At 34.8% G+C, this 144,179-nt stretch overlaps 2 protein-coding genes and 1 long non-coding RNA gene across 3 annotated transcripts; 2 read left to right on the top strand and 1 right to left on the bottom strand.

Moving 5' to 3' along the window:
• The first annotated feature begins 29,566 nt into the window (after positions 1 to 29,566).
• On the top strand, positions 29,567 to 30,301 carry LOC136037772 (piggyBac transposable element-derived protein 3-like). Its single transcript, XM_065720580.1, has one exon. The coding sequence runs from the start codon at positions 29,567 to 29,569 to the stop codon at positions 30,299 to 30,301; it is 735 nt and encodes a 244-aa protein (XP_065576652.1).
• Positions 30,302 to 51,517: 21,216 nt separating this feature from the next.
• On the top strand, positions 51,518 to 94,720 carry LOC136037712 (uncharacterized). Its single transcript, XR_010620028.1, has 2 exons — positions 51,518 to 51,608; positions 94,184 to 94,720. It is a non-coding gene; the product is annotated as an uncharacterized LOC136037712 (long non-coding RNA).
• LOC136037706 (uncharacterized) lies at positions 61,160 to 68,140 on the bottom strand. Its single transcript, XM_065720468.1, has 3 exons — positions 67,966 to 68,140; positions 65,101 to 65,296; positions 61,160 to 61,429 (listed from the first exon to the last, which is right to left on the bottom strand). The coding sequence occupies exons 1-3, from the start codon at positions 68,095 to 68,097 to the stop codon at positions 61,179 to 61,181; spliced, it is 579 nt and encodes a 192-aa protein (XP_065576540.1). The 5' UTR covers positions 68,098 to 68,140; the 3' UTR covers positions 61,160 to 61,178.
• Positions 94,721 to 144,179: the final 49,459 nt, after the last annotated feature.

Here is a 144,179-nt window from a genome sequence, read left to right as displayed (position 1 = left end):
GGCCGTTAAGCCTCTACAAAAATGTTTCTAAATCATAAACTTCTCGGGGCAGTATATTATTTTCGTCAGTGTTGCAAAATTGACCTTGAATTTGAATAAGCATGACTAATTCTTTAAATTTGACAACTCTTTTTGTCTACAACAATTCGAACGTTAACAGTCGGTTTATTTCGAGAGACAACTAAAGATTCAAGGGAAGTTTTTTTTCTTAGACATTTTGGTCCTATATGTTTTAGCTTTTATTTTGTGTGATTTTTCAGTCACTTTCCTGTTTTAGAAATCTGTGTTTTTGGAAATGTACCACTTTCTGTGCCCACTATTTTTCATACCTGAAAACCGCAATTTTGTAAGGTTTTTCTTTACCTTGTTTCGGTATTATGAAATTTCTAGTGCAGTGTCGCATTTCCGTCAATGTCGTTATTTTGAACCTTGAAAATAAATAAACAAAACTAATTCTTCAAATTTTACAACGCTTTTCGTCTATAAAATTTCGAACTTTGACAATCTTTCTATTCCGAAAGACAACTACACCTTCAAGGAAATCTTTTCCTTCTTATGCTTTTTTGTCGTATATGTTTTAGCTTTTATTTTGGCTGATTTTTAGCCACGTTTCTGTTTTAGAAATTTGTTACCCATTTTTTCTATTACCTACCTTTTGCCACTTTTGTTGCCACTTTTTGCGCCCACTATTTTTCAAACTTTGGTCTGTTCATATCTGAAAACCGCAATTTTCTAAGGTTTTTCTTTTTCTTGTTTCAATATTATGAGCATTTTAAGGCAGTGCCGTGTTTAAGTCAGGGTTCCCATATTGCACCTTGAAAATGAATAGGCAAAACTAATTCTATAATTTGACAACGCTTTCTGTCTCTAAAAATTCAAACTTCGGCAATGTGTTTTTCTCGGAACATATGCTCCTAAAGGAAAGCTATGCCCCCTTAAGTTTTTGTGCCATCTGGTTTCTGTTTTTTTTTTATCTGATGTTTGTCAACGTTTCTGTTTTTTTAATTTGGTGCCGCCTGCTACAAAAAAACTGCACAAAGGCATTTTGACACCTTTTCCACTAAAAATTGAATTCTCGATCTTTCCTCATTTTTAAACATACATGAGGCTTTGTAAGCGTATATTATTGATGCTGACACAGATCTCTCACATCAGTCTTTTTTCAAACCTCAAAAGCCATCCAATCAGATGATTTGACTTCCTTAAGGTTGACAACATCACAACATCAAGGTTGATGACATTGAGGGAAGGGAGCGTTATCCAAGCGCGGGTCCAGCGTTATCCAATCAAATCCAATGCCAGTGCGCGGGCAGGCTAGTCTTGTTTGATAGCCCATGTAATTGAGGATCACGTCGGTCCATGTTTTGCCAGGAGTGAGATATCTGGTGAAATCTAATAGATAATCTGTGGTGAAAGTCCCCTCGTAACCAAGTCAAGCAATCAAGTTCCAATTTCACTGTCCTTGGCTCTTTAAAAGTGGTATTGCATTGAGCTATTTATTTGCTATATTGTTCTGTCATTTTTAATGTTCAATAATTATTTATTGGATATTATATTTGATTTTTTTTTTTGTACTTGTCTGTTAAACGACACACGCCTAAAAGGTGAAGTTATGTCAGTATTAATGAAATATACCACAAAACATAATGGTAATATAATATTTTAGAAACAATAATATGGAAACTACGACAAATAATTATGCAAAGCAAGCCACTCAGAGTGCGTTATATTAAATGTCTACCCTAACCACCTCTATATATTGAATATATAATTAAAACATGCATGCACCATAGTTTATCTCATTCAAAATAAGCACTCAGTGAGTTTTTTCTCAATGAGTTTTGTTTACTGAGACTCACTCAATGAGTTTCTTATCTCTCTGGGATCATAACCAATCCCAGAGAGGAAACCGGTTTATGTCAGATCTTACACGGCCTAATTCTTGAGTGTGTTCCGTTTAACAGACATGGGCAAATTTTTAAGTCCTTGCTTTTATTTAATATTAGGGGATTTTTTTATACCAGTGCTTTTATTTTATTTAATACTTGATTTTATTTAGTTGGAGGGGAAACAGGAAATCTTGGAAAACGCCTGGAGTGGAGAGATTGGGATTAAACTTGGTGGGAAAAATAAGCACAAGTCTTAAATACGTGATTGACACAATTGGACTGAATCTGCTCTCTTTGTGGGGAGTTGGGGGGGGGTGTTGATTCGAAAAAATTAGAAAAATTGAGGTACTTTAACCTAAGGTCGGGTGACTGGATCTTAATGAAATTTGATATTTAGAAGGAATTCATGTCTCAGAGGTCTTATTTTAAATTCCAAACAGATCTGGTTACACTGGGGGGAGTTGGAGGGGACAAAAGGAAATCTTGGAAAACTCATAGAGACGAGAGATGAAACCAGGGGGCATGAAACTTGGTACAAATGGGTGATCAAATCTTAATGAATTTAGAAGTAGCGCGTGTCTTAGAGCTCTTATTTTAAATCCTGACCTTTATTAAGCCTCTGATTTCCTTTAAATCAATCTATTGATTCTTAGAATTTTGCTAGAGCTCATGCCATATGTTCTCTTGGCTCTTCCGACTTCGTCACAAGCGCCATATGAACTCTTAGCGCTCTTTTTATACTGACACTAAAGAGCGAATTCGGCCCTTTTGTGCTTGTGATAGCCGTTTTGTTGGAATAAAATCTTGTCTTACAAAAACAAACTTATTTTATTTTCTGAAGTCTTGACTTTTCAAATTACACCTTATTTACCCATGAAAGTTTTTCCCCAGAAAATTCTTCTCCAAAAAATCATCTATGCTTATACCGACTCACGGCCTCATCTTTTAATAGATGGTGCTTAATGATCCATAATTACACAGAAATTCTTAAAATATGGTGTGGATCAACTTTATCAAATGGGGCTTTTATATACATTTTCATTTTTAAACATATTTCTTGTATTTGCTAATTGAATTTGAAGGAACGCATTTGTCTCTGTGCTTTTCTACATAACAAAATGAGCCAGGAAAGTCTAAAGGGATTTGTTAATAGTAAGGGAAAAAAGGTCTTGACCTAGCATCCCAACCACCTTGAGGTTTTCGCTCTTGTAATATATTTAGCCAGTCTTCAAAATTTATCCCTTTATAAATTTTTTAGGTCGGAAAAACATAGTATTTATTGTCTGTAAATGATTGACGTTCCTCTTCTTTTCTAGGTAACGAAGTAGCTGCTGGGCAGTAAATTTCGAACTCTGTATAAGCCTGTTTTCTGTTGCATTCGTCTTTTTGTGTATAGACGCTTATTTTTACATAAAAAGACAGTGCAGCAGAACTGGTTTCTTATAATTTTAAAGTTTAAATAAATAAAAAATCAAGGGTTCTAAACCTTAAGTTAAATAGAATCTCAGTAAAATTCGCGTGTATTTTTCTTTCTCTCACCTTTTCATATTTTACAAAAAAAAATAGAACCCTAAAAAATTTTCTAATCAATATTCTTTTTTGCTCATCCTTCACCTAACGAATTTACTGCTCATTGAAGCTGTGCAATTATGTGGCCTCTGCTCCTGCCAAGGAACCCCTTCCTGACTCAACATTCAAGACCATTTTTTTCCTTATTTTAATAGAAATTAAATCAATAAAATATTGCTTCTTTGCATTCTTGCAAACTACTTGTTGATCCTAGAGTTAGGGATAGTTCATAGGAACGGAGTACAAGACAGATAAAATACAAAACGGCGTTCATCAAAACAATTAATGAAAATCACTTATTATACACAAACATGTGTTGGATACTTATAAGTTTGAACATCCCCTTTTAGGATGGGGATGTCATAAAGGAAAACTGGTTTTGTGGTTATGTCTCAAAAACAGTTTCGACAGATCTGTTTCTAGACCCTCCATTTTACATTTACGGATTAATGCTAAACTTAAAAAGATGTAGCTAGGCTTTTTTATATATAGAGTGAACCTTGATAAAAGTTTGGAAGGTGATCTTGCTTGTCGAAATGCCAGAATTTACCGTATCTATATGCTTACTAATGGCGAAATAATAATTATGAAATGACTAAAATAATTCATTCTCTCAAATATGTTGAAAAGCCATCGGAGAAAGAATAATTTCTGTTGAAAATATGTTCCGTATTCATTAAAGAGCCAACACCGCTAGTTGTTTGGGGGAGTTAAATGAGAGTTGCGCAATTCAGCGTAGTCTGTTTGGTTTAAGATTGTTAACTTAGAGAATTCGATTTATGCATTTAATGGCAAAAAGTTGGCAATGCGGAACCAATGAATTTAATATGTTTTTATTATGGACGTTTATGCTGTATTGATAATCTCAGATGTGTTATTGTCAAACTGAAAAACCATTATATGAATATAATTCTGCCTTTTCTTGGGAGAAAACACAGAGTTTTCATGTATTGGATTTTCAGTGAAATGATAGTGTATATATTACTTTTGTATAGCTTTTGGTGTATAGAAGATCATCCTAACCCCCAAAAACCTTGGGGTATTTTCTTGGGTATCTAGGCTTGTATGAGAAGGCTAGAGGAATTTTTTAAGAACCTAATAAAATTATTGATGAAGAATTTTGATCATCCTTCAAAAGATCAATACAGTACGGCCGTGCGAAATACAAAAGGGATTGTAAGACATTTTCGAAAATGTTAAAGATTAAAGCGTTCCCAGTTGAGTCATAGCACATGTGAAAGCTTTTGAAATTGTTGTGAAAACTTTGCTCGGGTATATAGATAGAACATGACAAATAGATTCATTAGAATGTCAATAACCAGGAGAGTATTTTCAGTATCGTTATTTGATCTCTAACGCCAAAAAGAAGAACAGTAAAGAATTTCTTAAGACAGCGGGAAACAAATTAGAATGAATATTTCGGCCCTATGTCCAAGAGCCGTTCTTAGCAATACAAATAAGAAAAAACAACTTACAAAAGGATAAAATTAATAAAACTAAAATGTAACAGTTTTTCAAAACAGTCCCAGCATCCTTACCTCAGCGAAGTTCAACCAGGACTCTGGTTGAGGCGTTTCCTTTTTGCAATCAATGGAATTTTTTTAGCGGCTCCTCACGGTAGGGTTTATGCCTTCCAATCGTAGTAAAATTAATTTTTCATTGTCAGCAATTGTCATATTGTTGATAAATTTACTTAGATTGCCCTCAAAGTGCTGTTTTGGCGAAAGGACCAATTCTATTGGTGTCAGCTTGTAAGGATTAGCCATTTTTTAGGAAATAGTTTTTAAAGGTCCAGCAATTAACGGCTGTAAAAGTGCAAAGAAGCTCTTTTACAGCCGTTAGAATTTATTGGAAGGAAAATTTTCCCCAGCCTCTTTTTCTTAAATGCGCCTCTTTTCTTAATTTAGACTCAAATATTGATTATATTAGATGTCAGCTGTGCTTACAGGCCATTGTCTAAATCTTAAATCGTGAGTAATGTAAAACATTCTTGACTTATATTGCTGAAAGTGAAGGTGGAAAACTATTGCTGAAAGTGAAGTCTGTAGGGGTAAAATATTTGGACAGTGTGTTGGTGGAAAACTATTCTTACTATATAATATGCAGAATAATTGTAACTAACACCTTAGGCATGCAAACCCGCTATACTTACCCCCCCCCCCTAATGTTCAAGTATATGGCCCGATTTTTTGAAGAACACTTTCAAGTGTTCAGGACAGCCTACATGAAGAACCCTTTTCCTTTTAAATTTTTTCCCCTTGTTTTTGCCAGCTATGGCACGCACTAGTGAACAATTTAGCTTTGTCTGTTCCTAAAATACTTGTAGCAGCAGAACATCATAAAAAAAAGAACCCCGTCCCGCCTACTATTGAATTTATTCCAGACCGAGATGTTGCCTGTATTGCACACATTCATTTGGTTCGAAGTAGTGTCCATGTAGAACTTTTCCACCATCCGCACACACACTCACTTTGTCCGATATGGACTTGGGATTTTTCTCTAGTCTAACCATGTAGTTTTTAAATTTTAAAGAGCAAATTGCTCTGTCTTTCACTCTTGGAACTAGATTACTTTCTACACAGTTTCTATAAACAGTCATACCAAATTTATCCTTCACACAGGGCAGGGCTTCTTAAACTTTTGTAATTCCCGACCCCATTTACGATTGCGAGTTTCTTAGCGACCCCAACAAATATAAAAGAAAAATAAATTAGTATTTTTTGATGATATATTTATTAGGCAACAATATACATATGCATATGAAAATATATAAATTTAGAATTCGTTTTGAAACATATAAAAATTTAAAATTGAAATTTGCACAAAATGTTATAGAAATGTTTTTATTATAGTTTCAAAAACAAAAGTGGATTCTGACCGTCTTAATCAAACAGTTCGTGGTAACGAACTGTAGTAAGGAGCGACCAGGCTCAATAGTAACCGAAACTTTAAAAAAACGGAATTTTGATACCAATAGTTCCATCAAAAGAATGGTATTTTAATGCTGATTTTAAATATATAAGTTTCATCAAGATTAGTCTTACCCATCAAAAGTTACGAGCCTGAGAAAATTTGCCTCATTTTAGAAAATAGGGAGAAACACCCCCTAAAAATCATACGATTTTAACGAAAATCACACCATCAGATTCAACGTATCAGAGAACCTTATTGTAGAAGTTTCAAGCCCCTATCTACAAAAATGTGGAATTTCGCATTTTTTGCCAGAAGACAAATCATGGATGCGTGTTTATTTGTTTTTTTCCCAGGGGTGATCGCATCGACTCAGTGGTCCTAGAATGTCTTGAAAGGGCTCATTCTAACGGAAATTAAAAATTCTAGTGCCCTTTTTAAGTGACCAAAAAAATTGGAGGGCACCTAGGCCCCCTCCCACGCTCATTCTGAGAGAGCCATTTTATTCACCATAGTCGAAAAACCCAATAACTATGTCTTTGGGGACGACTTGCTCCCTCGCAGTCCCCGTAGGAGGGGCTGCAAGTTACAAACTTTGACCTGTGTTTACATATAGTAATGGTTACTGGGAAGTGTACAAACGTTTTCAGGGGGATTTTTTTGGTTTGGGGGGATGGTTACCGGGGAGGATCTTTCCATGCAGGAACTTATCATGGGGGAAGAGACTTTCAATGGAGAGGCGCAGAATTTTTTAGCATTATTTAAAAAAAATAATGAAAAAATAAATATGAAAAGTTTTTTTCTACTGAAAGTGAGAAGCAGCATTAAAACTTAAAACGAGCAGAAATTATTACGCATATCAGGCGTTTACCTCCTCGTAATACCTCGCTCTTTACGCTAAAGTATTTTTAGTAATTTCAACTATTTATTCTATTGCCTTTGTGACTCAGGGGTCATTCTTAAGGAATTGGGACAAAATTAAGCTTTAATGTAAAGAGCGAGGTATCGATGAGGGGTGAGCCCCCTCATATACGCAATAAAAACATACGAATATAGAAGTTTGCTACGTAATTTAATTCGTAAGTTACGTATATTTTTTACTTATGAAAACGTTTGTAAAAAATTCTAAGTTATAGCTGCCTTTTTAAGTAATTAATAAATTGGAGGGCAACCAGGCCTTCTCCCTCGCTCCCTTTTTTCTCAAAATCTTCCGATTAAAACTATGAAAAAGCCATTTAGCCCCAAAAAATTAATATGCAGATTTCGTTTTAATTATTTATGTGCGGAGAGCCAAGATCAAACCATGCATTAATTCAAAAACGTCCAGAAATTAAACAAAAAACAAAACAAATTTTTTTTAAAGGAAAGTAAGGAGCGACATTAAAACTTGAAACGAACAGAAATTACTCCGTATTTGAAAGGGGCTTTTCCTTCTCAACGCCCCGCTAAAGTTTTTTACTGTTTTAAAATGTAGAGTTAAGAAAAAGAATCAAACTTTAGCGTAAAGAGCGAGCGTTGAGGAGGGAAAGCCCCTTTTAAATACGGAGTAAATTCTGTTCGTTTTAAGTTTTAATGTCGCTCCTTACTTTCATTTTAAAAAACTTGTTTTTTTTTTGTTTAATTCTCTTGAATATATCCAAGTCGTTGCGTGGTAAATATTAAATTTATTTTATGTTAAAATTTAATGAGATGGATGTGCCTATTTTTTATTGGATAAGAAATCAAATCTTGGTGTAATGTTTGAAACTGCTGGACGTAAGACCTCTTCAACATTTTTTATCGCTGAACAATATTGGGATTTAATGTGTGTTAAAGCTGAGAAAGTAACTCCACATAAATATGTGGTGTTGAATGGCAGAAGTACATTTAACGCCATATCAGCGATAGTGGGAAATTCAGTTCTAGTTCAGATCCAGAATTCAGTCAAGAGCTTTTTTTGGAATTGTAGTTTTAAGTTTGAGTCACACGAAAGCTCAGCAAATTCCTCTTGAGCTTTAAGTGGCAGATGATCAATCTCACTTAAGCCAATCCAAAACGGCTTTTGACTCCAAACTATTTTTTGTAAATCAATATTTAATATAAAATATGTCCGGAGCTGTATTTCTAGCGCTTTTAAGTGATCTACAATAGTTTTTGCAATAAAAGTTTTATGATGAATTTTCTCGAATACAAAATTGTCGACACCGGAAAACGTTTCGAACGAATTTTTTTCGACCCTACTTTTCCAAATGCTGATCTTTTTAATAAAACTTTCAATTTTGTCGTTTGAAGTAAATATATCGCAATTTTTTCTTGAAGAGACAAGTTAAGATCGTTTAACTTCGCAGAAATATCTGACAAATAAGACTGACAATTAAGAATATAAGACTAAATATCTGACAATTTGAGGGAAAAAACAGGAATCTAAAGAACAGATTATATTCGAGAACGTATTATAATAATGTTTTGTTTACCATTTTAAATCTAAATCTAGCAGCTTCTAAAAAGATTTGGGTAAGATATTATGAGAAATAAAACCATCCAGCAAGTGCCATATTCAACCTCAGCTTTCTGCAAACGTGGCAATGCTGACAGTATGAATTTCAAATCATAGTTGGAATTGTGTATGTTAACCGGTAGATTAGCTATTGTTTAATACTTAAATTGCAAGATTTATGGGCGAGTCCGTGAAAGTTATTACAACGATAAATTGATATTGTGTAAATGATCATGATCGTGAACTGGCATCTCCCCAGTACTCTCAATAAATTTCAATTTAGACACTCAATACATTTTCTAATTTTTAATGGCCAACTTGTCCTCTGATTAAAGGGTCATTGGATAGACTGCATTGCCCACCTGTGAAATTGACTAATTATGAGTTTTAATAAGTGCAATCATGGCTGCAACCACAAAATCTTTCCCGCCCAATGCTTCAAAAATTTCTACCAATTGTATCGTATTTCTTGAGTCTCTTTTTCCATATGCAAAAGAGGCAGCAATGGCTTCATGTTCTTTGACACTATTTAAATCTGATGTATCATGTCCATCTGTGAGTTTGTCCTCGTAAACTAACACCATCTTGTCACTCTGTAAGAGTGAATTCTAAAAGTTCTTGAATCACAAGATGGCATTGTCGCCCGAAACTGTCTCCACAGATTGATACTCATGACGCTTATAGTGCTTGAAATGGTGCTTTGATATTAATTTGGTGTGGAATCTAGACTGACACATTAGATATTAGTAGCTTTTCCCACTCCTCTCTCTCCGAAAAATATGTACTATAGAAAAAATGTGGAACTGGATTAGCCTCTTTAGCAAGCTCGTAAAGAAGTCATACCCAGGGTTTCACTGATTCAATGGACGGAGCCCTCACTGAATATGCTACCTTCTTTTTATCCTTACATCCTCCTCAAACTCTGTATCATACTGTAAAAGAGTAACACCAATCCTTAAATGCTCATTGGCCCGCTTAAAAATATTTACTCCTTTGAGTGTTACTGATATTGACTATTTAAACAGTTAAAGCGTACCTTAGGAAACTCTGCCCTTCTCTGGGCCCATTTACTGCCAAATCACCCAAATCTTCCCTACTGGTACCCTTTTGCAATTTTTTGTGGGCTGCTATGACAAATGCGCATTGAAGCGAAAAAATTGAAAATTGGTTTGAAGTTGCTAAGAAGCAATGCAACCTTGTTTCAAAACAAATTTCTTGAATACTACTACACCTCCTCAAATCTGAATTGTATTTTGTACCTGCCTTCCCCTCCCACCTCTTAAACAAAATCTTTTTTGAAATTACACCCATTAATATATAAATTCTCAATAAATAACACCTCTGACCCACTCCCCTTTCCATTACAGTCATCCAGTTTATTCATAATACTATCTACTCAACCCGGAAGTACCCCTTCAGAATTATGCAAGTCTGGGTCAAGTGATTTTCAATTTGCATACAATACTAATAAAATCACCCGATTTTTCGTTTAATTCAAAAAAAATTGTGAGATGGATGGGTTGATCCTATCCCTACCTCCCCAATCCTGTATTTGTTTTTCAAGAAGGCCTCGAATCCTGCCCCCATAGGAGAAGACTATGTCTGTAGAATACGTGATTCAACAGCCCACTATAATTAAGTTAAAAGGATCCCAAAGTCTGCGCTATAGACATATTTTTTGCAGAAGGTAGAGTTCAACAAGTAAAAGTATGGTAATTCAGAGGATGAGCCACTTTCACTTTGTCCCACACCCCCAGCTTCTCCTTTCCACGGTCACTGTGAGTGTTTAGGAGGGGTAGCCATTCTATCGTCTGCCAAGAGTCTCTGGACTGTGTTGGGTGTTAACTCCTCTTGCAACCAATCCAAAATTTCTGCATTAAGACCAAGATTGGCTGGAAAACTATCTAAATCAAAGTTGGGGGATTTATGCTATCTAGGATCATCTCACATTATATGTTTAATCCCTCTCCTACACTCTCCTTTGGGGCCTTCTCTGTCTCAATTTGGGCACATATACTGTCATAAAATGCTGATGGTGCAACAAGACAGATGTCTTCATACCGTCAAAGAGATTATTGACCCTTTAAGTTGATGGCACTGATAATGTCGCTCGCTGGAACGAAAAATAATACTACCAGCTTATTTTCTTTTTCAAACGGTTAGGATTTTAACCTGAAAAATAATCTATAATTTTCATCGTTTTAATAATCTATTCTATTTTTGGAGGCCCCGGGCCCTCAAAGTTCCACCTGTCTCTCCAAAACCATCGAACAGGGGTGGGCCCAGCAGTCCAGATTATTTGGATATGATTTTCGTTTTATTAGTCTGAACGAGAATATATTATTCTTCAGTATTGAAAAGCCTATAAAATTATTTTTTTAGGGGACTTGGTGGAAGGGACAGTAGCTATCCAACAGGGGGTTACTCAACATCTTTTTGAAATGGGATGGTTTTATTAAATTGAAAAAAGAATGAATTCACCAAGTTGAAAGGCCTGTAACTATTTTTAGGAGTGGCAGAATCCTCGATAAAAAGCCCCAACATCATTGTTTAAAGGTTTATAGCTTTATTTTTTATAAGGGGCAGAACTCTTGAACAGGAGGTTCCGACATCATGTTTAATAGTCTGTCATTATATTTTTAGTGGAGCAGAACTCTCCAACAAGGGCCCCAACATAATATTTAACAACCTGTAACTTTATTTTTTAGGAGGGTCAGAACTCTCGAACAAGAGGCCCCTCGATACCCAATACCCAGGACCGGACATACGCAGGACCGGGTTGTAATTTCTAGGGAGTTCAGGATTTTATTTTCCTCTGGACTTTCCTTTGAAAAAGCCTATATTCTTCAGATCTAAATTATATTCATTCTCAATCATATCCAGGACTAGCAAAGCGAATTTAAAAACCATTTTATTTGACATTAGTCTTATGATTCGGCATTACCACTAAGCTGACCCAAATAATAATTAATGCTTCCATTTGCCCCTCAAGGAGCCCTTTGAGGAGGGTATTCCCGCCATATTCGCTGTAAGCTTGGTTGATTTACATAGATACTGTTTCATTTGTTCTTGAAACAGAATTGACCCATGTATGTCACCTTTCATGCTTATTGCCCCTATCTGAAATATAGCTATTGATCAAACAGTTTGTGGTAATGAACTGTAAGTGAGAAACGACCCGGCTCAATAGTAACCGAAACTCTAAAAAAACATAATTTTGATACCAATAGATATATCAATGGAATCGGCTTATTATGCGATTTTAAATATATAAGTTTCACTAAGTAGTCTTAACAAATTTTTGAAAAACGAGGAAAAGACCCTTTAAAAGTATTAGAATCTTAATGAAATTCACACCATCAGATTTAGCTTATCAGAAAACCCTACTTTGATGGTTTCAGGCCCCTGTCTGCAAAAATGTGGAATTTTGTATTTTTTGCCAGAAGAAAGATCACGGATACATTTTTTTTTCAGGGGTGATCGTATCGACCCAATGGTCCTTAAATATTTTGAAAAGGCTCTTTGAATCGAAAGTGAAAGCTCTAGCGACCACAAAGTTTGGAGGATATCCTGTCCCCCTCCCCCGCCTTTTTTCTAAAGTTGTCTGATCAAAATTAAGTTACAAAAAGATCGGAGGGTATCCTTTCCCCCACCCCCACCTTTTTTTCTCAAGTTCTCTTATCACAATTTTTAGATAGCCATTTTGCCCAAAATAGTTGAAAGGCCAATAACCATGCCTTTGGATATAACATGACCCCCTCACAGCCCCAGGGGAAAGGCTTTTAAGTCATAAAATGTGCCCATTGTTTACACATAGTATTTGTTATTGTGAAGTGTGTATGCATTTCCGAGTGGGGGGAGCAAATTTTTGCTGTTTTTTTCCACAGGGGAATTTTTTTATTGGAGGGGAAGTTTCAAGGGAAGTGAATCTGCTAGGGGAAATTATGCACTGGCGGAATTTGGCAGAAATGCAATACAAAACGCTTTTTATATATCTTGCATACTCGTTTCCGTCTCAATATTACGCGTGGAGTTGTTAAAGGTAATTGTCCGGGGTAAATTCTCACCAATATTCAATTTTCTAGAAGATATTTTCGTTGGGAGGTGGGGGGTGAATTAAGGTGAAAAAACTTGTTTTTTTCTAAATTTCTCCGGTTACCAAGCTCCAGTCGAAAGAACAATTTCTCAACAAGGAGAAATCTTCTCAGAAATGGGAACTGCTAAGAAATCCAGGTCTTGGCATGGCAACCTCAAAGATACCGATCCTGAAGTGGAAAATGAAAATGGTAAGTTTTCAATAATCCCAAGAAAAAGAAGGGCATTGATAAAGAGTATTAATATTAGTAAATCTATGCTCTTTTTCTCGACATAAATTGTTGGGTCCACAGATATGACAACTTAGACCTTAGTACTATGCAAATAATAAATTAGAGACCTTTTGCTCTCCACTATGTCAGTGCTGCTATATTGGGTATGGCGCTAAGTATACATCTAAGAACACTAAATCTCACAATTTAGCTTTCAGACCACGGTGTAGAAGCACTTTATATAAGCTATGGACCAAGTTAAATTGAGATCCAGTGTAATATTCATCCTTCAAACATGAATTTATTCTTGTTTTTATTGCATGTCTTTAAAGTTTTATCCATTTGACGTAGTGTAGCCCTATTTGAAAATAATTTCATAGATGACAATATTTCTATTTATAGTTATATTTTTAATTCTATTTATATTATTATTTATTATGCACAGTATACCGCTTATTTTACACGGTGGAAGAATACAGTCATACTCCATAAGGTCTTATAAAAATACATTGGTCCAAAAGTAGTTCGTCCGGGCCGGGGTAAATATAGCTGCTAACGCTCTTCCTCCACCCAGTTCCAGTTAGAGCTTCAATGTTTTCTCCCATCCAAGAATATCCTACTTTCTTTAAGTTTGTCTTCAGAATTTCTTTTCACTCTATTTGAGAAGGACCTAGCCTTTATAAAGATGACATCCATAAAAGAGGAATTAATCCTCACGTTTCATTAAGCTTAATCTTTGATATACTGTCGTTCAAAGGATCATCTTCCATGGCCATATTTAACAGCTCCCACTATTGTCATAATCAAATACATCATAACCATGGTTATAAGACCATTAACTCCCACTATTGTCATAATAAAATAAAATCATAACCGTGGTCATAAGACTATTGACTCCCGTTATTGTCACAATCGAATGACATCATAACTGTGATCATAAGACTATTAATTCCCGCTTTTGTCATAATCAAATAACATTTTAACCCTGGTTATAAGACGATTGAAACCTACTTTTGTCAGAATCAATTAACATCATAACCATCGTAATACGACTTTTCTTTCAATTCTTCTATACTTTTTTAACGTCGAAAAAAGTCCCCACGTCTTTCCATTTATTACTAAAAATAAAATATATTAAAGGATTCTATTTAATAGGTCTTATTTTTTGGCCCCAAAGAATGGCCAAAAACACAATCTTTAACAATCTGTCATCTAGAGTCTGTAAAACATGGTCTGCCCATGTTAGTGTTTCTTCCATTATTGTCCCAGCTAGTGGAGTTATACCTCGTTTTTCATACAGCTTAATGTTAGGTATTCCTTGCCAAATAGACTACCAACCTAACATCCAACCTTAAAAGCAGCAAAACAATTTTTATATATAGCTCTGATCATTTAAATTTAACAATCGATAACGTTTAAAAAGATAGGGCATTCGCTAAAGCCTCTCTATCAGTTGAATCAAATAAAATATAAAGCTGAAGACTACACTCACCTGATGAATGAGAATTTTCTGAATTATTAACCTAAGAGTTAAAATATTGTTGAGATATCCTCCGAAAACGACACTGTCTCTCTCAAAAGAACTTAATTCACAATATTTCTTAGTCTAATAAGTGCCATTATGCCAAGTAATTTACTTTGTACAGAAACGGAAGAATAAACCATTTTAAAACTTTACAAAAAAAAAACTATAAGCAATTATCTTATTATTCAAAAACCTTCATTAAGATATTGATCCCTTGATTATTTTTTATGAAGAAAAAATTGTTTTGGCGAAGGTACAGGACAATTTTCTTTACAATGAAATGACTAAGTCAATTAAAATATAATAAAAATAAAACAAATTCAGCTAAAAATAATCTTTTTTATTCTATTTTTTTCCTTTTTGTAGCTTCAGTTCCTATCAGTGATACGATATCCGACAGCAACTGTACATCTCCTAAGATAGTATTGTCATATCAGAATCCGCAACTCCTCTTTCTGGGGCAGACGACGAAATGTCTGATGAGGAATCAGTTAAAGCCCAGAATTGGCGGAAAAGCAGCGTCTTATTAGTTCCTGAGAAAAGGAGTCGCCACTTATGTCGTCATGAAAGAGGCAATTGCAGCAACAGTTTTTTGTTTTGTAAGTTATTTTTGTAAAATATACCTGTTATAATTATATGTTTCGTTTGGAATTAATATCGATTAAATCATCTGTCATAATGATTTGGTATCCTAACTTCAAATAAAACGACTGATGTGCCTTGCATATTGGTATATGAGGTCTGAAGTAACGGAACTTTAAGAAATTTCACATATTTTATTGATTTTTCTGAAGCTTTCTGCTCTTCACATAACTCATGTTTTTTGTGTTTTATACAAATATTTCCTTCCTCTACCTTGAAACAGTTTCCATTCTACGTGAACTAATTGAATAGCCTGAACGATACTAGAGATTAGATTTTATTATATCAAAAGCATTCTCGTTCTAAAACATACAACCACTGTTACTCGATAAACCAAGTTAAAAAAAAAAAAAAATTCGAATGGAAGTAAGGCATAACTAAAAAATTGAAAGAAAAAGAAGCCATACTATATATGATAGCGTGTACCACCCTTTTCCCTTCCCAAAACACTTCATTCTTTACTCTACGGCGTGATCTGGAAGCAGCTAAAAAATTAGTCAGACAACAATGAGGAACGAAGCCGTCGCTTCCACCTAAAGCTAAATTTTAAAGAAACCTCTTACTGTTGTACTTCAGCGGTCTTTTATCATTGTTTACAAAATTGAATTTCACTTAAGTACAAGTATTTGGAGATATTCAGCTAAATGACGATCTTAAGTGGAGAGGCGACAACCCAAACAATCTGAATGGTTGGCTGGAAGATGCTTATAAGATGAGGTTTTTATTTCTAAAAAACGTCTATCACAAACCCAAGTGACCGGAATTTTGCTCTTCCCAGTACAATCAAGCTAAACATAAGTATGAAATTAATATTTTGGATTGTTTTTGAACAAGCGGCACTGGAAAATTTGTGTCCTAGTCAGGGCCGGTGTCACTTCGGTAGTTATCAGTATGATTCTGCAAATAAGACAAAACAGTATGGATGCACTTTGAAAAAAATTCCTTAATTTTTAATTCACCTTTAAAAAGAAAACTGATACGATTTTTTTTTTTTAAGCTTTTTGTTTTTTTGTTAAGGCTTGCAACAGTCTCCATAAGTAAGCTTTAAAGATTCTTTCCTGGATTTAATCTGATTTGCAAATTGATCTTTGAAAATTTGATTGACTTTTGATGAGGAATGTGACTTACCATGGAACAGCTATTTAATCTGAATTTTACTAACCGAGAGTTATTTTCTTTCTTCCTTTTAATAAGTGAAAAGGTACCATATTTATGAATAATCCTTGGCATGTAACTGTAATTATCTTTGAAGTTACCAATTTGAAACAATTTTGATCTGGAAATATAAAAAGGATTCTTTGATAAATCTTCCCTATATAATTTCCTTTATTGTGGTAAGCCCATGCTTAATTGAACATTACCTTGCTTACCTTGATTGAACCTTAATAAAGCGTACTTATTTTTGATCAGTGTCAAAGGAGAAAGAACTAGTTCATTATTTAGAAAAACTTGTCTTTTGACGAAATATTCAGTATTTATAGAAAATCGGAATCTTTAAGGGATAAATCCACTCCCTCTATCATTAACTTTGATAAGAGGGGAAATGGTGACTTATCAAAGGAGATTTCACGAAAATTATTTTCAACGCAAGAGCTCATTATGAGGAATTTGTTTATTCAACTGGTTAAATCGTCAATACACGAATGAAAATTGTCTACAACAATCAGTTAATTTAGTATTATTGCTCCTTGGATCATCCTAATACCAACTGGTCATCTAATTGTGATAAAGTCATCACCTGTACCTTCACAGCCTAATCGGATCCCACCCATAAATTCGTTGCTTGCAACTCTTTCATGATCCCAAACAGTGATTTCCAAGGTACGTGTTTCCAGTTCATTCGCTGAATTAAGTGCTTAAAAAGAAAGGCATATTAGATTGGGATAGACCGTTGCTTAAACGCCATAGAAGTTGAAGAATGAATGGCATTTTAGCTGGAAAATAAATAGCATATGGCATCTGTTTTTCCCGCTGTTACGTATATTTGGCTTTATGCATGTTTCTTCGTTTCGTTTCTTATAAGTTTGCTTTCCTTCGGCCAAACAAAACAATGAATCAGGTCATCCTTTGTATTGGTTAGCATATAATGAGACTAAAAAAATCATGCAGTTGCACGATCACGGAGAAAGGAGCAGAAATGCGGGACCAGCCCTTCAGTGGTTCTAATTCACGAAAAGGTAGGGGGTAGGACAACGATTCTTCTTTTTTTATGAAGATGCAAAAGGGGGGCATTTTTCTTATCTTTAAAAATAACTCCACTAGCTGGGACAATAATGGAAGAAACACTAACATGGGCAGACCATGTTTTACAGACTCTAGATGATAGATTGTTAAAGATTGTGTTTTTGGCCATTCTTTGGGGCCAAAAAATAAGACCTATTAAATAGAATCCTTTATTATATTTTATTTTTAGTAATAAATGGAAAGACGTGGGGACTTTTTTCGACGTTAAAAAAGTATAGAAGAATTGAAAGAAAAGTCGTATTACGATGGTTATGATGTTAATTGATTCTGGCAAAAGTAGGAGTCAATTGTCTTATAACCAGGGTTATAATGTTATTTGATTATGACAAAAGCGGGAATTAATAGTCTTATGATCACAGTTATGATGTCATTCGATTGTGACAATAACGGGAGTCAATAGTCTTATGACCACTGTTATGATTTTATTTTATTACTAGCAGTTGGGGTGGCGCTTCGCGCCACCCCAACACCTAGTTGGTGGGGCGCTTCGCGCCCCCCCCAAGCCCCCCCGCGCGCGTAAGTCGTTACGCGCCATATTAGTTACGCGCCATTGTAGTTGTGTCCCTGTGTCCCACCTGTGAATAGAGATAGATATAAATATATGTTTTTAACTACGTAAAACATGCGAATATACAACATTCTTCGCTGTCCCATTGTCTGTGCATATAAATAGATTGTCAGGTTTACTGACTCTTGAACATGCAACATATAATTGTCCATGGGAAAAACAATCCGTATTCAGATCTATACCTCATTATTCTAATGATGTGTCCCTGTGTCCCGGTCGTCATTTATATTCCCTGTGTCCCGGTCGTCATTTGTGTCCCGGTGTCCCAGTTTGTAATTTCTCTTTGAGTGTCCCGGTCGTCATTTATATTCCCTGTGTCCCGGTGTCCCGGTCGTCATTTGTGTCCCGGTGTCCCGGTCTGTAATTTATATTCGAAAAATCCCTGTGTCCCGGTCGTCATTTATATATCCCGCCTGTGCCCTCGGCGTCCCCATTGTAGGTTCTTCAGTCATTTTACAATTAAACATTTTTCCATGAACAAATGTCTTAAATACCGTTAATGACGTCACCGTCAAAGCAAAAATGACGACAACTAATTTCATGACGTCAGTCAACACAGAAACATGACGTCACCTGATCCACAGACAGACAGACAGACAACTTATTTTTATATATATAGATAGATGACAATAGTGGGAGTCAATGGTCTTATAACCATGGTTATGATGTATTTGATTATAACAATAGTGGGAGCTGTTAAATATGGCCATGGAAGATGATCCTTTGAACGACAGTATATCAAAGATTAAGCTTTATGAAAGGTGAGGATTAATTCTTCTTATATGGATGTCATATTTATCAAGGCTAGGTCCTTCTCAAATAGAGTGGGAAGAAATTCTGAAGACAAACTTAAAGAAAGTAGGATACTCTTGGATGGGAGAAAACATTGAAGATCTAATTGGAACTGGGTGGAGGAAGAGCGTTAGTAGCTATATTTACCCCGGCCCGGACGAACTACTTTTTGACCAATGTATTTTTATAAGACTTTATGGAGTATGACTGAATTCTTCCACCGTGTAAGATAAGCGGTATACTGTGCATAATAAATAATAATATAAATAGAATTAAAAATATAACTATAAATAGAAATATTGTCATCTATGAAATTATTTTCAAATAGGGCTACACTACGTCAAATGGATAAAACTTTTAAGACATGCAATAAAAACAAGAATAAATTCATGTTTGGAGGATGAATATTACACTGGATCCCAATTTAACTTGGTCCATAGCTTATATAAAGTGCTTCTACACCGTGGTCTGAAAGCTAAATTGTGAGACTTAGTGTTCTTAGATGTATACTTAGCGCCATACCCAATATAGCAGCACTGACATAGTGGAGAGCAAAAGGTCTCTAATTTATTATTTGCATAGTACTAAGGTCTAAGTTGTCATATCTGTGGACCCAACAATTTATGTCAAGAAAAAGAGCATAGATTTACTAATATTAATACTCTTTATCAATGCCCTTCTTTTTCTTGGGATTATTGAAAACTTACCATTTTCATTTTCCACTTCAGGATCGGTATCTTTGAGGTTGCCATGCCAAGACCTGGATTTCTTAGCAGTTCCCATTTCTGAGAAGATTTCATCTTGTTGAGAAATTGTTCCTTCGACTGGAGCTTGGTAACCGGAGAAATTTAGAAAAAAACAAGTTTTTTCACCTTAATTCACCCCCCCCCTCCCAACGAAAATATCTTCTAGAAAATTGAATATCGGTGAGAATTTACCCCGGACAATTACCTTTAACAACTCCACGCGTAACATTGAGACGGAAATGAGTATGCAAGATATATAAAAAGCGTTTTGTATTGGATTTCTGCCAAATTCCCCCAGTGCATAATTTCCCCTAACAGATTCACTTCCCTTGAAACTTCCCCTCCAATAAAAAAAATTCCCCTGTGGAAAAAAACAGCAAAAATTTGCTCCCCCCCACCCGGAAATGCATACACACTTCACAATAACAAATACTATGTGTAAACAATGGGCAAATTTTATGACTTAAAAGCCTTTCCCCTGGGGCTGTGAGGGGGTCATGTTATATCCAAAGGCATGGTTATTGGCCTTTCAACTATTTTGGGCAAAATGGCTGTCTAAAAATTGTGATAAGAGAACTTGAGAAAAAAGGTGGGGGTAGGGGAAAGGATACCCTCCGATCTTTTTGTAACTTGATTTTGTTCAGACAACTTTAGAAAAAAGGCGGGGGAGGGGGAAAGGATATCCTCCAAACTTTGTGGTCGCTAGAACGTTCACTTTCGTTTGAAAGAGCCTTCTCAAAATATTTGAGGACCATTGGGTCGATACGATCACCCCTGAAAAAAAAAAACGTATCCGTGATCTTTCTTCTGGCAAAAACTACAAAATTCCACATTTTTGCAGACAGGGGCCTGAAACCATCAAAGTAGGGTTTTCTGATAAGCTAATTCTGATGGTGTGAATTTCATTAAGATTCTAATACTTTTAAAGGGTCTTTTCCTCGTTTTTCAAAAATTTGTTAAGACTAATCTTAGTGAAACTTATATATTTAAAATCGCATAATATGCCGATTCCATAGATATATCTATTGGTATCAAAATTCTGTTTTTTTAGAGTTTCGGTTACTATTGAGCCGGGTCGTTTCTCACTTACAGTTCATTACCACAAACTGTTTGATCAATAGCTATATTTCAGATAGGGGCAATAAGCATGAAAGGTGACATACATGGGTCAATTCTATTTCAAGAACAAATGAAACAGTTTCTATGTAAATCACCCAAGCTTACAGCGAATATGGTGGGAATACCCTCCTCAAAGGGCTCCTCGAGGGGCAAATGGAAGCATTAATTATTATTTGGGTCAGCTTAGTGGTAATGCCGAATCATAAGACTAATGTCAAATAAAATGGTTTTTAAATTCGCTTTGCTAGTCCTGGATATGATTGAGAATGAATATAATTTAGATCTGAAGAATATAGGCTTTTTCAAAGGAAAGTCCAGAGGAAAATAAAATCCTGAATTGCCTAGAAATTACAACCCGGTCCTGCGTATGTCCGGTCCTGGGTATTGGTATCGAGGGGCCTCTTGTTCTAGAGTTCTGACCCTCCTAAAAAATAAAGTTACGGTTTGTTAAATATTATGTTGGGGCCCTTGTTGGAGAGTTCTGCTCCACTAAAAATATAATGACAGACTATTAAACATGATGTCGGAACCTCCTGTTCAAGAGTTCTGCCCCTTATAAAAAATAAAGCTATAAACCTTTAAACAATGATGTTGGGGCTTTTTATCGAGGATTCTGCCACTCCTAAAAATAGTTACAGGCCTTTCAACTTGGTGAATTCATTCTTTTTTCAATTTAATAAAACGATCCCATTTCAAACAGATGTTGAGAAACTGCCCCTTCCACCAAATCCCCTAAAAAAATAATTTTATAGGCTTTTCAATACTGCAGAATAATATATTCTCGTTCAGACTAATAAAACGAAAATCATATCCAAATAATTTGGACTGCTGGGCCCACCCTTTTCGATGGTTTTGGAGAGACAGGGGGAACTTTGAGGGCCCTGGGCCTCCAAAAAATAGAATAGATTATCAAAACGATGAAAATTATAGATTCTTTTTCAGGTTAAAATCCTAACCGTTTGAAAAAGAAAATAAGCTGGTAGTATTATTTTTCGTTCCAGCGAGCGACATTATCAGTGCCATCAACTTAAAGGGTCAATAATCTCTTTGACGGTATGAAGACATCTGTCTTGTTGCACCATCAGCATTTTATGACAGTATCTGTGCCCAAATTGAGACAGAGAAGGCCCCAAAGGAGAGTGTAGGAGAGGGATTAAACATATTTTGTGAGATGATCCTAGATAGTATAAATCCCCCAACTTTGATTTAGATAGTTTTCCAGCCAATCTTGGTCTTAATGCAGAATTTTTGGATTGGTTGCAAGAGGAGTTAACACCCAACACAGTCCAGAGACTCTTGGCAGACGATAGAGTGGCTACCCCTCCTAAACACTCACAGTGACCGTGGAAAGGAGAAGCTGGGGGTGTGGGACAAAGTGAAAGTGGCTCATCCCCTGAATTACCATACTTTTACTTGTTGAACTCTACCTTCTGCAAAAAATATGTCTATAGCGCAGACTTTGGGATCCTTTAAACTTAATTATAGTGGGCTGTTGAATCACGTATTCTTCAGACATAGTCTTCTCCTATGGGGGCAGGATTCGAGCCCTTCTTGAAAAACAGATACAGGATTGGGGAGGTAGGGATAGGATCAACCCATCCATCTCACAATTTTTTTTGAATTAAACGAAAAATCGGGTGATTTTATTAGTATTGTATGCAAATTGAAAATCACTTGACCCAGACTTGCATAATAATTCTGAAGGGGTACTTCCGGGTTGAGTAGATAGTATTATGAATAAACTGGATGACTGTAATGGAAAGGGGAGTCGGTCAGAGGTGTTATTTATTGAGAATTTATATATTAATGGGTGTAATTTCAAAAAAAGATTTTGTTTAAGAGGTGGGAGGGGAAGGCAGGTACAAAATACAATTCAGATTTGAGGAGGTGTAGTAGTATTCAAGAAATTTGTTTTGAAACAAGATTGCATTGCTTCAATACGCATTTGTCATAGCAGCCCACAAAAAATTGCAAAAGGGTACCAGTAGGGCAGATTTGGGTGATTTGGCAGTAATTGGGCCCAGAGAAGGGCAGAGTTTCCTAAGGTAAACTTTAACTGTTTAAATAGTCAATATCAGTAACACTCAAAGGAGTAAATATTTTTAAGCGGGCCAATGAGCATTTAAGGATGGGTTTTACTCTTTTACAGTGTGATACAGAGTTTGAGGAGGATGTAAGGATAAAAAGAAGGTAGCATATTCAGTGAGGGCTCCGTCCATTGAATCAGTAAAACCCTGGGTATGACTTCTTTACGAGCTTGCTAAAGAGGCTAATCCAGTTCCACATTTTTTCTATAGTACATATTTTTCGGGGAGAGAGGAGTGGGACAAGCTACTAATATCTAATGTGTCAGTCTAGATTCCACACCAAATTAATATCAAAGCACCCTTTCAAGCACTATAAGCGTCATGAGTATCAATCTGTGGAGACAGTTTCGGGCGACAATGCCATCTTGTGATTCAAGAGCTTTTAGAATTCACTCTTACAGAGTGACAAGATGGTGTTAGTTTACGAGGACAAACTCACAGATGGACATGATACATCATATTTAAATAGTGTCAAAGAACATGAAGCCATTCCTGCCTCTTTTGCATATGGAAAAAGAGACTCAAGAAATACGATACAATTGGTAGAAATTTTTGAAGCATTGGGCGGGAAAGATTTTGTGGTTGCAGCAATGATTGCACTTATTAAAACTCATAATTAGTCAATTTCACAGGTGGGCAATGCAGTCTATCCAATGACCCTTTAATCAGAGGACAAGTTGGCCATTAAAAATTAGAAAATGTATTGAGTGTCTAAATTGAAATTTATTGAGAGTACTGGGGAGATGCCAGTTCACGATCATGACCATTTACACAATATCAATTTATCGTTGTAATAACTTTCACGGACTCGCCCATAAATCTTGCAATTTAAGTATTAAACAATAGCTAATCTACCGGTTAACATACACAATTCCAACTATGATTTGAAATTCATACTGCCAGCGTTGCCACGTTTGCAGAGAGCTGAGGTTGAATATGGCACTTGCTGGATGGTTCTATTTCTCATAATATCTTACCCAAATCTTTTTAGAAGCTGCTAGATTTAGATTTAAAATGGCAAACAAAACATTATTATACTACGTTCTCGAATATAATCTGTTCTTTAGATTCCTGTTTTTTCCCTCAAATTGTCAGATATTTAGTCTTATATTCTTAATTGTCAGTCTTATTTGTCAGATATTTTTGCGAAGTTAAACGATCTTAACTTGTCTCTTCAAGAAAATATTGCGATATATTTACTTCAAACGACAAAATTGAAAGTTTTATTATAAAGATCAGCATTTGGAAAAGTAGGGTCGAAAAAAATTCGTTCGAAATGTTTTCCGGTGTCGACAATTTTGTATTTGAGAAAATTCATCGTAAAACTTTTATTGCAAAAACTATTGTAGATCACTTAAAAGCGCAAGAAATACAGCTCCGGACATATTTTATATTAAATATTGATTTACAAAAAATAGTTTGGAGTCAAAAGCCGTTTTGGATTGGCTTAAGTGAGATTGATCATTTGCCACTTAAAGCTCAAGAGGAATTTGCTGAGCTTTCGTGTGACTCAAACTTAAAACTACAATTCCAAAAAAAGCTCTTGACTGAATTCTGGATCTGAACTAGAACTGAATTTCCCACAATCGCTGATATGGCGTTAAATGTACTTCTGCCATTCAACACCACATATTTATGTGAAGTTACTTTCTCAGCTTTAACACACATTAAATCCCAATATTGTTCAGCGATAAAAAATGTTGAAGAGGTCTTACGTCCAGCAGTTTCAAACATTACACCAAGATTTGATTTCTTATCCAATAAAAAATAGGCACATCCATCTCATTAAATTTTTAACATAAACTTTAATTTAATATTTACCACGCAACGACTTGGATATATTCGAGAGAATTAAACAAAAAAAAAGTTTTTTAAAATGAAAGTAAGGAGCGACATTAAAACTTAAAACGAACAGAATTTACTCCGTATTTGAAAGGGGCTTTCCGTCCTCAACGCCCGCTCTTTACGCTAAAGTTTGACTCTTTTTCTTAATTTTAAAACACTAAAAAACTTTAGCGGGGCGTTGAGAAGGAAAAGCCCCTTTCAAATACGGAGTAATTTCTGTTCGTTTCAAGTTTTAATGTCGCTCCTTACTTTCATTTAAAAAAACTTGTTTTTTTTTTGTTTAATTTCTGGACGTTTTTGAATTAATGCATGGTTTGATCTTTGCTCTCCGCACATAAATAATTAAAACGAAATTTGCATATTAATTTTTTGGGGCTAAATGGCTTTTTCATAGTTTTAATCGGAAGATTTTGAGAAAAAAGGGAGCGAGGGAGGAGGCCTAGTTGCCCTCAAATTTATTAATTACTTAAAAAGGCAGCTATAACTTATAATTTTTTACGAAAGTTTTCATAAGTAAAAAATATACGTAACTTACGAATTAAATTACGTAGCAAACTTCTATATTTGTATGTTTTTATTGCGTATATGAGGGGGCTCACCCCTCATCGATACCTCGTTCTTTACATTAAAGCTTAATTTTGTCCCAATTCCTTAAGAATGACCCCTGAGTCACAAAGGCCATAGAATAAATAGTTGAAATTACTAAAAATACTTTAGCGTAAAGAGCGAGGTATTACGAGGAGGTAAACGCCTGATATGCGTAATAATTTCTGTTCGTTTTAAATTTCAATGCTGCTTCTCACTTTCAGTAGAAAAAACTTTTCATATTTATTTTTTCATTATTTTTTTTAAATAATGCTAAAAAATCCTGCGCCCCTCCATTGAAAGTCTCTTCCCCCATGATAAGTTCCTGCATGGAAAGATCCTCCCCGGTAACCATCCCCCCAAACCAAAAAAATCCCCCCTGAAAACGTTTGTACACTTCCCAGTAACCATTACTATATGTAAACACAGGTCAAAGTTTGTAACTTGCAGCCCCTCCCACGGGGACTGCGGGGAAGTAAGTCGTCCCCAAAGACATAGTTATTGGGTTTTTCGACTATGGTGAATAAAATGGCTCTCTCAGAATTTTGATCCAGTGACTTTGGAAAAAAATGAGCGTAGGAGGGGGCCTAGGTGCCCTTCAATTTTTTTGGTCACTTAAAAAGGGCACTAGAACTTTTAATTTCCGTTAGAATGAGCCCTTTCACGACATCCCTAGGACGACTGAGTCGATACGATCACCCCTGGGAAAAAAACAACAAAAAAAAAATACAAATAAACACGCATCCATGATTTGTCTTCTGGCAAAAAATGCGAAATTCCACATTTTTGTAGATAGGGGCTTGAAACTTCTACAATTAGGTTCTCAGATACGTTGAATCTGATGGTGTGATTTTCGTTAAAGTCGTATGATTTTTAGGGGGTGTTTTCCCCTATTTTCTAAAATGAGGCAAATTTTCTCAGGCTCGTAACTTTTGATGGGTAAGACTAATCTTGATGAAACTTATATATTTAAAATCAGCATTAAAATACCATTCTTTTGATGGAACTATTGGTATCAAAATTCCGTTTTTTAGAGTTTCGGTTACTATTGAGCCTGGTCGCTCCTTACTACAGTTCGTTACCACGAACTGTTTGATTAAGACGGTCAGAATCCACTTTTGTTTTTGAAACTATAATAAAAACATTTCTATAACATTTTGTGCAAATTTCAAATTTAGATTTTTATATGTTTCAAAATGGATTCTAAATTTATTTATTTTCATATGCATATGTATATTGTTACCTAATAAATATGTCATCAAAAATACTAATTTATTTTTCCTTTATATTTGTTGAGGTCGCTAAGAAACTCGCAATCGTAAATGGGGTCGGGAATTACAAAAGTTTAAGAAGCCCTGCCCTATGTGTAGGATAATTTTGATGTGACTGTTTATAGAAACTGTGTAGAAAGTAATCTAGTTCCAAGAGTGAAAGACAGAGCAATTTGCTCTTTAAAATTTAAAAACTACATGGTTAGACTAGAGAAAAATCCCAAGTCCATATCGAACAAAGTGAGTGTGTGTGCGGATGGTGGAAAAGTTCTACATGGACACTACTTCGAACCGAGATGAATGTGTGCAATACAGGCAACATCTCGGTCTGGAATAAATTCAATAGTAGGCGGGACGGGGTTCTTTTTTTTATTTCACTAGTGCTTTTTTTTACATGTGTGTTGTTCCGTGTAAGGCAGAGTTTTTATTGTTGTTTTTTGTGTGTGGGTATATTTTTCTATATCTTGACATAAATTGTTTAATATTATACTATTGTTTACCTGGCGTCTGCCTGGCTCCGTCCTTTGACCACCGCAACGACCGCCGTGCTTTCCAAGGTCCCCTTTCAAGAACTTTCATATCGTGTCGCTGTTTAATACTTTTCTCCCAAGTGTCTATTTTATCTAAATAAAAATGTTTGTTGTTTTTCCCAAGTGCCTACTGTGTTATTTAAAATAAATGTGACATTCAAATGTCACTATAATTTTGTAGTGAATTTTTTGTCAGTAAAGAAACCATTTATTATTCTTAATTTTTTTATTCTCGAACATAGGAAATTAATATTTATTCAACAGATTGAGGCATTTTAGAGTTAGTTGTATTTTAAAATTGAGAAGAGCAAGCTCTACATTCAGATCGTTTCTTTGCGGGCCATCAATGTCTGGCAAAACAAGACTTCTAACGAAAATTATTCAATATCGTAAAAAAATATTTTATAAAATTCGAAAAATATCTGCTATTTTTATAGCGTGTAGCAAGAGTTGTATGGTAAAATAAAGACTATTACACCAGACACAAAATTCATACAAAGGCTTAATGTATTTAACGTTATTGAACCAAACTATTTAACTGAACCAAATGATTCATCTGGATCTATTGAAGAATGGTCTCAAGAGATGCTACAATTATTCAAGGTCAAATCTCATCATGAAAAAATATCTGTAACAGCTGTCCTCCACAAATTCTTTCATCAGAACAAATTTATGAGGTCACTTGCTTTGAATTGCACTAAATATATTACCTACAGGACTGTTCGTGATTAACATTTCCTCGTAAGTTTAACCCTTTCATGCCTGTGGTCACCATACGGATACCGCTCGCCTCCTATTTTTTTTCTCTCGACTCGACAAAGTCACAACCGTGATTTCTTTTCCACTAGATAGCGCTTGCTTGACTCTGTCGCGTTTGAATTTATTGTCCCTCAAGGCTTTACCCGAGCAGTCGAGCGAGCGTCCAAGTTTAGACAAAACATAAAATGTCGAAAAAGAGGAAAGGTGCAGATTTCGACCTCGATGACCTGGACGTTTCTGGTAAGTTCAGAGCCTGATTATGATCTTATTTTGTAGCTAAGAATGCGTTCTTTCGAATGAGATATTACTAGTCTAATTCTGAGCTGTAGTTTAGCCGCAAACAAGGTTGCTAACGATCGGTTACCAAATGGTCACGTCAGGCATTCAGTGCCAAACCATACCTAGGCAGATTTGTACAGCAAACGAGGCAGCAAGTCCTTTTTATGATCGGGAATAGGCACATTTTCTTTCTGTTCCTCCTTTTTACTGAAACAAGGGTAAAAAAGCTATTTTGTGGGATGCCTCAGGCAAGTTTTGAGGCCAATGGCCTATTTTATTGCAATATACTATTATTATTGTTGTTATTAAGTGATGCACTTACCTTGAATTTCTTTTCAGCTGATCCAAACACAAGCTCTGACTCCATGAGAGGTCATGGTCCCAAGCCCTTGGAAGAGAGACTGATCAAGGAAAGAAGTAGAAGAGTTACCAAGAAAATGACTGCAGAAGGAGCAGCAAGGCTTTTATTCATACCTGATTGTGATTCAGATCTCGATATCTCTTCCGACGACGACGACCCAAACTGGGCACCAGACAATCCAGATCAAGAATTTCAGCCTTTACGTTCTCTCAACTGTTATGGCAATGAAGACGGAAGAGATGAAGAGGATATCGACCACACAGACGACATCCCTTTAGCAATGCTTGGCAGGTTCGAGTTAGACAATGGCGATGACACGGATCAATTCGATTTGCCTCTCCCGGGCTTGAATGATACAACAGCGTCAAACAGTTCTTCAAGCACATCATCAGCACCAGTGTCAGCTTCTTCTGCAATACAGTCAGCAACAGTTACTGCACCTGCTGAACCCTTTGTCCTTACAAGAGCTCAAAAAATGCTCCTTCCCAAGCAGTGGCCGGTCTAGTAACTCCAAATGATGCTCCTCAGGTCACGGCAAAACCAGTAGCAAAAAAGAAGGTAGCGAAGGAGGCAAAGCAATACAAGTGGATAAAAACGGAGCCCGAACCTCGAAATATTACATGGAAGGGTTCTATGCCACACTATGACGAGGTACAAACGCCCCTTGATCTCTTCCGAATGTTTATCACAGAAGACATTCTTTCAAACATTGTGGACCAAACGAATCTGAATGCCATGACAAAGAAGAATCTTGCTCTGAAACTTTCCCTTGAAGAGCTGCGCAGATTTCTTGGAGTTCAAATGCTTATGAGCATTCTCAAACTTCCGGCTATTAGAATGTACTGGGAGAATGGAATACGATATTCCCCGGTGGCTGATACCATGAGCAGAGATAGGTTCATCAGCTTGAGGTCTTTTTTCCACATTTGCGATGACACCTTAATGATACCGAAAGGGGAGGTTGGTCTTGATAAACGGTTCACGATCAGAAGACTATACGACGCATTCAGGGAGAATCTGTAAAAAATAGACCCTGAAGAGATCCAAAGTATTGACGAACAGATGATCCCATTCAAAGGAACAATTGGATTTCGACAGTACTTGAACGACAAACCCCACTCGTGGGGTGTAAAGGTTTTCACGAGAGCCGGCATCAGCGGAATAGTGTATGACATAGAGATATATACAGGAAAAGGAGCTGTTGAAATTTCTGAACTTGGCCAAGGTACTGACGTTGTCCTTCGGCTTGTAGAAAATCTGCCAAGGTTCATGAACTTCAAGTTGTTCTTTGATAACTTCTATACTGGCATCGATCTCATTCACAAGCTCCGGGTTGAATATGGCATCGAGTCATGTGGTACGATACGCAGCAACAGAATGAGGAGCGCTGTTCTAGATACCGACGCCAACATGAAGAAGAAAGGACGAGGGTCAGTGGACTCCCGTTTTGAAAGACATTCAGAAGTATCGGTAGTAAAATGGTATGACAACAAACCAGTCCATTTGGCTTCTTCATACCGTGCAGTCACCCCAATTGATAAGTGTCAGAGATGGGACGGCACAACACGGAAATTCGTCGAAGTTGATCGCCCCCGAATCGTCCGTGACTACAACAAATCAATGGGGGGCGTAGATCTTGCCGACATGTTCCTGGAGCTTTACAGGACTGTCATTCGCTCTAAGAAATGGTATATGAGGATTGTGTACTACTTCTTTGACATGGCTGTGAACAACGCCTGGCTGATACACCGCCGACAGTGTAAGCAGATCAATGTTCATCACATGTCTCTGCTGTAGTTCAAAATGGACATTGCTCGTGGGTTGGTTCTTGCTGGCATATCTCAAAGTCCTCGAGTTGGAAGACCATCCTTATCAGTGACCAAGCGCAATACGACTACCTCGCGAGACGGGATGCCTTCGGAATCAGTAAGGTTTGACCAGACCTCGCATTTTCCGGATACGACTGAAAAGGGAAAGTGTCGCTATGAGAAGTGCGTTAGGGGTGGAACCAGTCGAATCATGTGTTCGAAGTGCAAAGTTCGACTGTGTTTGAACTCAGATCGCAACTGTTTCACAAATTTTCACCTAAAATAGTATCTGTATATACCTGACGTGACCATATGGTAACCATTCACATTTTGGATATGGAATGAAATAAAAATTAAAAAAAAATAAACCTGTTCTAGTTGAACCTCCAGGATCACTCTCTGCTATTTTCAGAATTTTTATGCAACTCCTTCTTGGTTCAGGTCTGAAAGGGTTAAATAACAAATATATCCCTGTGAATCGAAATTTCTACTCTTAGCACACAATCAGGCTTAAAATAGACCTATAGTTACATTGTGCTGTATCTCAATCAGAAAACACCCAAGCATTTGACTGTAGTCATCAACATTTTTGACAATAAAATTACCATATTTTTACCAGTGAACAGTAAAAGGTCATTAGTTGACATCAAGTTGCTGAAGAAACTACAAGAAAACTGATATTTATTTTACGTCCAAGGTAATTCAAAACCAAGGCTTAGGAAAGCTACACTCAAACATGAGGTTGAAAAAGAATTCAATAATCTCTTATCAGAGCTTTGTTTAAATTTAACTGAGAGTGATGTTCTGCTGCTAGAAGTATTTTAGGAACAGACAAAGCTAAATTGTTCACTAGTGCGTGCCATAGCAGGCAAAAACAAGGGGAAAAAATTTAAAAGGAAAAGTGTTCTTCATGTAGGCTGTCCTGAACACTTGAAAGTGTTCTTCAAAAAATCGGGCCATATATTTGAGTATTAGGGGGGGGGGGTAAGTATAGCGGGTTTGCATGCCTAAGGTGTTAGTTACAATTATCCTGCATATTATATAGTAAGAATAGTTTTCCACCAACACACTGTCTAAATATTTTACCCCTACAGACTTCACTTTCAGTAATAGTTTTCCACCTTCACTTTCAGCAATATAAGTCAAGAGTGTTTTACATTACTCACGATTTAAGATTCAGACAATGGCCTGTAAGCACAGCTGACATCAAATATAATCAATATTTGAGTCTAAATTAAGAAAAGAGGCGCATTTAAGAAAAAGAGGCTGGGGAAAATTTGTCTTCCAATAAATTCTAACGGCTGTAAAAGAGCTTCTATACACTTTTACAGCCGTTAATTGCTGGACCTTTAAAAACTATTTCCTAAAAAATGGCTAATCCCTACAAGCTGACACCAATAGAATTGGTCCTTTCGCCAAAACAACACTTTGAGGGCAATCTAAGTAAATTTATCAACAATATGACAATTGCTGACAATGAAAAATTAATTTTACTACGAGTGGAAGGCACAAAAAGCTTGGCTGAAGTAAGGATGCTGGGACTGTTTTAAAAAACTGTTCATTTGAGTTTTATTGATTTTATCCTCTTGTCAGTTGTTTTTTCTGATTTGTATTGCTGAAGACCCTTGGACATAGGGCCGAAATTTTCATTCTAATTTGTTTCCCGCTGTCTTAAAAAATTCCCTATTGTTCTTCTTCTTTTTGGCGTTAGAGATCAAATAACGATACTGAAAATACTCTCCTGGTTATTGACATTCTAATGAATCTATTTGTCATGTTCTATTTATATAACCGAGCAAAGTTTTCTCAACAATTTCAAAAGCTTTCACATGTGCTATGACTCAACTGGAAACGCTTTAATCTTTAACATTTTCGAAAATGTCATACAATCCCTTTTGTATTTCGCACGGCCGTACTGTATTGATCTTTTGAAGGATGATCGAAATTCTTCATCAATAACTTTATTAGGTTCTTAAAAATTCCTCTAGCCTTCTCATACAAGCCTAGATACCCAAGAAAATACCCCAAGGTTTTTGGGGGTTAGGATGCTCTTCTATACACCAGAAGCTATATCATTCACTGAAGTGAAATGATATGCACTATCATTTCACTGAAAATCCAATACATGAAAACGATGTATTTTCTCCCAAGAAAAGGCAGAATTATATTCATATAACAACACATCTGATATTATCAATACAGCATAGACGTCCATAATCAAAACATATTAAATTCATTGGTTCCGCATTGCCAACTTTTTGCCATTAAATGCATAAATCGAATTCTCTAAGTTAACAATCTTAAACCAAACAGACTACGCTGAATGAAGATATCGAGCACAAAAAAACCGAAAAAGCCATAAATATGAGTTGCGCAACTCTCATTTAACTCCCCCAAACAACTAGCGGTGTTGGGTCTTTAATGAATACGGAACATATTTTCAACAGAAATTATTCTTTCTCCGATGGTTTTTCAACATATTTGAGAGAATGAATTATTTTAGTCATTTCATAATTATTATTATTTCGCCATTAGTAAGCATATAGATACGGTAAATTCTGGCATTGGGGCATTTCGACAAGCAAGATCGCCTTTCCAACTTTTATCAAGGTTCACTCTATATATAAAAAAGCCTAGCTACATTATTTTAAGTTTAGCATTAATCCGTAAATATAAAATGGTGGGTCCAGAAACAGATCTGTCGAAACTGTTTTTGAGACATAACCACAAAACCAGTTTTCCTTTATGACATCCCCATCTTAAAAGGGGATGTTTAAACTTATAAGTATCCAACACATGTTCGTGTATAATAAGTGATTTTCATTAATTGTTTTGATGAACGCCGTTTCGTATTTTATCTGTCTCGTACTCCGTTCTTATGAACTATCTCTAACTCTAGGATCAAAAAGTAGTTTGCAAGAATGCAAAGAAACAATATTTTATTGATTTAATTTCTATTAAAATAAGGGGAAAAAATGGTCTTGAATGTTGAGTCAGGAAGGGGTTCCTTGGCAGGAGCAGAGGCCACATAATTGCAAAGCTTCAATGGGCAGTAAATTCGTTAGGTGAAGGATGAGCAAAAAAGAAAATTTATTACAAATTTTTTTAGGGTTCTATTTTTTTGTAAAATATGAAAAGGTGAGAGAAAGAAAAATACACGCGAATTTTACTGAGATTCTATTTAACTTAAGGTTTAGAACCCTTGATTTTTTATTTATTTAAACTTTAAAATTATAAGAAACCAGTTCTGCTGCACTGTCTTTTTATGTAAAAATAAGCGTCTATACACAAAAAGACGAATGCAACAGAAAACAGGCTTATACAGAGACTTCGAAATTTACTGCCCAGCAGCTACTTCATTACCTAGAAAAGAAGAGGAACGTCAATCATTTACAGACAATAAATACTATGTTTTTCACACCTAAAAAATTTATAAAGGGATAAATATTGACGACTGGCTAAATATATTACAAGAGCGAAAACTCAAGGTGGTTGGGATGCTAGGTCAAGACCTTTTTTCCCTTGATATTAACAAATCCCTTTAGACTTTCCTGGCTCATTTTGTTATGTAGAAAAGCACAGAGACAAATGCGTTCCTTCAAATTCAATTAGCAAATACAAGAAAAATCTTTAAAAATGAAAATGTGTATAAAAGCTCCATTTGATGAAGTTGATCCACACCATATTTCAAGAATTTCTGTGTAATTATGGATCATTAAGCACCATCTATTAAAAGATGAAGCCGTGAGTCGGTATAAGCATAGATGATTTTTTGGAGAAGAATTTTCTGGGGAAAAACTTTCATGGGTAAATAAGGTGTAATTTGAAAAGTCAAGACTTCAGAAAATAAAATAAGTTTGTTTTTGTAAGACAAGATTTTATTCCAACAAAACGGCTATCACAAGCCCAAAAGGGCCGAATTCGCTCTTTAGTGTCAGTATAAAAAGAGCACTAAGAGTTCATATGGCGCTTGTGACGAAGTCGGAAGAGCCAAGAGAACATATGGCATGAGCTCTAGCAAAATTCTAAGAATCAATAGATTGATTTAAAGGAAATCAGAGGCTTAATAAAGGTCAGGATTTAAAATAAGAGCTCTAAGACACGCGCTACTTCTAAATTCATTAAGATTTGATCACCCATTTGTACCAAGTTTCATGCCACCTGGTTTCATCTCTCCTCTCTATGAGTTTTCCAAGATTTCCTTTTGTCCCCTCCAACTCCCCCCAGTGTAACCAGATCTGTTTGGAATTTAAAATAAGACCTCTGAGACATGAATTCCTGCTAAATATCAAATGTCATAAGATCCATTCACCCGACCCTAGGTTAAAGTACCTCAATTTTTCTAATTTTTTCGAATCAACACCCCCCCCCCCCCAAATCCCCACAAAGAGAGCAGATTCAGTCAAAAATGTCAAAAATGAAAAATTGTTTCTTGTCAAAAATGTCAAAAATGAAAAATTGTTCCTTTGCTTAGATTGACTAATTTTTATTAGTCAAAAATGATATTTGATCTTTAGCAGCTAGAAAAGCAAAACAAAATCTTAACTTTTGGGGAAACAATTTTTTTTCAAATTTGTAGTTTACACACACACAAAAAAAAAAAAAAAATGAAGAAGACAAACCGATTCTTCCTCGGATATGGAATTTTGACACAGTCAACTTTCTGATAAAAATAATAAAACCGTCAGCTTTCTGTAAGTGCTTCAAGTTTTAGAGAGTAAATTTTTTCGTAAAATTGCGGTATTTGTTTAAAAATCTTACTACCACACAAGCCTCAGGCAATGCCAAATTTATTTACAGTCTACCACCAGTATCAGAACATCTACCACAAGCCTCAGGCAATGCCAAATTTATTTACAGTCTACCACCAGTATCACTTGAAACATTTTATAAGTGGAATTTTAATATTTTACGGCGCCGATTTTTCAATGGATGAACTAAAGTGCACTTAACAAGATCTATAAAAACAAGATACTGGAAACCCTCTAGTTTCATTATTGTACAAACATCTTGTACAATTCACGGGCGCCCATAAACTGAATTTTAGAGGGGGGAGGGCATTACCTAGTCTGTGATGACTAGCAAACATGAAACAAAAGAAAGGTTCCTTTGCTTAGATAATATTCGTTTCTTATAAACATAAATAAATTTCTTTGTTGAAACAAAGCACTTTTTTTTTCAGGGCAACAACTGCTAAAGATCAACAATTACTTCCCAGTTCACACAGAAGCGCTTTAAAGCAAAATCGATGTTTTCCAGTTTTTGTCACCTGTTTTTTGGTATAAGCTCGTAAGTCACAACACTTTACATCTGTGTTGAAGCATTTGAACTTGAAGAACACGTCGGCTTAGTGTTTATAAATTTGCCGTAGACTGATCAGGAAATCCAACTTTCAAAAACTGATTTTATCTTTTTAGAAGCGATTTTACGAGTTTTCTATGAAAAGAAAATTCTCACTGTTTGCTAATTTCTTTTACTTATCATATTTCTGCTTTTTGAGACTTGCATTCTAACAGTTTAATTTTTACAAGATCATATGTAAAAAAAAAAAAAAAGAAAAAAAAAAAAAAAAAAAAAAAAAAAAATAAAAAAACGAGCCCCAGAACATAAATCAACGCCAAAAATCCGTCATATTTTACGGAAAATCTTATACGTCGCATTGAGTGTGAGCGTAGGATTAGACATCCATCATAAAAACAATCTTCAGAATCATAGAACCAGTCACGAAAAAGCGGAGAAATTACAAAGACAAATTACATCATAGATTAATGAACCTCGTTAATAAAACAAAAACAAAAAATACAGTAAACATCATGCGACAGTCAGTGGGAAGCAACAATTTCGGCTGTGGAAATTTTATAAGTGACAATATAAGGTGGAAAACCACGTTCAATGCATAATCTCATTTCTGCCGATAGTCAATTCTTTATTATTTGGTTGATACTGATCGTAAGATTTGGCATATATCTATTTTATAGGATACTAGCTGAAACAATGTCACGAAAAAAAGAAGAAAATATAGATAAATCGGCACAAGTATCTAACCATAATTTAGATTAATTTCTTTGCTAATGATTACTTCCACAAAACTCGCAGACGAATTCGAGGAAAGGATTTAAAAATATTGTAATGACTTTGTAGCCAGTTGAACTTATCTTTTTGTATAATTAGTTTACCTAGGAGGATCAAACCATTTGCACAATATGAATCTAGAAGTGTTTTACTTTCCCATTTGATACCATACTTTCCCATAGTCTTTGCTGTGTTCAATAGAACAGTCTCTCCACATAATCCAAATAAATAGAGATAAAACACAGTTCTGCTAATTCACGATATCACAAAAAATCGACTACCAGCCCTGCTTCCTACTTCGACTGTAGTAATGTTGTTCTTACACATAGCACTAACCAATAGAAGGACGCTCCCCATAGTCTTTGCTGTGTTCAATAGAGCAGTCTCTCCACATAATCCAAATAAATAGTGATAAAACACAGTCCTGCTTAACTCACGATATCACGAAAAATCGACTACCAGCCCTGCTTCCTACTTCGACTGTAGTAATGTTGTTCTTACACATAGCACTAACCAATAGACCGACGCTACGGACGCTCCTCTTTCATCCGAATCTACTCACAGCTTCACTCTTTCTCTTTCCCGTCAAGTTCCAGTTTCCATTAAACATTTTCATGAGACCTTTTCTCCAGACCTTTCCCCCAGAAATGGGGGAGGGGGTAATTAGTTTTGCCCCGGGAACCACCAAACCTACGAGCAGTTCCGTCTTTAACAACAATGATTTTCTTGTAAAACTTTACCTACAGCCTCTGTAGTCCTCCTTAAATAAAGTAAATAAAGTCGTCCTTAAATCAATAGGTTCTTTTTTCTTTTCAGGGATCGTAAGCATACTCTCTTGTAGTTTATTTGTAACTTTAAAACCATTATGTTTAAAAAGCTTATTTATCATGATATCAGCACCTGGGACCCTATTATTTTTCAATCGTTTTAGTACTCTCTGAAACTCCTCGCAAAATAAATCTTCTTTCCTTTTAAAATGGTCAATTTTTTATTATTATTTCTTCCCTATCATTTCTTACAGCTTTAAAATGGTTTAACACATTCTTAAATATTATGCTCTCGCTCTTTAACATTTTCCTTATCACTAACCATTAATTTACACTGACTTCTTTCTCTCTGTTTCTTAGCCTGAAAATACAATATCTTACTACTATGCCGTCTGGCTGCATCTTCTAGATCCTCACCAATTTCATCGAGGGTCTCAATTTCGTATCTCCTAAATTCGCAGTTTAATGCCCTCTTTACTTTCCTTAGTTTCTTCTTATTCTCTAAAGATCTATCACTTAGAAACATCTTGTACAAACCACGGGCGCCCATAAACTGAATTTTAGAGGGGGGGGGAGGGTCTTACCTAGTTTGTGATGACTAGCAAACATGAAACAAAAGAAAAGTATGCTTTTTAGATCAATTTTTTGGCACCCCTACGAAGACGGCACTCGGGGTGGTCTCCTCCTCCGCTCTACCTTCTTGCGCCGTTGACTGATATGTTTGTTAAATAGACGGTATGTTAAATCTTGAAAAGACAAGGAACTAGGTCAGGGGTAGGAAACCACTCACCAGAAATTTTTCCCGTGAGTCGATGTCAACTCCAGGTATACATGCACTTCTTGTTGATTCACCTGTAACTATATTGGGGGGGGGGCAACAAACATTACTTTCATGCATAGATGCTAACACGCCTGAGCCCTGAGAAGGGATGTAGGCATATTTTTTGCAACAATAGTCATATAAGGGGTTCACCTCAATGGAAGTTCAGACACAAACTGCCTAAGTGACTCGTGTCGCTCGATCCACCTCGTCTCGCCGATTCCCGTGAGCTGAGCTTCTAGAACCTTATTCAAGACGTAATTTCTCTTCGCAAATGCATTAAAAAAACGCAACAACTTCTTTTATAATGCCTATGACATTTCTGATGCTCGAAACAACTGAGCTTCTTGACAAAGAAAGGTTCATGGCGCGGTTAAAGCAGGGACAACGAGACGCATTTTTAGCTTTTTTTCTGAATTTCAACTACAGCACCACAGTTATTTGATACCATCATTGCACACCCATCCGTACCGATTCCAACACAGTCGAGTAAATTCAAACCCATTTCATCTAAAAGGCTTAGAACTAGCTGGCCAATCACTTTTCCGTTGACAGTCGGCTCTTTGTCTGCAGTGGAAGGTTCAAAGGTGGCACGATGAACGTCAACAAAACCTATGAAGTCCTCGCGTCTATGGTTATCGAAGGCATAGCAGAGCTAGACTAAGTTGCGATGAATGTGACACATCTGTTGTCTAATCAAAAATGATGCAGTAATACCTTGCTGACTTTACTCTTTCTAGAATGACACCTATAACTTCTTTCGCACAACAGTCAATCAACTGGTTTTGAGTTGTTTTGCTGATGTAGATAGCATTTTTTCCTGATGTTTTCAGTTGTTCCTTTAATTTACTGTCGCCACTTTCAGCACGATAACGTAGTAGTTCTCGGAAGTTTCCTTCATTGGAAAGCGGCATGTCATCCAAGTTTAATCTGCCATCATCCCGATGGCCCATCAGTGGAATATTCTGCCTTCCTAGAAATATGATTGATTCCAGAATTGGCTTAAGCCTCTTTCGGTTTTCTGTTACTTGCTTCATTCGCTGTTCGTTGACGCGATTATTTACAGATTCGTGTGGAGAAAGGTCGGCTCTTAGAAGCGACTTTCCAGCCTTTACTGCGTCATGATGGTACTGGGAAGTATCATATACTGTCAGGTCACCATCTTTTCCCAGTAACTTAGCAAATTTTGTGACAGGCTTTGTGACCAGCTTTAGTAGGGGAACCTGTCTGTTTGAACCCCCGCTAGCCCCAGTTACAAAAAGAGGGCAGTATTGGCAAAAAAGGCCTTTCTGGGCAGCAGAATATTTATATATATATATATATATATATATATATATATATATATATATATATATATATATATATATATATATATATATATATATATATATATATATATAATTTCAAACAATTCGTAGTAACGAACTGTAGTAAGGAGCGAACCAGCTCATTAGTAATCGAAACTCTAAAAAACAGAATTTTGATACCAATTCATACGTCACAAAGGTTGTATTTTTATGTTAATTTTGAATATATAGGTTTCATGAAGTTTAGTCTTAATCATCAAAAGTTCAGAGCCTGGGAAAATTTGCCTTATTCTCAAAAAGAGGCGGAAACATATTCTAAAATTTCTGCTCTTTATGCAAAAGTTTTGACTCTTTCTCAGAGCTCTACTTTTTTAAAACAATAGCAAGTTTTGGCATAAAGAGTGGGCTGAGGGGATACTGCCTTTCATATACACAATAATTTATTTTTGTTTTAAGATATAATGTCATGATTTTTTTAATTGGCAATCTTTACACTCACTGAATTGATAAGAATTGATAAGAACATTTCAGGCAGTAAATTTTAATTGAAAAATTATTCGAAACGACAATAAGAGCCTTTGCAAAATTGAAAACTCATATTTAGATATATTGTAACTAAAGTACATCACTTTAGGGGTACAGAACCACAAACACTTGCCCCTAAGACAAACACACTCCTGGGAAACTCACGTTAATTAAAAAAAAAACTGTTTCCAGAAGAGACATTTATCGCTTTAATTGGCTATTTAAGTAGTGTGAAAACGCTCTTAGTCTTAGCAGCAAACACAAAGTATTAAATAACAATGTTCATTTGCCTTCTTTTTGGGTTTTTGCATAAGCGGATAATACAAAAAAGGAAATACATCCCCCGCTTCAATTAAACGATAAAATAGAAATTAAACTAGTAGTAGCGGTAAAGGGATGATCGTTAATAAGCATTAGCAGTATAATGGATACTCAGAAACTGGTATAAGTAGTAAGAAGATAATAAGAATAGTTATAAAAAAAAAATACCTGGGGGTTGACATCAACTGAGCCAATAAATTGATGAGGGTCCCAATGATAACTTCTTCCCAAATCTTTTTCGCCATGTTTGTAAATATGTGTTGATCATACTGTAAATTTTGATTATAATTAGAATGCAGTAGAAAACGTATCTACAGAATATTAAGCGTTATTCAAATAGTTAATAATCATTTCATTAGCTAAGTAAACTGAATGCACAATCAAATCTTTTGATTTGATATGTTATTGTTAACACAATAACACGTTATTTCGATAAAAAAAAGTCTCAGCAATTAGAATCTGATATTTTGTCGTCATTCCTTAAAAACTAGAAGTATCTCATCTTTGGGTATTCCCAGCTGAAGTTGTATTTTCACACCTGACATTTTCAGAACTAGCATTAGACTAACTTCAACTGATATAATTCCTACAATACATTTTATCACACAGTTTTTGTTCATCATAGCATTTGCATTTGCAGATGACATACAGCATTTGCAGATAACAATCTTGCGTCACGACGGCTTTCGGCCTCAATGGTTTCTTTTTCTGCAGAGAAAATATTTTCATAGCTCTTACTACTTGCGTCATTATCTTTATTTTTTGTCAGTCAGAATACCAATGTCAACTTCCATTTTTTTTTTAGTTTCAATAGATCTGGTGGGGATTTAAGTAAAGCTCTAAAGCACAAGATCTTTCTGAATACCAAATTTCACTAGGATCTGATTAATGTTCGTAGGTTACAAATCCATCATTTTTTCTAATTTTTTCGTTCTGTTTTCCTCTTTTGGAGTTATGATTGCAGGGTAAGATTTCATATTTGAATATGTGAAATCAGTGGCAATTGTATATGAGTTGTACTATCATGAAAGTGCACAAAGATAGCATGCCAGGACTAATAAAATAAGAGTAATTACTCCCCATTGGCTAGCAGTGTTGCCAGATGGTAGCTATAGAAAAAGACCTCGAAGTTTATAAAAGAAGCCCCACCCTACTCAGGATAGAAAAATATAGTAAGGAAAAGGAATTTTGTGTTTGGGGCAGAACCCCACTCACAGAACAATTTAGAAAATTTGAACATTTGACACAAAAGTTGCCTTTCCCATCCAAAGTTCCTTGTGACTTTCTAGCTTTCCTAGAAAGTTTCATTCAAACTTTCCTTGTGACTTCTTGCTACCCCATTCGAGAACGTCCTGTTTTTCCACTAGTCCTAATTAGACTGCCAAAAAGCACAAGTATCAGCAACCTTTCCGTCTTTGCAGGTTTTGTAATTTTAAAAATGAAACAATTGACCATTGCCTATTTGAATGTAATAGGCTGACATCCGCACAGAATATTCTGCAATGTCAACTCTTAAAGTGCTTCAAACACCACAAATTTTCACTATCAGCCAAGAGTATATCTCACTATACATGCCCCCAGAGCTCAAAAATCAGTATTTATCATCTTATATTTCATCTACTTTAATCAAAAAATCTACTGAAAAAATCTGCGCAAATTTTAGATAAATAAGAAGCAGCCATATCAGTAACCCTGTCCATCACAGAGTGAATCAAAAGAAAAATGGCTGAGTAGTCTTGACTGAAAAGCCTGCATCTGCCAAAAAAGATTTCAAATATTCAAAATTTTTGACTTTCAATTTAGGCATCAAAGTTAGCTTCAAATTCAGAGCCATGATGGTTATTTGTTTGGTCATCCACTGAGATTTGACTAAATGGCAGCTGTTATTCTCTGACTAAGATATCACAGTGACAATCAATTATCATCTCTAACAAAAGAAATCTCTTGGTCAATTTTGTCTGATCATCTATAAAGTGATCCATACTCAGCTGCTGTTTATATTATCTTATATCTTTGAAGTGTACTTTTATCTTTTTTATCTGGATTTGTAATTTTTAAAAACATTTTAAAATAAAGATTATCTTGCATGGAGTATATATTTCAATACATTAGAAAATAAAAGTAGTTTTTACAAAAAGTAAAATAAAATTTTTTTAAAATAAAGCTTCCAATAGTGTCTCCTCATTCATGCCCAAAGGGTCAAATAAGATAATACATAAATCTTTGGTGGAACTTGTTGCAATAGTTTGTTGCTTTTCTTTTGAAAAAGTTAATACCAATAATAATAACAATAATTCAAAAGTGATTTTCAAAGAATCCAGATCTGCTAATATACCATTTTAACCATACTGCCAGTCAAGAAGCACCTACAGGTAAAGGAACACACTTAGGATCCCAAATCTTTGCAGCTTGAGAAAAAACAAGTTCTACTTTTAGCTGAGAATCAAAATGTTCAACATTTCATATTGGATACCTTTTAAAATACACAATGAAAATAAATACTTGTTTCAAAAATTGCATATCTTTCAAAGGTATTATACAAGCTTAGATTAAGATAACAGATAGACAAGATAGATATCTATATTCAAAGATGACAAGACATGCCTATGGTTTAAAAAATTTATTTGTGTAAAATAAATAAAAATATACAACACAAGTTATAGGCAATCCTTCAAAATATACTTTTAAAGAAAATTATAGATGCTGCTTTGTTTCAGAAAATTGGTTAGAAGCAATCAAATGTCAATGCATTGTTTCTTGCATTGTTTTTCAAATCCAAAGCCACCCTATGTTAACAAAAGAGAAAGTGTATTTATTAAAAGAAGCCTGATTGGAAGTGGTACCATATTGAATATTGATTTCTTAACATGTTTCTTTCTCAATAGCCCCACATGTGCACTAATACTAGGGGTCATGATAAAATATAGCTTATAGAGGCAATAAAATCTAGTCAAAATAGTCAAATGAAAAAAAAGCTTACTAGTCCAAAAACTGTCCTTACTTTCATTGTTCAATGAAATTGTTTCATCATAAATTTTTATACATAAGATACTAATAATAACTGAGTTTGGTCAATATCCTTCAAATTTAAATGAACCCTCTCATTATCTTGTAGGCTAGGCCTAGCAATTGATAAAAGGAAAGTTAAGATTGAAGTTTTATGACAGTCTAAGATAATGCCTCCAGTACTTAATAACTACCAATTTGGAAATTTTTCATTGTTCATATTTTTGACTTATGAAGAGTGAACATTTAGATGCTTGATGCTTTTTTTTAAACTTTATACAAATACAAAATCACTTATTTGCAGATTCAAATTTAAGCCCTTTAAACCTAACCTAACCTGAATTTGCTAACATTTTGAATATCTGTAGATTTAAATACTGCTTTGTATTGGAACCTCATGGGATATTTATCTATACCTTCTTTTGCTGGCTTTCATATTTCTAATATTTTATAGAAAACCCATATTTTAATTGAACATCAAGGATCAAGGAAGAAGAAAACAGCAAGATATTGTAAAATGAAAAAATTGATGTATAATGAAATATTAAGTTTTGGACTAATGTTCTAAACCTTTTTTATACCCAGAATCTAGAAATATTTTGGTCATTTTCAAAACTTCAAAAATTACTGAAATTTGAATTTGCAACAGAAGCAATAATTATATTTGTAAAGAAAATGTAAAAAAAAAACATTTAGAGGTAGTTTCACTTTATTCTCAAGTCAATAGTATGAACAACAAAAAATTTACTTCCCATTCTTGGAAATGTTTATATCAACAGACTATTCAGGTAGATAAGAAACAAACTTACCTCTTGAATCTCTGAATTGTATCCTGAATCTAAATCTAATATTCATTTGCATCAAAAGTGAACTTAATGGTAAGACAACCAGTGCTGGGACACTTCAATCACTCTACCTATTCTGGGACAGAATCTTTGGTTGGATTGCAACATGTCCAATACTGGGACAAAATACAGCAGGTTTTTTGGATGCAACCCAGAAGAATGTATGGATTGGATGTCCAAGAATAAAGTCCTTTGTCCCAGTACTGGACATGTTGTGATCTAATCAAAAATTGTGTCCCTAAATAGGCAGTGTGATCAAAGTGACCCAGTAATGGTTGTCTTACCCTACTGCATACCAATTCAGGGTATATATTTGCAGATTAGGGGGATGGGGTGGGAATAAAGTTTATTTATGATGAAAGTACATGGTAGATTTGGATTCAGGCTGCAATTTCAGCTATAAATGTAAGTTTCAATTAAAATTTTCAATAAAAGTATAAGTTATTGCTTGTTTTCCACAAAAAATATTATATTTTCTCAGCACCATCTTTTCTTGGTCATATTTGTTAAAATAATGCTACATTTTCTCAGATACAAAATTATTTGTAGCAAGCTAAGGTTATGTTAATAAGTGCTTAAATTTGAATTTACAGTAAAAAAATTAATATATTTGTAAAGAACATAAAAAAGGCAACAAGTGGTATGTTCACTTCATTGGTAAGTCAGTTTTATCACTGTCACAAATTTACCTTGTTACATATTTATGTGGGAATAAAGTTCATTTCTGATATATGTTAAATTTGGATCAGTATGCAATCCTGAATATAGAGGTAGCCTATGTTTGTTCCTTAGCTACCTGTGTAGTCTGTTAATATAAACATTAACCAGACATTTTCTATTGTTGCAAATACTCTCCTACCAGCTGGCAAAATTGTAAATGGTTTAACCAAAGCAAGAACAATAAATTAGAACTACAGCCTATGATTTTTATTTTAAATCGCCTTCAAATTTAGGCTAGATATCAAATGAAGTCAATACAGAATAATCTCATTAATAGACATCATATGCTACAGGCTTCACATTGAAAAGGGAATTTTATTAGCCCACTTAACATACTATCCATTATGCATAGCCTAGTAATTACCTTTTCTTTTAATTTCTATCGTTACTTAGATTTGCAGACTAATTTAAAGAGACCCACTTCGTTAAAATTTGGGCCTACATAAAGTATTCAAGCAAGTTTACCTATTACCTTAATGCAATAGCGGTTTCATCAACCCCTTCTGACTCCTTTGTTGTTGTTGTTGATTCCAACGTTTTTGGAGCATGAACCAGCTCCGTACGTATCAATCTTGTCCACTGGGTTGCCAAAGGGACACTTTTAGTGCTTTTTTGACACTTTTTCACTCTGGGTGACACCGTGCCACTATTGGGTGAAAAAAGGCCAGTTTTTGAAAAAAATGACACTTTTTGGCATTTTTTCAAAATCAGTACCATATGTATTTATTTTCAGTTTTCTCTTAACTGCAACTGCATTTAAGGCCTTTTTTCGCGTCAACCAGCTGGTTTAACCAATGACAGCTTTGGTTTAACCAGCTTGAATGTTTAACGCGAAAACGAAAAAAATTACATATGGTTGAGCTCAAACAAAACTGGTTCACGAAAACACATCTTTTTACTTGTCGGTTTGGGCAAAAAATTTCAAACATAAAACATCCGTATAGTGTTAAGAGTGTCATTCTATTATAATTAAATGATTTAGCACTGGCTTAATTTCCTCCGGATTTGACATATTTCACATTAGTTTGAGGTCAGAGAGAATTGAAAAATGATCTAGCATACTCTCTGGTATATTTGAAGAGATAGGAAGGGTCTGAATTAGTGGAATCTTTGGTTAAATTGTTCAGGTAATATATTGGAAAATGTTGTATTCATACTGTAAAAGCAAAATTATCTATAAAAAAGTCCTAAATGATAAGACTTTAGCTTTGTTGAGCTACCCTAAACAGAGGATAAAATTCTAGTTTAACTTCTTTTTGTTTTGATTTGGAATTCTACTAGCCTACCAGGCTATAGATTAAATTTCCACTCAAATTCCAGTTTAGCTACTTTTTGCTATCTTTGATTGGGGTTATGTTAGGTGAATGAAACTTTCAGTGATTAATCCATAGCTAAAAACATACTCTGAGAAGCTATTGCTAAGCTTATGTGATAACCCTCTTCTGTTTTTAAATCTGGGAATTTTGCATACTGGACTGGTCTGTAACTATTAAAATTTTGGTAAAACAACATCTTACCTTAATTTTCAGCAAGCAGTTTCTGTTTCTCTGGTTTTAGCTCTGAAAATGCAATTCTTTTTATTTGAGTAGAATTTTAAGCCATATCAGTGTTTTGTATTTAAATATAGGGAAATGTATATCCTGAAAGTTTCCAAATCTTGGAAACTTCATAAATTGAAATTGAGCAAAGTTATGACACTAAAAACGCTTTTTTCTTGTCATTTAAGTAGAAGATTTATTTTGCAAGGGTTTCACTTTTATAACACAAGCGTTTTTAAGGGTGTGGACCAAATATTGAGATTTCCGACTGTCATCATCACTAACCAGCAATTCTACAGGATTTAATCCTTATTTCATTAGACAATGTGATTTAAGGTAATTTAAGGCAAACATTTTTAAGAGAGAGAAAGAGTAGAGTTGGATGCTCCAAAATACTTTCCCATGATATAGTTTCATCTCTAGACCCATCCCTAAAAGTTTCATTTTCCTAACCTAAACCTTTTTCAAGATAATACAAATTTATCTAAACTAGAATTTTACCAAACAGAAGTTTAACCTAATAATTTGTAATAACATATTGTTCAGGCTAGCCTTTGCAATCCCTACAAATTTTGACTCTTCACAATAAAGCACTATTACAGGCTTAGCCTAACAAAAGAAAATAGCAAACTGCTTAATCTTAATAAAAAAAATCCAAAGGACTTTATATTTCTTCAATACAAAATATATATTAATTTTTGTTTTCAGTAGAATACTAGTTAAGTATAAACCAGCAAATGTTTAAGAATTTTTTGAGGGGGGACAGCTGCCTAAAACTAACAAAATATTTCTGATAAGCACAAAAATATAACAAATTAAGCTAAACTAGGAAAATAGTTTTTTTCTCACTGACAGTTACCATAACAAATAATGTGTTGTAAGATTTTTGCAGTACTTGTGCATTATAGCCACCACATTCAAGTTCTATTGAGAAGTTTAGTTTGGCTAATGTTAATGACATAAAATAAAAAATGATGAATATATAAAACTTTATCAACAAAATTATGAAAACCACAACAAAGAATCCTGGAATTTGTAAATCAGCATCATATCTAAATATACTGTATCTTACATTGTGATAGATTGTTTTAACGCCCTACTGTACAGGGGTAAATATTTAAATTATGTATCATAGGCAATTATCTGAAGAGTAATCTATTAAAAGTCTCCTGAGCTAACTAGGGAAGTTTTTTCTTTCTTTTTTACTTGCTTTAGCCTGTATCCAGTTCCTGATTGCCATTTAAATTCCATATTCATAGTTAAATAACATAAGCCTTTGTATATAGACTATACCTTGTTGCTAATTTTTCTGGGCATAGAATGTTTGATTTGGTAAAGCCCTAGAGAAGGACCTGAAGAGAAAGAAACATAATAAAAAAAAAAAATTCATGCTTCATAATTTTTAGAATAATAGCTGGTAACACATTTTATATTCAACTTTGCTCTACTTTACCCCTCAATCCTCCCAATATAAAAATGTATTGCTGAAATTTCCTATTTTCCATTTGTTTTGTCAATCTGTCTCTCTAACTTCATCCCATGTAGCTGTAAATTAAACAAATGTGACAAACAATAACTAGAAAAACAGGTGACAGGAGGTTAAATGCATTGAAAATATGAAATTTGAGCCATATTTCTGCACATTGGGAGGGGGATTGAGATAAAGCATAGCCTAACTTAATGATTTTCTCTTGCTATGTAGGGTAATTGGAAGGTCACTTGTATATCATGCTGTCCTTTTCAGTTTTAGTTGGATAGAAAAAATCCAAAGAAAGTCCCCTTTGAAAAGATAGGAGCCACAAAGTGAGATTGTATTTGTCAAAGCTTGGAGGTTTGTCCCTTCTGTCTGTTTAAACAAAACAGAATCTTAATTGAAGCTTTGTTCATTTCTATCTTAAGGGTGCACAACAATTATGATATAAGGTACTTTTCTTTATTCAATTGTCTTCTTTGTTGTCTAAAAGACTTTTTTTTAATCTAGATGTTTCATAAATTGCTCATTTTTACCACAAGTTCATTTGACCTACTTTGAACTCCCTGGTCTTAAAATTACATTTGACTTTGTTAAAGCTAGGAGACATAGACCTTGTGTTTGTTTAAAGAAAGTGAATAAACATTAGTAATTTGTATTGCACTAAAGCCCTAGGGCCATCACAATTCCAAACAAAAAAGAAACTTCACTTTAGAATATTCAACATTGTCTAACATAACAGAAATAAAGAAGAAAAATTATAAAATTTTACTTCTGCACTCTACTGTCAACATGAGAAATTGTCCAAAATTTTAAAATCTTGCAAAACATTCATCCCTCATCACATTCACCAGCCATCTCTCATCAAACCTACACTTCATTTCTCATCTCACTCAATCCTACAAATGCATCAAATGACCCACTCTCTCATTAGTGCTTCCATAGATATGGTCAAAGTAAGAGCCATCTTGCTTACATTTTATTATATCTAGAAGTTTTCTGTAGCTAAGTCAGTACTTAAATATTTCATACACCTTTGTAAACAACCTTAAGATGGTAAAATAGGTTGGATTATCCAAATTTTTAGTTACCACAATATATTTCAATCATTATTGTAATATAAAGGGCAGCCAATAGTAAAGGACCTGAATAAATATTTTAAGGTAATTAAAAAGGTTTATTACTCAAAAACTTGATAAAACTAAAAGGGACTTCTTAATGATTGATTACTTTAAAATATCTACATTATACACAACAATAAACCTTTGCTATAAAGGAAAAGTCAGTAAGGCCCAAAAACTATTCAATACTAATTGTGGTTTAAGACAGTTTGCTGAATGTCTAAATGATTTTAGATAGTAATGAAGATAAAATGTGGGCAAACTCAACACCAATATGCAAGTAAGTAAATATGGCAGCACTGACACATCAAGGTCTAAACTGGCAGTGCTAATTTCCACTTTGTGACCCTTTGGCCAAGAATTGCAATTAAGGGCTGGGGGCCAGAAATCTTGTGCTTTTGTACACCCTCCCTGCTTACCTTTTGCATATTTCTCCATTTGCCTATTTAGAGCTGGTTTAGATCTGTGTAACATCACTGACCCCCATTTAAATAAAATAAACAGACAATACTCGGAATCAAACCTGTACCCCATGGACAAATGATTTCTTACTAAGAGTGCTTTCCACTTAGCCAAGAACATTATTACAACCAGAGTAAAACAACTATTAAAAAAAAAAATATTGAAAAAAAAACAAGATGGATTTGCAGCCATTTTCACTAATCTTCAATACACATTGTATTTTACTTAGACAAGTTATTGTAAGGCAGGTGTCAACAAAGCTCCAGCAGGGATTGCTTTACTTAAGATGCAAACTAGCATGGTGAATACTTAGCTGGTAAAACCAAATAAACTAGCAATGCCAGGAATTAAACCTGTACCCCTTGGACAAAGGATTCCCAAACCAGAGTGCCAACAACTTAGCAAGGAACACAAATGTGACCAGAGAACTATTATTTGAAAAAAAAAATATTGAAAAAAACTCAATTCATGGTTGTTGCCATTTTCTCTACTGTCCCATAAACAATATATTTTATTTAGACAAATTAATTTTAAGACAGGTATCAACAAAACTCCATCAGGGATTGTATTTACTTAAGATACAACAAGCAATGTGATTGCATAGCTTTGTGATATTCTAGTCTTAAATAATGATAAAAAAGCAAATTTACATTTGCTATTTGTTTTCCAAACCATTTTAAGCAAAACCATTTGCAACAGCAATACATCCATGGTTAGATTAGTGTCTATCCAAAATGCTTTACAACAGAAGGGACACATTTCTTGCAAAGCAAATACTCAGCTTTAATGCTATTCTGTGTCATCTCTAAAAAATTAAACTGTATCAGGTGTATTTTGATATAAGATACTTCTAAGACTCTTAGCAAGGGGGCAGGCATTTCTTCACAATTTATACAATGTGTAAAAGAGCACCAGGGGGTGAGAATGAAAAAAAAACTTTCAGGGATGGGTCTAAAGGCTAAAGTATGTTCTGGGAAGGTCTGCTTAGATGGAGTACAAAGAAACTGTTTCACAGCTTTCCTCAATCCACTTTATAAGGTTTTAAAGATATGCAAAGACATTTCCTAAATTTTGAAAAAAAAATATTGATATGGCTTAAAATGCTACTTAAATAAAAGGAATTGCATTTTAAGAGCTAAAGCCAGAGTAAAAGAAACTGATAATTAAAAATTAAGGTAAATCTTGTTTTGTCAAAATTTCAATAGTATAAGTATAGACCTTTTGAGTAAGCAATTATCTAAGACTTAGAAATTAGAAAAGGGTTGACATAGAAGCCTGGCAGCACCTTCCCAGAGTGTTTTTGACCCTGGATTAATTACTGAGTTTCATTCTTGTAACCTATTCCCTTTCCAAGATAATGAAAATTAGCTAAACTAGAATTTTACGTATTTTTTGCTTTGGATTCATTATTGGAAGTTCTATTTTCCTGACTTAACCCATTTCTAAGATAGCAAACAGTAGCCAAACTAGAGTTTGACCTGAAAATTTATCCATGGCCCTATAGGGTAAGGCTGAAATGTAAAAAGTTCTGACAAAGATGCAACACATCTTGAAGCATCTAGTAAGAATAGTAATTGGATTAACAATGCTTTATAACCACTAGGGTCTTGCTTCATCAAGGTTTTATCTCTGAAGCCAAATTACCAAGCTAAGGTCAAGCCTAGGGCATCAAAAGGATGAAACAAAGATTTCCAAGTATCTACATAAGTTTTCAAAAGCATATTCAAACTCTTGACTTCCTGTCTTAAGGCCTATGTTAATCAAATTGCAGGATATAACCCAACATTTATCCAAATAGCCCTAATACGAAAAAAAAACAAAATTAAACCTTACTTTTGCGAGGCTAGAATTCTATTTGTCAGCTTATAATTCTTATTTTATATAGACTTATTTATAGCCTACGAATTCTTCTTTTCGAAATCTACGCCTGAAAAGGTCAACCAACAATTATGAATGGTAGAACCCTACGGTTAAAAACAATGACAGTTCTGGTTAAATTAGAGTTCAACCAGACAATTGTTTCACGCAAAATCACTTTTCATGACAACCTGGTTTGTCACTGTTTCACGCAAAAACAGCGGTTGAGCTCAACCACACCGAGTGGTTGAGCTCAAACAGTCTCTTTGGTTGACGCGAAAAAAGGCCTTTAATTTGTGCTTTTCAGGTTCGTTTCCGTCTTAGGGATTTTTTGTATCGTATCCACACTACTTTTCTTTTCAAAAGCGCGAAAATTCAAACGTGGTGAAACATGTGACTTGGTCAAGAGAGTTTAGAAAAAGTTTTTTTTGATAAAAAAAACTGAAGCAAGCATATTACTGCTGGTAAGTAAAAGCTTAGGGTGTTTTATGACTTGTAGTCTACAGGAGTATGCAGAAGTGCGGTCTGGATAGTAGTTATTGGCAAACTATCTGATCCTGATCTGATTTGCTGCTGCTTAATCATTTTTTGGACGAGGGTGAACCTCAGTTGATTTCCTGAATTAAGACATTAAGCTTTTTGTAAATATGCAGTTTAGGTTCACATGCATTTGAGAGGGTGGATCCTGTCTCATATGGGTACAGTCTAACCCACTAGAAAAATTCTCTGGTAACTTTCAAGAACATGTAATACTGTCATAGACTGAACATCACATCCAGTGTCCCAAGTGCTAACTTGAATGGAACTGTTGAAACGATTAGTCTTTTGACCATCAGATTTAGCAAACTCCTGGGGAAAAGTCAGAGCAAGATAGAGTCTGCTAGAGACACTCTAGAAAACCAGTGGCTGAGCCTGCCAGATTCCAAAGAAGAAATGATCCTGAAGTCTGGTGGTGAAGAGCTAGTGTCCTCACCATCTTATTTATGGAAGCTCTTGTTAGATGTGAAGAATCCTGACGGCACTCTCAAATTCTTTGAACTATCAAACTTTATGTCGAACTTATGCGCAGTACCTCACTCAAGTGCTGTGGCCGAAAAATATTTTTCTCAACTAAAAAACATTAAAACTAACTTGCGAAATCGGTTGGAAATAAAAACTGTGGATTCCCTCATGCATGTAAAGCAGATGGTTACTCGTAGCGCTGTGTTGGTGGATTGGTGGCAGATTCCGCCAATATTACTTAACAGCTTTTTGAGGTGGTACTACAAGGCTGACGACAAGGATGAGAAAATAAAGAATGAATCTGAACCTGACCTATTTGACTGACCAATCAGAAAACCAAATAACGGAAATCAGATTGATGTAGCCGAGGTTTTTTTTCAAAAATGAAAGCTGAAGCTTTGAACTAATTTCTTGTACAGGAATTCTGCATTAAAGTTTAATTCTGCATTAAAGCATAAGCACGTCAGAACAAATATAATGATAAAATCAATGTTAAGGGATAAACATAGTTACAAAGTTAAATCCATTATTAAAATGTGAAACAAAATAGGGAACGAAAGAGTTTTTGTACCTCATGGTCAACAATTGGGGACACAAGTCAAGTTGGGTATTTGGAGCTCTACAAGCTTTAAGTCTTGTATTAGGAAGGATTGGGGGGTTTTCTTTTAAGGGGGAAGAAAATGTCAATGATAGTTCGAACTAAGGCACTTGTGCCCAAAGTTCATGGTAAGGAAGCGACGTTGTGATTCCAATGTAGTGAGTTCAAGTCTAGCCAAATCTTCTTCATAAGTAGTATAGGACGTCCCCAGTGTAATTTTTATAGCTCTTTTTTGAATGCTTTCAATTTCGGAACATTGGGATGTGGTTAATCCAGGGTGCCAGACAGGGCGAGCATATTCAAGATAAGGTCTTATATAAGAACAATAAATTATTTTAAGGTTCTGGATTGATTTGGAGAATCGTTTGAGAAGGGAGAAATATTTAAGGAGAAAACCACCTGTTTTAAATAAGTGAAAAGAGTGAGATTTCCATTTAAGGTCATTGTCCAAGTGCGCACTAAGCAGCTTAACCATGTTTAAATTTGGAATGCAAAGGTAATTATTGATTGAAGGTACATTTTTAAAAAAGGAGAATAAAATTAAACTGCTTTTTGGTATGCTTAGATTGAGTTTAACATTGTCAAGGTCATTCTTTAAGTTGTTAGTGAGTGAGTCAAGTTGAACGCCCAAAGTGTTTGGGGTTTGACAAAGGTTAAGTAATGTCAATTCATCCGCAAATTTAAAAGTGTTGTCAAAATTTGGTAAAACATTGTTTAAAACAATTAAAAATACTAAAGAACCCAATTTAGTCCCATGGGGTGCTCCACAGGACGAATCTCCGTTAAATACTAAAACCTGATGAATCTCCGTTAGGGAGGACTACACATTGCTCACGATCAGACAAAAAACTAGCTACCATACGTAAAACAAAATCTCTGACTCCTAAAGCCCTTGCATTATCAGTAACTGTCTGATGATCCAAGTTGTCAAAGGCTTTGCTAATATCAGCAAAACAGCCTCAACGTAGGAACTACTTAACTCAAGATTTTTGAAAACAGTGTCAAGTATATAACATAAACAATGAGTGGTGCTATGATTTGGCCTTAAGCCAAACTGATTTGGGTTAATTTTATCTTGAATATCGTCAAAGAGGAAATTGTAAATAAAACTTTCAAAAATTGTAGAGAAAATAGAGGTTTTTGATATTGGTCTTAAGTTGGAGGGAACTTTTGGGGTCTTGTTTTTCGGTATAGGTGACATAATAGCTCGCTTAAAACACACTGGAAAAATACCATCTACAAAACAAAAATTGCAGTTAGAGGTACACTTAAATAAGGGGCACATTTCAAAATCAATTTGGTAGGGATATCACCTGGGTATACTGACTTATTTGTATCAAGATTTTCGAGTTTAAGCTGGGTCTGATGTACTTCAATCACAGGAATTTCACTCACTGCACTGTTGGCCGGCATGTTTTGGAGTGGCGGGTGAGCTTTACAAGTTGAAGGAAAATAATCATTTATGATGTCCGCACTCACTGGGTAGCCATTACTATTCAGCAAAAGAAACTTAGAAGAGACCTTTCCCATGAGATCTTGGATACATTTGTGGAAATTCTTAGGGTTAGAATACAGTAACTTATTGAGTACGTGAGCACCGTGCTCTTTTCTTGCTTTACGGATTTCACTAATAACAATGTTTCGAAGTTTTCGAGATTCTTGGAAAAATCCTTCCTTAAAGAGTCTATCGCGTTCATTTATTAGGCACAAAGTTTTTTTTATCTATCCATGGTTTACAAGTGGATTTGCGATTGACTTTTTTCACTGGAAAGGTGTCAAAGTATAACTGGAAAAGTTCTGCTGAAAAATTAGAAGCCATTTCATCACCATTAGTAAGACATAGGATATTGGCCCAGGATTTGGAGTTAAGTTTTACTTTGAAATGGGAAATCTTCTCATCAGTAATGGGTCTATATGAATAACTGATCAATAGTTTAGGGGGAAAGGATGATAAAGGGGTTTAAAAGATGCATAAATGGTCATTTGTCCCTAATGGAGGGGCTATTTTTGGGGCAAAGTAGTAATCTTCAATTTTGGTAAAAATCAAGTCTAGGGTTTTATCGCTGCGTGTAGGCGACTTGACAACCTGATCAAGACTAAAAGCAGCGCTAAGCTACTTTTGGTCTAGCTCATTAAAATCACCACATAATGTAATTGCAGCATAGGGGTACTTGTGGCGAATTTTGTCAGATATGCCAGATTTGTCAGATTTTGACGGCAGATATGCCGTCAGCTCCTTTTTAAATCCACTACGAGGAGGGTAATAAATAATACAAAAAATCATGCAAGATAAGTCTTTTGGGATGTTTTTGGGTCTGGTTCAGAGCCATAAAACTTCAGTTTTTGAGTTGTTCTCTATTTCAGAAAATGAAAGAATCCGATTTGGGAGGGTACACTTACAAAAAAAGCCACTCCTCCACCATGAGATAGAGGAATACCATCTTTATCCAATCTGGGCTTAAAATGATTAAGCCCCAGTCTGTGGCAAATGATAGACAAAATTTTGTAGAAGATCTGATATGCTACTGAAGGAAAAGAGGGAGCGAGGGCAATTAAGCTGTGTCAGCAGTGACAGACATCGTATCTGTAGTCTGCTGATGCAAATCTTTTAAGCCCTGTCTTCATTATGCTGTTTTTCGGCCGAGACGACTGGGGCGGCTCATAGTGAAGACAGGTTTTATCGCCGTTTTCGTTTTCTTGCCGTACAGAGTAGACATTTTGGCTGAAAATGTATAAACCAAACAACACAATTTCTCATTCATCTTAGTTGTACTCCAACATTTCTTTACGTTCCTGTAAAACCACAAACGCAACACAAATGACTCAAAATTTTCTGCAGCTCCTGAAATAAGACTGCGCTTTCGAATTTTTTGCCGAAAACGACGAAAACGAAAACTGTTGGGCTTTACTAAGTTTTCGGAAGAAGAATAACTATTACAACCGAAGGTTCGAGAGAATCAGAGAAATTGTACTGAATTCTTTTTCTTCTTGGCATATAAGGCGATTTGAGGTTTTAAATGGGACTTTAATTATTTGAAGAACCGCTTTGCTTTTACTTGAAAAAGAGGAACGCAAATCTGACACTGGAGTTACGAGAAAACCATTTAAAGCCTTTTTTTTTGTCAATTTTTAAAGTATATTGGCTAATTTTCTAGGAGGACACTAAAAGTGTCCCTTTTTTGCTGAATTTGACACTTTAGTCCAAAAAACGTTTGGCAACACTGCTTGTCCAGACCATGTGTATGGAGAATTTTTAGGAAACGAAGACTACTTTCAGATTAGTGAATCACTTAGAATCGTTATTCGCAGATTCTTTGCTGGTGGCAAACCATTTTTTCCACTAGTATAGTCACCTACATCAGACCACCTTAATTAATACTAAAGCATTTACAGCCATAAATTACAATTTACATTAAACTTCGTGGGAAACACATTAAACTTGTACAATATATTGAATACATTAATAAACATTGACTTGATACAACATTACCCAAGACTACTAAAGCACATCAAATAAACTTGAACTTCTAATAAAACAACCCAGTGCAGAAACAGATACCCTACGAGCCCATGGAGGGGCGGATGAATGACCCACCACCGCACGGAAAGTAAAGGCACCAAAGAGCTTTAGAACTTTTCTTTTTAATATTTCACGCTGGATGTAATACTTTTTACACGACATTATAACATGGCGGACATCTTCATATACATTACATACATTGCAGTTTGGGAAGTCAACCAAATTCCATTTAAAGAGAACAGAATTCACTTTAGCATGACCAGATCTGATTCGAAATATTGTTGTGGCAATTTTCCTCTCACTGTGAATTAAGTCCAATGGAGGAGGTTTAAAATCATATAGATCCAAGATTGTATTAGTGGACTTTCTTGTGAGATCAGCTTTCTCATCAATTGCGGATTGGGCCTCATAACTCTGAATATATTCACTCAGGGACAAGTTTACATCCAACAATTCACCATTTCTGCAAGCCCATTTTGCCATTTTATCAGCTGACTCGTTCCCAGGAATACCTGCATGTGCTGGGACCCATGTAAGTTGTAGATCATAACCATGTTTTAGAAGGTCATCAACTATTTTTTCAATTTGTGCAGCAGTTTCTTTGGCATCATTTTGTTTCATAGCTAAGTAATTTAACACAGATAGAGAATCAGAACAAATCAAAAAGCTACCAACTATACCGTTTGACTTAATATAAAGAAATGCCTGATAAATAGCAATCATTTCTGCAGAAAAAACAGTAAGCTTGTCTGACTCCTTTTAAGATGGCCGACGGAATTTGAGAAGGTTGATGATGAAAATAATACACAAGATCAGGGTTTCAAACTTTCAGTTGCATGAATATGTTCCCTAAGCACCCAATTATTTGTCATTTTCAGCTAGATTTTGTCCATACTTTGTCTAAATAATATATTATCCATAATATGATATATTTTGTCTATAGTTTGTCTACAATACGTCAATTTTGAAATCTCAGAATCTTTTGTTTTTTAAGACTTATTTTTGGAACTGGAACTTGTGCTATTGACCAAAAGACGGTTTGTCAAACTCTTTCAAAGCGGCCAGTTAACATTAAATATCTTTTGCATCAAAACGATGATCCTTTGAACTTACAATAAATTCATGTCTATTTTACTGCCAATTTATGATAAAACGTATCCCTAACGAGCTGTAAGACGGAAGGAGGATGAACCTCCTTTCTCCTCCTTCGAGGAGTTCAGAAAGGCAAGAAACAGAATAAACTTTCTGTAACACCATGCTAAGAAAAAGGTATTTTAGTGAAAAGTATGTCGCGTCTGTAAATGATTAAATAAAAAAACTGGTTTTTTTAACTGAAAGTAAGGAGCGACATTAAAACTTAAAACTAACAGAAATTACTCCGTATATGAAATGGGTTTTCCCCTCCGCAATCCCTCGCTCTTTACGCTAAAGTTTATAATTGTTTTAAAAATTAAAATTGTGGCAAAGAGTCAAACTTTAGCGTAAAGAGCGAGGGATTAGGGATTTTTAGAACCCCTCATATGCTTAATTATCTCTGTTCTGAAAACTTTTTCAGTTTAATTTTTTCATTGTTTTTTTATAGCAATGCTAGAAAATCCTGCGCCCTTTTCATTGATTTCCTCTTCCCCCATGACATATTCCTCCAAGGAAAGATCCTCCCACATAGCCCCCTTTCCTCAACCCAACCCCAAAACCAAAAGAATCCCCCTGAAAACGTCTGTACACTTCCCAATAACCATTACTGTATGTAAACACTGGTCAAAGTTTGTAACTTGCAGCCCCTCCCCCAGGGACTGTGGGGGAGTAAGTCATCCCTAAAGACATAGTTATTATGGTTTTCGACTATGCGGAACAAAATGACTATCTCAAAATTTTGATCCGTTGAATTTATGAAAAAAATGAGCGTGGGAGGGGTTCTAGGTGCCCTCCAATTTTTATGGTCACTTAAAAAGGCTCTAGAACTTTTCATTTCCATTAGAATGAGACCTCTTACGACATTCTAGGACCGCTTGGTCGATACAATGACCCCTGGAAAAAAGAAAGAAAAAAAAACAAATAAACACGCACCCGTGATCTGTCTTCTGGCAAAAAATACGAAATTCCACATTTTTGTAGATAGGAGCTTGAAATTTTTGATTTAGGGTTCTCTGATACGCTGAATACGATGGTGTGATTTTCGTTAAGATTCTATGACTCCTAGGGGGTGTTTCCCCCTATTTTCAAAATAAGGTAAATATTCTCAGGCTCGTAACTTTTGATGACAAAGACAAAATTTGATGAAACTTATATATTTAAAATCAGCATAAAAATCCAATTCTTTTGATGTATCTTTTAGCATCAATATTCTGGTATTTAGAGTTTCGTTTACTATTGAGCCGGGTCGCTCCTTACTACAGTTCGTTACCACGAACTGTTTGACAAATTTATTATCTCCAGTCATTTCGGCTATTTTTATTCAAAAATAGGATCTTGAGTTCATGAGGATGCTAGAAATGATTCAATAACTGTTCTTTCACATAAATTTGTGGATGATCGAGGGGAAAGATTGGAGTTTCGGTTTGAAAAATCTAAAAGTAATAAGGCTATAAAAATTGTTATAGATATTAAATCAAATTCGGCTGGGATTGATGATGTAAATCTATTCACATTTAAAGTCACAATGATGTATCTACTTCCTTCCTTGCTTCACATCATTAACACATTCCTGACAAAAGGCACCTTCCCAGATGCCTTGAAACATGCTAAAGCAATACCTCTGTTCAAATGAGGTTTAGAGTCAAATATGGGTAACTGGAGACCAATCTCAATATTGCCGATGTTCTCCAAGATACTTAAGAAAGTGGTCAATCAACGCCTTAACGACCATCTTACGAATCATGGCCTATTAAGTGAGACGCAGTATGGTTTTCAGAGAGGCCACTCTACTTTCCATGCTGCTAAAGTTGATTTCGTAAATAATTGTCACATCATTTAGTAAATAAATGAATTTAACTAAATTGAATTGACTCTTAAAAAGAGCACAACTCATTCACTAATATCAAAACGCGCATTAATTCAAAGCCATTCAGAAATCAAATAAAAAAAAAACAAGTTTTTCAACTGGAAGTACGGAGCGACATTAAAACTTAAAACGAACATAAATTACTCCGTACATGATAGAGTTGTCCCCTCCTCAACGCCTCGCTCTTTACGCTAAAATTTTTATTGTTTCAAAAAGCAGAGTTGTGAGAAAGAGTCAAACTTTAGCGTAAAGAGGGGGCGTTGAGGAGGGGACAACCCCTTTCATGTGCGGAATACTTTCTGCTCGTTTTAAATTTTAATCGCACTCATTACTTTCAGTTGAAAAACTTGTTTTTTTTTAAATTCATTTTATAAAGACTCCCGTTTTTTTAACATGACCAATCTCGCTTGAAATGTCAGTTAGCACTACAAAACTACTGGGTGTTGTCATCACAAGTGACTTAAAATGGGATCGTCATGTCCAAGCGCAAATACCACATTGTTCCTCCTTAAAATTTTAAATGTCCTAAATCCCATTGCTTGAGAATCTACCTTTCATATGTACGCACAATCATGGAGTATATGTGTCCTGTTTGGCAATTGTCAGCAAGAATAGAGGCGGTCTAAAAAAAAAAGGTGCCTAAGTATTATTTTGAATGAGGTTAAAATCCTTTATATCTCCATTCTTCGAAGAACTGATCTTGTCACCCAGAATACAAATTTCCTTTATTTCGCCAAAAATACCCTTCATAGTCTCTGGGAAAAGTACCTTTTCCCTATTTAGTTCCCCCTTCGTCCTCGCCTCCCTCGTTCTACTTCAATAAAAATTCCCCTTTTTACCCCATTTATACTGTCTACCGAGAGACACAGAAGGACTTTCATCCTCTACATAGTGAGCATGTTAAATACATGAGATCCCCCCCTCTTTTTTTTACCTTGCAACTCTTAAATTTTTAGCTAACAAATTTAGTTATTTTTTAATTGAGTTGTATTTTGTATGTTTTAGTGTGAGACTAAATTATTCTTATGTGTTTTTTTTATCTAGCTTATTCGTTTTTTAATTTTGTATGTTTCTTACTATTTGGACATTTTCTACTGTTTTGACAGCTGTTATTTTTTACAACTTTTTGGAAAGACACTGAAGTGCGAATTCCGGTCACTTGGGTTTGTGATAGACGTTTTTTAGAAATAAAAACCTCATCTTATAAGCATTTTCCAGCCAACCATTCAGATTGTTTGGATTGTCACCTCTCCACTTCAGATCGTCATTTAGCTGAATATCTCCAAATACTTGTACTTAAGTGAAATTCAATTTTGTAAACAATGATAAAAGACCGCTGAAATACAACAGTAAGAGGTTTCTTTAAAATTTAGCTTTAGGTGGAAGCGACGGCTTCGTTCCTCATTGTTGTCTAATTTTTTAGCTGCTTCCAGATCACGCCGTAAAGAATGTTTTGGGAAGGGAAAATGCTATCATATATAGTATGGCTTCTTTTTCTTTCAATTTTTTAGTTACGCCTTACTTCCATTCGATTTTTTCTTTTTTTTAACTTGGTTTATCGAGTAACAGTGGTTGTATGTTTTAGAACGAGAATGCTTTTGATATAATAAAATCTAATCTCTAGGATCGTTCAGGCTATTCAATTAGTTCACGTAGAATGGAAACTGTTTCAAGGTAGAGGAAGGAAATATTTGTATAAAATACAAAAAACATGAGTTATGTGAAGAGCAGAAAGCTTCAGAAAAATCAATAAAATATGTGAAATTTCTTAAAGTTCCGTTACTTCAGACCTCATATATCAATATGCAAGGCACATCAGTCGTTTTATTTGAAGTTAGGATACCAAATCATTATGACAGATGATTTAATCGATATTAATTCCAAACGAAACATATAATTATAACAGGTATATTTTACAAAAATAACTTACAAAACAAAAAACTGTTGCTGCAATTGCCTCTTTCATGACGACGTGAGTGGCGACTCCTTTTCTCAGGAACTAATAAGACGCTGCTTTTCCGCCGATTCTGGGCTTTAACTGATTCCTCATCAGACATTTCGTCGTCTGCCCCAGAAAGAGGAGTTGCGGATTCTGATATGACAACACTGTGTTTAGGAGATGTACAGTTGCTGTCGGATATCGTATCACTGATAGGAACTGAAGCTACAAAAACGAAAAAAATAGAATAAAAAAGATTATTTTTAGCTGAATTTGTTTTATTTTTATTATATTTTAATTGACTTAGTCATTTCATTGTAAAGAAAATTTTCCTGTACCTTCGCCAAAACAATTTTTTCTTCATAAAAAATAATCAAGGGATCAATATCTTAATGAAGGTTTTTGAATAATAAGATAATTGCTTATAGTTTTTTTTTGTAAAGTTTTAAAATGGTTTATTCTTCCGTTTCTGTACAAAGTAAATTACTTGGCACAATGGCACTTATTAGACTAAGAAATATTGTGAATTAAGTTCTTTTGAGAGAAACAGTGTCGTTTTCGCAGGATATCTCAATAATATTTTAACTCTTTGGTTAATAATTCAGAAAATTCTCATTCGTCAGGTGAGTGAAGTTTTCAACTTCATATTTTATTACATAAAAAAAACTAGTTTTTCTAAATGAAAGTAAGGAGCGACATTAAAACTTAAAACGAACAGAAATTACTCCGTATATGAAATGGGTTGTCCCCTCCGCAATCCCTTGCTCTTTATGCTAAAGCTTTTAATTGTTTTAAAAAGCAGAATCGTGGTAAAGAGTCAAACTTTAGCGTAAAGAGCGAAGGATTGCGGAGGGGACAACACATTTCATATACGGAGTAATATCTGTTCGTTTTAAGTTTTAATGTCGCTCCTTACTTTCAGTTAGAAAAACTAGTTTTTTTTAAGTAATTTCTGAACGTTTTTGAATTAATGCATATTTGATTTTGGCTCTCCACACATAAATTATTAAAATGAAATTTACATTTTAATTCCTTTTTTGGCTAAATGGCTTTCTCTTAGTTCTGATCAGACGATTTTGAGAAATAAGGGATGGGGAAGGAGGCCTAGTTGCCATGCAATTTTTCGGTTATACAAAAAGGCAACTATAAATTTTAATTTTTAACGAATTTTTTCATTAGTAAAAAATATACGTAACTTAAGAATTAACTTACGTAACAAACTTTTATATTCTTAAATTTTTATTATTTATATGAGGGGGTTTGTACCCTCGTTAATACCTCGCTCTTTACACTAAGTCGTAAGTTTTGTTCCGATTCTTTAAGAATAACCCCTGAATCAGAAAGGCCGTAGAATAAATAGTTGAAATTACTAAAAATACTATAGCATAAAGAGCGAGGTATTTATCTCCTCCCAAATACCTCGCTCTTTATGCTAAAGTATTTTTAGAACCCCTCATATGCGTAATAATCTCTGTTCGTTTTAAGTTTCAATGCTACTCCTTGCTTTCAATTGAAAAAACTTTTCCATGTTTATTTTTTCATTGTTTTTTTTATAGTAATTTTAGAAAATCCTGCGCCCTTTTCATTGAATTTCTGTTCCCCCATGACATATTTCTCCAGGAAAAGATCCTCCCATATAGCCCCCTCTCCACAACCCCACCCTCAAAACCAAAAAAAAAATCTCCTGTTAAATGACTGTACACTTCCCAATAACCATTATTATATGTAAACACTGGTCGAAGTTTGTAACTTGCAGCCCCTCCCCCAGGGACTGTGGGGGAGTAAGTCATTCCCAAAGACATAGTTATTATGGTTTTCGACTTTGCGGAACAAAATGGCTATCTCAACATTTTGATCTGTTGACTTTGGAGAAAAATGAGCATGGGAGGGGGCCTAGGTGCCCTCTAATTTTCTTGGTCACTTAAAAAGGGCACTAGAACTTTTCATTTCCGTTAGAATGAGCCCTCTTGCTACATTCTAAGACCACTTGATCGACACGATGACCCCTGGGGAAAAGAAAAAAAAAGAAAGAAAAAAACAACAAATAAACACGCACCCGTGATTTGTCTTCTGGCAAGAAATACGAAATTCCACATTTTTGTAGATAGAAGTTTGAAAATTTGCTATAGGGGTTTCTGATACGCCGAATGCGATGGTGTGATTTTCGTTAAGATTGTGTGACTTTTAAGGGGTGTTTTCCCCTATTTTCTAAAATAAGACAAATTTTCTCAGGCTCGTAACTTTTGATGACAAAGACCAAATTAGATGAAACTTATATATTTAAAATCAGCATAAAAATCCGATTCTTTTGATGTATATTTTAGCATCAAAATTGTATTATTTAGAGTTTCCTTTACTATTGAGCCGGGTCGCTCCTTACTACAGTTCGTTACCATGAACTGTTTGATCTGATTCAACTGATAGAGAGGCTTTAGAAAATGCCCTATCTTTTTAAACGTTATCGTTTATTAAATTTAAATGATCAGAGCTATATACAGAAATTATTTGCTGCTATTAAGGTTGGAGGTTAGGTTGGTAGTCTATTTGGCAAGGAATACCTAACATTAAGCTGTATGAAAAATGAGGTATAACTCCACTAGCTGGGACAATAATGGAAGAAACACTAACATGGGCCGACCATGTTTTACAGACTATAGATGACAGATTGTTAAAGATTGTGTTTTTGGCCATTCTTTGGGTCCAAAAAATAAGACCTATTAAATAGAATCCTTTATTATATTTTATATTTTATTTTAGTAATAAATGGAAAGACGTGGGGACTTTTTTCGACGTTAAAAAAGTATAGAAGAATTGAAAGAAAAGTCGTATTACGATGGTTATGATGTTAATTGATTCTGACAAAAGTAGGAGTCAATCGTCTTATAACCACGGTTATGATGTTATTTGATTATGACAAAAGCGGGAATTAATAGTCTTATGATCACAGTTATGATGTCATTCGATTGTGACAATAACGGGAGTCAATAGTCTTATGACCACTGTTATGATTTTATTCTATTATGACAATAGTGGGAGTCAATGGTCTTATAACCATGGTTATGATGTATTTGATTATGACAATAGTGGGAGCTGTTAAATATGGCCATGGAAGATGATCCTTTGAACGACAGTATATCAAAGATTAAACTTAATGAAACGTAATGATTAATTCCTCTTTTATGGATGTCATCTTTATAAAGGCTAGGTCCTTCTCAAATAGAGTGGGAAGAAATTCTGAAGACAAACTTAAAGAAAGTAGGAAATTCTTGGATGGGAGAAAACATTGAAGCTCTAATTCGAACTGGGTGGAGGAAGAGCGTTAGCAGCTATATTTACCCCGGCCCGGACGAACTACTTTTGGACCAATGTATTTTTATAAGACTTTATGGAGCATGACTGAATTCTTCCACCGTGTAAAATAAGCGGTATACTGTGCATAATAAATAATAATATAAATAGAATTAAAAATTTAACTATAAATAGAAATATTGTCATCTATGAAATTATTTTCAAATAGGTTTACACTACGTCAAATGGATAAAACTTTAAAGACATACAATAAAAACAAGAATAAATTCATGTTTGGAGGATGAATATTACACTGGATCCCAATTTAACTTGGTCCATAGCTTATATAAAGTGCTTCTACACCGTGGTCTGAAAGCTAAATTGTGAGATTTAGTGTTCTTAGATGTATACTTAGCGCCATACCCAATATAGCAGCACTGACATAGTGGAGAGCAAAAGGTCTCTAATTTATTATTTACATTGTACTAGGGTCTAAGTTGTCATATCTGTGGACCCAACAATTTATGTCGAGAAAAAGAGCATAGATTTACTAATATTAATACTCTTTATCAATGCCCTTCTTTTTCTTGGGATTATTGAAAACTTACCATTTTCATTTTCCACTTCAGGATCGGTATCTTTGAGGTTGCAATGCCAAGACCTGGATTTCTTAGCAGTTCCCATTTCTGAGAAGATTTCTCCTTGTTGAGAAATTGTTGTTTCTACTGGAGCTTGGTAACCGGAGAAATTTGTTTTCGTTTTTGAATATTCGTCATTTGATATATTGGAAAGGTCTTGACATACCTGTAATTATATATGAAAACGTTTTATTTCTTATTTTTTTTATCCATGGCTGGTAAAAAAATAGATTTTAAAATCCAATTAAAATACTTTAATATTATAGCCAAGATTCTTCAAATGTAATTTTATGTTAATAAAAATAATTGCACAATCATTGTAATAACATCAACAGACACGTCAGAATATAGAACACGATTAGAAACACAAAGGTGACACAGGGAAACGCACAGAAAACGTAAAAAAAACACAAAAGTCACACAGAAAACTCAAAAGATGAAAAAGAAAGTCCCCCTAAAATGAAAACTCCCACGACACAGGCTCAAATTATCACTAGGTAGCATAATTATTCACGGAAAAATTTATTATTGACGGAGGGAAGAGGTAGGGGGATGAATTCCAAGAAAGATAATAAAAAGGCAGATCATGTGCCAGACCTTTTAAGAAAATAAGAAATTTTCAACGTTAGCAGAAATCATGTCAAAATTTTCGATGATTTTAACGTTATGAAGGGCCTAATTATTTTTCTCTTTATATCAGATTTTTTCTTTATATCATAAAAATGGACTGTATTAACTGAGTTTTGACGCAAAGAATAGCAATTGCTTGGATTTTAGGTGGTGTTTTACCCATTTTAACATAGTAATTTTATTTTCAAGAATGATTGGAGCTGCATAAGGTGGATCTAGGATAGCTCGGAAAGTTGACTTGTAAGCCCATAGGCCGACTGATGACAGAATTAATTTTTCTTTACTACACCCTGCCTTTTCAAGTACCTAAAAAAAAACAGGTATCCAGCGGTTTTGAGTCAAACAAAGCTACCGAGTGCTAGATGGCATTGGTGAATTTTCTTTTAAACGGCAACGCCGGTTTCTACTCTTTCGTTTCCTGTACTTTTTGGCTTGGACTGCTACGAGCAGTCCAAGGATGGTTTGATTCTCGTGTAAAAAAAAAAAAAAATGTTTAAACTATCCAAAACTATACAGAGGCTAAAAAACAAATACTGACAAAAGATTAGGCTAGTCTCTGCCAATTTAGCTTATACAGGGTGCATTCCAGGTTTAAAAGCAGTTAAAAAAAATTAACCTTTTCCTTCCAGCTGCAGTTGAAACATGAACGACAGAAAGGTAACTTCAAATTTGCTTTTTCGGTAGCTTTTACAAAAGATAGTTCATAGGCATCTTGGGTAAATTAATTTCATGATCACCATAGTTTTACTACCATATCGAAACGTATTGAAAATATTTATTAGAGTGAAAGAGAGATGGACACAATTGAAACTTCTGATGGTCTTCCCTTATGAGCTTAATTATTCCCCTAGTTACTTCACAACCATTCTGGGCGGATGTCAAAAATGAGTAACTATAGTTATTGTAAGGTTACAACAGCTTACAAACCCAGAATAAAGGCCGTATCCAAGGGGGAGGATATTCACCCCCCCCCCCCCAAAAAAAAAAACAACAGAATGTTTTGTCCAACTTGTAAAAACCTAACAAAAATGCATATAATAAAATTTTTGATGTCTTCCGTGCCCAGAATGTACCCACAGTTTAGCGTAAATAAAAGTTGATCCCATACCCAACAAAAAGGTCCTTTTTTGTCTTTATAGTTTTAGACTTCATCAGCTATGAAACATTACGCTGACAGACCAGGGCATATTAGCACAACTATTGGAAAGCTTCCTGAACTGTTATCAATAGTGCATTGCACAATGACATGAAAATATGACACACTCAAAAGCAACGCATTAGCTGGGTTAGAGTTTTAACTAGACTATAACCCATGTTCATATTCTATAGAACTGGGGGGGGGGGACAAAATAATAGTTTAAGATTAAACTTCTCATTTAAGGAGTGAAAGGAAGAGCAACCAACAATTTGAAGGTAGAGAAGACATGGGTCAGATCAGACACGCATGAAAGAATTGCTTCAGGGGGAGAGGCAGAATTGCTTCAGGATAATTGAGAACATATCTTATTTGATAAACGTAAACAATGGGCAAATTTCGTAACGTACAGACCTCTCTCCATGGACTGTGGGGGGTAATTTTTTCGACTACAATAAACGAAATGACAATCACAAAATTTTGATCAGATAATATTGGGAAATAAATGAGCGTGGGAGAGGGGCCAATTGCCCACCAATCTTTTCTGTCACTTAAAAAGGGCACTAGAACATTTAGTTTGGGTTTGAATACGCCCTCTCCCAGTCTTTTAAAAGCAGTTTTTCAATACGATCACATCTGAGGAAAAAACAAAAAAAAAAAAAAAAACACAGCAAACTAACAAATAAACAAGCATCCGTGATCTGTCTTCTGGGAAAAATAGCAAAATTCTACATTTTTGTATTTAGGAGCTTGAACTTCGACAGTAGGATTCTCGGGTACGCTGAATCTACTAGTGTGATTTTCATCAAGATTTCTTGAATTTTAGGGGGTGTTTCCCCCCTATTTAGAAAATCAGGTAAATTTTCCCAGGCTCGTAATATTTGATGGGTAACACTAAACTTGATGAATCTTATAATCTTATATATTTGGAATCAGCATAATAATAAGGTTCTTTTGACGTATCTACTGATACAAAAGTTCCGCTTCTTAGAGTTTCGGTTACTATTGAGCCTAGTCGCTCCTTACAGTTATAATATAAAAAATTCTTTAATGAAGAAATTAGTACTTACTTCTTTTTCTGAATCGCTGTCGAAATCCCAGAGGTCTGGTTCACAGTCGTACTCACTAAGCGGAGAAGTCACTTGAATTGTCGGCGTACTCTGCAGTACAGGTCTATCTTTTACTTTTTCCTTTGATTCCATTGAATTTATCACAGGACACTTGAACCTTTACTGATTTTTGCCATAAATTCAGGTAGCTAATGGATGCGCTTTACAGACTCCTCCTGTCCCCTTGATAAATCATTCGCTTCTACTTCACTTATCCAGAAACCAACAGGTGAAGGCCTCATTATACTTTTGGTCCATCGACAGGACTTTATCCGTAGTTTCTGTTCATGAGGGGGTTTGGGGATGGGGCTATGATTTTTCTACCTTTGTTTTAAGATCAACCTAAGAGTCAAAGAAATATCCTCAATTTATGAGAGAAATAGTCTTTTTACTTGCATTTTATAATCTATTTCTGATTTATATATATATATATATATATATATATATATATATATATATATATATATATATATATATATATATATATATGTATTTTATATATATATATATATATATATATATATATATATATATATATATATATATATATATATATATATATTTGGGGGGGAGGTGTCAAAACCAGTCCCATTCTCTAGATTTGCCCCTGTCAATAGAAAATATTTGAACTGGGAGTTCAGCTGGATAGAGTCAAGATTAATGATAGCTTTTGAGATTTGATTTCTTAGAATTTAGCAACAAAATTTGAATTTGTTGCTTTGGGTAATGATTATTGAAGACACAGTTAGTTATTAAAGTATTTGCTGTTCCCCAAGTGACTTTGCTCCTTTGTTTTAAATCCTATCTATAAATAGTACATTGATAAAAAAAACATCAAGCGTAATAGACTGTCTAACCCAATAGGTCTACACCGACTCTGTACAAAATAAAATAAAATAGAAAACTAAGAAAACAAAGATGCTAAAAAACAATCACTATTAAAAAAACATGAAAAAAAAATAATAGCTTCTTAAAAATGAAAGGGAAAAAAAAGCAGAAAATATATAGCAATTGCTATATGTTTAATTTTGTCGGCCTTGAAGTTAATTAAATTTAGAAAAAAACAAGTTTTTTCACCTTCATTCACCCCCCCCCCCCCTCCCAACGAAAATATCTTCTAGAAAATTGAATATCGGTGTGAATTTACCCCGGACAATTACGTTTAACAACTCCACGCGTAACATTGAGACGGAAATGAGAATGCAAGATATATAAAAAGTGTTTTGTATTGGATTTCTGCCAAATTCCCCCAATGCATAATTTCCCCTAACAGATTCACTCCCCTTCCAATAAAAAAAAATCCCCTGTGGAAAAAAAAAAAAACAGCAAAAATTTGCTCCCCCCATCCGGAAATGCATACACACTTCACAATAACAAATACTATGTGTAAACAATGGGCAAATTTTATGACTTAAAAGCCTTTCCCCTGGGGCTGTGAGGGGGTCATGTTATATTCAAAGGCATGGTTATTGGCCTTTCAACTATTTTGGGCAAAATGGCTATCTAAAAATTGTGATAAGAGAACTTGAGAAAAAAGGTGGGGGTGGGGGAAAGGATACCCTCCTATCTTTTTGTAACTTAATTTTGATCAGACAGCTTTAGAAAAAAGGCGGGGGAGGGGGACAGGATATCCTACAATCTTTGTAGTCGCTAGAACTTTCACTTTCGTTTGAAAGAGCCTTCTCAAAATATTTGAGGACCATTGGGTCGATACGATCACCCCTGAAAAAAAAACGTATCCGTGATCTTTCTTCTGGCAAAAACTACAAAATTCCACATTTTTGCAGACAGGGGCCTGAAACCATCAAAGTAGGGTTTTCTGATAAGCTAAATCTGATGGTGTACATATATATATATATGTAAATATATATATATATATATATATATATATATATATATATATATATATATATATATATATATATATATATATATATATATATATATATATATATATATATATATATATATATATATATATATATATATATATATATATATATATATATATATATATATATATATATATATATATATATTGGGGTGGGGTGTTTTCAAGACCAGTCCCATTCTCTAAATTTGCCCCTATCTATATAAAATTTATGAATTTGGAGTTGAGCTGGATAGAGTCCAGATTAATGACAGCTTTTGAGATTTGATCTCCTAGAATTTAGCAACAAAAATTGAATTTGTTACTTTCGGTAATGATTATTGAAGACACAGTTAGTAATTAAAGTATAAACACAGTTAGTAAAGTAAAGTCCCTGTTCCCCAAGTGACTTCGCTCCTTTGTTTTACACCCTATTTATAAATAGTACATTGATAAGAAATACATCAAGTGTAATAGACTGTCAAACCCAATAGGTCTACACCGACTCCGTACAAAATAAAATAAAATAGCAAACTAAGAAAACAAAGCAATTGCTATATGTTTAATTGTGTCGGCCTTGAAGTTAATTAAATTTAGAAAAAAAAAGTTTTTTCATCTTCATTCACCTTCACAACGGAAATATCCTCTAGAAAATTGAATCCCGGTTAGAATTTTCCCCGGACTATTACCCTTAAGGCCAGACGCTCCTCCAGAAATTATGCTGTCTTTTCAATTCTTTTTCAATCGCGGCATATCACACAAACACTCAAGGTTATCAGATTTCACTGCCGTCATTAAACTCAAGGGGTTTCTCACTGAAAATTATGATTAATGTATATTCATTCTTCGTAATTCGACAAGTAAATAGGAATATTTATTTGGAAAAGAACTATTATTCGAGGAGAAAATTAGAGAAATTATTATTCGAGATTTTTTTTTGGAGGAGGGGGGTTCAACTCTTACGAAAGAAATACCAGGAAAACACAGGAAAATTAAACATTTCGCTGAGAAAATTAAGCATTATACAAATTTAAGGTGGATGAATCCCTCGCCTGCGTGTGTGCCTGTGGTCTGGTCATCATTATTTGCCAGGAGACGCGGTATAAAATTGTGGAAATTACAAATAAAAAGTACATATTTTCGGGTTTTTACTTCATGCAGACCTATTTAGAAAAATATAATTTAAATAATTGCTCGCAGCGAAGTGACAAATTTATTTCATTTTATCAAAAAGTTCATGGTAACGAACTGTACTAAGGAGCGACCCGGCTCAATAGTAACCAAAACTCTAAAAAACAGATTTTTGATACCAATAGCTACATGAACAAAATCGCATTTTAATGCTGACTTTAAATATATGAGATACCTATCTAAAATTACGAGTCTAAGAAAAATTGCCTTATTTTAGAAAATAGAGGGAAACACCCAATAAAAGTAATAAAACCAAAATTACACCCATCCGAATCAGCCTATCAGGGAACCCTACCGTGGAAGTGTTAAGCTTCTATCAGCAAAAATATGGATTTTTTTTCCAGGGGTGATTATATCGAACCAGTTGTCATAGAATGTTGCGAGCGGGCTCATTCCAACGGAAATGAAGTTATATACAAGTGAATTATATATAAAAAATGAAGTATATAGTACCCTTTTTAAGTGATCTAAAAAATTGGAGGGCACCTAGGCCTGTTCCCACGCTAATTATTTTCCCACAGTCACCCGATTAAAATTCTGAGATAGCCATTTTATTCAGCATAGTCGAAAAACCTTATAACTGTGTCTTTGGGGACGACTTATTCCACCAGAATCCCCGTGGAAGGGGCTACAAGTTACAAACTTTGATCAGTGTTTATATAGTAATGGTTATTGGGAAATGTACAGACGTTTTCAGGAGGATTTTTGGTTGGGGGGGGTTGAGATTAGGGGGTTATGTTGGGGGAACTTTCCATGGATGAATTTTTCACGGGGGAAGAAAATTTCCATGAAGGGAGCGCAGGATTTTCTAGCCTTATTTCAAAATAGAACAATACAAAAATAAATATGAAACAGTTTTTTCAACTGAAAGTAAGGAGCAGCATTAAAATTTAAAACTAACAGAATACAGAAGTTCGTTACGTAAGCTAACTCGTAAGTTACGTAGATCTTTTACTAGCAAAAACGTTCGTAAAATATTAAAAGTTCTAGTTGCCTTTTTAAGTAACCAAAACATTGGAGGGCAACTAAGCCTCCTCCCCTGCTCCTTTTTTCTCAAAGTGATTCTATCAAAATTATGAGAAAGCCATATAAATATGAAACTTCGTTTTAATTATTCATCTGTGGAGAGCCAAAATCAAAACTTGCATTATTTCAAAAACGTTCAGATATTAAATGAAAAAAAGACATGTTTTTAACTGAAAGCAAGGAGCAACATTAAAACTTAAAACGAATATAAATTACTTCGTATGTGAAAGGGGCTGCTCCCTCCTCAACGCCCCGCTCTTTACGCTAAAGTTTTACTCTTTTTCTCTCAATTCTAATTTTTAAAACAGTAAAAAACTTTAGCGTAAAGAGCGGGGCGTTGATGAGGGAGCAGCCCCTTTCATATACTAAGTGATTTCTGTTCGTTTAAGTTTTAATGTCGCTCCTTACTTTCAGTTAAAAAAAAACTTGTTCTTTTTATTTAGCTTATCCATACGGGTTCATTAAAAAATATTCTAAAGTTCGATTGTTGCTTGAGTATTTGTATATCTGAATTTGTATTCGGATAAGACTGTAATGACACATGATAACTACCCATACCTAGCACAGTTGGATTTATATAAACGGTTCTCGTATCTCCATACCTTTTGGCAACCTTCCGTCGACAATTTCGGGTAACAGTGCCTCAAAATAAAATTTTTTTAGATTTGGCAGCATTTTGTTAGACCAGAATTCACGGTCACGACCAATCTTTTCATAATATAATTCCTCTTCCCCTAAAAATATTACAAAGTATACAAAATCAATGTCACAACATTCCAATTGCATTTGAATTTGATAATAGTAGTCATGTGTTCTTTTCAGCTTTATTTCACTTAAGCGCTATCCACTCTTCCAATGTAAGCCCTTTTGCTGTCAAAGGGCACTTCACCTCCAAAAGAGCCTTCTCACCCGAAGGAAAAATTGCTATCCCGTCCGGACTGGCCCCTAGAAACCCATATTCCTTGTGAATGAAAAGCCCAGCAGAGTTCACAATGCAACCCATTTTCTTTGCAAAAGCTGCAATAGCTACAGACTCGTACATCTGACTATGCTCCATTGCCTTTGTTTGGCGGTTTCTGGGATACAGCAGCTGCCGAACTAATGAGCCCACAGTCTTCAACCGCCTTTTACAAACAGCACCAGCTACGGAAGCTGTAATTCTGTTTTTTCTGTATTCTATCCAGCTATTATCGATAGAATTTCTCTGAAGCCTAGTGGCTTTTTCGATACTGAGGATATCTGTTGCAGTACATTGGAGACGAGTCAAAAAATCTGTTTTTGCAATTTCGAGCGCACTGCAATCAAGATCCGGAGCAGTTGCGTTCGAGCCGTAGTTTTTGTCTGCTCCGGTTGGCTCCCTGATTTCTTTTGAAGGGAGTTTTGTGGAAGCATTAGTGAAAAGGCGCTTTTTAGCAGACAGTTTTTTACGTTGAGCAGTAGTCATGGCCCGCTGTTGTGCAAGTTTTTTCAACTGCCTACTTGGTGTAGATCCTACAGTTCTTCGAAATATTTCAAGGCGAGCTGAGTGACCTTTCGTAAATCGGATTCCTGCTGCTTTAACACGGGTGGTATATCGCGCACTTTGGCTAACCATGATGTTTTTGCCACCTATAAGCCTTGCAACTATGCTCATAAAATATTCTGCCAGGTTGCTCGTGTGGTTTCCTATCAGTAGACGAGCCCTTCTGGTCAGCGTATCAAAGGCTGAATACACATGGCTGAGAAAGATGTTGCTAGGGGTGTCTTCAGGATTGACCTGTAGAACTTTCCCGGAGAACGAGCAGCGTGTTGGACAAAATCTATGGTCGCCACGGAAAAAATGTAGAGGAATTGCCTTCAGCGCACTGATGAGATCCTTCACGCTTTTCTTCTCTGTGGTGGCACATACAATTGCATTTCTGGCAAAATCACACATTTTCTTTATTATTGCGGCACTAAGAAATCTTCTGCATTCGGCATTTTCATGCTGCTTCTTATATAGTCTGTTTTTCAAGCATTTGCACGCATGATTAGCACACTCAATTTTTTCTACATTTCTGCCATATGGTACCCTTGCTATAATTTCAGAATGGGTACTTGAATCGCCGTCGGCAACAAATCGAGTATATCTTAGATTGTGCATGGATGTTGCTATTCGGAATGCGTCAACTAATATATCTGACTCCATACCTGTACTGGGCCCCTGCCAGTTCATAAAACATGTATGTTCAGGAACAGATCTATTTACTTGATGCCTGTATTTCACGCAAGTACAGCAATATTTGTTCCTAATTCCTAGATTTAAGAGTTTCTTCGAATAGAAACCTATCACCACTCCACAGCCTGAGAGTGCACGATATCTATTCCCATAACTTCGTGTACACCAGCTTCCATCAACTATAACACATGTCTCTACAGCTCCGTTTGGGTGAATTTTCTCACCTGCTTCCAGTGCCATCCTTCGCTCGGTTTTCCCATTTTCGATAAGATAGTCATAGAGAACTTTTTCCAATTCTACGCAAATTTCTTTCTCAAATTTCGTAAAGGCTTTTTGAGACGGGGTATTTATTCCAATGGTAGAGAAAAGTTCTTGAACCTGGGCGTGAGTGACCTTTGTTGACACTTACTGTTCCTGTTTCTGTTTTGTGTTTCTTTCTGATAGTATTCACACTATCAAAATCAGTCCTTTTCCGTTTTTTGACTACGGTTTTGTTGAGTCTTTTTTTTAAGCCTTCTAGGAGCAAGGGGTTTTTCTGTGTGAATTGTGGCTTCCTCAGGACATGATTCGCATTTGAAGATGAGTCTTGAGCGCAATCCAGCGTATATGAAATTATCCCGTATATGAAAGAGGCTGTTTCCTCCTCAACGCCCCACTCTTTACGCTAAAGTTTGACTCTTTCTCTTAACTCTACTTTTTAAAACAGTAAAAATTTAGCGTAAAGAGCGGGGCGTTGATGAGGAAGCAGCCCCTTTCATATACGAAGTAATTTCTGTTCGTTTTAAGTTTTAATGTCGCTCCTTACTTCTGTTAAAAAAACTGTTTTTTTTTTTATTTAATTTCTGAACGTTTTTGAATCAATGCATGTTTTGATTTTGGCTCTCCGCAGATGAATAATTAAACCGAAATTTTAATATTTATTTTTTTGTCTAAAGTGCTTTCTCATAGTTTTGATCGAATGATTTTGAGAAAAAATGGAGCGGGGGAGGATGCCTAGTTGCCGTCCGATTTTTTGGTTACTTAAAAAGGCAACTAAAAATTTTAATTTTTTACGAATCTTTTTATTAGTAAAAGATATACGTAACTTACAAATTAGCTTACGTAACTAACTTCTGTATTCTCATGTTTTTATTACGTATACGAAGGGGCTCACCCCCTCGTTAGTACCTCGCTCTTTACATTAAAGCTTAAATTTTGTCCCAATTTCTTAAGAATGACCCCTGAATCACAAAAGCCGTAGAATAAATAGTTGAAATTACTAAAAATACTTTAGCGTAAAGAGCGAGGTATTAGGAGGAGGTGAGCCTATCGTATGCTTAATAATTTCTGTTCGTCTTAAGTTTTAATGCTGCTCCTTACTTTCAGTTGAAAAAACTTTTTCATATTTATTTTTTCATTGTTTTTTAAATTAATGCTAGAAAATCCTGGGCTCCCTTCATGAAAATTTTCTTCTCCCATGACAAATTCCTCCAAGGAAAGTTCCCCCAACATATCCCCCTCTTCTTCGAGTTACGAGTTTGGAAAATAAGGGGAAACACCCCTAAACGTCATAGTATATTTTTTATTTTTCAAAATGGCAAGTTTTTTTTTTTTTTTAAATGGAGAGTTGTGAGACAGAGTCAAACTTTAGCGTAGAAAGCAAGGCGTTGAGAAGAGAACAGCCCCTATCATATACGGAGTAATTTCTGTTCGTTTTAAGTTTTAATGTTGCTCCTTACTTTCAGTTGAAAAAACTTGTTTTTTATTTATTTATTTCAGAATAGCGCGACTCATTTTTTCCGCCGATTGATTAGCCTTCGTCATAAATTAATACAGAAGTAAAAAGTGGGGCTATTTCAAAATGTAATGGGGAAATATATAATGGGCTATAAACTGTCGCTTAAAGAGGGCGAGGGGTGGGGTATAGCAAAGCATTCGCTCTTAGGAATAGTATAAGTAGCTACTTATGGTTGTTTTAAGTTCTTTTCTGAATTTTTAGGCCTTCCTTCAAATGTGCCCCTCTCCTTATTTTTTTACCAAAAATATAATTTAAAAGATCTACTGTTTAATACTGTAAAAACTTTAGCGTAAAGAGCGGGGCGTTGAGGAGGGAACAGTCCCTTTCATATACTGGGTAATTTCTGTTCGTTTTAAGTTTTAATGTTACTCCTTCCTTTCATTTAAAAAAAATCGTTTTTTATTTAATTTCTGAACGTTTTTTTAGTTAATCCATGTTTTGATTTCGGCTCTGCGCAGATAAATAATTAAAACGAAATTTGAATTTTTATTTTTTTGGCTAAACGGCCTTCTCATAATTTTGATCGAACGATTTTGAGAAAAATGAGCGGGGAAGGAGGCCCAGCTGCTCTCCAATTTTTTGCTACTTAAAAAGGCAACTAGAGCTTTTAGTTTTTTACGATGGTTTTCATTAGTAAAAATATACGTAACTTACGAATTAGCTTACCTAACGAACTTCTATATTCGCAGGTATCTATTACGTATATAAGGGGGGCTCGCCCACTTGTCAATACCTCGCTCATTACACTGAAGCTTAAATTTTGTCCTAAATCCTTAAGAATGACCCCTGAATCACAAAGGCCGTAGAATAAATAATTGAAATTACTAAAAAATACTTTAGCGTAAAGAGTGAGAGATTAGGAGGAAATGAACCCCTTATATGTGTAATATTTTTTGTTCTTTTTAAGTTTTACCGCTGGTCCTTACTTTCAGTTGAAAACACTTTTTCATATTTATTTTTTCATTGTTTTTTTAAATCATGCTAGAAAATCCTGCCCCCTCCCATTCATGGAAAATTTTCCTCCCCATGACAAATTCTTCCATGGAAAGTTTCCCCAACATAACCTCCTCTTCTCAACCCCTCCTTCCAACCAAAATATCCCACTGAAAACGTCTGTACACTTCCTAATAATCATTACTATGTGCAAACACTGGTCAAAGTTTCTAACTTGCAGCTTCTCCCATGGGGACTTTGGGGGAGTAAGTCGTCCTGAAAGACATAGTTATAAGGTTTTTCAACTATGCTGAATAAAATGGCTATATCAGGATTTTGATGGCGCTAGAACTTTTCATTTCCATTTGAATGAGCCCTCTTGCAAAATTTTAAGACCACTGGGTCGGTACAATCACCCTTGGAAAAAAGAATTAAATAAATAAACACGCATCTGGGATTTATGTTTTGGCAAAATATACAAAATTCTACATTCTTGTAGATAGGAGCTTGAAACTTGTACAATAAGGTTCTGTGATACGCTGAATCTGATGGTGTTACTTTCTTTAAGATTAAATGACTTTTAGGGGGGTTCCCTCATTTTCGAAAATAAGGTAAATTTTCTCAGGCTCGTAACTTTTGATGGGTAAGACTAAACTTGATGATGAAACTCACATATTTAAAATCGGCATAACAGTGCGATTCTTGAGATGTAACTCTTGATATCAAAATTCTGTTTTTTAGAGCTTTGGTTACTATTGAGCCGGGTCGCTCCTTACTACAGTTCGTTACCACGAACTGTTCGAAATTACCTCTACTGGTAAGTTCGCTTTATGTTGGAAAAAAAATGATAAAAAGAAGTTTTTTAACTGAAAGTAAGGAGCAAAATTAACGAACAGTAATTACTCCGTATATCAAAGGGGCTTTTCCTCCCTCAACACCTTGCTCTTTACGCTAAAGTTTGACTCTTTTTCTTAAGTTTACTTTTTAAAACAGTAAAAAACTTTAGCGTAAGGAGCAGAGCGTTGAGAAGGGAGAAAACCTTTTAATATACAGAGTAATTTCTGCTTGTTTTAAGTTTTAATGTCGCTCCTTACTTTCAGTTCAAAAACTTGTTTTTTTTTCATTTTATTTCTGAACGTTTTTGGATTAATACATTTTTTTTTTGTGTTTTTTTTTCTGTTTCTCTGTTTGCCATTCTGGCATGTCCAATGAATTGTGGGACAGAATAGAGGCAGTTCAAAAAACGTGTCTAAGAATTATTTTCAGGGTAAAGTGCCTTACATTTCCCTTCTTCGGAGAGCAAATCTAGTCACCCTTAAGGAAATGAGAGTACAAATTTCCTTATTATTTTGCCAACAATATCGTGCATAACCCTTGTACTACTTCTCCTTTCCCTAGTGAATATTTACCCACCTGCCACGTCAGGGGCGGATCTAGGATTTCTTTTTTTTTGGGGGGGGGTGTACATGAAAGGTTACTCCGATAAACTTGTGGACAAAGAAATACCATCAATTTAAAGGGAACTGCAACAATTTCTAAGTCGTGGGTAGGTAGTGGACATGGACTTTAATTTAATATAAAATCTGGTGAGTTCTATTGAAATTAAAGTCAATTAGAAATATTGATACAAAAAAAGTAAGTTTATAAGAACCACCTCGCCATAAAACACAATTAAAAGGTTGTTCACCCTCTACAAAAAAATAATATATTAAATCTTTTCTGCATAATTTTTAGCATTTGCACTTCTGGCGACTTTAGCGAGTTACTTAAACTTTGTATTGTCAAAAAAAAAAAAATTAGTACCATATTTTGGCATCATACATTCTTTGGAACTAATTGTTGATTAAACATTAAGTAATAGTTCGTTTGATGGTGTAGCAGGAAAAATAGAACAAAGAAATAGAAATATAATGCTTTCTTATTGTTGCTATTAGCAGCGGATTAAGTCAGAATTTTAAATCTCCCCTTCTTACGAATGAAAATTTTCGCCTCCCAGTTGGCATTTGTGGTAATACGGACAGATCCCCTTGATAAACTTGAATTTAATTAAATACTTTTTGGGGACATGTGTCATTAATAAAAATCTAATAGAGACTGCAAAAAGTAACTGAAACCTTGTTTCAAACTTGTTTGCAAAAAGAAACAGCCTTAATAACTAAAAACTTACTAAAAACTCGACTATTAAAAACCAAATATAAAAAAATTCGTCCCTAAAAGAACCAGAGCAAGCGGTCCCAACCACAAATCTACTACTATGTCAGGGGGAGGGTGCCCCCTGCATTCGCCACTGCCCCACGTTCTAATTCAACAAAAATCCCCCTTCTTGCCCAAATAAGAGTTTCCACTGAAAGATATAGAAGAACGTTCATCCTTCACATATTTGAAATTTTAAATTACTAACCCTTCGCTCTTATCGCTCCACTTTTAACTTATAGTTTTAATGCTTATTTTGCAACTGCAAACTTTACAATTCTTGCAAGGTAAACTAAATTGTCATTTTGTTTAAATTTGTTTTCCCGGTTTTAATTTACGACTTTTTATGGTTTGACTTTTTTACTGATTGCAATTTTATGAGTTTAAACTGGTTTGATATTTATTACTGATTGGCATTCACCATTTTTTAAAATTTTTTTATTGAGACTAAAATGTGAATTTGGCCCTTTTGGGCTTGTGATAGCCGTTTTGTAGAAATAAATCTTGTCTTGTCTAAACCGTAATTTGAAAATAATGTGATAGATAACCCGTGAAATATGACAAGAGAAGAGCCAGAACTTGAGTACGAAGATGAGATTGCTAAAGAAATAGCGAAACAACTGCCGACTATTCTATATAAGCTTTAAATTGTTGGTAAAACCAACAATAGTGAAATTAAACTAACCTAAGTAGATACCGTCGGAGCGTTCTGTTGTTTTGGGATGAAAATATCTTTAAAAGTTATCGAACATTCTTTCTCTATAGCAGAAAAGACAATTATCAAGAATTAATAAGGTACAAGTTGTATTAATTGCAACCCAGAATAATTCCCCATCGTAATAATTTTGATAGCAGTAAATCAATGACGTAAAATGAAAGACAAAGAAAAAACTTACATGTGGCGAATCACGAGCTTTTCATAATTCTCAAAAAGGTAAGGCAGATCCACAATCCAGCGTGTGCCTTTTAGAAGTTCTGACCCCAAATTTCTTCCAGAAGTGATAACTTTCAACACAAAAGGGGAATTTGTTCCAATTCCTTCGGAACTTGATTCGTCGTGAACCGAAGCATCCGTTAAGTCTTCTAACACATATTTTGGTAAACGCGGTCTGCCTCTAGCCCGATAATTTAATTTCAACTTTTCACGATGGGCCTGCACATTTGGCAAATGGAGCCCTCGTATATTTCTTTTTTTCCCATGTTACTGTGGTCAATAACAAGAACTATATAAGAACTTTATTAGGGTTTTGACCATTTTTATCGGGATTCACTTACTAAAGGGTTGAATTGTTTCTTGGAAAGGCCTTGGACTTGAGACTGGTCATTTGACTGCTTTAGTATGGGTAATTTTTATTGGGGTTTATTTACCAAGGGGTGGGATTGTTTCTTGGAAAGGCCTTGGACTTGAGACTGGTCATTGACTGCTTTTGTAGTTTGCTTTGGTAGTTCTACAGCAAGACTCGGGTTTTGCTATAACAAATTTAAATATTCTGGGGACATTTTGTTTCGTTCATTAGTTATTTTGATTCATTCATTAGTTATTAATTAGCTTGTTTTATATATTTTTAATTCTTATTTCAGTACGAAGATTATGCAAAATTGTACTTATACTACAATACATAAATTTGTCCTGAATTTATTTTAATTAAACCAAAACGATAGATCAATCTTTTTAAAATAAAACCATTGCTTCTTATTCGGCCCTTGTGCTGTGTTCAATTTATCTTTAGGATTAGACGCAGCTTATCCTTAATTATTTATACAATACAATTTTTTTATATATTCATTAACCGGCAGTTTGGTGTCTGCACCTTACTTCTTCTCTAGACTCTGTTTAAACAGGTTAGAACTAAATAATGCTTGACTGAATCGCTCCTGAACAATCCGAGTGGTTAGCCCCTTGGTGTAATTTTTGCATTCTTAGATGCTCCGATTACAGCTCAATCTAACCTTTTGAGGGGAAATTTTGATTTCAGAACACAAATATGTAAAGTATTTGAAGGGACTGCAGCCAGGAGGTATATATTATAGAAAAAAGCTTCTTATTGATGAATAGAAAATTTTTTGCTCTATTTTTTGATACCCACAACAACAATGTCAAGCATAGCAATCTAGAATGCAAACCCGAAACAGATTTTATAATTATTTTGGAATTATAAAAAAAATAATTGTCGGCTTTAAGATTTGATTATGCCAAAATATTCACCAGATTTTTTTACTTCTATTGACATAAAAACCGCCAAAATCACTAATTCAGGAACGTCAGGCAAACTCCAAATGTTTAACATGGGAGGTATAGGAAGATTCTTTGCGAGTCTGTCCAGCCTTAACAACCCCACGCGTAAAATTGAGACGGAAAAGAGAATGTAAGACATATAAAAAGCGTTTTGTATAGGAATTCCACCAAATTCCCCCAGTGCATAATTTGAGTGAACCCCTGACAGGTTCACTCCCCTTGAAACTTCCCTTCCCATAAAAAATTCCCCTGTGGAAAATAAACAGCAAAAAATTTGCTCCCTCCCCCACCCAGAAATGCATACACACTTCAGAATAACAAATACTATGTGTAAACAATGGGCAAATTTTATGACTTAAAGACCTTTCCCCCTGGGGCTGTGAGGGGGTCATGTTATATCCAAAGGCATGGCTATTGGGCCTTTCAACTATTTTGGGCAAAATGGCTATCTAAAAATTCTGATCAGACAACTTTAGAAAAAAAAGATGGGGGAAAGAAACAGGATACCCTCCGATCTTTTTGGTCACTTAATTTTGATCAGACAACTTTAGAAAAAAAGGCGGGGGAGGGGGACAGGATACCCTCCATTCTTTGTGGTCGCAAGAACTTTCACTTTCGTTTGAATGAGCCCTCTCAAAATATTTTAGGACCATTGGGTCAATACGATCACCCCTGAAAAAAAAAAAAAAAACATCCGTGATCTTTCTTCTGGCAAAAAAAAAATACAAAATTCCGCATTTTTGCAGATAGGAGCTTGAAACCCTTAAAGTAGGGTTTTCTGATATGCTAAATCTGATGGTGTGATTTTCATTAAGATTCTAGTACTTTTAAAGGGTCTTTTCCTCTTTTTTCGAAAATCAGGCATATTTTCTCATCCTCGTAGTCTTTATTTGGTAAGACTAAGCTTAATGAAAGCTTAATTATATATTTAAAATCAGGATAATAAGCCAATTTCATTGATATATCGGTTTGTATCAAAATTTTGTTTTTTAGAGTTTCGGTTACTATTGAGCCGGGTCGTTTCTCACTTACAGTTCATTACCACAAACTGCTTGATCAATAGCTATATTTCAGATAGGGGCAATAAGCATGAAAGGTGACATACATGGGTCAATTCTATTTCAAGAACAAATGAAACAGTTTCTATGTAAATCACCCAAGCTTACAGCGAATATGGTGGGAATACCCTCCTCAAAGGGCTCCTCGAGGGGCAAATGGAAGCATTAATTATTATTTGGGTCAGGTTAGTGGTAATGCCGAATCATAAGACTAATGTCAAATAAAATGGTTTTTAAATTCGCTTTGTTAAATTTATGAATTGTTATTACACAGATTTAGTAGGCAGTTATATTCTTAGTTATACATTAAATGTGTACCAGCTATTACGGGAGAAGTTGTATATCCTTTTGTTGTCTAATGGGGGGGGGGACCGGGCTCTTGTATAAGTTTTCTGGGTTATCCTGCAGGTCAAAGGAGCGGAGAGATTAAACCTCTCAAGCCTACTTGAATTAAGCCTACAATGTGAAGGCTGAAGGGGTAATAGCTAATCCATAGACGCATAACTTCGTTGAGTATGAACTAAAATATAACATTCATAAAATTACCCACGCAGAGGTAGAAGGTTTTGGGTAGAGGTATTTCTGACAGTAAGATTTTTCCAAACAAACTTCCCTCATTTACAAAAATTAAAATTTTGACCATTCAGCCCCTGGGGGCGGGGGGCTGAAAAACTGACAACGAATACATTAACACAGAACTTTTTCGAGTGTAAAAGAACAGACAACATTTGTATATGTACCCGTGCCGAAAAGCCCAAATTGGGGACGGTAGGGCAAAATTGCCCCCTATAATTTTTGCTCCTCTCCCCCCTTGGGTTTTGAAATGTACCAGAGATTAGAATTTTACAGAGAAAGAATAATAGGCTTATGAATTCCATAGAGAAAATTCCCTCCTTCCTTTAGGTTTTGCAAATAAATTTACTATCCCCCTACATTTTCGTGAATTGACATCCCAGAGAGCTTCCACTCTTTATATTTTGGATAGTCATGGATATGATGGAGAATGAGTATAATTTAAATTTGAAGAAAACAGGCTTTTTCAAAGGAAAGTCCAGAGGAAAATAAAATCTTGAATTGCCTAGAAATTACAACCCGGTCCTGCGTATGTCCGGTCCTGGGTATTGGGTATCGAGGGGCCTCTTGTTCAAGAGTTCTGACCCTCCTAAAAAATAAAGTTACAGATTGTTAAATATTATGTTGGGGCCCTTGTTGGAGAGTTCTGCTCCACTAAAAATATAATGACAGACTATTAAACATGATGTCGGAACCTCCTGCTCAAGAGTTCTGCCCCTTCTAAAAAATAAAGCTATAAACCTTTAAACAATGATGTTGGGGCTTTTTATCGAGGATTCTGCCACTCCTAAAAATAGTTACAAGCCTTTCAACATGGTGAATTCATTCTTTTTTCAATTTAATAAAACCATCCCATTTCAAACAGATGTTGAGTAACCCCCTGTTTGATAGCTACTGCCCCTTCCACCAAGTCCCCTAAAAAAATAATTTTATAGGCTTTTCAATACTGCTGAATAATATATTCTCGTTCAGACTAATAAAACGAAAATCATATCCAAATAATTTGGACTGCCGGTCCCACCCCTGTTCGATAGTATTGGGGAGACAGGGGGGAGGTTTGAGGGCCCCTGGCCTCCAAAAAATAAAATAGATTATTAAAACGATGAAAATTATAGATTTGAAAAAAATAAGCTGGTAGTATTATTTTTCTTCCAGCGGGCAACATTATCAGCGCCATCAACTTAAAGGGTCAATAATCTCTTTGACGGTATGAAGACACCTGTCTTTTTGCACCATCAGCATTGTATGACAGTATCTGTGCCCATATTGAGACAGAGAAGGCCCCAAAGGAGAGTGAACGAGAGGGATTAAACATATTTTGTGAGATGATCCTAGATAGTATAAATCCCCCAACTTTGACTTAGATAGTTTTCCAGCCAATCTTGGTCTTAATGCAGAATTTTTGGATTGGGTACAAGAGGAGTTAACAACCAACACAGTCCAGAGACTCTTGGCAGAGAAAGAGTGGATATCCCTCCTAAACACTCACAGTGACCGTAAAAAAAAGCTGGGGGTGTGGGACAAAGTGAAAGTGGCTCATCCCCACTATACTTCTACTTGTTGAACTCTGCCTTCTGCAAAATATATGTCTATAGGGCAGACTTTGGGATCCATTTAACTTAATTATAGTGGGCTGTTGAATCACGAATTCTACAGACATAGTATTCTCATATGGGGGCAGGATTCGAGCCCTTCTTGAAAAACAGATACAGGATTGGGGAGGTAGGGATAGGATCAACCCATCCATCTCACATTTTTTTTTTTAATTAAACCAAAAATCGGGTGATTTGTATTAGTATTGTATGCAAACTGAAAATCACTTGACCCGGACTTGCACAATTCTGAAGGGGTACTTTCGGGTTGGGTAGATAGTATTATGAATAAATAGGATGACTGTAATGGAAAGGGGAGTGGGTCAGAGGTATTATTTATTGAGAATTTATATATTAATGGGTATAATTTCAAAAAAGATTTTGTTTAAGAGGTGGGAGGGGAAGGCAGGTACAAAATACAATTCAGATTTGAGGAGGTGTAGTAGTATTCAAGAAATTTGTTTTGAAACAAGGTTGCATTGCTTCAATGCGCATTTGTCATAGCAGCCCACAACAAATTGCAAAAGGGAACTAGCAGGGTAGATTTGGGTGATTTGGCAGTAAATGGGCCCAGAGATGGGCAGATTTTCCTAAGGTAAACTTTAACTGTTTAAATGCTCAATATCAGTAACACTTAAAGGAGTAAATATTTTTAAGCGGGCCAATGAGCATTTAAGGATTGGTGCTACTGTTTTCCAGTATGATACAGAGTTTGAGGAGGGGGCTGTAAGGATAAAAACAGGGTAGCATATTCAGTGAGGGCTCCGTTCATTGAATCAGTGAAACACTGGGTAAGACTTCTTTTCGAGCTAGCTAAAGAGGCTAATTCAGTTCCACATTTTTTCTATTGTACATATTTTTCGGGGAGAGGGGAGGGGGACAAGCTACTATTATCTAATGTGTCAGTCTAGATTCCACACCAAATTAATATCAAAGCATTCTTTTAAGCACTATAAGCGTCATGAGTATCAGTCTGTGGAGACATTTTCGGGCGACAATGCCATCTTGTGATTCAAGAGTTTTTAGAATTCATTAGTGACAAGATGGCGTTAGTTTACGAGGACAAACTCACAGATGGACAAGATACATCAAATTTAAATAGTGTCAAAGAACATGAAGCCATTGCTGCCTCTTTTGCATATGGAAAAAGAGACTCGAGAATACGATGCAATTGGTAGATTTTTGAAGCATTGGGCGGGAAAGATTTTGTGGTTGCAGCCATGATTGCACTTATTAAAACTCATAATTAGTCAATTTCATAGGTGGGCAATACAGCCTATCCAATGACCCTTTAATCAGAGGACAAGTTGGCCATTAAAAATAAGAAAATGTATTCAGTGTCTGAATTGAAATTTATTGAGAGTCCTGGGCAGACACCAGTTCACGCTCATGATCATTTACACAATCTTAATTTATCGTGGCAATAACTTTCTCGGACTGGCCCATAAATCTTGTAATTTAAGTATTAAGCAATAGTTATTCTACCGTTTAACATACACAATTCCAACTACGATTTGAAATTCATACTGCCAGCGTTGGCACGTTTGCAGAGAGCTGAGGTTGAATATGGCACATGATGGATGGTTCTATTTCTTATAATATCTTACCCAAATCTTCTTAGAAGCTGCTACATTTAGATTTAAAATGGTAAACAAAACATTATTATAATACGTGCTCGAATATGATCCGTTCTTTAGATTCCTATTTTTTCCCCTCAAATCTGTAAGTCTATTAATTCAAGCACAGAAAAGCAATGATTTTAATAGTTTTCCCCTCCTTAAACAGCGCTCTCCAGATGATGAAATGCATGATTTGTTAATGCGTAAGGACATATATATTTGTTAACGTGTAAGGGATTTAATTCTTAAAATTAGCAAAGAGAAAAGAGGTTTGACCACCGCTGTGAATAAGAACTTATTTGTAGAGAAGTACTTGAGAGGAGGGTATGTTTTCCATGGGAATCGTATCATGGAAACTGAATCGATCGGAAAACGCACCGGTGAAAAATTTGACAAAGTTTTTCGTAATAGATAGATAGATAAGTGTATTTCAAAAACCCGTGGGCCATATACACACAAAAATATAAATAAATAACAAACAAGCAAAGAAATTAACAACAGTACGAACACGCACAAAAAAACAGAATTCAACGCAAAAAGTACCTAATCTAACTACAAAAGAAATTAATCATGTAAAACTTTTTCTTCTTAATAAAGATTTATACTCCCACTCGAAATATTGTGGTTGGGTTACTATTTTGTAGAATACCCGGAAGTATCAAATTAATCCCATGCAAATAAATTTCCCGTAAATCCAAGAGCACCGGGCATTTCCGGAGAAAATGATCCAAGTCTTCATCATCATCTTTACAAAAGGGACAAACATACCGCCTATCAGGACCAACTATCATTTTATTTTTGTCGAACGTTTTTTGCCTGTTCTGGATTGGAAGACAATTTGCCCTAAGCTGAATCCAGCGACGTAAAATCATAGCCGGTAAATTAAATTTAAAATAAACTTCCTCCCCAAAACTAGGTTTTGCCTAATTATAATGTTGTAGGGTTGTAGAATCAAGAATCAGCCCTTGCCAATGCTGAATTTCCTGACTCTCTAATATAAATCGTACCAGGCTTTCTAAATTTGTTGGTAAATCGCGAGAGCAAAGACTATTATTCCATAAATAAGGCATTCCTACTTTTTCTGACAATAAAATTACCCTATTTTTACCAGTGAACAGTAAAAGGTCATTAGTTGACATCAAGTTACTGAAGAAACTACAAGAAAACTGATATTTATTTTACGTCCTAGGTAATTCCAAACCAAGGCTTAGGAAAGCTACACTCAAACATGAGGTTGAAAAAGAATTCAATAATCTCTTATCAGAGCTTTGTTTAAATTTAACTGAGAGTGATGTTCTGCCGCTAGAAGTATTTTAGGAACAGACAAAGCTAAATTATTCACTAGTGCGTGCCATAGCTGGCAGAAACAAGGGGAAGAAATTTAAAAGGAAAAGTGTTCTTCAAGTAGGGTGTCCTGAACACTTGAAAGTGTTCTTCAAAAAATCGGGCCATATATTAAAATATATCTACGTAGCTTTAAAGAAAACAGGCCCATATCACCTTTCAGAATCTGTGAATGAGTTGTCTGATGTACACCAAACACTCTTTTATAATACTGGAGCTGAAGGGACTCCAGTTGCTGCACCATTTTTCCACCCCATATCTCTGCTCCATATTCTATCACGGGTAAAATTTTTGTGTTAAATATTCTTTTATGAATTTTTAGGTTTTTGATCCCCATTATCCAAGCATTTGACTGTAGTCACCAACATTTTTGACAATAAAATTACCATATTTTTACCAGTGAACAGTAAAAGGTCATTATTTGACATCAAGTTGCTGAAAAAACTACAAGAAAACTGATATTTATTTTACGTCCAAGGTAATTCAACCAAGGCTTAGGAAAGCTACACTCAAACATGAGGTTGAAAAAGAATTCAATAATCTCTTATCAGAGCTTTGTTTGAATTTAACTGAGAGTGATGTTCTGCTGCTAGAAGTATTTTAGGAACAGACAAAGCTAAATTGTTCACTAGTGCGTGCCATAGCAGGCAAAAACAAGGGGAAAAAATTTAAAAGGAAAAGTGTTCTTCATGTAGGCTGTCCTGAACACTTGAAAGTGTTCTTCAAAAAATCGGGCCATATATTTGAACATTAGGGGGGGGGGGGTAAGTATAGCGGGTTTGCATGCCTAAGGTGTTAGTTACAATTATTCTGCATATTATATAGTAAGAATAGTTTCCCACCTACACTGTCCAAATATTTTACCCCTACAGACTTCACTTTCAGCAATAGTTTTCCACCTTCACTTTCAGCAATATAAGTCAAGAGTGTTTTACATTACTCACGATTTAGACAATGGTCTGTAAGCACAGCTGACATTTAATATAATCAATATTTGAGTCTAAATTAAGAAGAGGCGCATTTAAGAAAAAGAGGCTGGGGGAAATTTTCCTTCCACTAAATTCCAACGGCTGTAAAAGAGCTTCTTTGCACTTTTACAGCCGTTAATTGCTGGACTTTTAAAAACTATTTCCTAAAAGATGGCTAATCCCCACAAGTTGACACCAATAGAATTGGTCATTTCGCCAAAACAGCACTTTGAGGGCAATCTAAGTAAATTTATCAACAATATGACAGTTGCTGACAATGAAAAATTAATTTTACTACGAGTGGAAGGCATAAACCCTACCGTGAGAAGCCGCTAAAAAAAATTCCATTGATTGCAGAAAGGAAACGCCTCAACCAGAGTCCTGGTTGAACTTCGCTGAGGTAAGGATGCTGGGACTGTTTTGAAAAACTTTTCATTTTAGTTTTATTGATTTTATCCTTTTGTAAGTTGTTTTTTCTTATTTGTATTGCTAAGAACGGCTCTTGGAGATAGGGCCGAAATATTCATTCTAATTTGTTTCCCGCTGTCTTAAAAAATTCTTTATTGTTCTTCTTCTTTTTGGCGTTAGAGATCAAATAACGATACTGAAAATACTCTCCTGGTTATTGACATTCTAATGAATCTATTTGTCATGTTCTATCTATATACCCGAGCAAAGTTTTCTCAACAATTTCAAAAGATTTCACATGTGCTATGACAACTGGAAACGCTTTAATCTTTAACATTTTCGAAAATGTCATACAATCCTTTTTGTATTTCGCACGGCCGTACGGTACTGATCTTTTGAAGGATGATCAAAATTCTTCATCAATAATTTTATTAGGTTCTTAAAAAATTCCTCTAGCCTTCTCATACAAGCCTAGATGCCCAAGAAAATACCCCAAGGTTTTTGGGGGTTAGGATGCTCTTCTATACACCAGAAGCTATACAAAAGTAATATATGCACTATCATTTCACTGAAAATCCAATACATGAAAACGATGTATTTTCTCCCAAGAAAAGGCAGAATTATATTCATATAATGGTTTTTCAGTTTGACAATAACATATCTGAGATTATCAATACAGCATAGACGTCCATAATCAAAACAAATTAAATTCATTGGTTCCGCATTGCCAACTTTTTGCCATTAAATACATAAATCGAATTCTCTAAGTTATCTTAAACCAAACAGACTACGCTGAATTGCGCAACTCTCATTTAACTCCCCCAAACAACTAGCGGTGTTGGCTCTTTAATGAATACGGAACATATTTTCAACAGAAATTATTCTTTCTCCGATGGTTTTTCAACATATTTGAGAGAATGAATTATTTTAGTCATTTCATAATTATTATTATTTCGCCATTAGTAAGCATATAGATACGGTAAATTCTGGCATTTCAACAAGCAAGATCGCCTTTCCAACTTTTATCAAGGTTCACTCTATATATAAAAAAGCCTAGCTACATTTTTTTAAGTTTAGCATTAATCCGTAAATATAAAATGGTGGGTCTAGAAACAGATCTGTCGAAACTGTTTTTGAGACATAACCACAAAACCAGTTTTCCTTTATGGCATCCCCATCTTAAAAGGGGATGTTTAAACTTATAAGTATCCAACACATGTTCGTGTATAATAAGTGATTTTCATTAATTGTTTTGATGAACGCCGTTTTGTATTTTATGTCTTGTACTCCGTTCCTATGAACTATCCCTAACTCTAGGATCAACAAGTAGTTTGCAAGAATGCAAAGAAGCAATATTTTATTGATTTAATTTCTATTAAAATAAGGAAAAAAATGGTCTTGAATGTTGAGTCAGGAAGGGGTTTCTTGGCAGGAGCAGGGGCCTCATAATTGCACAGCTTCAATGAGCAGTAAATTCGTTAGGTGAAGGATGAGCAAAAAAGAAAATTGATTACAATTTTTTTTAGGGTTCTATTTTTTTGTAAAATATGAAAAGGTGAGAGAAAGAAAAATACACGCGAATTTTACTGAGATTCTATTTAACTTAAGGTTTAGAACCCTTGATTTTTTATTTATTTAAACTTTAAAATTATAAGAAACCAGTTCTGCTGCACTGTCTTTTTATGTAAAAATAAGCGTCTATACACAAAAAGACGAATGCAACAGAAAACAGGCTTATACAGAGTTCGAAATTTACTGCCCAGCAGCTACTTCATTACCTAGAAAAGAAGAGGAACGTCAATCATTTACAGACAATAAATACTATGTTTTTCCGACCTAAAAAATTTATAAAGGGATAAATTTTGAAGACTGGCTAAATATATTACAAGAGCGAAAACCTCAAGGTGGTTGGGATGCTAGGTCAAGACCTTTTTTCCCTTACTATTAACAAATCCCTTTAGACTTTCCTGGCTCATTTTGTTATGTAGAAAAGCACAGAGACAAATGCGTTCCTTCAAATTCAATTAGCAAATACAAGAAAAATGTTTAAAAATGAAAATGTGTATAAAAGCTCCATTTGATAAAGTTGATCCACACCATATTTCAAGAATTTCTGTGTAATTATGGATCATTAAGCACCATCTATTAAAAGATGAGGCCGTGAGTCGGTATAAGCATAGATGATTTTTTGGAGAAGAATTTTCTGGGGAAAAACTTTCATGGGTAAATAAGGTGTAATTTGAAAAGTTAAAACTTCAGAAAATAAAATAAGTTTGTTTTTGTGAAACAAGATTTTATTCCAACAAAACGGCTATCACAAGCCCAAAAGGGCCGAAAAGTGTCAGTATAAAAAAGCGCTAAGAGTTCATATGGCGCTTGTGACGAAGTCGGAAGAGCCGAGAGAACATAAGGCATGATCTCTAGCAAAATTCTAAGAATCAATAGATTGATTTAAAGGAAATCAGAGGCTTAATAAAGGTCAGGATTTAAAATAAGAGCTCTAAGACACGCGCTACTTCTAAATTCATTAAGATCTGATCACCCATTTGTACTAAGTTTCATGCCACCTGGTTTCATCTCTCCTCTCTATGAGTTTTCCAAGATTTCCTTTTGTCCCCTCCAACTCCCCCCCAGTGTAACCAGATCTGTTTGGAATTTAAAATAAGACCTCTGAGACATGAATTCCTTCTAAATATCAAATTTCATTAAGATCCAGTCACCCGACCCTAGGTTAAAGTACCTCAATTTTTTCGAATCAACACCCCCCCCCCAACTCCCCACAAAGAGAGCAGATTCAATCCAGTTGTGTCAATCACGTATTTAAGACTTGTGCTTATTTTTCCCACCAAGTTTAATCCCAATCTCTCCACTCTAGGCGTTTTCCAAGATTTCCTGTTTCCCCTCCAACTCTCCCCAATATCACCGGATACGGTCGGGATTTTAAAATAAGACCTCTAGGACACGAGTTCCTTCTAAATATCAAATTTCATTAAGATCCGATCACCCATTCGTAAGTTAAAAATACTTTTTTTTTTCAATTTTTCTTCTCCCTCCAGCCCCCTAGATGGTCGAATCGGGGCAACGACTGTTAAAAAGTCAATTTGAGCAGGTCCCTGACACGCCTACTAATTTTCATCGTCCTAGTACGTCTAGAAGCACCAAACTCGCCAAAGCACTGGAAATCCCCCCAACTCCCCCAAAGAAAGCGGATCCGGTCCATTTATATCAATAATGTATCTAAGACTTGTGCCTATTCTTCTCACCAAGTTTCATCCTGATCTCTCCACCCTAAGCGTTTTCCAAGATTTCCAGGTCACTCTAAATATCAATTGTTCGACCCCAAAATTGCATACTTCCAAAAAAAGCTTTTGCACACTTTTTTGAATTATTTTTTTTTAATTTCCTCTCACTTCAACTTCTTTCACAACAAAAAGGCCTTACATTTATTTCAGGGCTCCTGAATTTGTAATAAGGACATATTAAGGTTTTTTTGGTATGGTTGATGATTGCTAGGGCGTTCAGAACTAATGAAATACTGCCACTGCCACATCAGTCTGTTAATCTTCAGTCAACGTTATCTTGTGAGACAAGATAACATGTCTGGAATATGATTTTTGATTTTTAAAGCCAGGTAAGGCCTTGAGGTAAAAGTCACTTCAAACTTTAAAGCAAAACCTTTGAAATAAAAAAAAAATCGTTGCACTTATACAGCTTTTGAAATTGCAAACAGGTACATTTGCGAAGAGGACATGCATATTCCATGACAGGTCTGATGCACGAAATGGAAAGTGGCAGAATAGACTCATCAGGGAGAAGACTTTTGCATCTTAGGATAACTCCTAACTTCTTAGAGAAAAAGGATCTAATTTTACTGAGTTGCTCAGTCCATGAGAAATTCGAAGAGAAATTAAATCTAAGTTAGCACAGTGTATCAACTCGCTTTATCGCCTCTCCTTTGAAGACAAAATAAGAATGAGCCCTCATATTAAGCGCCTTAGAAAGTAGGAGCTCTTCCATTTTTGATGCGTTAAAACTTTCAAGCCATGCATCTGCCCACGCCTCGATTCTCTCCAGGTCAACCTTATGGGGTTTGCTGGGATCGTCATCTTTTGCAATTGATGTTTTTGTTGTCGTGTCATCAGCAAAGTGGTGAGGTTTCTTCACAAGGTTGTCCCCTAGACGTTTACGAATACCAAGAAGAGTTGGTCCAAGAATACTTCCTTGGGGTACTCCCGATAAGATTGGATGTGCTGTTGATATGAAGCCGTTGAGGACAACTTACAATGATCCTTGACAAAAAAGTCAGCAAGCACCTCAAATAGTCGAATATCAATTCCACAGGCTTTCAGTTTACAAAGAAGTCTCTTTTGCCATACACGATCAAAGGCTTTCGCGATGTCAAAGGAGAGAAGGCAAATATCGTGACCCTGAGAAAGGAGCTCAACCCACTCATGATTTACAGCCCAAATGAGTGTATGTCATCAAAGAAAAACTGAAACAAAAAACCGAGGAAATAATAAGAACAAGAAACTAAGCCAGAAAACAAAGGTGAAAGACGTTTTCTTGTCTTTGTTTTTCTATTCCCTTTTTTTTATTAGTCAGAAATGATATTTGATCTTTAGCAGCTAGAAAAGCAAAAAAAATCTTAACTTTTGGGGAAACAATTTTTTTTCAAATTTATAGTTTACACACAAAAAAAACAAAAAAAAAAAAAAAAAAAAAAAAAAATGAAGAAGAAAAACCGATTCTTCCTCGGATATGGAATTTTGTCAACTTTCTGAGTCAACTTTCTGATAAAAAAATAAAACCGTCAGCTTTCTGTAAGTGTTTCAAGTTTTAGAGAGTAATTTTTTTCGTAGAATTGCGCTGTTTATTTAAAAATCTTACTACCATACAAGCCTCAGGCAATGCCAAATTTATTTACAGTCTACCACCAGTATCAGAACATCTACCACAAGCCTCAGGCAATGCCAAATTCATTTACAGTCTACCACCAGTATCACTTGAAATATTTTATAAGTCGAATTTTAATATTTTAAGGCGCCGAATCTTCAATGGATGAACTAAAGTCCGCTTAACAAGATCCATAAAAACAAGATACTGGAAACCCTCTAGTAGTACCTTTGCTGAGATAATATACGTTTCTTATGAACATAAATAAATTTCTTTGTTGAAACAAAGCACTTTTTTTCAGGGCAACAACTGCTAAAGATCAACAATTACTTCCCAGTTCACACAGAAGCGCTTTAAATCAAAATCGATGTTTTCCAGTTTTTGTCACCTGTTTTTTGGTATAAGCTCGTGAGTCACAACAATTTACATCTGTGTTGAAGCATTTGAACTTAAAGAACACGTCGGCTTAGTGTTTATAAATTTGCCGTAGACTGATCAGGAAATCACACTTTCAAAAACTGATTTTATCTTTTTAGAAGCAATTTTACGAGTTTTCTATGAAAAATAATTTCTCACTGTTTGCTAATTTCTTTTACTTATCATATTTCTGCTTTTTGAGACTTGCATTATAACAGGTTAATATTTACATTCCAAAGATCATATTTAAAAAAAAGAAATTAAATTATAATTACGTGCCTCAGAACATAAATCAAAGCCAAAAATCCGTCATATTTTACGAAAACCCTTATGGAATATCCCAAAATGCGAGGTTTTTTTAACGTGTTTTCTTCGTATTTGTGTCAAGTGTTTTGTGTCTTGAATACATTTATCATGTGTATGCGTAGGATTAAACATCCATCATAAAAACAATCTTCAGAATCATAGAACCAGTCAAGAAAAAGCGGAGAAATTACAAAGAAAAATTACATCATAGACTAATGAGCCTCGTTAAAAAAACAAAAACAAAAATACAGCAAACATCATGCGACAGTCAGTGGGAAGCAACAATCGGCTGTGGAAATTTTATCAGTGACAATATAAGGTGGAAAACCACGTTCAATGCATAATCTCATTTCTGTCGATAGTCAATTCTTTATTATTTGGTTGATATTGATCTAATATTTGGCTTATTCTAATCCCCAGCCTTTCTAATCCAGAAATAACTCCCAAAATATAATTTTTAGTGTCGTATGGTCCTTTACGATGGTGCTATCTAGTCGATAGCGCAACAGACTAGATAGACAGTTTTTTGTGTAGGATCTTATCCTCCTCCTCGTTACACGAAGACATACTACCCCTCCTTAATAATGGACCACTGAATTATGAAGCAAATCATATCAGTTAAATAAAGGATTAAAATAAACACCAGAAACATTTTTGTGCAGTAAGAATTGTGCAATGTCACCATGCACCACCCTTTAGGATATTGCCCATATTTTTTCACGGAAAAATCTTGCCACACAATTTGATCCCCGCTTAAAATTTCGACTGGACAAATCCACCGTAATATTCTCTCCATCCGTAAGGTAGCGCATCGAAAGAGGAAGAAAGACAAACGAAAACCGTTCTATAGGATAATTCAGGTAATTCTTCATAAAATTTTGGAAATGAAAACAAACTTAGTTTATAATACCATTTATAGAAACTACACAATAAATGTTCTTTTTTCGACATTTCGATTCATTTCTAAATGATGAGTGGCTTTTCTATTTAGAGACAGATCAAATAACTCCCTAGGCCTGAATGCACATTTCTGTCTAGCTGGCAAAATTGTCGATACACGAACCTGTCCGCTTAGTTAACCTTTTGCGTCGAAGTTACTCGCCTGGAGCTACTTTCTGAAGTGCTACTATATTAGATTTTTTTTTTTTTGCAAAGAATTAAAGACCATTTCTTTTTTTTTACAAAAAAAATGACAGTGTGTTTTGTTATGTTTTTTCACTCTAGACATAGCTTTTCCTTCAATTCTTGTACGACTTCGTTCAGCTTCTTAATAAGGGTTGAGGGGTCTTGTCTCCCATATATTGGAGGAGATTAGAGATTATATAAGAGAATAACTTTCAACTGAACCTAAGGAGTAACATTAAAACTTAAAACGAACAGAAATTATTCTGTAAATGAAACGGAATTTTTCCGCAAAAAGAAAAAAGATCATGACAGTGTTGTTTCTACATTAAATTTTAATCAAAAACGAGCAAAGATTAATTTCTATAAATAAAGTTTTTCCGAGGAAAGTAAAAAGTGAAATTGAAACTTAAAACGAACAAAAATTATTACTTCGTAGCCTATCTAACATATTAGTGCAAATAAATCAAATGGTGATATTTCCCTATGTTTGTTGGAAGACGGAAAACTAGCACTTTACTGAAAACACAGAAGCCAAGTATAAAAAATAAGAATGTTGATTTAGAAGTCAAATACAAGTACGTAGCTTCACGACAGCAAACTAATCTTTAAACTATAACACTTTTTATAGTCTCACAGGAAACGTGATATCAGTGATTTTCAGAGTTCAATTAAAATTGTCTCAAAATCTTAGTCATAAAAATAATAAGTTTAAAGTCATTAAACAGCATACAAAATAACGAATTGATTTATCTTCAAATATGATCTATCAAATAGTAATACTCGAAATGAAGAACATATCAACCGTAATATGAACTCTGGATATATGGTTATTTCTCTCAATAAGATGGGGAATTTCATATTGTGATACAAATTCTAAAGCGAGTCTGTAGTCTTAACACTAACAAGACCGCTTCACTTCGAACTTGTATAAAATAATCATAAAATGTCCTTTTCAGATCCAAAACGAAAGTTTATCATTGAACTGAGCCAGGGGTAGATCCAGCCTTTCGTTCTAGGGGGGGGGGCGATTCTTACCGAGAAGAGTGGGGGTAGTGTCCTTTATGTTGGCCACAAGGCAGACTTTATTTTTCACGTTTTAAGTTTCCCTGGCGGTCTATTGTTTAACGAAAATGTGGTTTTCATATATTACAATAATGATTACAAAAACTGTACTTGATCAACTGACAACTGTTTACAAGCCAGATTCAAGCTTCCTGGCTCCACTGTTCGCAAACCTGTCGATTACTCTGTCAATGCTGATATCGATGTTGCGGTGCACATTAAGGAGGGCCAAACCATTGAGTCTAGTTTGCCCCATATGTGCTCTGAGCCAGTTTTTTAGTTTGCGTAAAGTTGAGAAGCTATGCTCGGCAGATGCAACACTCACTGGAAGAGATATAAAAATATCAAGAAGTGAGCTGACATAAGGATATAGGTGTCTGTCACATTCCTTGGTAGTTTCTTCCACTGAACTAGGAAAGATACCTCCTTCTCTCTTAACTCGAGGCCATCTATTTCTCCACACATGCACCTCTGCCAAAATAAGTGTTGCCCTGGTAGACGGCACGTTTAAGCCAAGAAGTTGACCGTACATGCTAGAGATCTCTTTGACGGAAGATAGCAGCAAATCATCAGTACACTTCACAATATTTGATGGCAGCAGTACAGTTAACCGGAAAGAGCTCAGCGTGTCTCTTGAGAATTGGCTCTTTAAGTCACTTATGACTGAGTCGAGTATAGGTATAAAAAAAACACGTCGATAATATTCTTCAGGCGTAGTATAAGGAGGATTATTTCGATAAACCTGTCTTTGTGTAATCCTTGGAACTTCAACAGCCAATTGGATTTTATCTGACAATTCTTTTACTTGCTCGAATACTAATTCGAACTCTTCGTCACACGTTTCCCGTCGCTTTGCTAGAATATCCAAAAGAAACGTGGCCATCGGCAGCGCCCAAGTCCAAAGTCTTCTTCTGGAATAGCCGACTAAGAGGCAAGGTCAGAGCGCAAATACTGTGTAGACACTGAAGGGAAATCACGAATTCTGCACTATGTAACGCTGTGACAAGCGTCTTTGCCTTCGGAGCAGTCACTGATTCACTCCAGTGACTAATAGATTCCAAAGCCTGGATGATTTTTGGAAGCTCGGACACAAACTGCCTAAGTGACTCGTGTCGCTCGATCCACCTCGTCTCGCCGATTCCCGTGAGCTGAGCTTCTAGAACCTTATTCAAGACGTAAATTCTCTTCGCAAATGCATTTAAAAATGCAACAACTTCTTTTATAATGCCTATGGCATTTCTGATACTCGAAACAGCTGAGCTTCTTGACAAAGAAAGCTTCATGGCGTGGTTAAAGCAGGGACAACGAGACGCATTTTTAGCTTTTTTTCTGAATTTCAACTACAGCACCACAGTTATTTGATACCAACATTAAAAACCCATCCGTACCGATTCCAACACAGTCGAGTAAATTCTAACCCATTTCATCTAAAAGGCTTAGAACTAGCTGGCCAATCACTTTTCCGTTGACAGTCGGCTCTTTGTCTGCAGTGGAAGGTTCAAAGGTGGCATGATGAACGTCAACAAAACCTATGAAGTCCTCGCGTCTATGGTTATCGAAGGCATAGCAGAGCTAAACTAAGTTGCGATGAATGTGACACATCTGTTGTCTCATCAAAAATGATGCAGTAATACCTTGCTGACTTTACTCTTTCTAGAATGACACCTATAACTTCTTTCGCACAACAGTCAATCAACTGGTTTTGAGTTGTTTTGCTGATGTAGGTAGCATTTTTTCCTGATGTTTTCAGTTGTTCCTTTAATTTACTGTCGCCACTTTCAGCACGATAACGTAGTAGTTCTCGGAAGTTTCCTTCATTGGAAAGCGGCATGTCATCCAAGTTTAAGCTGCCATCATCCCGATGGCCCCTCAGTGGAATATTCTGCCTTCCTAGAAATATGATTGATTCCAGAATCGGCTTAAGCCTCTCTCGGTTTTCTGTTACTTGCTTCATTCGCTGTTCGTTGACGCGATTATTTACAGATTGGTTTGGAGAATGGTAGGCTCTTAGAAACGACTTTTCAGCCTCTACTGCGTCATGATGGTACTGGGAAGTATATATATATATATATATATATATATATATATATATATATATATATATATATATATATATATATATATATATAGATAGATAGGTGTATTTCAAAAACCCGTGGGCCATATACACACAAAAATATAAATAAATAACAAACAAGCAAGCAAGGAAATTAAAAACAGTAGGAACACGCACAAAAAAAAAAGAATTCAACGCAAAAAATTACCTAATCTAACTACAAAAGAAATTAATCATATAAAACTTTTTCTTCTTATTAAAGATTTATCTATATATACTCCCACTCGAAATATTGTGGTTGGGTTACTATTTTGTAGAGTACCCGGGAGCATTAAATTAATCCCATGCAAATAAATTTCCCGTAAATCCAAGAGCACCGGGCATTTCCGGAGAAAATGACCCAAGTCTTCATCATCATCTTTACAAAGGGGACAAACATATCGCCTATCAGGACCAACTATCATTTTATTTTTGTCGAAAGTTTTTTGCCTGTTCTGGATTGGAAGACAATTTGCCCTAAGCTGAATCCAACGACGTAGAATCATAGCCGGTAAATTAAATTTAAAATAAACTTCCTCCCCAAAACTAAGTTTTGCCTGATTATAATGTTGTAGGGTTGTAGAATCAAAAACCAGCCCTTGCCAATGCTGAATTTCCTGACTCTCTAATATAAATCGTACCTGGCTTTCTAAATTTGTTGGTACATCACGAGAGCAAAGACCATTGTTCCATAAATAAGGCATTCCTACTTTTTCTAGTAATGATTTAATTTGGGATGGCCATGAGGCTTTTAAACCACATTTCAACATCTCTTCATATGCCACTCTTACTAGTCTATCTTCATAACTCTTAGTTAAGTTCAACCAGAATCTAAGCATTAAAATATACCTACGTAGCTTTAAAGAAAAAAGGCCCATATCACCATTTAGAATCTGTGAATGAGTTGTCTGATGTAGACCAAACACTTTTATAATACTGGAGCTGAAGGGACTCCAGTTGCTGCACCGTTTCTCCACCCCATATCTCTGCTCCATATTCTATCATGGGTAAAATTTTTGTGTTAAATATTCTTTTATGCATTTTTAGGTTTTTGATCCCCATTATCGTCGTGTTTCTAAATATAGCTGACATGGCCACCCTACCTCTCTTAATTATTTCATCAACATGACTCCTTAGGCTTCCATTTTCCGATATATATATATATATATATATATTATTATATGTATATATATATATATATATATATATGTATCCTCTAACAAGATACATATATATATATATGTATCCTAATAACGAGGGGATTCTCAGTAGCACACTTTAGGTGGTCACGTGACTCAAACTTTAATCAAAAAGACCTCGTACTTCCTAACTGAACAACTTCTATACAGTTAGTAGCAAGATCGCATAGGTCACTTTTAGATGTTCCGTCAAGCACTCGGCGTACTATACCAAAAAGGCAGGACTCTTCACCTTAGTATTAATGGATTGGTCTGCTTTGCTTAATGCATCTGCCAGAGTATTGGCAGCACCCTTGTCCGACAGAACTACTTGCCATACATCCCTCCTAGGCCTCAAAACAACTATGCTTGAACTGACATCCCAGAAAACAGAACAGAATTCGTCCATGGAATTTTCAAACTCGAGACTTTTGAATTTAAAGAACATGTGTTCAGACTTAAGATCAAAGTTGGACGATTTAATTGTGGCTGCTGATATTTTAGATGAAAGCTAAATAAAAATGACAAAGGGGCCATTTCTCAGCCGAGCCCTCGAAGGAGATCCTAATATGTTATTATTCCTTACAGTTTTAGTTTTCCCTCCAAATTTCCACCTTTCAACAGAGTTGCCGCCTCTCCATGCCCTTCCGAAAGCTATAACCCTGTATAAATAAAGTCAGTTCCCCATGCCCTACTGCCCTAATCAGTGCTATTTTTTTAATTTGGCACTAAATATTATATTATTTTTATGTTTATCTCTTGAGAAACCTATTTTGAAGCAAGATTAAAATTTAAAAATTACCCTAAGCTACGTGGCAGCTAAATATTTTGAACTTTAATGTTTATTTCAGACGTCAAGACTTTTCACTGAAAACCTTATTTTAATGCGTTGACTCCATAATACACCCCCCCAAAAAAAATAAAAAATTAAAAGCTCTCCCAGAGAAAGCGGATCCGTTCCGGTTATGTCAATCACGCATTTAAGATTTATGTTTTTTTCCCACCAAGTTTCATCACAATCCCTCCGCTATAAGCGTTTTCCAAGATTACAGGTTTCCCCTCCTACTCCCCCCCCCATGTCACCAGATCCAGTCGGGATTCAAAATAAGAGCTCTGAGACATGATATCCTTCTAAATATCAAATTTCATTCAGATCCGATCAGCCGTTCGTAAGTTAAAAATGCTTATTTTTTTCTAATTTTTCCGAATCAACCATCCCCCATTCCCAACCCCCAGATGGTCGAATCGGGGAAACGAATATTTCTAATTTAATCTGGCCTGGTCCCTGATACGCATGCCAAATTTCATCGTCTTAGCTTATCCGGCAGTGCCCAAACTACCAAAACCGGGACAGGCCGACAGAAATTGCGATCGATATGTCCCTTGGTAAATACCAAGTGCCATAAAAAAGAATGGAGCTGGATGTGTTTAGTTACAGTTCGTAAATCAGAGCTCAAAATACCATTTTGACAAACATGTTTCGTCAAAGAGGAATCAAGCTAAGCTTGTAAAGAAATAAACAATAAAAGAACAATCAAATTTATGCCACATAAAAAAGGCTACCTTGACTTGGAGGCATCCTTGCTGTGATCTCTTTTACGATGCGTAAGAGGAGAGCGACTGGACGACTGATTATCTCTGATTGACCAGTCTTTGGCAGATTTAGACAGGTCATCGACAGGTTCAGAACCAAGCAGTTTTGTATCGCTTTTAGCATCAAATTCAACAAAGCTAAAAAAAAAGAAAAGCATCGTATGGTTTCGTTTTAGAATTAAGGTGTAATTTGCTTATGAGAGCCTGCAAATCTCAGATTAAGACTCACTATATAATGCTGAAAACTCTCCCTCCTAAAACATATCCCCCCACCCTCCGAGAAATCAAATGTAAAGTAAAAGGAAATAGACGGGAGTAGCAATTAGCTTTCTGACCAAAAAACGTTGAAATCTATTCTAACAATTTTTTATATTACATGTTTTCAAAGGCGGACTAACCAGTTCCCTAGCATTCTCCATTCCAGGAATGGCACCCAAAATTGGCGCTTTCTGACCTATATACGTTGAAATCTGTTCTATCAAAATTCTATATAACACTTTTCCAAAGAAGGCCTAACCAGTTTCCTAGCCCATATCCGTTCCAGAATTGGCACCCGAAATCGGCAATTTCAATGTCCATCTATAGAAGAAAATAAACAGGAGTGACAATTAGCTTTATGACCTATATGCGTTGAAATCTATTCAAACAGTTTTCTACATAACATCTTTCCGAAGAGGGACATCCAAGGACATTCACCAACAGGCAGTTCTTTAATATAATTTCTAGCTACAGCTGCAACCCAGATTACAAAAAAGAAAAGTCTAAGGTTTTTTCTTAGTTGGAATAGTAAGAGACAAACCCTAGCATGGCGCTGTACCCCAGACAAGTAAACTTTTCAACATTTAGAGTTTTGATTTAAGGGGAATACTACCGATCCTTTAGGAACCTCGTTTTAAGATGAGTGGAGGGAAAGGCAGGGAAGGGGAGAAAGAGTAGAGATAGAAAGAGAGATCAAGGAACAGAGATAAGGAAGAGATATTGAAGGAAATTGAAGGAGTAGAGACAAATCGTAAGAGTGAAGGAGAGTATCCATACTGACACCAATATTTAAATAAATTTACTATTTTTCAGCAGGATAGCAAGCCTATCCTGCTATCCTGCTATTTGTATTAAATACAAAGAGAAACGTAAAAAATACATACCTTCCACTCGCACTATCATAGCGTCTATCACTTCGATCATATTTCATGGTCCTTTGCATTGAGATGCTTCTTCAACGTTTGAGCTCTACTCTAACCATTCTGCCCTTCAGACTTTTTCTGTTTAAAGTGCGGACAGAGTTCACTGCATCCCGGTGATCATCAAAGTCCTAAAATGTAGAGATGAGCAGATGAAAATATATCCTTGGGAAACACAGATTTGTACACTCAAATTCAACCTAAGTCTTTATCAGACGAGTTAACATAAGGGAAGGGGTAGGGTGGGTGGAAACTGTAAGAGCACATTCTTTTAAATTCAAACAAAGGGGGTGGCAATGAAGAATCGCCAGTAGCATCATTTTTTCTCACTAAACCATGCTTTTTAATGAAGTACAAGTCCCGTGGGCACCAGAATAAACATTTTCGCATTTCATCCCCAGATTCACCTTTAGTCTATTCATGCCTGAAAACTTTTTTCTTCTTAGATTTGTTTTTTGGTAGTTTTGAGAGTACGAAGTTTTTAGGGAAGTTTTGAATTTTCATCGGCATTACCATTTTGAACGACGATAAAATAAGAAAAACTAGTGAATTTCTATCTATTAATTTCTAGATAACTACACCTTCAAATATAAACTAGGCCTTTTTAAGGCCTACAAGAAACAGCCGAGGAGGCTGCTCAAAGAGTTAATGACAAAAGACTTTGGTCTCAAAGAGAAATTACCAAAAGAAAGCGTGCCGAGGAAGCTGCTCAAAGAGTTAATTCAAAGAGAAATTTTAGTATAAATCCTACTATGGCAGAAGAAACAGCCGAGGAAGTTACTCAAAGAGTTAATACCAAAAGGTTTGCAGCTAATAGAGAAAGTAAGAAAAGATAGCGTGCCGAGGAATCACAAGAACAGCGTGATAACCCGCTTGCGTCTCAAAGAGAAATTACCAAAAAAAAAAAAAAAAAATCATGCCGAGGAATCACAAGAACGACGTGAAAACAGGCTTGAGGCTCAAAGAAATTACCGACAAAATTATGCCGAGGAATTACAAGAACAACGTTAAAACAGGCTTGCGGTTCAAAGAGACAATGACAAAAGAAAGCGTGCCGAGGAATCACAAGGGCAATGTCAAAATTATCACCTGGCATCCAGGTACAGCCCAGTCGTATGATTATAGCTTGAGTAGATGTGTTCAAATCGGGACTATGTCTAAAATTTGTCCCTATTGCAAGGCCTTGAAATTTAAAGGAAAGACAATGGGAATGTGTTGCGCCTCAGGAAAACTTAAACTTTCTAAACTGGAACTCCAATGAAGACTTTATGACGTTAAAGACTGTGTCACCGGGACACAAATGACGACGCTGGAAGGGCAAAGGGGGGATATATAAATGACGACGGAGACACAGGGAATATTCGATTAGCAATCACCATCAACAAAGCTCAAGGGCAATCATTAGAAAAATGCAGTATAGATCTGAATACGGATTGTTTTCCCATGGACAATTATATGTTGCATGTTCGGGCGCTTCGCCCCCCCCCCCCCCGCGCGTAAGTCGTTAGACGCCATATTAGTTACGCATCATTATAGTTCTGTCCCTGTGTCCCACTTGTGAATACATATATATGTATATATATATATATATATATATATATATATATATATATATATATATATATATATATATATATATATATATATATATATATATATATATATATATATATATATATATATATAAATATATATATATATATATATATATATAAATATATATATATATATATATATAATATATATATATATAAATATATATATATATATATATATATATATATATATATATATATATATATATATATATATATATATATATATATATATATATATATATATATATATGTAATTTTGCTTGTTACCTGGAATATGCTCTTTTGATATGTATATTCACACGTGGGACACAGTGACAAAACTACAATGGCGCGTAACGACTTACGCACGCGGGGAGAAGCTTGTGTGGCGCGAAGTGCCCCCACCAACAGCTAGTATTCAATATCAATGCTTATCAATGGAATATTAATGGTACTTTCAAAGAGAAAGTGCCACCAATCCTACAATGGCATCAAAAAGAGCACACCAGGAGGAAACACCAGAGCAACGCAAAACCAGGCTTGCGGTTAAGAGAAGGAGGCAGATTAGGAATGTCCAATTTAATTCACCGATGAGGTGTCGAGGAATCACGTGGAAAAGACAAAGATAGGAGAAAGAAGGGAAAAGGAAAAGATATTGAAGCCGAATTTAAAGAATCCCTTCAAGATGTTGATGTTTCTGAGGGTCTCCATTGAACTGCAAAGCAAGATATCAAACGCATAGATTTTTCTGTGCAAGAGGATACATTCGGTGCTATAGATATATATATAGCACTGATAAGCTCTGATGAATATATATTTTTAGAAATATCAATGAAATCCTTACAATTTAAGACCAAAATATCATCCAAATATCTATTATTATTTGACAAAACATGTTTTAAATTATTTGGATTATTCTTATCCATCATATATTTATATTCTAGTTGACTTATAAACAAGTCAGCTATAAATGGGCTGGCATTCCCCCCCCCCATGGGAATTCCCACGATTTGCTTGTACAAACACCACCAAATCATATATAAGTATTATATAAAACAAATTCAAAGTAGGAAATAAAAATAACAATTTTACGACGTCCCAATAATCATAAAGAGAAAGGAACATAAAACAAGGATTATTAAGTTCTTACTTGGGTGTTGAGCTAAATATTATTAGTTCTGACTTCTTGCTCTCCGCTACTGTTCCTCCAAGCTCCTTGATTATTGAAATCTTTTCATTTAAATTTTCTAAATACGAATCTAAAACTAACTGCCAAAAAGCGCAATTTTCAGCAACCCATCATCCCATATCTGTAAAACGAAACTCATTCTTCACAATCACTCTTTATATAAGCCCTAGAAGGTAGGATCGAGCTATATTTTTGATACAATTTATTGTTTAATGCCAGGTAACAATAATAGATCGTTAATGCCAAACAGTTCGTAGTAACGAACTGTAGTAAGGAGCGACCTGGTCAAACAATTCGTCGAACGAAATGTAGTAAGGAGCGACCCAGCTCAGTAGTAACCGAAACTCTAAAAAATAGAAGGTTGATACCAATAGTTACATCAAAAGGATCGTATTTAAATGCTGATTTTAAATATATAAGTTTTATTTAGTTTAGTCTGATCCGTCAAAGTTACGAGCCTTAGAAAATTTGCCTTATTTTAGAAAATCAGACCATCAGTTTCAGCGTATCAGAAAACCCTACTTGTAGAAGTTTCAAGCTCCTATCTACAAAAATGTGGAATTTTGCATTTTTTTTTGCCAGAAGACATCACGGATGCGTGTTTATTTATTTTTTTTCCCAGGGGTGATCGCATTGACTCAGTGGTCCTAGAATGTCACGAGAGGGCTCATTATAACCGAAATTAAATGTTATAGTGCTCTTTTCAAGTGACAAAAAAATTGGAGGGCACCTAGGCCCCATCTCACTCTCATTTTTCCCCCAAGGTCACCGGATCAAAATTCTGAGATAGCCATTTTATGCACCATATTTAAAAAACCTATTAACTATATCTTTGGGGCCGACATACTCCCCCAAAGTCCTCGTGGGAGGGGCTGCAAGTTACAAACTTCGACTAGTGTTTACATATAGTAATGGTTATTAGGAAGTGCACAGACGTTTTCAAAGGGATTTTTTTGGTTTGGGAGGGGGAGAATTTGAAGGGGGATTACGTGGGAGGATCTTTCCATGGAGGAATCTAGCATTATTAAAAAAAATAAAAAAAAAATATGAAAAGTTTTTTTCAACTGAAAGTAAGGGGCAGTATTAAAACTTAAAGCAAACAGAAATTATTACGCATATGAGGGGTTCAACTCCTCGTAATACCTCGCTCTTTACGCTAACGTATTTTTAGTAATTTCAAATATTTATTTTACGGCCTTTGTGATTCAGGGGTCATTATTAAGGAATCGGGACAAAATTTAAACCCCCTATTTCCCCAAAAAAATTAAAGGCCAAATCTAATTTATTAGCGAAGTTTCTTTCTTTTAAATCTAACTTTTCTTTCTTTAGTCTCAGAAAAAGTATCAATTACCTCAGACCATAGGTAGGCAAGTTTTGTATAGGTAGGTGGTCCCATATATATTTTAAATTCTTAGTCACCCTGCCCGAGACTCTAGGCAGGCGTGACTTGCTAAAAAATAACAAACAAGAATTGGTCCAATAAGAGAGGCACAATTAGTCCCGCCGTTTACCCGTACCATTTAACCAAACACTTGGAAAACTACAAGTTCTGTGACTACCTTAGCTCTATGACAATCTACTTTAGTTCTATTGCCCTAGGAATGACGCATGGACAAATAATAGATAGACCTATCAATCTATTAACAAGTGAACTAACATCATTTTTAATAAATCCTAATAAGGGGGGTTCATGCCAGAATTGCCTCTCACTCAATTGGACTATCTGTCTTGGCTTTTCCTACAATTAGCCATGACTTGATGACCATAACTCTTTGATTTTAAACCACAACAGCAACGCTTTATGAAATTTATAATAAAATTTCTTGTGATATTTATCTCAATTTATCAGCAGTCAGCCCAACCAATGGTGGACCAAACCAACTTCTAGACCACACTGTGGTTTTTTGTGGATAGTGAAGTCCTCCCTTTGTAAGAGTGCAGACAGTCTGGTATTATAATATTATTTTTGTTAGTATTAAGCCTTATTCCAATAGGCAATGCATAGAACACCCCCCCAAAAAGTCCCCCCTGGACCTTACCCAAGTATTACCAAAAACGTTCAACATCTTGGCTGGTCAAGCTCACTATCTCAAAGCTTACATGATAAATCAATGAATAACATATTGGTGAAAGTGGGGGCGTTTGTCACAATCCATGATGAAAATGAAATTGAATTTCAAGAGGTCCTATCAAGGAGCTCCAAAAAAAGGAAAAAAAAATCTGCCTGATCAAAAACAACCCCTTGTCATGATCCAATTCCTCCTTCACAAAACCTTGGAATTCACTTTAAAATTTCTCCAGATACCCCCTTTGAGATAAATAAGATAGCTTAATTAAGGGTTGCATTCTTCAAATTGTTAAAATTAATTTTCTCTTTAAACATTAACCATGATGGATCTCTGCTAATAGCCCTCCAAAATGCTAAATCAGCAGAAATATTGCTGAATTTAAAATCTCTTCTTAACATCCCAATAAAATCTGTTCTATGGACTCCAAACCACAATAAAGCAAAAATAGTTGTGTATCCCTCCAGAAATACCTATTCTGGAGCTAAAAGAAGGGCTCTCTGACAGAACAGGTAACCTGTTCCCAGTTGCTGATGTCACCCAACTGAGTAAACTAGATGTCAATGGCCAAAAGTCAAGCAAGTCTTTCTTATTCACACTCAGAGAAGAATGCAATATCTTGGCCAAGATATTCCTTTTTGGACAAAGGAAACTCCATAAGCCCTACAAGCCAAAACCAATCCAGTGCCAAAAATATTTAAAACTAGGACACACAAAAACAAATGCAATAAATGAATTCCTATCCAAAATAATTTCCTAATTGCTGCATTACTAGACTTTGAAGAGGCATATGACAATGTTAATCACCAGATTCCCTTGGTTAAACTTGCAAGTCTTTGATTACCCCCCCCCCCCCGCTTGTATCCTTTATAAAATCGTTCCTAGAAAATCGAAGTTCCATTGTTTTTGTAGGTTCACCCTTCTAACCAAAAACTGCGATAACCAAAGGTCTTCCACAGGGTACAGTCCTGAGCTGCCTCCTCTTTTCCATATTTCTCTAGGACATGAACTTCCCACACACCAATTTACAATATGCTGATGATCTGGTATTATGGGCAACTGGCAAAACCTTTGGGATTGCACATTCAAAGTTGCAAAAATCACCTTTCCAATTTGAAAAGTTTTCTCAAAATTCTGATTCATCCATTGCACTGACCAATTTGAAAATCATCCAATTCCACCACAAGCAAAATAATCTTAATGCAAGGCTAACTCTAAATGGAATAATTATTCAAGAGGACAATCAAATAAGTTACCTAGGCTTCATGCTTGACCCAAAACTCAATTTCCACCTTCACATCACAAACAATTAAAAATTACCTTAGAAAAAATAAGAATAATAAAAAGACTACTATCAACACCTTGGGGCTGTCATGAGAAAACATTATTCAAATTTTATAAATCACCTATAAGACCCCATATTAATTATGGCTTCATTGTTTATGGTGCTTGTGCTAATACCCATATGCAAAAATTGAAACAACACAAAATGATATAATCCATCTCACATTTGGTCTTAGGAAACCAACAAACACCAAGTTTCTCCTTACTGAGAGTGGATTATCAACTATAAATGAAAGACAAAGATTTATTTTAATAAATCTTTGTAAGATTATCTTACAAAAATTGAACTAATAGCTCTCATACTCTGCATAAATGGTTAAGAAATCTATCCATGTATAGAGGCATTGCAAATGATTATGTCAATACCCAGAAGAAATTCCCAGTGCCAAACCCCATTAGGGATATTCACCAACGGAGATTATCAGAGATGTTGTTACATAGGAATAATCCAATCCTATTGCCTTTCCCCAACAAGCACCTTTCCAAGATTTATCATAGAATTTTGTCTGGCTCAAATGGGCTAAATTTTGAGGTGTTATCATATCAGTTCCCTAATTCAAGTGGCACAGTTCCCTCTTTGCAGGTTTTGTAATTTTAAAAATGAAACAATTGACCATTGCCTATTTGAATGTAATAGGCTGACGTCTGCACAGAATATTCTGCAATGTCAACTCTTAAAGGGCTTCAAACACCACAAATTTTCACTATCAGCCAAGAGTCTATCTATCACTATACATGCCCCCAGAGCTCAAAAATCAGTATTTATCATCTTTTATTTCATTTACTTTAACCAATAGATCTACTGAAATATACCTGAACAATTGATATTTTGATAAATATTTGATAAATAATTCTAAAAATAAATAATTTGATAATTAAAATAAATAATTTGATAATTCTTATTTTGATAAATAAGAAGCAGTCAAATCAGTAACCCTGTCCATCACAGAGTGAATCAAAAGTAAAATGGCTGAGTAGTCTTGACTCAAAAGCCTGCATCTGCCAAAGATGAAGATTTCAAATATGCAAAATTTTTGACTTTCAATTTAGGCATCAAAGTTAACTTTAAATTCAGAGCCATAATGGCTATTTGATTGGTCATCCGCTGAGATTTAACTAAATATTTGACTAAATGACAGCTATTATTCTCTGACTAAGATATCACAGTGACAATCAATTATCATCTCTAACAAAAGAAACCTCTTGATCAATTTTGTCTGATCATCTATAAAGTGATCCATACTCAGCTGCTGCTTATATTATCTTATATCTGTGAAGTGTATTTTTATCTTTTTTATCTGGATTTGTAATTTTTAAAAACATTTGAAAATAAAGCTTATCTTGCATGGAATATATATTTCAATATATTAGAAAATAAAAGCAGTTTTTCCAAAAAGTAAAAAGAATTTTTTTAACTAAAGCTTCCAATACTGTCTCCTTATTCATGCCCAAAGGGTCAAAAAAGATAATACACAAATCTTTGGTGGAACTTGTTGCAAAAGTTTGTTGCTTTTCTTTTGAAGAAGTTAATAAAGCAAAAATAGCAATAATGTTAACAAAAATCCAGAAGTGCTTTTCAAAGAATGCAGATCTGCTAATATACCATTTTAACCAGACTGCCAGTCAAGGAGCACCTACAGGTAAGGGAACAAACTATGGATCCCAAATCTTTGCAGCTTGAGAAAAAACAAGTTCTACTTTTAACTGAGAATCAGAATGTTCAACATTTCATATAGGATACCATTTAAATTTTAAAATAAACAATGAAAATAAATACTTGTTTAAAAAATTGCATATATTACAAAGGTATTAAAACAAGCCTAGATTAAGATAACAGATAGACAAGATATATATTAAGATTCAAAGATGACAAGATATGCCTACGGTTTAAAAAATTTATTTGTGTAAAACAAGTAAAATATAAAACACAAGTTATAGATAATCTTTCAACATATACTTTTAAAGAAAATTATAGATGCTGCTTTGTTTCAGAAAATTGGTTAGAAGCAATCAAATGTCAATGCATTGTTTTTCAAATCCAAAACCACCCTATGTTAACAAAAGAGAAAGTGTATTTATTAAAAGAAGCCTGATTGGAAGAGGTAGCATATTAAATATTGATTTCTTAACATGTTTCTTTCTCAATAGCCCCAAATGTGCACTAATACTGGGGATGATAAAATATAGCTTATAGAGGCAATAAATACACTAGTCACAATAGTCAAATGCTTACTAATCCAAAAAAATAGTCAAAAAAAGCTTACTAATCCAAAAACTGTCCTTACTTTCATTGTTCAATGAAATTGTTTCAAGGGAATTGTTCAGGGAAGTTAAGATTGAAGTTTTATGATAGTCTAAGATAATGCCTCCAGTACTTAAGAACTACCCATTTGGAAAATTTTTCATTATTCATATTTTTGACTTATGAAGAGTGAACATTTAGGTGCTTGATGCTTTTTTAAACTTTTTACAAATACAAAAATCACTTATTTGCAGATTCAAATTTAAGCCCTTTAAACCTAACCTAACCTGAATTTGCTAACATTTTGAATATCTGTAAATTTAAATACTGCTTTGGATTGGAACCTCATGGGATATTTATCTATACCTTCTTTTGCTGGCTTTCATATTTTTGATATTTTATAGAAAACCTATATTTTAATTGAACATCAAGCATCAAGGAAGAAGAAAACAGCATAATATTGTAAAATTAAAAAATGGATGTATAATGGAATATTAAGTTTTAGACCAATGTTTTAAGCCTTTTTTATACCCAAAATCTAGAAATATTTTGGTCATTTTCAAAACTTCAAAAAGTACTGAAATTTGAATTTGCAACAGAAGCAATAATTATATTTGTAAAGAAAATGTAAAAAGAAACATTTAATGGTACTTTCACTTTATTCTTAAGTCAAAAGTATGAACAACAAAATTTACTGCCCATTCTTGGAAATGTTTACATTAACAGACTATTCAGGAAGATAAGAAACAAACTTGCCTCTTGAATCTAAATTTAATATTCATTTGCAACAAAAATGAACTTTACTGCATACCAATTCAGAGTATATATTTGCACATTAGGAGGATGAGGTGGGAATAGAGCTTATTTATGATGAAAGTACATGTTAGACTTGGATTCAGGCTGCAATTTCAGCTATAAACGTAAGTTTGAACTTTACCCCTACTCTTAATATACAAATAAATACCCTGAATTGTTATAGGTAAAATTATGACAGTTCAAATAACAGACTTACCAATAAACTGAATATACCACTCTATTCCTTTTTATGTTCTTTACAAATATAATAATCACTTCAACTGCAAATTGAAGCACTTTTTGAGCTCTTAAAAATGACAAATTTTCAAAAAATTAAGACAGTTCTTATAACTGGCTTACCAATTAAGCAAACATACCATTTGGTGCCTTTTTTATATTGTTAATAAATATTATAATTGCTTCTACCACAATTTCAGATTTGAGTACTTTTTGAACTCTTGAAAATAACAAATTTTCAATTAAAGTATAAGTTATTGCTTGTTTTAAACAAAAGAAAACTATATTTTATCAGCACCATCTTTTCTTGGTGCTGTTAAAATAAATTTCATTATTTGTTAAAATAATGCTACATTTTTTCAGATGCAAAATTATTTGTAACAAGCTAAGGTTATGTTAATAAGTGTTTAAATTTGAATTTACAGTAAAAGAAATTATTATATTTGTAAAGAACATAAAAATAAGGCAACAAGTGGTATGTTCACTTCATTGGTAAGTCAGTTATATGAACTGTCACAAATTTACCTTGTTATATAATTATGGGTGGGAATAAAGTTCATTTCTGATGCAAATAAATGTTATATTTGGGTTCAGGATGCAATCCTGAATATAGAGATAGCCTATGTTTGTTCCTTTACTACCTGTGTAGTCTATTAATGTTAACATTAACCAGACATTTTCTATTGTTGCAAATACTCTCCTACCAGCTGGCAAAAAAAATGTAAATGGTTTAACTCAAGCAAGAACAATAAATTACGACTATACACTATGATTGTTATTTTAAATTGCCTTCAAATGTAGGCTAGATATCAAATGAAGTTAATACAGAATAGTTTCATTAATAGACATCATATGCTACAGGCTTCACATTGAAAAAGCAATTTTATTAGCCTAGTTAACAATACTATCCATTATGCATAGCCTAGTAATTATCTTACCTTTTGATTTCTATTGTTACTTATAGTTGAAGACTAATTTAAAGAAACCCACCTTGGTAAAATTCTAGTTAATTGAGTTCTTGCTATCTCAGAAAGGGTTTAGGTTAGGAAAATGAAACTTTCAGGAATGGGTCTACAGGCTAAAGTATGTCCTGGGAAGGTATTTTTAAGCAACTACCTCTTCTCCCTCTAGAGGGCCAACCTTTGGTGACCTTTAAAAATATGTGTCTTATAAAAGTGTAACCTTGCAAATATATCTTCAGCTTAATTTAAGTTCAACTAAATTGTTTTCAGCTTCATATCTTTGTACAATTCCATTTATAAGGCTTTAAAGATATGCCAATACATTTCCTAAATTTTGAAAAAAACCATTGATATGGCTAAAAATTCTACTCAAATAACAGGAATTGCATTTTCAGAACTAAAGGCAGAGAAAAAGCAACTAGTGAGTGACATTTAAGGTCAAATGTTGTTTTGTCAAAATTTCAATAGGTATAGACCTGTCATCTAGGTAAATTTCAGGGCCCTCTAGAGGGAGAAGGAGTGAAGGTAGGTAATTTAAAATACCTTCCCGGGACACACTTTAGTCTGTCGATTCCTCCCTGAAAGTATCATTTTCCTAACCTAAACCCTCTATGAGATAGCGAGAAGTCAATTAACTAGAATTTTACCCCCAATTTGTTAAAATATGGGTCTACATAAAGTACTCAAGCAAGTTTACCTTACTGGAAATTTTCAGGTTCCAATTGAGGAACCTGAAAATTTCTTTCACCAACCCCTTCTGACTCCTTTTAAAATGGCCGGCGGAAATTGAGAAGGTTGATAATGAAAATAAGGGTGCGTTTGTTTACTTGTCCGATTACTAATCTGATTAATCCAAGCGCTTTTTGAGACACATATGACGTCAGAGGTTAGTCGGATTATCCCCTCAAACGCTCAGAGTTGCGTTTGATTCACATTCCAAGTTGACTGAAACCAGCATTTCGACGTTTTATTTGCGATTCTGAGTTAACTTTGAGCGTTCGATTTGTAAAAGTTGACTGAAAGTTAATGAAAAGTTGACTTTTAACAACTTTTACATTTTGTACGTTCGTCTCAAGTTAACTCGGAAAGAAGGCAAAAGTTTCAATTATAGGTAATCATGGAGTATGTCTGAAAGGACTTGTTGTTAGTCCATATACCTCCCTACAATTTTTGGAACTGGAACTGTCTTCAGATGGATCCAGGATGAAGGCACTACTTTTGTGTACCAGTGTGGTGAGTTATTGAGCTAGATTTTTTGTTGTTGGGTAGGTTGGACTAAAATAGACTTAAAAACTATGTTATTACCCTAGTTAAAACTGGCTTTTTTCTTGTGTGGGTGGGTGGGTTTTTTCTTTTACTGGGTGGGGGGGATAGGTAGATAATAAAATGGTTAAGAAAAATCTTATAAAGTTATTGCAATATTAGTTAAAGTTACTACTAAGCTACTTGAGCAATTATTTCAGAGCTGGGTATCCTAATACAATTTGTGTGGCCAGAAGTTTAATTGTTAGATTGCAAATTGTGATTTTCATTTGTCTTCTTTTAGTCATTCCATTCAAGATGCCTTGGATATTTTTTTTTATTGTGATGGATTGTCTTAATGCTCTGAAAAGGTAAAATATTTCAATTGCATAGGATAGGTAAATTTCAGTAGGCTAATCAATTTAAAGTCCTAAATTAGCAAGGGAAGCGTTTAGTTCACTAAAAAATCACTTATATACAGTGATTTTTTTAAAATCACTGTATAATTTGAGTTCTTTGAACTCCAATTATACAGCCCTGTTTTTGGCCCCCTTTAGCCTATATCCAGTTCCTGATTGCCATTTAGGTCTAATTGCATTTGTTCTGTTACTCATTTCTTGTCAATATTACTAAGGGGTCATACTTAAGCACTAGAGAAGTATGCAGCTCTGCTTTACTTTAGCACCAACCCTCCTAATATGGAAATCTAAGGCTGAAATTGCATATTTTCTATTGATTCTGCCAATCTATACCTCAACCCTAGTACCTGATAATTGAAGCAACTGTGGCAAAACAAGAACTGGAAAAATAAGTAGGCTAAAAGGTGGCAAAATACATTTAAAATATATAATTTGGGCTATATATTTGCAAATTAGGCAGGTTGGGAGTAAATTTTTTGTTTTTTCATATTTTGACTTAAAAATAAAGTGAATATACTACTTGATGCCTTTTTGTATGTTCTTTACAGATATAATAATTGCTTATATTACTACTTTAAATTTAAGCATTTTTTGACCTTAGCTAACTTAACAAATTTTGGCAGTGAAAAACATACATTATTTTGTCAAAAATGAACAAAACACATACTTTAATTGAAAATTTGGCATCAAAGAAGAAGAAAACAGTATAATATTGTAAAATTTATAAATCTAACTTAATTGTGGAAAATCAGTGCTTGTGAATTATATAACATTTAAAAAATAGATTAGTAATGAAACAGTGAGTTTCAGTAGGTTCATTAATTACAAGTCCTAAACTAGCCAGGGAAGTGTTTTTTTTTCACTAAAAAATCACCACGCTCTTTGAACTCCAATTATATAGCCCTGTTTTTGGCCCCCTTGAGCCAGTATCCAGTTCCTGATTGTCATTTACACTAAATTTCACTTTTTCTGTTACCTATACATGTTTGCACCAGTTTTACCATTGGGTAAAACTGGTACAAACAGTATTACTGGCTTTCATATAAAGTGAATATACCACTTGATGCCTTTTTTAATGCTGTTTACAAATATAATAATCGCTTCTACCACAAATTCAGATTTAAGCACTTTTTGACTTCTTAAAAATGACCTATATATGGGGTCATTACAAATCTGTAATAGTTTAGAAACAAATTTGGGCTACATATTTGCACATCAGGGGTGAGGGTAAAGTATAGCATATATTAAATATGTAAACTAACCATTGCTGGATTTTTTTTTATGTGTGTGCTGTTGCACTGGTGATTTCTTTTATTAAAATTTGATGTGCATAAACACATTAAAAAAAAAAAAACAGTAATGGTTAGTTTACATATATAATATATGCTATGCTTTACCCCCCCCCCCCCCTCCGTTGTGCAAATATATAGCCCAAATTTGTTTCTAAACAATTATAGATTTGTAATGACCCCATTTATAGGTCATTTTCAAGAGGTCAAGAGGTGAAAAAGTGCTTAAATCTGAATTTGTAATAGAAGCGATTATTATATTTTTAAAGATCATAAAAACAGGCATCAAGTGGTATATTCACTTTATATGAAAGCCAGTAATACTGTTTGCACCAGTTTTACCCTCATTTCTTGTTAATATTACTAAGGGGTCATAGTTAAGCACTAGAGAAGTCATTGTTAAATAACATGTGCTTATGTATATATAGCTTTTTGCTTCTTATTCTTCTCTGGTTATATAATACTTGATGTGGTATAAGTCAAGAGAAGGACCTGTAGACCTATAGAAGAAAACCTGTTAAAAAAAGATGATTCTTTGTAATTTACATAATAATTATAGCTTTCTACATACACACTCTACACGCAGCCCTGCTCTACTTTAGCCCCAACCCTCCTAATATGGAAATCTATAGCTGAAATTACATATTTTCTATTGATTCTGCCAATGTATCCCTCAACCCTAGTACCTGTTAATTGAGGCAACTGTGGCAAAACAAGAACTGGAAAAACAGGTAAAAGGTGGCAGAAAACATTGGAAATATATAATTTGGGCTATATATTTGCAAATTAGGCATGTTAGGGGTGAATTTCTTGTTGTTCATATTTTGATTTATAAATAAAGTGAATATACCACTTGATGCCTTTTTGTATGTTCTTTACAAATATAATAATTGCTTATTTTGCTAGTTCAAGTTTAAGCACTTTTTGACCTTACTTGACCTAACAAATTTTGGCAGTGAAAAACATACATTATTTTGTAAAAAATGACCAGAAACACATACCTTAATTGAAAATTTGGCATCAAAGAAAAAGAAATACAGCATAATATTGTAAAATTTATTAATCCAACTTAATTGTGGAAAATCAGTGCTCATAGATTTTACAACATATAAAAAATGGATTAATAATGAAACAGTAAGTTTGAGACCAATGTTTTAAGCTTTTTTATACCCAAAAACTATTTGAGTATACTTAGGTCATTTTCAAGAGCACAAAAACTTGTAGTTGAAGCACTTATTATGTTTGTAAAAAACATAATAAGGCATCAAGGAGTATGTTCACTTTATTTGTAAATCAAACATATGAACAACAAAAAATTTACCAATTATTAGTATAGCTGCACAATTTTCCCCTGGGTATGTAGGCTTAGTGGAAGGTCAGTTATACCTGATCATGTCCCTTACTGTTTTTTCTTGGTTGAAAAAAAATCCAAAGAAAGTTCCTATTGAAAAGGAAAGAGATCAAAAGTGAGATTGAATTTGTCATAGCTTGGAGGTTTGCCCTTTCAGTCTGTTTAAAGAAAACAGATTCATAATTGAAGCTTTGTTCATTTCAATCTTAGGGATGATCTACATTTGTTACACTTAATTAAATGCTTGTAAAGGGATACTTTTATTTATTTGTCTTGTTTGTTTTCTACATAATTTTTTAAATCTTTAAATTGATATACATTTATTACAAATTAATTAGTCATATCATAGTTCCACTTGCACGTTTTGACCTACTTCGTAACCCTGGTCTCAAAATTGCATATAAATTTATTGAAGCTAGGAAACATAGAACTCCTCTCTGTTTAAAAGAAAATGGATGGGCATAAGTAGGTTTTAATACACTAAAGTCCTAGGGCCATGGAAATTAAAACAAAACAATGAAGATTAACTTTAAAATTTTGGACATGACATAAATATAACATTCACAAAGAAAAACCATTCACAAAATTTTACTTTTGTGCTCAGTTGCCAACCTGAGCAATTGCCCTAAATTTTTAAACCTTGCAAAACATTCACCAGCCACCTCTTATGACCTACACTCTTGTCTGTACATCAACAATTCATTGAAAAGGAAGGACCACCTTACTGGCATTTCTTCCTTTGTACTTATGTTTAATGGGTTTAAAAGAAAGCTTCTATGGCTAAGTCAGAAGCCCAGTAAAGGACCAGGTGATCCTTTAGCCAGGAAGTGCAATAGGAAGCTACAGGCCAGTCATCCTATGCTTTTACATGCCCTTCCTGCTTACTGACCCTAGATTTCTCTAGGTAACCTGTTAAGTTTGGGCCAATTCTGGCTGAACTTACAGAGTTACATCACTGACCTTTGTCTCAAACCAAATAAACTGCTAATGCCAGGAATTAAACCTGTGCCCTTTGGATAAAGGATTCTCAACCTAGAGTGCCAGCCACTTAGGAAGGAACACAAATGTCACCAGAGAACAAAAATTATTTGAAAAAAGAAAATATTAAAAAAAAAAAAACTCAAGTCATATTTGCTGCCATTTTTCACTGCTGTCCCATAAACGATATGTATTGTATTTAGACAAATAAATTTTAAGACAGGTATCAACAAAACTCCATCAGGGATTGTATTTACTTAACATACAATTAGCAATATGAATGCTTAGTTTTGTGATATTCTAGTCTTGAAATAATAAAAAAAGAAAAATTGTATGTTCTATTTGTTTTCCACCAGCTCATTTGAGCAAAATCATTTGTGACAGCAATATACCCATGGTTGGCTTAGAATCTCTCTAAAATGTTTTAAACAGAAGGAATTTTAAAAACAATTATACTGATCAGCAAGAAGAATATTAACAGAACTTTTTAAACTTGGCACTTTTGAAGACAATTTGTTCCCAAGATTTTCGGTTCCCTCAACTCCTCCCTCCCCCTAATGACTCTGGATTCGGTTGGGATTTAAATTAAGTTACAAGATCCTTCTAAATATAAAATTTCATTAAGATCCGATCACTCCTTCATAAGTTAAAAATACCTCATTTTTTCTAATTTTTCAGAATTAACTATCCCTCCCAAAGTTTCATCCAAATCCCTCCACTCTAAGCGTTTTCCAAGATTTTGGGTCCCCCAACTCCCCCATATGTCACCAGATCCAGAGCGGATTTGTTCTGGTTATGTCAGTCATGTATCTTGGACTTGTTTTTATTCTTACCACCAAGTTTCATCCTGATCTCTCTGCTTTAAGTGTTTACCAAGATTTGGGGTTTCCTCAACTCCTCCCCCACCCCTAATGACTCTGGATCCGGTTGGGATTTAAATTAAGAGATCTAAGTTACAAGGTCCTTCTAAATATAAAATTTCATTAAGATCCGATTACTCCTTCATAAGTTAAAAATACCTCATTTTTTCTAATTTTTCAGAATTAACTCTCACTCCCCCCAACTCCCCCAGACAGAGCAGATCCGTTCCGTTTGTTTCAATCACATATCTAGGAATTCTGCTTATTTTTCCCACCAGGTTTCATTCCCTCCACTCTAAGCAATTTTCCAAGATTTTAGGTTCCCCCCTCCAACTCCCCCAATGTCACCAGATCTGGTTGGGATTCAAAATAAGAGCTCTGAGACACAACATTCTTCCAAACATCAAATTTCACTAAGATCCCATCACCCATTTGTAATTTAAAAATACCTCCTTTTTTCTATTTTTTTCTGAATTAAGTCTAGTCCCTGATATGCCTGCCAAATTTATTGTCCTAGCTTACCTGAAAGTGCCTAAAGTAGCAAAACCAGGAACAACAGAATTTGCAATTGCTATATGTCACTTGGTTAATAGCAAGTGCCATAAAAACCATCAAAATGTGTCAGATGTATTTTGATATAAGATGCCTCAGAGACTTTTAGTTAAATCTATGAAATGAATGGTCAGGCATTCCTTTACATCTTATACAACATGTAAAAAGAAAATAATTCAAATTTTTTCTCAAAACAAGCTTGATTTTTTTAAATAAATGTATGTTTAACAGAAAGCAACTGACATCATATGAAATCCAATAAAAAAAAATTCATGGAGAATAAATAATATCTGCCAAAAAATTTAACCTTTAGAGAGGTGGCATAAAAGATTATTTCTAAATTTAGAAAACCCAGTGTTATGGCAACAACAGTACGGCAAATCAACAGGAATTGTCTTTTCAGAACTAAAGCCAGAGAAAAAGAAACTGATAACCCAAAATTTCAGGACCATCTAGAGGGAAAAAAAATGGAGGTAGGTACTTCAAAATACTTTCCTGGGACATACTTCAGCCTGCAGACACATCCCTGAAAGTTTCATTTTCCTAACCTAACCTCTTTCAAAGATAGTCAAAAGTAGCCAAAGTAAAATTTTGCCCCTACTTTATGTTAAAAATCCAGTTTAAACAGCAATCTCAATGAATACAGACTATATAACTAGGGAAAAGGGTAAAATTGGTGCAAACAGTATTACTGGCTTTCATATAAAGTGAATATACCACTTGATGCCTATTTTAATGCTGTTAACATATATAATAATCACTTCTACTGCAAATTCAGATTTAAACATTTTTTGGTCTCTTAAAAATGACCTAAATATGGGGTATAAAAAATCTGTAATAGTTTAGAAACAAATTTGGGCTATATATTTGCACATCAGGGGGGTGGGGGTAAAGCATAGCATATATTAAATAAGTAAACTAACCTTTGCTGTATTTTTTTTTGATGTGTTTGTGCACATTGAATTTTAATGAGAAGAGAAATCACCAGTGCAACAGTACAAACACATAAAAAAATACACCAATGGTTAGTTTATGTATTTAATATATGCTATGCTTTACCCCCACCCCCTATGAACAAATATATAGCCCAAATTTGTTTCTAAACTATTACAGATTTGTAATGACCCCATATATAGGTCATTTTTAAGATGTCAAAAAGTGCTTAAATCTGAATTTGTGGTAGAAGCAATTATTATATTTGTAAAGAGGATAAAAAAGGGCATGGAGTGGTATATTCACTTTATTTGAAAGCCAGTAATACTGTTTGCACCAATTTTACTGGGAAAAGAAGCGAGTAATTTTTAGTTTTTAACTAACCTATAATATAAAGTTACAAACCAACCTATAATTTTTAGTTTTTTCAACTAAAAATTATAGGTTGGCTTAGAAACTAGGCCTGTTAGATTTGGTAATATTTGAATAACTCACCAATGTGATAGCTGCCTTCCTGAGAATCAACGTTTTTAACAACATAAAAATTTTCTTCTCATTCCTTATTAAGCTTAGCCTATGCAAGATGGGCCTAGAACACCAAAAACCCTTTAAATCCTAAGGAATATGCATAAGATTACTTACAGGTCACTGAAAAGCTAAGATTATTTCCACTATTAACAATTTCCTTGTCTTTTCTTTAGACTAAACGATTTCATATGTCTAAATTTTTTGCCATTGAAGCGTTCGATTCGCAATTCTGTGTTGACTTTCTAGGTCAACTTTTTACTAAATAAAACGGCAGCAGAGAAAAAAGTCAACTTTTAAGTTGACTTTTTCGAGTTGAATCAAACGCAACTCAGGATTGCTTGTCCGTGGGCTGGCACTTTATAACCCCTAAATAAAAAGATTATTTAAGGATTGTGACGTCAGACGACCATGTACATGTGACTCACCTGAGATGGGTTTTGTAGATAAGCTATGTTTATAGTGGAGTAGTATGATTAATATTTCTAAGGAAGCCTATCAAGTCCCTTGGGAAGAGGGTGGGATTCAAGTTCTATTTGCAATTGAACTGTCTATTGAGTTTGTAAGTTCAGTTCAGAAATTTCAGATGGAATATAGGCATACTGACAAGACTTATAAAATTATATGCAGAGAGCATACTAATACAGTTATATTGGAGATTACTTCAGATTTAGGAGTTTGTAAGTAGCATAATCTTGTCTCTGCTTATAAAATATTAAGGTTTTCTGGAGAGCTAGGCCTATCTTTCAAAGGCTAGTAGGCTAGGCTCTGATTCACAGAACAAAGGTTTTTTATCAGTTAGAAAGGTGTGTTATTAGGAATAGAGCTTGGGAATGCACATTTACCATTGTTTCTTATTTTACCCTAAATTTTCAATTTAAACAATCTCAATTTTAGATGTATTTTTTCCCTCTACTCATTACTTTTCCTAATCTCTCTCTAAGATAACAAAAAGTAGCTTTTCTAATAGTTTATGCTACTTAAAATTTTATTATTAAATCACTAATGGGACAGCTAAGAAATAGCCTAGACATAGAACTACATTTAGAATTAATTTCATCCTGAATCCTAATATAGACCTATCAATTGTTTGTATCAGAGAACTTAAACTGCTCCCCCTTAATCTATATATATATATATATATATATATATATATATATATATATATATATATATATATATATATATATATATATATATATATATATGTGGTAAAATTCTAGTTGTGTGATGATTTTTTGCTATCTTGAAAAGGGGTTAGATTAGGTTAGGAAAATGAAATGTTCTGGGATGGGTCTACAGGTTAAAGCATATCCCAGGAAGATATTTTAAAGTACCCACCTCCACTCCTTCTCCCTCTAGAGGGCCCTGAAATTTGCCTACATGACAGGTATTGAAATGCCTATTGAATTTTGAAATTTTGACAAAAATACATTTTACCTTAATTTTCAGTTACCAGTTGCTTGATCTCTGCCCTTAATTCTGAAAATGCGATCCCTGTTATTTGAGTAGAATTCTGAGCTAAAATTTTATGACTAAATCACTAATGGGACATCTATGAAATAGCCTAGATGTAGACCTACATTTAGAATTAATTTCATCCTGAATCCTAATATAAATTTGTTTGTATCAGAGAACTTCAACTATTCCCCCCTAATATATATATATATATATATATATATATATATATATATATATATATATATATATATATATATATATATATATATATATATATATATATATATATATATATATATATATATATATGTATATATATATATGGTAAAATTTTAGTTAATTGACTTCTTCTTATCTCAGAAAGGGTTTAGGTTAGGAAAATGAAACTTTCAGGGATGTGTCTACAGGCTAAAGTATGTCCCAGGAAGGTATTTTGAAGACCTACCTCTACTTCTTTTCCCTCTAAAGGGTCCTGAAATTTTTGGGTGCCTTATTTTTTGGTTATCAGTTTCTTTTTCTCTGGCCTTAGTTCTTAATTATTCTGGCCTTAGACAACTCCGGTTGATTGAGCAGAACTTTAAGCCATAACACTGTTTTTTTCTAATTCTAGAAATAATCTTTTATGCCACCTCATTATAGGTTAAATATATGGCTTATATTATTTATTCTCCATGAATTTTTGTTTTATTTGATTTCATTGAAGTCAGTTACTTTCTGTTAAAAATACATTTATTTTTTTACATCAAGCTTCTTCTTTTGTGAAAAAATTTCAACTGTTTTTCTTTTTACTTGTATAAAATGTAAAGGAATACCTGGCCCTTCATTTCACAGATTCAACTAAAAGTATTTGAGGCATCTTAAATCAAAATTCATTTGACACATTTTAATGGTTTTTTTTTAGATGACGTAGGACACCATTAAAGTTTTGCATTTGCTTTGCTAAAAATTGTCTTAAAAAGTGCCAAGTTTAGAGAGTTAAGTTAATATTTTTCTTGCTGATGAGTATAATTGTTTTTAAAATTCCTTCGGTTTAAAGCATTTTAGAGAGATTCTGAGCCAACCATGGGTATATTGTTGTTACAAATGATTTTTCTCAAATGGGCTTGTGGAAAACAAATAGAACATATAATTTCTCTTTTTTTATTATTTCAAGACTAGAATATCACAAAACTAAGCATTCATATTGCTGGATTGTACCTTAAGTAAATACAATCCCTGATGGAGTTTTGTTGATACCTGTTTAAAAATTTATTTGTCTTAATAAAATACATATTTTTTGTGGGACAGCAATGAGCAACTATGACTTGAGTTGTTTTTTTTTTCAATATTTTCTTTTTTCCAAATAATTTTTGTTCTGTTCCTTCCTAAGTGGCTGGCACTCTAGGTTGAGAATCCTTTATCCAAAGGGCACAGGTTTAATTTCTGGCATTAGCAGTTTATTTGGTTTGGGACAAAGGTCAGTGATGTAACTCTGTAAGCTCAGCCAGAATTGGCCCAAACTTAACAGGTTACCTAGAGAAATCTGGGGTCAGTAAGTAGGAAGGACATGCAAAAGCATAGGATGACTGGCCCCTAGCTTCCTATTGCACTTCCTGTCTAAAGGATTACCTGGTCCTTTACTAGGCTTCTGACTTAGCCATAGGAGCTTTCTTTTAAACCCATTAAATATAAATACAAAGGAAGAAATGCCAGTAAGGTGGTCCTTCCTTTTCAATGAATTTTTGATGTACAGACAACGGTGTAGGTCATAAGAATTGGCTGGTGAATGTTTTGCAAGGTTTAAAAATTTAGGGCAATTGCTCAGGTTGGCAACTGAGCACAAAAGTAAAATTTTGTGAATGGTTTTTCTTTGTGAATGTTATATTTATGTCATGTCCAGAATTTTAAAGTTAATCTTCATTGTTTTGTTTTAATTTCCATGGCCCTAGGACTTTAGTGTATTAAAACCTACCTATGTCCATCCATTTTCTTTTAAACAGAGAGAAGTTCTATGTTTCCTAGCTTCTATAAATTTCTATGCAATTTTGAGACCAGGGTTACAAAGTAGGTCAAAACTTGCAAGTGGAACTATGATATGACTAATTAATTTGTAAGAAATGTATATCAATTTAAAGATTTAAAAAATTATGTAGAAAACAAACAAGACAAATAAATAAAAGTATCCCTTTACAAGCATTTAATTAAGTGTAACAAATGTAGATCATCCCTAAGATTGAAATGAACAAATCTTCAATTATGAATCTGTTTTCTTTAAACAGACTGAAGGGACAAACCTCCAAGCTATGACAAATTCAATCTCACTTTTGATTTTTTTCCTTTTCAATAGGAACTTCCTTTGGATTTTTTTCAACCAAGTAAAAACAGTAGGGACATGATCAGGTATAAGTGACCTTCCACTAAGCCTACATACCCAGGGGAAAATTGTGCAGCTATACTAATAATTGGTAAATTTTTTGTTGTTCATATGTTTGATTTACAAATAAAGTGAACATACTCCTTGATGCCTTTTTATATTTTTTACAAACATAATAAGTGCTTCAAGTACAAGTTTTTGAGCTCTTGAAAATGACCAAAGTATACTCAAATAGTTTTTGGGTATAAGAAAGCTTAAAACATTGGTCTCAAACTTACTGTTTCATTATTAATCCATTCTTTACATGTTGTATAATCTATGAGCACTGATTTTCCACAATTAAGTTGGATTAATAAATTTTACAATATTATGCTGTAATTCTTCTTCTTTGATGCCAAATTTTCAATTAAGGTACGTGTTTTTGGTCATTTTTGACAAAATAATGTATGTTTTTCACTGCCAAAATTTGTTAGGTTAAGTAAGGTCAAAAAGTGCTTAAACTTGAACTAGCAAAATAAGCAATTACTATATTTGTAAAGAACATACAAAAAGGCATTAAGTGGTATATTCACTTTATTTGTCAATCAAAATATGAACAACAAGAAATTCACCTCTAACATGCCTAATTTGCAAAATATAGCCCAAATTATATATTTCCAATTTTTTCTGCCACCTTTTACTTGTTTTTCCAGTTCTTGTTTTGCCACAGTTGCCTCAATTAACAGGTACTAGGGTTGAGGGATAGATTGGCAGAATCAATAGAAAATATGTAATTTCAGCTATAGATTTCCATATTAGGAGGGTTGGGGCTAAAGTAGAGCAGGGCTGCATGTAGAAAGCTATAATTATTATGTAAATTACAAAGAATCATCTTTTTTTAACAGGTTTTCTTCTATAGGTCCTTCTCTTGGCTTATACCACATCAAGCATTATATAACCAAAGAAGAATAAGTAGCAAAAAGCTATATATACATAAGCACATGTTATTTAACAATGACTTCTCTAGTGCTTAACTATGACCCCTTAGTAATATTAACAAGAAACAAGGGTAAAACTGGTGCAAACAGTATTACTGGCTTTCATATAAAGTGAATATACCACTTGATGCCTTCTTTTATGCTCTTTACAAATATAATAATTGCTTCTACTGCAAATTCAGATTTAAGCACTTTTTCACCTCTTGACCTCTTAAAAATGACCTATAAATGGAGTCATTACAAATCTGTAATAGTTTAGAAACAAATTCGGGCTATATATTTGCACATCAGGGGGGTGGGGTAAAGCATAGCATATATTATATACGTAAACTAACCATTGCTGTTTTTTTTTAATGTGTTTGCACATCAAATTTTAATGAAAAGAGAAATCACCAGTGCAACAGCACACACATAAAAAAATTCAAGCAATGGTTAGTTTACATATTTAATATATGCTACACTTTACCCCCACCCCCTGATGTGCAAATATATAGCCCAAATTTGTTTCTAAACTATTACAGATTTGTAATGACCCCATATATAGGTCATTTTTAAGAGGTCAAAAAGTGCTTAAATCTGAACTTGCGGTAGAAGCGATTATTATATTTGTAAACAGCATTAAAAAAGGCATCAAGTGGTATATTCACTTTATATGAAAGCCAGTAATACTGTTTGTACCAGTTTTACCCAATGGTAAAACTGGTGCAAACATAAATAGGTAACAGAAAAAGTGAAATTTAGTGTAAATGACAATCAGGAACTGGATACTGGATCAAGGGGGCCAAAAACAGGGCTATATAATTGGAGTTCAAAGAACATGGTGATTTTTTAGTGAAAAAAAAAACACTTCCCTGGCTAATTTAGGACTTTGAATTAATTAGCCAACCAAAATTTTCCTATCCTATGCAATTGAAATAGTTTTCCCTTTTCAGAGCATTAAGACAATTTATCACAATAAAAAATATCCAACGCATCTTGAATGGAATGACTTAAAAAGGCAAATGACAACCACAATTTGAAATCTTACAATTAAACTTCTGGCCACACAAATTGTATTAGGCTACCCAGCTCTGAAATAATTGCTGAAGGTGTATTTGCCTGTAAAATTAGAAACAGGCCCAAAGTCCCAGCCTCTTCCTTGTCAGAACTTCACATAGCATTAAAACAATAATTACACGTGACCAATGTTGTTATTATTCGCAATTAATCTTGCCGTTTTAAGTGACACGTGGCCAGACAAGTATTTCTGGACATGACATAAATATGACATTCACAAAGAAAAACCATTCACAAAATTTTACTTTTGTGCTCAGTTGCCAACCTGAGCAATTGCCCTAAATTTTTAAACCTTGCAAAACATTCACCAGCCAATTCTTATGACCTACACTGTTGTCTGTACACCAAAAATTCATGGAAAAGGAAGGACCACCTTACTGACATTTCTTCCTTTGTACTTATATTTAATGGGTTTAAAAGAAAGCTCCTATGGCTAAGTCAGAAGCCTAGTAAAGGACCAGGTAATCCTTTAGACAGGAAGTGCAATAGGAAGCTAGGAGCCAGTCATCCTATGCTTTTGCATGTCCTTCCTGCTTACTGACCCCAGATTTCTCTAGGTAACCTGTTAAGTTTGGGCCAATTCTGGCTGAACTTACAGAGTTACATCACTGACCTTTGTCCCAAACCAAATAAACTGCTAATGCCAGAAATTAAACCTGTGCCCTTTGGATAAAGGATTCTCAACCTAGAGTGCCAGCCACTTAGGAAGGAATACAAATGTCACCAGAGAACAAAAATTATTTGGAAAAAAGAAAATATTGAAAAAAAAAAAATAACTCAAGTCATAGTTGCTCATTGCTGTCCCACAAACAATATGTATTTCATTAAGACAAATAAATTTTTAAACAGGTATCAACAAAACTCCATCAGGGATTGTATTTACTTAAGGTACAATCAGCAATATTAATGCTTAGTTTTGTGATATTCTGGTTTTGAAATAATAAAAAAAGAGAAATTATATGTTCTACTTGTTTTCCACAACCCCATTTGAGAAAAATCATTTGTAACAACAATATACCCATGGTTGGCTCAGAATCTCTCTAAAATTCTTTAAACAGAAGGAATTTAAAAAAAAATTATACTCATCAGCAAGAAAAATATTAACATAACTCTCTAAACTTGGCACTTTTTAAGACAATTTTTAGCAAAGCAAATGCAAAACTTTAATGGTGTCCTATGTCATCTAAAAAAAAAACAACATTAAAATGTGTCAAATGAATTTTGATGTAAGATGCCTCTAATACTTTCAGTTGAATCTGTGAAATGAAGGGCCAGGTATTCCTTTACATTTTATACAATATATAAAAAGAAAAACAGTTCAAATTTTTTCACAAAAGAAGAAGCTTGATGTAAAAAAATAAATATATTTTTAACAGAAAGCAACTGACATCAATGAAATCAAATAAAACAAAAATTCATGGAGAATAAATAATATAAGCCATATATTTAACCTATAATGAGGTGGCATAAAAGATTATTTTTAGAATTAGAAAAAACAGTGTTATGGCTTAAAGTTCTGCTCAATCAACAGGAGTTGTCTAAGGCCAGAATAATTAAGAACTAAGGCCAGAGAAAAAGAAACTGATAACCAAAAAAATAAGGCACCCAAAAATTTCAGGACCCTTTAGAGGGAAAAGAAGTAGAAGTAGGTACTTCAAAATACCTTCCTGGGAAATACTTTAGCCTGTAGACACATCCCTGAAAGTTTCATTTTCCTAGCCTAACCTCATTCAAAGATAGCCAAAAGTAGCTAAAGTAAAATTTTACCCCTACTGTATCTTAAAAATACAGTTTAAATAGCAGTCTCAACAAATATAGACTATATAAAAGGCTATAGGTATTGGCCTAATCATTCTAAATTTTTTCCAACTAATAATTATAGGATGGTTTAGAAACTAGACCTGTTTGATATAATAACATTTGACTAACTCACCAATGTGATAGCTGCCTCCCTAAGAATCAACCTTTTTAATAACAAAAAAACTTTTCATCTGACTCCTTATGAAGCTTAGCCTATGCAAAACAGGCCTAGAACACCAAAAACCCTTTAGATACTAAGGAATATGCATAATTTACTTACAGGTCACTGAAAAGCTAAGATTATTTCTGTTATTTACAGTTTCCTTGTCTTTTCTCTAGACTTAACGATTTCACATGTTTATCCATTTAAAAAAATATATAGCATTGACGTCACAATCCTCAAATAATCTTTTTATTTGGGGGTTATAAAGTGCCAGCCCACGGACAAGTAATCTTGAGCGTTTGTGGGGATAATCCGACTAACCTCTGACGTCATATGTGTCTAAAGAAACGCTTGGATTAATCAGATTAATAATCGGACAAGTAAAGAAACGCACCCTTTGTTGCTATCTTTTAGGGGTTAAACCTCGATTAGTAAAAATCCCATTGGACAAGTAAATAAACGCACCATTTAAGATGGCCGGCGGAATTTGAGATGGTTGATGATGAAAATAATACACAAGATCAGGGTTTCAAACTTTCAGTTGCATGAATATGTCCCCTAAGCACCCAATTATTTGTCATTTTCAGCCAGATTTTGTCCATACTTTGTCTAAATAATATATTATCCATAATATGACATATTTTGTCTATAGTTTGTCTACAATACGTCAATTTTGAAATCTCGGAATCTTTTGCTTTTTAAGACTTAATTTTGGAACTGGAACTTGTGCTATTGACCAAAAGACGGTTTGTCAAACTCTTTCAAAGCGGCCAGTTAACATTAAATATCTTTTGCATCAAAAAGATGATCCTTTGAACTTACAATAAATTCATGTCTGTATAAGTTGTCTGTGTGTGTGTGTGTGTTGAGTGACGTCATGTTTATGTGTCGACTGACGTCATGTTTGTCGACTGACGTCATTATAAGGATTGAGCTGTATGCGTCATGAAGTTGATTATCGACTGACGTCATGTTTATCAACTGATGAAATTACATACCGGGACACTGGGACACAAATGGCGACCGGGACACAGGGAATATAAATGACGACCGGGAACCTCAAAGAGAAATTATAGACTGGGACACCCGGACACAAATCATGACCGGGACACAGGGAATATAAATGACGACCGGGACATAGGGACACAACTACAACGGGGACGCCGGGGGCACAGGTGGGATATATAAATGACGACAAGGACACAGGGATTGTTCGAATAGAAATCACAGACTGGGAAACAAATGACGACCGGGACACAGGGAATATTCATGACGACCGGGACACTCAAAGGGAAATTACAAACTGGGATACCGGGACACAAATGACGACCGGGACACAGGGAATAAAAATGACGACCGGGACACAGGGACACATCATTAGAATAATGAGGTATAGATCTGAATACGGATTGTTTTTCCCATGGACAATTATATGTTGCATGTTCAAGAGTCAGTAAACCTGACAATCTATTTATATGCACAGACAATGGGACAGCGAAGAATTTTGTATATTCGCATGTTTTACGTAGTTAAAAACATATATACATATATATATATATATATATATATATATATATATATATATATATATATATATATATATATATATATATATATATATATATATATATATATATATATATATATATATATATATATATATATATATATATATATATATATATATATATATATATATATATATATATATATATATATATATATATATATATATATATATATATATATATATATATATATCTATTCACAGGTGGGACACAGGGACACAACTACAATGGCACGTAACTAATATGGCGCGTAACGACTTACGCGCACGGGGGGGCGTGATGCGCCCCACCAACTAGGTGTTGGGGTGGCGCGAAGCGCCACCCCAACAGCTAGTCTATATATATATATATAAAAATAAGTTTTCTGTGTGTGTGTGTGTGTCGAGTGACGTCATGTTTTTGTGTCGACTGACGTCATTATAAGTATTGAGCTGTATGCGTCATGAAGTTGTTTGTCGGCTGACGTCATGTTTTTCAACTGATGAAATTACATACCGGGGCACAAATGACGACCGGGACACAGGGAATATAAATGAAGACCGGGAACCTCAAAGGGAAATTACAGACTGGGACACCCGGACACAAATCACGACCGGGACACAGGGAACATAAATGACGACCGGGACACGGGAACATAACTACAACGGGGACGCCGGGGGCACAGGCAGGATATATAAATGACGACCGGGACACAGGGATTATTCGAATAGAAATTACAGACCGGGACACAAATGACGACCGGGACACAGGGAATATAAATGACGACCGGGACACTCAAAGAGAAATTACAAACTGGGATACCGGGACACAAATGACGACCGAGACACAGGGAATATAAATGACGACCGGGACACAGGGACACATCATTAGAATAATGAGGTATAGATCTGAATACGGATTGTTTTTCCCATGGACAATTATATGTTGCATGTTCAAGAGTCGGTAAACCTGACAATCTATTTATTTGCACAGGCAATGGGACAGCGAAGAATGTTGTATATTCGCATGTTTTACGTAGTTAAAAACATATATATATATATATATATATATATATATATATATATATATATATATATATATATATATATATATATATATATATATATATATATATATATATATATATATATATATATATATATATATATATATATATATATATATATATATATGTATATATATATATAAATATATATATATATATATATATATATATATATATATATATATATATATATATATATATATATATATATATATATCTATTCACAGGTGGGACACAGGGACACAACTACAATGGCGCGTAACTAATATGGCGCGTAACGACTTACGCGCGCGGGGGGGCCTGGGGGGGCGCGAAGCTCCCCACCAACTAGGTAACAGCTAGTTTATGATAAAACGTATCCCTAACGAGTTGTCAGACAGAAGGAGGATGAACCACGAAAGCCATGGATTACTGACCAAATCATAAGTAAGAGAAACAAAAGAGATCTGCTATACGAACTAATTCTAAATACTCAGGATCCGACTGATTTCGAGGAGTCAAGAAAGGCAAGAAACAGAATAAACTTTCTGTAACACCATGCTAAGAAAAAGATATTTTAGTGAAAAGTATGTCGCGTCTGTAAATGATTAAATAAAAAAGCTAGTTTTTTTAACTGAAAGTAAGGAGCGACATTAAAACTTAAAACAAACAGAAATTACTCCGTATATGAAATGGGTTTTCCCCTCCGCAATCCCTCGCTCTTTACGCTAAAGTTTATAATAGTTTTAAAAATTAAAATTGTGGCAAAGAGTCAAACTTTAGCGTAAAGAGCGAGGGATTAGGGAGGGGAAAACCCATTTCATATACGGAGTAATTTCTGTTCGTTTTAAGTTTTAATGTCACTCCTTACTTTCAGTTAAAAAAGACAATTTTTTTTATTTAATTTCTGAACATTTTTGAATTAATGCATGTTTATTTTGGCTCCCCGCACATAAATTATTAAAATGAAATTTGCATACTAATTTTTTTTTTGGCTAAATGGCTTTCTCTTAATTTTGATCAGACGATTTTGAGAAATAAGGGGTGGGGAAGGAGGCGTAGTTGCCCTCCAATTTTTCGGTTACTTAAAAAGGTAACTAGAACTTTTAATTTTTAACGAACATTTTTATTAGTAAAAAATATACGTAACTTAAAAATTAACTTACGTAAAAAACTTTTATATTCTTATATTTTTATTATGTATATGAAGGGGTGTGTCCCCTCGTTAATACCTCGCTCTTATACTAAATCTTAAGTTTTTTCCCATTTCTTTAAGAATGACCCCTGAATCAGAAAGGACGTAGAATAAGTAGTAGAAATTACTAAAAATACTTTAGCATAAAGAGCGATGTATTTATTTCCTCCTAAATATATTGCTCTTTATTCTAAAGTATTTTTAGAACCCCTCATATGCTTAATTATCTCTGTTCTGAAAACTTTTTCATGTTTAGTTTTTCATTGTTTTTTTTTAGTAATGCTAGAAAATCCTGCGCCCTTTTCATTGAGTTTCTCTTCCCGCAGGACATATTCTTCCAAGGAAAGATCCTCCCACATAGCCCCCTTTCCTCATCCCAACCCCCAAACCAAAAGAATCCCCCTGAAAACGTCTGTACACTTCCCAATAACCATTACTGTATGTAAACACTGGTCAAAGTTTGTAACTTGCAGCCCCTCCCCCAGGGACTGTGGGGGAGTAAGTTATCCGTAAAGACCTAGTTATTATGGTTTTCGTTTATGCGGAACAAAATGACTATCTCAAAATTCTGATTCATTGAATTTATGAAAAATGAGCGTGGGAGGGGGTCTAGGTGCCCTCCAATTTTTATGGTCACTTAAAAAGGGCACTAGAACTTTTCATTTCCATTATAATGAGACTTCTTACGACATTCTAGGACCACTTGGTGGATACGAGGACCCCTGGGAAAAAGAAAGAAAAAAAAAACAAACAAATAAACACGCACCCGTGATCTGTCTTCTGGCAAAAAATACGAAATTCCACATTTTTGTAGATAGGAGCTTGAAATTTTTGCTGTAGGGTTCTCTGATACGTTGAATGCGATGGTGTGATTTTCGTTAAGATTCTATGACTCTTAGGGGGTGTTTCCCCCTATTTTCCAAAATAAGGTAAATTTTCTCAGGCTCGTAACTTTTGATGACAAAGACTAAATTTGATGAAACTTGTATATTTAAAATCAGCATGAAAATCAGATTCTTATGATGTATCGTTTAGCATCAATATTCCGGTATTTAGAGTTTCGTTTACTATTGAGCCGGGTCGCTCCTTACTACAATTTCGTTACCGCGAACTGTTTGACAAATTTATTATCTCCAGTCATTTCGGCTATTTTTATTCAAAAATAGGATCTTCAGTTCATGAGGATGCTAGAAATGATTTAATAACTGTTATAATCTCATTAATAGACATCATATGCTACAGGTTTCACATTGAAAAGGCAATTTTATTAGCCTACTTAACATACTATCCATTATGCATAGCCTAGTAATTATCTTTTCTTTTGATTTCTATCGTTACAGACTAATTTAAAACTAATTTAAAAAATGAGCGTGGGAGGGGGTCTAGCTGCCCTCCAATTTTTATGGTCACTTAAAAAGGGTAGTAGAACTTTTCATTTCCATTATAATGAGACTTCTTACGATGCTAGATAGTAAGATGGTTGTCAAGAGGTCAAAGTTTAAAAAGACATGCAATAAAAACAAGAATAAATTCATGTTTGGAGGATGAATATTACACTGGATCCCAATTTAACTTGGTCCATAGCTTATATAAAGTGCTTCTACACCGTGGTCTGAAAGCTAAATTGTGAGATTTAGTGTTCTTAGATGTATACTTAGCGCCATACCCAATATAGCAGCACTGACATAGTGGAGAGCAAAAGGTCTCTAATTTATTATTTGCATAGTACTAAGGTCTAAGTTGTCATATCTGTGGACCCAACAATTTATGTCGAGAAAAAGAGCATAGATTTACTAATATTAATACTCTTTATCAATGCCCTTCTTTTTCTTGGGATTATTGAAAACTTACCATTTTCCTTTTCCACTTCAGGATCGGTATCTTTGAGGTTGCCATGCCAAGACCTGGATTTCTTAGCAGCTCCCATTTCTGAGAAGATTTCTCCTTGTTGAGAAATTGTTCTTTCGACTGGAGCTTGGTAACAGGAGAAATTTAGAAAAAACTAGTTTTTTCACCTTCATTCAACCCCCCCCCCCTCCCAACGAAAATATCTTCTAGAAAATTGAATATCGGTGAGAATTTACCCCGGACAATTACCTTTAACAACTCCACGCGTAACATTGAGACGGAAATGAGAATGCAAGATATATAAAAAGCGTTTTGTATTGGATTTCTGCCAAATTCCCCCAGTGCATAATTTCCCCTAACAGATTCATTCCCCTTGAAACTTCCCTTCCAATAAAAAAATTCCCCTGTGGAAAAAAATAGCAAAAATTTGCTCCCCCCCACCCGGAAATGCATACACACTTCACAATAACAAATACTATGTGTAAACAATGGGCAAATTTTATGACTTAAAAGCCTTTCCCCTGGGGCTGTGAGGGGGTCATGTTATATCCAAAGGCATGGTTATTGGCCTTTCAACTATTTTGGGCAAAATGGCTATCTAAAAATTGTGATAAGAGAACTTGAGAAAAAAAGGTGGGGGTGGGGGAAAGGATACCCTCCTATCTTTTTGTAACTTAATTTTGATCAGACAACTTTAGAAAAAAGGCGGGGGAGGGGGACAGGATATCCACTAAATTTTGTGGTCGCTAGAACTTTCACTTTCGTTTGAAAGAGCCTTCTCAAAATATTTGAGGACCATTGGGTCGATACGATCACCCCTGAAAAAAAACGTATCCGTGATCTTTTTTCTGGCAAAAACTACAAAATTCCACAATTTTGCAGACAGGGGCCTGAAACCATCAAAGTAGGGTTTTCTGATAAGCTAAATTTGATGGTGTGAATTTCATTAAGATTCTAATACTTTTAAAGAGTCTTTTCCTCGTTTTTCAAAAAATTGTTAAGACTAATCTTAGTGAAACTTATATATTTAAAATCGCATAATAAGCCGATTCCATTGATATATCTATTGGTATCAAAATTCTGTTTTTTTAGAGTTTCGGTTACAATTGAGCCGGGTCGTTTCTCACTTACAGTTCATTACAACAAACTGTTTGATCAATAGCTATATTTCAGATAGGGGCAATAAGCATGAAAGGTGACATACATGGGTCAATTCTATTTCAAGAACAAATGAAACAGTTTCTATGTAAATCACCCAAGCTTACAGCGAATATGGCGGGAATACCCTCCTCAAAGGGCTCCTCGAGGGGCAAATGAAGGCATTAATTATTATATGGGTCAGCTTGGTGGTAATGCCGAATCATAAAACTAATGTCAAATAAAATGGTTTTTAAATTCGCTTTGCTAGTCCTGGATATGATGGAGAATGAATATAATTTAGATCTGAAGAATATAGGCTTTTTCAAAGGAAAGTCCAGAGGAAAATAAAATCTTGAATTGCCTAGAAATTACAACCCGGTCCTGCGTATGTCCGGTCCTGGGTATTGGGTATCGAGGGGCCTCTTGTTCGAGAGTTCTGACCCTCCTAAAAAATAGAGTTACAGGTTGTTAAATATTATGTTGGGGCCCTTGTTGGAGAGTTCTGCTCCACTAAAAATATAATGACAGACTAATAAACATGATGTCGGAACCTTCTGTTCAAGAGTTCTGCCCCTTCTAAAAAATAAAGCTATAAACCTTTAAACAATGATGTTGGGGCTTTTTTATCGAGGATTCTGCCACTCCTAAAAATAGTTACAGGCCTTTCAACTTGGTGAATTCCTTCTTTTTTCAATTTAATAAAACCATCCCATTTCAAACAGATGTTGAGTAACTCCCTGTTGAATAGCTACTGCCCCTTCCACCAAGTCCCCTAAAAAAATAATTTTATAGGCTTTTCAATACTGCAGAATAATATATTCTCGTTCAGACTAATAAAACGAAAATCATATCCAAATAATTTGGACTGCTGGGCCCACCCCTGTTCGATGCTTTTGGAGAGACAGGGGGAACTTTGAGGGCCCGGGGCCTCCAAAAAATAGAATAGATTATTAAAACGATGAAAATTATAGATTCTTTTTCAGGTTAAAATCCTAACCGTTTGAAAAAGAAAATAAGCTGGTAGTATTATTTTTCGTTCCAACGAGCGACATTATCAGTGCCATTAACTTAAAGGGTCAATAATCTCTTTGACGGTATGAAGACATCTGTCTTGTTGCACCATCAGCATTTTATGACAGTATCTGTGCCCAAATTGAGACAGAGAAGGCCCCAAAGGAGAGTGTAGGAGAGGGATTAAACATATTTTGTGAGATGATCCTAGATAGTATAAATCCCTCAACTTTGATTTAGATAGTTTTCCAGCCAATCTTGGTTTTAATGGAGAATTTTTGGATTGGGTGCAAGAGGAGTTAACACTCAACACAGTCCAGAGACTCTTGGCAGACGATAGAGTGGCTACCCCTCCTAAACACTCACAGTGACCGTGGAAAGGAGGAGCTGGGGGTGTGGGACAAAGTGAAAGTGGCTCATCCCCTGAATTACCATACTTTTACTTGTTGAAATCTACCTTCTGCAAAAAATATGTCTATAGCGCAGACTTCGGGATCCTTTTAACTTAATTATAGTGGGCGTTTGAATCACGTATTCTACAGACATAGTCTTCTCCTATGGGGGCAGGATTCGAGCCCTTCTAGAAAAACAGATACAGGATTGGGGAGGTAGGGATAGGATCAACCCATCCATCTCACAATTTTTTTTGAATTAAATGAAAAATCGGGTGATTTTATTAGTATTGTATGCAAATTGAAAATCACTTGACCCAGAGTTGCATAATTCTGAAGGGGTACTTCCGGGTTGAGTAGATAGTATTATGAATAAACTGGATGACTCTAATGGAAAGGGTAGTGGGTCAGAGGTGTTATTTATTGAGAATTTATATATTAATGGGTGTAATTTCAAAAAAGATTTTGTTTAAGAGGTGGGAGGGGAAGGCAGGTACAAAATACAATTCAGATTTGAGGAGGTGTAGTAGTATTCAAGAAATTTGTTTTGAAACAAGGTTGCATTGCTTCAATGCGCATTTGTCATAGCAGCCCACAAAAAATTGCAAAAGGGTACCAGTAGGGCAGATTTGGGTGATTTGGCAGTAAATGGGCCCAGAGAAGGGCAGAGTTTCCTAAGGTAAACTTTAACTGTTTAAATAGTCAATATCAGTAACACTCAAAGGAGTAAATATTTTTAAGCGGGCCAATGAGCATTTAAGGATTGGTGTTACTCTTTTACAGTATGATACAGAGTTTAAGGAGGATGTAAGGATAAAAAGATGGTAGCATATTCAGTGAGGGCTCCGTCCATTGAATTAGTGAAACCCTGGGTATGACTTCTTTACGAGCTTGCTAAAGAGACTAATCCAGTTCCACTTTTTTTCTATAGTACATATTTTTCGGGGAGAGAGGAGTGGGACAAGCTACTATTATCTAATGTGTCAGTCTAGATTCCACACCAAATTAATATCAAAGCACCCTTTCAAGCATTATAAGCGTCATGAGTATCAATCTGTGGAGACAGTTTCGGGTGACAATGCCATCTTGTGATTCAAGAACTTTTAGAATTCACTCTTACAGAGTGACAAGATGGTGTTAGTTTACGAGGACAAACTCACAGATGGACATGATACATAAGATTTAAATAGTGTCAAAGAACATGAAGCCATTGCTGCCTCTTTTGCATATGGAAAAAGAGACTCGAGAAATACGATGCAATTGGTAGAGATTTTTGAAGCATTGGGCGGGAAAGATTTTGTGGTTGCAGCCATGATTGCACTTATTAAAACTCATAATTAGTCAATTTCACAGGTGGGCAATGCAGCCTATCCACTGACCCTTTAATCAGAGGACAAGATGGCCATTAAAAATTAGAAAATGTATTGAGTGTCTAAATTGAAATTTATTGAGAGTACTGGGAGATGCCAGTTCACGATCATGATCATTTACACAATATCAATTTATCGTTGTAATAACTTTCACGGACTCGCCCATAAATCTTGCAATTTATGTATTAAACAATAACTAATCTACCGGTTAACATACACAATTCCAACTATGATTTGAAATTCATACTGCCAGCGTTGCCACGTTTGCAGAGAGCTGAGGTTGAATATGGCACTTGCTGGATGGTTCTATTTCTCATAATATCTTACCCAAATCTTTTTAGAAGCTGCTAGATTTAGATTTAAAATGGTAAACAAAACATTATTATAATACGTTCTCGAATATAATCTGTTCTTTAGATTCCTGTTTTTTTCCTCAAATCTGTAAGTCAATTAATTCAAGTACAGAAAAGTAATGATTTTAATATTTGTTAACGTGTAAGGGATTTAATTCTTAAAATTAGCAAAGAGAAAAGAGGTTTGACCACCGCTGTGAATAAGCACTTATTTGTAGAGAAGTACTTAAGAGGAGGGTATGTTTTCCATGGCAATCGTATCATGAAAACTGACCCAACCGGACAACGCACCGGTGAAAAATTTGACATAGTTTTTCTTAATATGAAATTACTTCATATGTCGGTAATGTCTCACTACTCTTTGCCATGTGAGAATTATAAATGGCTTAACAGTCCTTGTGATCCAAATTTTTCCATATATTGCCACTGTTGAGAAGAATGGGCCACAAGGAAGGTTTTTGAAATTGATAGTGAAATGTCTTTTGAACTTCATGACTCGGTAAAGAATTTTATTTTCCTGTGTAAAAACAGACCGGTTTCTGAGGACCCCCTGAGTCTACGTTAAAGGATGGGGGTATGTTCTGGAAACCTTCAAAACAAAAATTAATTGCCAACCTTCGTCCGAAACAGAATATTTTTTTTACACCAAGTTCTTTGGAGATGGATGCTAGGAAACAGTTTCAAGGTCACAAAGATTCATAAGGCCAAATAATCTGACCAATAGCCCTACATGAAAAATTTTAGTGATACCTCCGTCATTAAAAGTTCTTAAGCACACAACGAAGGTTGAAAAAAAATATCTTTAAGCTCATTTTCAGTTCAGCCTTCGGTAAGAGGTGCGAGAGTGTACGGAATAGCAGTTGCTGTGACGTTGTAAGCGACTCAAAGGAATGTGCTTAAATCACTGTTGAGCTGAGATTTACATTGTTTTCCATCATTGACTCAAATATTGTCCTTTTACATAGAAAAGAAAAAAGAAAATTTCGTTAAATAAAAACATTGCCACTGGCGTTGCCATTTTTAAATTTCAAAAAAACTTGTGTTGTAATTTTATTAAAAAATGTGTAGGCTCAAACACCAAGGGAGGGGAAGCTCAAGTATATTATGGAAACATTGATTCACTCCTGTTAAAAGTTGAAACAGACACTCTATACGATAATTTGGGAAGTGGTAAGCAAATTAGCTCTCGAATGGACTTTACCCACTGGAACGAGTCCATTTACCAGGAGCTAGTTCAGCACCAGGCCCCAAATAAACTTTTATTTGTAGAATCTGAGACGGGGAGTGATTTGATTTTCCACGCTGTTCTTGCAGGTTCAAAGGTGTATTCTGTGCATACACACGATGAGAAAATCCACACACTCTCTAAGAAAGTACCAATACCCTATGTCAGGGCTTCTTAAACTATGGGTCGCGACCCCATTTGGGGTTCAAATTTATGGGGTCGCGAGTGATAAGAATACAATTTAACAAAAAATGTTTTTTAACTTGTAAAATTATTGTTATAAAGAAAAATAACAATCATCGTAGATAAATGTATCATAAAATCTTCTGGTTCGGAAAGACTGTTTATACCAGCATTTCTATTCCGATCATTATAATATCTTGTACTAATTTACTATGAATCAGAAGATGTTATAGAAATTTATAAGAAATGTCGATTTATTTTTGTCAATCTCTTAAAACCGAAATAATCCTGATAAATATTATCAACAAAATTTCTAAGTGTTATTTTGAAAACATTTGGTGTTATTTTCATTTAGACATTGTATGATTGTGAACGAAGTGCATTTTATTTCGAATTAGTCGGTTTAATCCTTTCACAACCGGCGGGACCTTACAGTCCTGGCATATAAAGATGCTATGGGCGCTTCTTAATTGATTAATAGCACCAGAATTGAACGATGTGCTTCAGGAAGCTGTTAAGGTCATTAATTTGATTAAGAACCATGCCCTTAACAGTCGCTTATTTTCAAATCTCTGTAAGGATGCGAATTCCAACTACACAATTTTGTTATTACATGCAGAAGTAAGATGGTTGTCCAGAGGTCAAAGTTTAAAAAGATTATTGTTATTGAAGGACGAGATCGAAATATTTTTAACTGAACGAAAATTTGAATTTGCTGCTTTTTTTAAAAATGACTTGTGGCTATCCAAGCTGTGTTATTTGTCAGATATTTTTGCGAAGTTAAACGATCTTAACTCGTCTCTTCAAGAAAAAATTGAGATATATTTACTTCAAACGACAAAATTGAAAGTTTTATTAAAAAGATCAGCATTTGGAAAAGTAGGATCGAAAAAAATTCGTTCGAAATGTTTTCCGGTGTCGACAATTTTATATTTGAGAAAATTCCTCGTAAAACTATTATTGCAAAAACTATTGTAGATCACTTAAAAGCGCTTATCCAATAAAAAATAGGCACATCCATCTCATTAAATTTTTAACGTAAACTTTAATTTAATATTTACCACGCAACGACTTGGATATATTCGAGAAAATTAAACAAAAAAAAACAAGTTTTTTAAAATGAAAGTAGGGAGCGGCAATAAAACTTAAAACGAACAGAATTTACTCCGTATTTGAAAGCGGCTTTCCCTCCTCAACGCCCGCTCTTTACGCTATAGTTTGACTCTTTTTCTTAACTCTACATTTTAAAACAGTAAAAAACTTTAGCAGGGCGTTGAGAAGGAAAAGCCCCTTTCAAATACGGAGTAATTTCTGTTCGTTTCAAGTTTTAATGTAGCTCCTTACTTTTATTTAAAAAAATTTGTTTTAATTTTGTTTAATTTCTGGACGTTTTTGAATTAATGCATGGTTTGATCTTGGCTCTCCGCACATAAATAATTAAAACGAAATTTGCATATTAATTTTTTGGGGCTAAATGGCTTTTTCATAGTTTTAATCGGAAGATTTTGAGAAAAAAGGGAGCGAGGGAGGAGGCCTAGTTGCCCTCCAATTTATTGATTACTTAAAAAGGCAGCTATAACTTATAATTTTTTACGAACGTTTTCATAAGTAAAAAATATACGTAACTTATTAATTAAATTACGTAGCAAACTTCTATATTCGTATGTTTTTATTACGTATATGAGGGGGCTCACCTCTCATCGATACCTCGCTCTTTACATTAAAGCTTGATTTTGTCCCAATTCCTTAAGAATGACCCCTGAGTCACAAAGGTCATATAATAAATAGTTGAAATTACTAAAAATACTTTAGCGTAAAGAGCGAGGTATTACGAGGAGGTAAACGCCTGATATGCGTAATAATTTCTGTTCGTTTTAAGTTTAAATGCTGCTTCTCACTTTCAGTAGAAAAAACTTTTCATATTTATTTTTTCATTATTTTTTAAATAATACTAAAAAATCCTGCGCCCCTCCATTGAAAGTCTCTTCCCCCATGATAAGTTCCTGCATGGAAAGATCCTCCCCGGTAACCATCCCCCCAAACCAAAAAAATCCCCCTGAAAACGTTTGTACACTTCCCAGTAACCATTACTATATGTAAACACAGGTCAAAGTTTGTAACTTGTAGCCCCTCCCAAGGGGACTGCACGGGAGTAAGTCCTCCCCAAAGACATAGTTATTGGGTTTTTCGACTATGGTGAATAAAATGGCTCTCTCAGAATTTTGATCCAGTGACTTTGGGAAAAAATGAGCGTGGGAGGGGGCCTAGGTGCCCTCCAATTTTTTTGGTCACTTAAAAAGGGCACTAGAACTTTTAATTTCCGTTAGAATGAGCCCTTTCACGACATTCTAGGACCACTGAGTCGATGCGATCACCCCTGGAAAAAAACAACAAAAAAACAAATAAACACGCATCCATGATTTGTCTTCTGGCAAAAAATGCGAAATTCCATATTTTTGTAGATAGGGGCTTGAAACTTCTACAATAAGGTTCTCTGATACGTTGAATTTGATGGTGTGATTTTCGTTAAAATTGTTTGATTTTTAGGGGGTGTTTCCTCCTATTTTCTAAAATGAGACAAATTTTCTCAGGCTCGTAACTTTTGATGGGTAAGACTAATCTTGATGAAACTTATATATTTAAAATCAGCATTAAAATACCATTCTTTTGATGGAACTATTGGTATCAAAATTCCGTTTTTTAGAGTTTTGGTTACTATTGAGCCTGGTCGCTCCTTACTACAGTTCGTTACCACGAACTGTTTGATTAAGACGGTCAGAATCCACTTTTGTTTTTGAAACTATAATAAAAACATTTCTATAACATTTTGTGCAAATTTCAATTTTAGATTTTTATATGTTTCAAAACGAGTTCTAAATTTATATATTTTCATATGCATATGTATATTGTTACCTAATAAATATGTCATCAAAAAATACTAATTTATTTTTCTTTTATATTTGTTGGGGTCGCTAAGAAACTCGCAATCGTAAATGGGGTCGGGAATTACAAAAGTTTAAGAAGCCCTGCCCTATGTGAAGGATAATTTTGGTGTGACTGTTTATAGAAACTGTGTAAAAAGTAATCTAGTTCCAAGAGTAAAAGACAGAGCAATTTGCTCTTTAAAATTTTGAAACTACATGGTTAGATTAGAGAAAAATCCCAAGTCCATATCGGACAAAGTGAGTGTGTGTGCGGATGGTGGAAAAGTTCTACATGGACACTACTTCGAACCGAGATGAATGTGTGCAATACAGGCAACATCTCGGTCTGGAATAAATTCAATAGTAGGCGGGACGGGGTTCTTTTTTTTATTTCACTAGTGCTTTTTTTTTTTACATGTGTGTTTGTTCCGTGTAAGGCAGAGTTTTTTATGTGTCGGTATATTTTTCTATATCTTGACATAAAAAGTGTTTAATATTATACTATTGTTTACCTGGCGTCTGCCTGGCTCCGTCCTTTGGCCACCGCAACGACCGCCGTGCCTTCCAAGGTCCCCTTTCAAGAACTTTCATATCGTGTCGCTGTTTAATATTTTTCTCCAAAGTGTCTATTTTATCTAAATAAAAATGTTTGTTGTTTTTCCCAAGTGCCTACTGTGTGTTATTTAAAATAAATGTGACATTCAAATGTCACTATAATTTTGTAGTGAATTTTTTGTCA

This window comes from Artemia franciscana, chromosome 17, assembly GCF_032884065.1.
Source record: "Artemia franciscana chromosome 17, ASM3288406v1, whole genome shotgun sequence".
In the NCBI taxonomy this organism is placed as follows: domain Eukaryota; kingdom Metazoa; phylum Arthropoda; class Branchiopoda; order Anostraca; family Artemiidae; genus Artemia; species Artemia franciscana.
The sequence above is the reverse complement of the archived record's forward strand: the minus strand, read 5'-3'. Positions and strand labels throughout refer to the sequence as shown.

What these genes read in the sequence shown, in the direction of transcription:
- LOC136037772 (XM_065720580.1), top strand. Translation starts at nt 29,567, where the DNA reads ATGATCCCATTCAAAGGAACAATTGGATTTCGACAGTACTTGAACGAC.
- LOC136037706 (XM_065720468.1), bottom strand. Translation starts at nt 68,097, where the DNA reads ATGGAATCAAAGGAAAAAGTAAAAGATAGACCTGTACTGCAGAGTACG. An exon ending in ACAGCGATTCAGAAAAAGAA is followed by an intron (nt 65,297 to 67,965) that starts GTAAGTACTAAT and finishes ATATAATTACAG; the next exon opens with GTATGTCAAGACCTTTCCAA. An exon ending in TGAAGTGGAAAATGAAAATG is followed by an intron (nt 61,430 to 65,100) that starts GTAAGTTTTCAA and finishes TCGTTTTTGTAG; the next exon opens with CTTCAGTTCCTATCAGTGAT.